Consider the following 143,570-nt stretch of genomic DNA (forward strand, 5'->3'; position numbering starts at 1 on the left):
AGCCCCCGGCGCGCAGGCGTGGCGGGCGGGGCGGCGGCGGAGACCCGCGCCCGGCGGCCGGGCGGGGAGGGGCCGGGCTTCCGGCGGGCGGCCAATCGCTGCGCGCCGCCCGCGGGGCCTCCCTGCGCCGGCCGGGCCCGAGCCGCCCACGGCTCCGGAGGTGCGGCGGGCGCGGGGCCGCGGGGGCCGCGGAGGGGGCGCCGGCCGAGTCCCTTGGCTTCCCGAGCGCGGAGGGGGCACGGGGGGCAGGGGGCGCAGGAGGGGGGGCAGGAGGCGCGGGAGACTCCGGGCGGGGGGCGCAGGAGGCGCAGGAGACTCCGGGCTGGGGGCGCAGGAAGGGGCGGGAGACACCGGGCTGGGGGCGCAGGAGGCGGTGGGAGACACGGGCCTGGGGGCGCAGGAGGCGGTGGGAGACACGGGCCTGGGGGCGCAGGAGGCGGTGGGAGACACGGGCCTGGGGGCGCAGGAGGCGGTGGGAGACACCGGGCTGGGGGCGCAGGAGGCGGTGGGAGACACGGGCCTGGGGGCGCAGGAGGCGGTGGGAGACACGGGCCTGGGGGCGCAGGAGGCGGTGGGAGACGGGGGCGTGGGGGCGCGGGAGGGGGTGGGAGAGCCGGGCCTGGGGGCGCAGGAGGCGGTGGGAGACACCGGGCTGGGGGCGCAGGAGGCGGTGGGAGACACGGGCCTGGGGGCGCAGGAGGCGGTGGAAGACACCGGGCTGGGGCGCATGGGGGGCGGGAGACACGGGGTTGGCGGCTGCCCAGACGCCGAGGACACGAGGGGGACATAGGGGTTGGGGGCTGCGGAAAGGGCGCGGGGGACACGGGGCTGGGGGCTGCCCGAGCGGGGAGAGACGCGGGGAACACAGGGGGTCGGGGGCTGCGGGATGGGGCGGGAGGGCACTGGGCTGTAGGGCGCGCGCAGGCCCTGCGGCGCAGCGGGGCCCGGGGTGGGGGCTGAGGCTGCCCTGGCGCTCAGGACGGGCGGGGTGCGGCGGTCCGCAGAGGACACGGGGGCGGGTAGGAAGTCGAGGGGCGCTCAGCAAGGGGGCAGGGAGTACCGCAGAGCCGGTGCGGAGCTCTGGGCGCGGCAGGGCTGCAGGACGCTGGGCTGGTAAAGGTGTGACCAAGACGCAGCGAGGTGGCTGGTAACTGTGGGGCGGGCAGGAGGTTGAGGGGAGCCTGCTGGGGGGACAGAGACTGCCCTGGAACGCCGACGAGGAGGTGCAGGGAGCAGGGGTCGTGGAGGCGGCTGGGGTTCAGAGGGGTCCAGGTGACTAGAGGCCAGTAGTGGGGGGCCGGCAGACTGGAGCTGCAGCCATGGGTGTCAGAAACGCTGCTGTCACCCGCAGGCCTGGAAATCTGCGTGGGTCCCTGGAGAGGACGTCTCTGCTAGGCCCAGCTGGGAGCGGAGTGTCCGCCCACTGCGCCCAGGCGCACGCCCTGTTGGTGCCCACCGCGCGCAGAGCCTCGAACCATGCCGGGTGAGTGGGTGGGTGTGCCCTGTCCCTGTTCCTCCTGCCGGCACATGTGAGGTCATCGGATATGGGGAGACACCCCCCCCTTTCCCCACAGATCCCCCCAAACCCCTGGTTTCCTGTTATTTGTCTCCTGGGTGGCCCCCTGGGCGGGAGAGACTGGCATCTCCGTCTGCCGTTGGAAATGTGGGTGAGACTCAGCAGTGGGGTGCAGGCAATTTATAGCACTGTCAGGGGGGCACCGCCACCTTATAATTTCCTTCCGATTAAAGTAGCCCTGGGGGCTTCAGTGGGCTAGTTTCTGAGAGAGAGTGTGGTGGAGACAGATGGCATGTTTGTGCCCATAGAATGCTAGAAAGACAGTGTTTTCTGGCCTCCTGAATTCAGACCAGAGGAGTCATTTGTTATTCCAATAAAGTTCTGGGGTTGATCCCCAGCAGGGCCGCAGGTCTGGGATGGCTGGACAGCTGGGACTTAGGGCAGAGCCTGGCCCTGCAGAGCTCAGATATGGCCCTGTCGCCTGCCTTGGGGTTTGTGGCCATCAGTGTGAGAGCATTGACTTCAGAGGCTTAGAAACACATGGATGGTGCGTGTAACATCCACACGGGAAAGGTGCCCGTCCCACTCTGATTATCAAGACACGTCTGAGCAGCTCCAGACCAGACCTGAACATTACCAAGGACCTTGTTTTTTAGACAAGTGACTTTTTATTTAGAGGAAGGAGCTGGCAACAGGCTGAGTGGGTCCTGCGTCATTTTCCTCGTCTCTGGCCTCAGAAAGCGGATCGCTGGGGCAGGCACTGAGCATGTGGTTTTCCCTGTGGTGGCCTGGTCAGACGCTGTCCAGGGCAGACGCAGAAGCTTTCCTATTCCAGGGAGAGGTTTGCAGCTACTGAGACCGAAAACCCCATTTCCCCAAAGCTGCTGGGGTTGTATAATGGCAGCATTCAGCGAGGGACATTCATTCAAACACCACTGCATCGCCCCGGAAATATCCTGGAAGACCCAGTGTGCGGACTCAACGCTGTGCAGGAAACAAAAAGCCACTTTTCAGTAAAAGAAGATAGGCAGCAGTGGAAGCTGCCTCTGTGTTTTAGGGGATAGTTGGAAGATGGGTTGAGTCGGGGACCAGGGGTAGAATCCCCAGATGCATTATGAAACTCTCAGCCATCGCAGTGTTCAGGCTGGACTTGATTTTGCAAGAATATCTATTTCTTTTTTTATTTTTGGCTTGGGATTTTCCTTCTCTATTCCGATGCCCATGGTCCCACCCTCGTGCATGGGGTATGCAAAGACACCCTGTAAATGCAGTGGCCTGGGATAGGAGTGGACGTCTCTGATGTCACCCCCAAACGTGGTCACTGGTAATTTCTTAAAAGCAAGGCCACAAGGCATCTGAAGACTGATGGGTGAACTGTCACCGGCTGCTGCCTGAAATCCACTGCTCCTTGCAGTTGGGAGGGAATACCTCACCCACGTGTTATATTGCAACGTCGTGCCCAGGGTGGCCAGCCTGCAGAGCCTTCAGAAGCCGTCAGAGTGTGAGTTGGGTCTTGGGGTGTCTGGGGAGAAGAGGTCTTCAGTCAGTTGTGCTGAGTCATCTCTCGGTTACTATGATCAATAATTCCTCCACCCAAGGGAAGGGAGAGTCTAATAGTTCCATAAATCCCATCCCGCGGACCCTGCCATGTGTCTCTCCTCTCCATGAATCAGGAAGCTTCTGGACACCTCGGCTTCTCTCTCACCCTCATCGTGCCCATAATGCATGTTCCACCCCACCACAGCTCAGCGAGACGGGGTCCACACGGGCCTCCGACCGCAGACCTTGCCCCGCAGAGCGTGGCAACTCTGTCTGCTCCCAGGCCCTCTGAGCTTCCCCCACCTGACACGAGGAGCAGGTGATGTGTGCAAACACATGGGTCAGAGGCGTGAGGTGGCTGAAGATTTATCTGTTCTGGTCTCTGGTTTGATGCCTCTCCAGTGAGGGAAGCCCATGTTTAGGCACAGCGTTGGGTCCAAACAAATCTAGAGCATCGGGTGTAAGTTTCTTAGGTACAACGTGGGCTGCATCTCACGCTGGAAGATACATGACAGGAATGGTCCAGTGTGAAGGGGGTAACATCTGTGCATTACTTCCCAGGCAGAAAGCACTCAATGCTCTTTTCAGGAATATCAAATCAAGTACTTAATAATAATAACAATGCTTCCTAAAGCTCTGCTGGGAATTTTTTCTTTTTTTCTTAGAGGGGCATCCCACCCAAATTGCCTAATATGAAAAACAGAGATAGTTACAATGACAGAAATATAGCCCAGCTGAAAATGGCATCTCGGGCTGAAAAGGCTGTGGATGGTGAAATTACACCATCAGGGGTCAGTGGGGGAGCGCGATGCTCCCTCCCTCACGGTGGGCGCCACGAGGCTAGATCTCCTTCCTCAGTTTAATGCCCCGTTATGTTTACTAGGGACCCTAAACATGGTCCATAGATGGGGTGCCTTAAACAACAGACACTTATGTCTGTCCATCCTGGGGGCTGGACTCCTAGGCCCACGTGTGCACAGGGCTGGTCCTCCTGGGGTCCGTTCTGGTCCCCGTCTTCTCTTGTCATGCCTGAGGACTCCAGTCTCTGTTCCCACCTCGACTTTCTCAGACACATCCGCCTAGGGGTGTCCTGACCCTCAACTCTTTGTGGCAAAAGTCCACCTCTCATCTTTTCCATAAGATTGTTATTTTAGTTTTCATATGTCTACAAATACAATTTGTGTCCCTAGAGACTGAATGCTGTGTTGTTTTAAGTCAGTTGTTTAAAAAAAAAAACTAGACAGATGGATAATAAAGATAAATAGATGCTAGACAGGTAATCGATGTGTAGAGAGATGAGAAGGGATGGATGGACTAGATAGATAGATACATAGATGTGGATGGATGGATAGATAGGGAATGAATGGATCAAACAGATACATACATACATATGTACAAGATAGATGGGTGGATAGAATAGAGGACGGATAGATTGATGAGAGACAGATACATAGAGAAAGAATGGATTTGGATGGATGGATCTATGGATGGATGGATGGATGGATAGATAGATAAATAGATAGATAGATAGATAGATAGATAGATAGATAGATAGATAGATAGATAGATAAACAGATGATAGATAGGGATGGATGGATTAGGTAATAGAGAACAGATGAATAGAATAATAGATAGATACCTTTAGGGCTGCAAACTTGAGTTTACTCTGCAATAGTCAACTCACAGTGTAAGTGCCAGGAATTCTAATATCCTGAAGCCAAGAAAAAGACAAAAAGGAGGGCAGGAGCACGCAGACAGGAGCCCGTTGCAACAGGCGCATTTTGGCATTTACCCCAGTGGAATGTACAGGTCGAGGCGTCAGCCCCAGGAAAGCAGGCCTGGGAAGATTACATCTGTCGTGTTCTATTTTGCGCACACGTGAGTCTTTAAGCCTTGCTGTGCGAACAGCTGCCCCGGGAGAGCACGGTGGCCTGGACAGCAGGACACGCTGGTGATTGAGAACTGAGGTCTGTGTGTCCTGGCCCCGGGCTGCCTGCTGCGCATTTTAATTTCTGTGGGCAGCTCAGTTGCCTGCACCAGGCATGGGTTGCTTGATCCTGGCAACAAGCTCTTAAGGGCCCAAGAATTAAATTGTTTAAAAGCGTCTGTAAGACTTAAGGTCATGAGTGTGCACTTATACAATTGAAATTGCCATAAATTGGATCCGCTGTCAGAGTTTCATCTTCTCCCTTGAGATATGAGGACACAGAGAACATTTTGGTTAATGAAACAAGACAGCTTTCCGTCTGCTGTCTCCTCAGCCTCATATATCCTTGAGTTGATATTTTTCCAGCCATGGATTTGTGTAGAATTTAATGAATGGGCTTGGCTGCTTCCCCATAGAGCACCATATTGCTCAGCTGAGGAGAGCATCTTCTTGGTAATTCATACAGTCCCCCCACTGTTTGCTATTGGTCCACCTATGATTAGAATATTTGGAGTGAGCTTGGAAGACTTGAATGCAAAAGAAATTAGGGCATCTTGGCTATGCATTTGCGTGGTATTGTGGGAAACTGTAAGCGTGAGTCAGGAGTGTAACCGTGGTGGTGTCTCTCTATCTACAGTGTCTGACCAGGCGTTTGTCACACTGGCCACCAATGACGTCTACTGCCAGGGCGCCCTGGTCCTGGGGCAGTCACTCAGGAACCATATGGCCACCCGAAAGCTGGTGGTGCTGATTACCCCTCAGGTGTCCAGCCTGCTCAGGTAAGATGTCCATGTACCCCAGGGGTTCCTCCTGCGATAGAAACACCTGTACTGTGCAGTCATTACTGACGTAGGGAAATCTGTCACCGGGCATTTTTTTCTATTTTTTTTTTCATACAACTGTCCCAATAAAGCCAAAACAACCCCAGGAAAAAACATACGAGTCTCTCCTTCGATGCCTGTCTACTCAAGGTCAGGACAGGCTGTCACCGATAATGTTCTTCGGCCTTTCAATCTGTGTGAGATGAACTTTGAAGCATTCAGGACCTATCCACATCACAGCAATATGGACCAGGTTCACCGCCGTAGAGCTAATTGAGATTTTAGAGGACCCAGGACATACGTGGTAGTCCAGGGGAGGGTTGAGGAGCCATGACCTATGGTGTGGTCATGCAGAAGATAAGCAGCGACCCATCGCCAGAAGTGACCAGTGGCATGGGTGTTGGGAGACCACCACTCTTCTAGACTGTGGTAATCCTTCTGCAGAGAAGCCAGTCCACCAGCCTATGCTCTTAGTGTCAAACAAATTGTATTTGTGAAAGTTAAATCTACTTCCAGGAGTTTATTTTAGGGGAGCAAGCAGGGCTGAACAAAAGGATTTAAGGCTGTGAATCACAGGGCTATTTGTAGCGACATAGAGTGATATTTCTCTTGCCCTCCACCTCCGCTGTCCCAGTTTTTATACAACCGCAAGGATGCCATAAATTCTGTAAATAACTGGGTAGACAGCGGGAGAAACTAGTGATGAATAGTACTTCCTAAAGGCACAAATAATTGTAGAGTACAAGTCAAAAAACTGCTAAAGGATTGAAAAGATGGGCCCAGAAGCTGCAACACCTGCCTTATAATAAGAGCATCAAAAGGAATAAAACAGTGGATTAGAGGAAATAACTCACTCATATTTCAGCTCTGAGAGCGGGTTTCGGTTGGAGTGGGTCCCTTGAGTGTTGAGCAGAATGAATGAAGAAAGCAGGAGCTTTGATACAAAGAGATAGTATTTCAAAGCACCAAAAATGAAGAAAACATCCTACATGCATTTCATTACCAGTCTGGTTGCCATCATTGATGCCCCAAAGTTCTGATCAAAACTATTAAATATGCAAAAGCTCAAAACTATTACTTGCTAAGGAACCTAAAGAAAAAATTACTTGAGGATGTACGCAAGCAAAATGAAATATGCATCCAAGAAAGAACTTGTGTAAAAGAATCAGCACTAAAGAAATAAATGAGTAAACGTTAGACTTCATTGTAAATGCATTGGTGCATAATTGTGAAAGTAATCTGGAAATACCACTCGACATGAGAGGTGGGTAGGGGAGAGAAGGGGACGTCCGGTGATGTTCCTGTCTTCTTTGGAGTGAAGATAAAGATCACTATCTTCGTATTTGACAGAAAATATAAGTTCAAATATGTGTGTTGACAGTTTAAGGATGGTTACCGCCAGAAGACTGGAAAGGATGTGCACAACTTTCAAAATTGCACATTCATGGAAAAGAAAATGCATGGAATAGAAAAAATCTAATCCATGCAGTGGAAGGTGGGAAAGGCTTACAAAGAAGAAGAAAGCATGACAAATGTAAGAAAGAAAATAATGGTGAGGGATTCCATTGAAATGTATCAATGATCGTACATTAAAAATTCCTCTTAAGAGAGAGAGACGTTCACCGTGGGAAAATAAACATAAAATCCAAAAACAGCTTAAACAACTGCAAAAGTGTTGAGAATAAAGGATTAAAGGATGCATGTGATATTGTATGATTCCATCCATCTGGGACCCCACATTCCAATGGTTGTCGTGACTACTGTAGTTGCTTAATCAATGAAAATTCTTCCTTCTTTCCTTAGGTGTCATGACCTTGACATTTTCAAAACATACTGGTCAGTTGTTTCATAGAATGACTTTCAGCTTGGATTTGTCCAGTGTTTTCTCATGATTATATTGAGGTTATATATTTTTGGCAAAAAAGAAAAATCCTCGGGAGTGGTGAACCTTTTTCAGTACATGTTCTCAGGGAGGAAGTCCCGTTTCTGTGTTGTTATTGGTGACATTAACCTTGCTCAGTTGGATAAGGGGGTATCTATGGGAATTCGTCACTGGAAAGATAGAATTTTTGTGTTTGTAGCTGATAAATATCTTGGGGGAGACACTTTGAAACTACAAAAACATGCTGTTTCTCCTCAGAACCTTTACCCATTGATTTTAGCATCTATTGGTGAATCTTGACTGCAACAGTTAGTGGTATTTGCCTAATGGTGATTTGCTATTTCCCTCATTATTTCTACATTTATGACGTGGAATTCTTCTGTAAGGGAGAGGTGTTCCTTCTTCCCCATTTCCTTATTTATTCCATTATATTCATTTTATTCTTTGAGTTTACTAGTTTTCTTGCACAAATTGCTTGAGCTTTGCCACTGGAAGCCCCTTCTGGTTGGTTCCCTGTACCCTTTTGATATGTCCTCATCCTTTTTCTAGCACCTTCTCAATTTTCTGGCATAGCAAGATAATGCCAGGCAGGCTATGACGAAGTAGAATTTGACCAACAATAAAAATAAAAAAACTGAAACGGAGCAGAGGTGCATTTCATTTTGACGGAAGGGTTAGTAATCTTTCAAAATGTGAGTCTCAAACTTGTACGCAACTAACAACGTATGTTTCGAATACACAAAGTAAAAATCAATAGGAATTAAGTGGACGTCTATGAGTTCCCACCTGACCCGTGTTCAGTCCTCACTGCCTATGTGGTTTGCAAATAGAAAATACTTTCCTAAGAGATGATGCAAATCAGTCTACCTTAAGACTGCTCAGTATGTCATGCTTCTGAAGTTCACATGAGCTTTGAGCATGGGTGAGGGGTGTGCAAAGCGCACAGAAAAAAATGAAGCTTGGACTTGAAACTACAATGAGCATAGTGGGGATTTGGATCCGTATTCCATGAGCAGGAAAGGGGTGTCCTCTTGAAGGGGTGGCGCGTTCTCTGTTGAATGTTCTCCTGTTCTCGTTGGGCATATGTCTTTTGCAGGGTTATCCTCTCGAAGGTGTTTGATGAGGTAATCGAGGTGAACCTGATAGAGAGTGCAGACTACATCCACTTGGCCTTTCTGAGGAGACCTGAGCTTGGAGTCACCCTGACCAAACTTCACTGTTGGACCCTCACCCATTATAGCAAGTGTGTCTTCCTGGATGCAGACACTCTGGTGAGTACAGGGTGATGGTGAGGACCAGACCCTCTGCTTGATAAGGAACTCCTCAAAGACCATGCCTCACCCTCCTTAAGCAGGCTGCTAGCTCTTGCTGGTAGAGTCCCACACGTGACATGCATCTCTATCGCCAACATCAACCTTCAGCCCGTCAGACTCAGGAATGGCATCCCACTAGCATTGCTCTAGACCCTGTGAGCACTCGCAGAAATAAATATGAAGGCTTGTTTCTCTCCTAGAAAGGCTTTATAGTCACACCCTTTCATCTACGCAAAATAGAGTAATTAGAAAAAAATGTTACCTTAATATAATTGAATTATATAGTCCTGATGGGACTGGTACACCTGGCTTCTGAAGCTTTGCCATCCCCCAACTGTCCTTTGGGGCAGTGACTTGCAGAAGAGGAGCCCACGATGGCCAGTTCCACAAACAGCCATCAGAAAGTCAAAATGTGAAATGAAATTAGAGCATGAACGATCCATTCCAGATGGTCCTGACTGTGCAAAAGCCCCTCTATAGGAAGATGGACAGATGCAGAGGAAAATATGAGCAATCGTGTAATCAGAGTAATGTTTCTCTTCTTCCAAACAGAGCATGAGTTAGAAAGCCAGCAGGTGTTGGAGGGCCCTGCAGTGAGTAGTCAAGCTCGGGAAGACAACCAATTCCATTATACGGACCCTCAAACCGCTCTGTTTATGGGCTTCCATAGTTCATTGATCACATTTGCTAGACTAAAGGATATACAATGATGGAAGTTCCATGCAGGATCTTACAAACCTTAAGAAGATATTCTAGTCTTCGAGCCAGTGTTAATTCAATCACTTGAAATAAATCAGTGCTTGAACATAAGCCTAAAAGAAAAGGCCCTTGGAAAATTGGTCCCAGGTCGCCCATCAGGCCATCGTGTGGTCTGTGCTGAATCTTGTGCACGTCTCCCATGCATACAAAGGTGAGCAATGTCCCGGGGACCCCCCTGTGCTCTGTTTAGGTGCTGGCCAACATCGATGAGCTGTTTGATAGGGGAGAGTTTTCGGCAGCCCCGGATCCCGGATGGCCGGATTGCTTCAATAGTGGTGTGTTTGTCTTCCAACCGTCCCTTGAGACACATGGCCTCCTGCTGCGGCATGCCACCGACCACGGCAGCTTTGATGGTAGGTGAGGGGAAGCTGGGAATTAGCGAAAGAGAACCGGGCTGTTTCCAGTACCCAGGGCCCTGCGTCTTCCTCATTTCCCCCGTGTCTGTGAATGGTGAGTCCAAGTCAGCGATGGGGATGGAGGGGTAAGGTGAGGCAGGGCTCTAGGAACGAATGAACAAGTTCATAAGTAAATGTGTAACAGAGGGAATCATTGAAAATATCATCAATGGGTAGAAAAAATGACCCTGCCATCCTGATCACACTGAAGGGGCAGGCAAACCTTTCTCTAACCCAGATAATAAATTTTTCAGCTTCCTGGGCCACTGGGTCTCTGTTGCACATTGTAAAGTGAAAACAGCCAATGTCAGGATGTAAGAAAATGAACAAGGACTGCGTTTCAATAAAACTTTATTTACAAAATCAGATGCACACCCTCATTGGCCAATCAGAATAAAGGGAAGAATTAAAGTGAGCCAACCAGGAGCCAAATATTTGCCCACATGGGGCATTCGTAGATGGGGAAAGTGCTATAATTTGTAGGATGCAAAAGGCAATACCAGATCGATGAAGAATTGGGTAAGGGCAAGGAGTTAAAGACCCTGGCAAAAACGGTTCAAAAGTCATTGTTGCTGCCTAAGAGATTTCACCAGAAGGGGGAGTGGGAAATTTTGGAGACCATATGTGGTTTTATTATTAATTGTTTGGGTTACTGCTGGAGAATTTTGGGGGGAATATGTGCTTTTTGAACTCACGGTATGGGTTATTAGTCGGTTTTGAGATGATAATGTTTTTGGGTACAGAGAGGAAATATCGATGGAAATATCGATCTCAGACCCTTGAAACACATCTTGCACTGCACTTGATTAACCCTTTGGGTGTTTGTTAATTATTTAGGGGCAGATCAAGGCTTACTGAATAGTTTCTTCAGTAGCTGGTCAACGTCAGATATCCACAAACACCTGCCGTTCATCTATAACTTGAGCAGTAACACGGCATACACCTACAGCCCCGCGTTCAAACAGTAAGTTTGGGGAAAAAAAACAAAAATGAGATCATCCCTTGTTTGCTTTGAATTATGGGTAGTCCAGGCAGCTAGTCTTAATGGCGGTGGTTCCTGATGTGTGGTCCGGGGAATCCCCAGGGGTTCCTGTATCACTTTCAGTGTGTGCACAGTCAAAATGACTTTAAAAAAATAACTTCAAGGTGCTATTTTCTGTGTTCACTCTCATTTTCTGGTAAGAGCACAAAGGCATTTTACAGAAATTCCAGGACATTATCAAATGATGTATGTTATGCAGATAGTTGTGAGGGACAGCTGTCTCTCTCGGGATGGACAATGACACTCTTTTCCCAGTTCTTTTTGGGAAAAATACCGTTATTTTTCATGAAAAAAATATGGAATTAATGTTAACATAATGGCTTAATTTTTTTAGTGAGTCGCTATGCACATTTTCTAATCTCTGTTTTAATTCCTGCCGTGGTCGGCATGTACAGACCGAATCGACAGGAACTGAGCCCTGGGCTCTCTGTGAGTTCTGAGAATGTTGAGAGGTTTTAGGACTAAAATGTTTGTGATCCGTTGCTGTAGGTGATGTTATAAATGCAAATAGAAAATCTGAGAAGAATCTAGGGAATGAAGACGTCAAGAGCATGCATTTTTAACAGGGGTCATATTGCCCCAAAGGCGGCAGAATTTTGTTTCTGGGGAGTGAAAATAACATATCCTTCTTAATGTATAAGCCACAGAGGTTCATACAGAAGATAGATATACAGCGTGAATGTGCTTTTTAAGTTTCATGGGCAGGAAATACTGAAAAAAAATCTGAGGAAAGGTTTATACGTGGCAGGAGTGGTGATAATGGAAAGTAAGACGTTGAGAAGTGAAAAGCCACAATCTGATAAAAGAAGCCAATTCTCTGGTTTGCAGTATCTACTATAATGCCTATTTTTTGGGTTTCTATCATTTTACGGAGATGATATGGACTCCTGTCCTGCCTGTCTTTGTAAGAGCCCTGATTTGTTCTTACTGTTTGGGGGAATATCACAATGGGTTATGATTATGGTTCTTGGTAGACAGAAAATGAAACCCTGCAAACCCGGATTGTTTAAACAATTCGGTTTAACCAAAATAACTGCAAGTCAAGGGAGTAATAGTTACCTGATGGTCAGTCAGGTAACTATTTAATTAAAACCTAATTAAAACCTACTGACTGGTCTTTACCTGCTGCTTGTCTGTGATGAGTCTCGGTTGGATGTTTCTGTGTGTGTCTGACCACTTCCAAGGGGAAAGAGGAATCCTTTGTGTTTCCTTCTCAGATTCGGTTCTAGTGCAAAGGTAGTGCACTTCTTGGGGTCCATGAAGCCTTGGAAGTACAAGTACAATCCCCAGACTGGCTCGGTTTTGGAGGAGGGCTGCGGGTTGGTCCACGAGCACCAGCTGACCTTTCTCAACCTCTGGTGGGATATCTACCACCATGGCATTCTGCCTGTCTTAAAAAGTATCCGGGACGAGCAAGAACACGCATCTCCACGACACCCGGTAAGAGGACAATTCCCTTTGAAACCGAGAGTTGAGAACAGGGGGAAAACTCTCCATGTCAACACTGAGTGTATTTTCTTCAGATGCGACCCCTCTCAGGTCCACATACTGTGTTTCATGGAGAATGATCCCGTAAAGAAAGCCGTTCTTTTTTTGGGGGGGCGGGGGGCGTTCTCCTAATCGTGAGTGCTTAATGAGCTGATATGGAGCTGTGATTTGCAGGACTGATGCATGAATAGATCATTTAAATGAGCCGCCTCCATCGGCGAGAGCCACTCCCAGTAAGTGGCTACAGATGATTTATTACGACGTCGTTCAAGCAGACGTTTTCCACTTTAAATCCTCCACCGCAATGGCGAAGGGAGGAACTTTCTGAAGAGAATTTTTTAACTGGTGGATAAACACTCAAGGGATTCTTAAAATACAGGAGGATAACCCTGAACGTGCAAAAGAGTGAAGATTCTGCAGTTGATTTAATATGGGTACATCTGCCTTGCAAAAGAGCTCTTGAAATTAGGTTCCAGGAAACGTTATTTCTTGATCACTTTTTATCAGCACAAAGGTGCGGTGGATTCATCATGAGCATCTACTTTTTGTACAGGTGGGCCTCGGTGGCGTGGGGGTGCCGTGTGCAGATTGGGCACCCTGTGCTGGAGAGCTGTGTGCAAACTCGGTGCCCAGTGCCGGGGAGGCGTGTGCAAAATCAGCAGCGGGGTCCAGCCAGCCTCGTCCTGCTGAGGGTCCTTTGGAGCAGGTGATGGTAGAGAAGGAGGCCCCACCCTCACCTGAAGAATGTCACGTGGAAGACGTAAGTAAATGCCCCACACACAGGTGTGAAAGAGAATCAGAGACCGGCTCCCTCCTGGACAGCTCAGTGAGCCTGCTTCCTGGGCTCCTGGGGGTGGGGGACACGAAGTGGGGACCCCCTTCAGTGTGCACTGACATCCAGGCCTTGTTGAGTTAGATCACTGCACAATTACGCATGGCAGTCGACCCAGTGATGCCCTTCTCCCCGAAAATATCCTACATCCTAATCCCATCCACGTTACTGATACAGAAACAAGATTGTTAGAAGTGTAATTAAGAACCTTGAGATAGGGAGATGACCCTGGCTTTGAAGATGGAGGGTGGCCAGGAGCCCAGGCATGAGGCGTCCTCCAGACCAGCGGGAAGGGCACACATTTTCTCCGGAAGCCTTCGGGAGGACCCCACCGTGCCCACAATTTGATTTACTGCAGGGAGACTGTTGTGGGACTTCTGACCTCCAGAAGTGTAAGATGATCGGTCTGCAATGTTTCAGAACACACAGTTTGTGGTCATTTGTTACAGCAGCTGCAGGAAATGAATACGTGGAGAACAGGTGTTTGGTCTCTAGATACTGGGGTTCATTCAGGTTCAAATGGCAAAGCTTTCATTCTCCCTCAAACTCAGCTGCCAGCCCATGTGGCTCTGCACTGGGAGAGGTTTTGCCAGACTCCTGGCCTTGAATCCGACTTGAATGGATTAGTATGTCCCACACGGTCATGCCAAGTACGTCTGGGTGTGCAGGATTCCACCCTCAGAGAAGACAAAAATGCACCTTCTTTGCAAAATAGAAAATACTCAATGAGGTTGTCATTTCCCCATCCAGGATTTCTGAGAGAGTACTTGGATGAATGCCTGGTGTTTAGAGATTTCTCATTTTAAATCCTCACATTCAAAGGCATTTTTGGTCTCCTAGTTTCTCACAAGACTTTAGAGCTCATCGCTGAGGATGGATTTGGGAATTGGGTTGAAGTCTCTTTTTTTCTGAATTAGTTCATCTTGATCTGGGACAGCTGTCTCTTGTTGATCATAAACAACCAGTGATTCAGTGTTAGCAAACGTTTATAAGGAAGGCACTACCCTCCACCTTACTGTATAATATGGGATAGATAGGTCCAGGCAACTTCATGCATGAATAATTTTTAAGTTGTGGCTTCCCATGAATGCAAACCAATTGAAAAACCCTCGGGTTTGTAGAATGAAGACAGAGGTAGTAGAAAAATGAGCTTCTCGTAGTTTTTCGTTCTTCCTGCTGTAGTCTGAGTCCTTCATTGCCTGGATCTGGCCACTGGCAAGTGCCTCTTGTGAGTTAAATAAAGGGCATCTGCCTGTTCCAAGAATGTGAAGAATCTGTCAGTTAATCTCAGAGAATGTAGGGCTGCTCCGTCTTCTGCCATGAGGAGCTACACCTGCGACGGGGGCTTTATGAGAGATTAGCCTTCCCACCAAACGTTTAGTGGGCAGTTAGACTCTCCTGAGTAGCCCTCACAAAACCAGTGGTGAGGGTTCACTTTGCACGTCAAGTTGGCTGGGTCAGGGGATGTCCAGATTGCTGGGAAAGCATTCTTTCTGGGTGTGTCTGTAAGGGTGTTTCTGGACAAGCCTAGCATGGGAATTAGGAGCCTGAGTAAAGCAGGTGGCCTCCCCAGCGTGGCTGGGCCACATCTGACCAGCGGAAGGCCTGAATAGAGCAGAAGGGCAGAGGAACGGAGAATTCGCTGTCGGTGCTGGAGGTAGGACATGCCGGCTTCCGCCCTCAGACACTGGCCCTCCTGGGCCTTGGGTCTTTGGACTCCAAATGAGTGACATCTGCAAATGTCCTTGGTTTCCACTTTGTAGACGGCAGACTGTGGGAGTTCTCAGCCTCCCTAGTTGTGTGAGCCGATCCCTGTAATAAGCCTGTTTCTGGAAATCAGTATGCACACTGTCGGTTCTGTTTCTCTGCAAAACCCTGATGCGTGCACAGACTGTCTTTCTAAATCCCTGGTCATCGAATGTTACTCTTATTCCATCATTTCATGGTGTTCATCATTTCATATTAGCGGTTTCCAAACTGGGGCCCAAGTTTTGTCTGAATAAGAATCATTTAAAAGGAATTTTTCATGTGTGGATTTTCTTCAAATCATGGATGATAACCTGTTCTTGACCATGTGCACACCGTCTCATTACCAAGGACGACCACCTTCTTTCAGCAACAAGCGGGTATCCCAGGTCCTTGGGCTGCTCGTGGGATTATCCCAGGTCCTCAAGATTAAGGACTGAGATTTTGCATAGACTCTTAAGGCAGAAACCCACTGGGCGACTATAATCTTGTGGCCCCAGCTGCGTCTGTGCCCACCTCACAAGAACCAGAACCATGCACACAATGCAAAGAGTCCTTCACTTTCATCGGTACAGTATTCTTCACACCCAGTTCAAATGAACTATTTACTTGCTTATTGTGGGCTCCCTTGGGGCTTCATTTATACCTCAGTGGAAGGCGTGCAGGATGAAGCGACCTGGCATCGGGCTTATTGACGGAAATGTTTAATCATGATGGGAGGGTGGGACTCAGGCGCCCGAGATGCAGGTGAGCTCGCCTGTGTGACCAGGGGCACGTCTCAGACACGGAGGACCTCAGGGGCACAAGGCTGTGAGCCCTTCTGGGTGTTCCTGGAGAGGAGGAGACAGTCAGGGAGTGAGCTCGGGGCTGCGCAAGAGGGCTGGTGGTGACTCAGGAGAATGCATGAACACCGCCTGAGCCCTAAACGCCAGGGGTAGCTAGGTTTGCAGCCCACAGCTCAATATTACAAACCTTGATGACATAAACAGAGCACAAGCAAGGAAGAGTCTTTTGGGGTGTCCGCTGTAACCATCCTTGCACCTTTCCACCAGCTCTCTTCACGCACATGCTCACCACGGTGGGCTGTGGTGTGGTGCACGTGAAAAAAAAGTCTCTGTGGCCTGAATACTTTATGGTGAGTGTGTTTCTCTAAAAACGGTAGTCATTCCCCTTTTTAAAAGATGGGGTACTTTTGCAGCACCTACAGTAGTTGCCTTATTTCACAACCACCCCAGTCATCTCTGCAATTGTTTACATGGCCTCACCGTAGTAGCCATCCAATGAAGTATGGACTCAAAGTTCCTGAATTTGGGGAGCTAGAACCCCAGTCCAAAAAAAAAGAAAAGAAAGAGATTATTTGCATAGTTCTTCATGACATAGACAAGGTGGATCCTGACCCTTGGATTTTTATTCCAAGTGGTATTCTCTGTACATATAATGATGATGACAATGCCTATGATGAGGTCTCTGCTTTTTGAAAAATAAGGCTGGATATCTATGTACTTGCCATATAAATTAATGCATCAGGAAATGTATTTGCAATGTATTGTCTTCTCAGCTGAGGGTTTTGTCTTGCAGTCCTTGGTAGAGAAATGTAGTCAAGGAAAGTGCAGAGATGCCCGTCAGTTTTTGGAAGTTATTGGCTGTTTTTACTATGGTTCACACACCGTACATCTTTATTTTTAATAGGACTTTCTGTTGAAGGATAGTGTACCTACAAAAAGGGACACCCGTAATAAGTAGACAATCTTGATGGAGTTTTAGAGTGAAAAGCAAATAGCCCCAATCCAGACCCAGAAAGTCACCCCCAAAAGGCGCCATGCACCCTCCCAGATGCCAGGACCTGCTATTCAGACTTTGACCAGTACCTTTCTTTGTGAGTGATTTTCTGCTCCTTATGAGTGGAACCCTATGACATGTTCTGTGAGGTCTGGCTTCTTTCATGTGGCGTGTTTGTGACATCTGTCTTACCAAATAAATCAGTACTTCATTCTCATGAGCCACATGTCATGAAATTGTATGAAAATCGTTTATTGATTAATGTTTCTCTGGATGGACCTGTATAGTTTGAGCTGACACAGATAACCCTGCCAGGAAGAACCTTGTGAGTGCATTTTATTGCCCTTGACATGCATTTCCAGGGGGGTCATATGGCATGGTGGCTAGATCAAAGGGTATGTGTGGGTACCCTTCCTGTTCAGTACATTTCTGCCAAGGATTTGCAGGTAGTTGCCCCTGTAGCAGGGCATGGGACTTCCAGTCAGAGGGCCTGTGAGCATGTGGGGCACCTCCTTCTGGTTTTAGTTTACATGTGTGAGATGACATTAAGTGTAGGTGAGCCAGTTTTTAGGTGCATGTCAAGCCTTGGCAGAGCCATTTCTGGAAATATTCCATTCGGTGGATGCCCACCTGAACGCTTGCGGTGTACAGAGGGTGCCCCCTGGATATGTTACCATCTGTGAGATTCTCAGCATCATAGTCCTGCTGGCGTGTGCTGAGGAGTCCGGCTACAGCCTGGAGGGGAAGTAACGTGCCTGATGTATTCATTTAATACGTGTGTGTGTGTGTGTGTGTGTGTACGCGTGCACACGTGTTCCACTTTTTTAGCTGTTTTTGGCAGGAGACTTACTATGAAACAAGTCGCTCTCTGCCAATTGCTGAAAGTGGAAAAATCCCTCTTCAGTTCTTGAACAGCTTCATATATTTATCTTTTTAGCATTCACCACCTCCAGCGGTAATGATATTTGTAAGATTATAGGCTGTGGGGAAAGGCAGTGAGTGTTTCCTTCCCCTTTGTTCTAAGTTTACCTGCTCGGGGTTTGTTTGTGAGCAGTGTGGACCCACTGTGTGCCCGCTGCCTTCGTTATCTGGCTTCAGGATGCCCTCTTAGCTTGCATCTTCTCAGGCTGAGAGTTCTTCTGGCATTTAAGCTTCTCTCCATCCTTCAGCCTTGACTCCCTCTAAGCCAAGAATCCTTGTCGGGATTTTTCCGCTACGAGTACGCCTTCTTTCAAAGGAGAAAAATAAATGCAGTTTGCTAAAGTCCCATTTTCTATACGGGCATTTTTTCTTACCGTGATGTGGAAAAGCTGATGTGGCACCACACTGTTGTTCAGTTGTTATCTTGGAATCCCCCCCGTGCTTTCTGCACGACATGAGAAGGAGGAAGTGCCTGTTAGTCACTAGGAAGAATAAGTGGAATGCTCATTCCTCATTTTTCAGTGAGGATTGGAAAATATGTCCGCATTGTGCAGTCTCCATGGCAGACAGTCATCAGGGTGGTCTTGCACGAGTCTTGGGGCCTTTCACAGACTTACTTCCTGACCCTGAATTCATCCGTGTAAAGTAGCTTCTGCAACTAACAGCCCCCAGATACATGGATGAAAATCTAGGCTCATCTATGTTGCAGTCCACTGGGGTGGCAGAGACGTGCTGTGCTCCATGCGGTCACTGAGGCATGCAGGATCCTTCCATGGTCTGGCCCACCTTCTTCTAGGGCGTCCCTTCTCAACTGTGGGTCCCTGAGGGAAAATGAGTTAATTCCTCTCATGCCGAAGCCAACTCTTGTATGCCAAGCATTGAGTTTCTCCTGTGTGTCTGGAATTGTCTCGGCTATATGTCATCCTCGGGAGCATGGAGTTCATCATATGAATTGCCCCCTGCAGGGATTCCTTCCAATGTGCAACCCCTTCTGGAATAGGTTGTTTGAACTCTGACTCATGCCTGGAGATGACACATCTCCTCTCCTCGTGGGTAATAATCAGTCACGTGGCCCCGTTTTGCTGCAGGGAGACCTGGCGTTGCGTGTGAGCCTGGGACGAAACAGCAGACGCAGGCATGGGTGCGCACAGCGCTCTCTCCATCCTTTCCTTGGAGAGGCAACGCCTGTTCCTTGGAGAGCTGTGCTTGCATCACGGGGGCGGAGAAACGGATGGGGTGCTTGCTTGTCCTAAATTGTTTCTGCTTTCTTTATAACAGATGATAGCTTGGCCTGGTGTTGTGACGTCCCCTGGAGTGATGTGTGACCCATTGTCCCCTCCCTCCCCACAAAGGGCAGACTCCGCAGAGGCCCGAAGCACCCCGGTATACCGCCTTTCTACTCGTTCTTCCCGCCCACATCTGTCCACCTCTCTCAGGGCTCATTATTTTCTCATTGTGTCTGTGTCCGTGCAATTCAGTGAACACACCTAGACTTTGTTCTTCATCCCATGACGTATCGGAATGGTCTTCCCAGCGCAGAACCGGGTGCCTTGTGATGAGTGCATTTATTACTTGGGTACAGAAGGTACCCGGTTGTTTATTCAGATTCCACCTGTGCCCCCTCTGTCATGGTGTTTTCCTGTGGGTCGTTTATTCTCTTTTGTCTTGCTTTGGGAAGACTTGGTCAAGAAAGAGATACCACATCACTACGGCATACGTTCACCTTTCTTTTTGTAACAATTTTCGGTAAGATTTTGGAACCATGTTTAATATCAGCATGGAAGGATTACAAGCTCCCCGTTTTTCTCCCTAAATTCACCCCTGTGAATCCATGCATCATCAGACTGAAGCCAGACAGACTCTCCTCAGGAGACTATCTTAGCAAAACGCTTCTGTAGACATTTTAATTGCATCTCTCTCTGAAAGATGAACAGTGGTGCATTGCCTAAGAACTTTGCATCTCATCTTGTGGGAGGAAGGGTAGCTCAGAAAAGCAAGAATCAGGGAAGCTCATCTTTCCGTCCTTTGCAGGAAAGGCTATCTAGCACTAATTCGTTCGTGTGATCTTATTTTCCCCAGGCAAAAAGAGTTCTCTGTCATTTTGGTTAAAGCTTCAGTTCTCCGTGGTGCACCCCGGACTAACCGTGACGTGGTTGTGTTTCTAGCAGCCGGTGGATAAACCCGAAGGTGACCCCTTGGAGGAAACGTCATCGGAAGCAACCCAGTGGCCCCCTGTGGATGTCAGCAGGGACCACAGCCCTCGGGATGTTTTAGAGGTGGTATCCTAATCATGTGCCTTGCGCAGCGCTCGTGAGCGACGCTGTCACCATCCCTGGGGCCGCACGCGCGTACACACCAGCTGTCACTTCAGTTTGCAGCCTGGCTTTGTTGAAATTAGAGCCCACCTGCCTCTGTCCGTGCCTCTGATCCATCTGTCTTCTCTCTGGCCTTTGCCTTGGGCAGGTGCTGTGACTGTCTTTCCTGTCCTTGATAACCGTGCCCTTTTCTTTCTTAAAACGCTGTTCTGCAGAAGTTAAAATGGGCGTGAAGGGGCTTTGCTGTTTCCTTGTAGAGCAAGCATAGAATCTCCCAGCGATCCATTGTCTCAAATGAAGAGAATGAAACTGGGAATATCTGGGAATCTGGGGATGTTTGATCCAAATTAAGCATGCGATGCTTTAAGAATGGAATCATGTCCTGTTCCTGTCTCTGCCTCCTACACGTCCTCATCTGAGCCTCTGTGGATGCATTTCATGGATGCAGTGGCTGTTTATTCTTTCTAACAATGATCTAGTAGCAGTTTGTGGTTTTTAAGTCATAGTGTAGCTCTAAAGCCGGGCGATGAGAACATGAGAAAGTTGGCGTAGAAGGTGTGTGTTAGCTCGGGCTGCGGTGACAGAATCCTACAGGTTGTGGGGTTTTAACAACTGGCATGTATTTTTCTGAGTTCTGGAGGCTGTAAGTCCTTCTAGATCAAATGCTAGCAGGTTTGGTGTCTGGCTCATGGGCAGTATCTTCTCGCTGTGTCCTCACTTGGAAGAGGTGAGGGAGCTCCCTGGGGTCTCTTGATAAGGGCACTCATTCCACATATGGGGGCTCCACCCTCATGACCTCATCCCGTCCCCAAGACCCCACCTCCAGCTATCATCCCGTCGGAGGTTGGTTTGAATTTTGGGGTGACACACCATTCGGTTTAAAGCAGCATAGATTTGGGCTATGAACCACTCTATAATCCCTGTTTTCGTTTGCATGATGCCTTCCCTAGAATGTATCCCTGGAGGAAGTGTGGATGCTTTTTCTTGCCGTTTATTTTCAACCTAGTAAAGGCCAAGGGACTGTTCTGAACTTCCTGCTAGACTGCTTGGTGTCGGGGTTTCTTCCAAAGATCTGCCAGTTAGCACATCGCATGTAGGCTTCTTCAGCCCCTATAATGATGTTGAGGCTTTACAAATAGGATGTCTGGCTGTTCATGGGTAATAATGTGTATGGTGGCTGTGGGAGTGGAGCTGGGAAGACCGACCTTTGATGGCTCAGCCACAGGGAAGGTTTGACACCGTCCCTGGGTTCATTACCATGGAGAACTGGTAGGGTGGGGGGATGAGACCCCAGAGCATGGTCTGGAAAAAGCCGTAGTTAATGCCTGGCTCATAAAGATTAGCTCCAGCCTTCAAGTATGGCCACATCCTGGCCGCTCCTGGCCGATGGCACCAAACCAAGTCCGCCTTCTGGAGCTGCGCAGGCAGGTGGGGTGACGTATCAGAGATGTGGGCCTTGGGAGCAGCCAGGAAACGGGCTCTCCGTCCCTTGTTTGCTTAGCTGGGGTGTGTTAAGACCGTATCCTACACACGTCTCCATGGTTGCAGAAACGACCATTGCTCGGTATTCTGTATTAACACCATTTTGTAAGATTGAGGGAATTTGTCATTTCCTCAGATACTCATCTCCCGTTGGGGTCACGGATAATGCAGTCAGGGTGCCATTTGGTGCTGAGAGCTTTTATGGGATGGGGCGCTGTGGGCTCCCCTTTAATTTGAGAAAGTTCTAATTCCCAGGAACTCAGGGCGCTCAAACGCAGGGGCTCTTAGAGGGCATGCGTACTAAGGTATCCTGGAAGAGATCTGTGTTCACTCTTGCAGTTTCCTTGGCCAAGAAGGTGGCATGTGTGAATAAAGTATGTGGAAATGTGGGCAGCAGGCAGAACGTATAGGTCAAAATCCTTTAAAACCATTGTAGCAAATAATCAGAGGAGCAACTACTATGTGCCCAGTGGCATGGAAACTCTCTCTGGTGTCCAGTGTCTTGCCACTCAGGCACAGTGTCTGGGAAATACCTGAGTCAACTTTGCAAGACCATGTCTATGTGCATGCGTGCATGTGTGTGTGTGTGTGTGCATCATTACTACCATATACAGGATATGCATATTTTTAAAGGCTTTTTCTAATTCTTGGTAAGACAAACTTCAAGCAAATGTATTTGTTATATTTGTGGACCCACTTGAGTGCCAAAGAAAAGTGAGATGTGTGTGTATGTTTTACACATTTATACACTTACATCTTCTCTCATACACATCCCTTCAGATGGTAGAAACCCTGCCATTGCAAGAAGATGACTATTTAGTTGATTGTTTAAACGGTCTTGACAAGCAGTCCAAAATACTACAGGCTTTGTTTACAAGGGGCATGTTTTCTTCATTTCACATAGTTTGATATAGACGGTGAAACAAAAAACTGAGGTTTCTGGTGGGTGGAAGTGTTACATCAGGGTAGGTGAGTGTGTAAAATGGTTCAGTGTTTGCCAATGAACACACTTCTTAGGGAAAAGGGGACACGTGCACAATTATATTTAATAAAATTCCAAAAAACTTTGGCACAACAAGCATTGTGTTATGAGGCTATTGTATTAACTTCAGTGTGTATTTCGTTCCCAAGTAAATGCTCCTGGTCCGTGCTCTCCCTGAGAACGTAGATGCATTTGTAGACCCCGCTGTTAAACAGATTGGACACTTTAGGCATCTTCAGAAACCATCTCCTGCGGGTTTGTGTTCCCTAGGTTGACCTGGCCATCTCCATTTCCGAGATTTCCATCGAAGAAAAGGTGAAGGAGCTGAATCCCGAAGAAGAAAGGAGAAAATGGGAAGAGGGACGCATTGATTACATGGGGAAGGATGCGTTTGCCCGCATCCAGGAGAAGCTGGACCGGTTTCTGCAGTAACGCGTGCCGTTGTGCGGGGTCAGACAGCGTCCCGTTGCGTGGCCCCGGCACGCGGACATCTGTCTCCTCTAGTCCTTTCAAAGGGAAGCATTGCTCAACGATGTGCCTCTATTTATGGTTGACCAACTGGAGTGCCTCACAAACATGATGTAGACCCTAGGAAATGCACCAGGAAGCTGATCCCAGCCACCCATGCCTTCTCAGTCTTCGTGAGAGGTGCTTCTGTCCACCTTGTCAGACGAGGGGACAGGGTAGACCCTTGGTACGGTCCCTGGTCTGCAAAGGAGCTCTGAAATGGTGCCTTGGACAGGTGCTACCGTATCTATCCTGTGTCGGTGTCCTCTCAGATGTCCCCCCAGAGCTTCTGTCCCTATGCTATTAACACGAGTATATGCATTCAGTACCTCGGGAACCCTTCAGAATGAAAAGTCCTTTTCTGAACGTTTAAATAAGCATTTACACATCTTGCGCGTGACTTTGAGTTTTAGACTTTGTGACGCGTGTTTGAGAGACGCCACAGCTGCTGTTTCTCTTCTGTAAAAACCAGCAGGGCTCTGGAGTGCCGGTCACAGATGCCCTATTTGGGACATGCCAGAGATATTTGGGAGAGAGTTTCTACCTGGCTTGGGTGATGTCACCTCTTATAAATCGGTGTATCTACCGGATAAACCCAGGGTTACTCTGAGGGATTTGGGGTGACAACTCGCCCACCGTGACCGAATCTGCCTTGTCTTGAGGCTAACCATTTGGGGTCTGTCCTACTGGCCCGCTCTTTGCTGGGAGATCGCTACCTCCATGCAAAACGTGTTGAGTCCCTGTGTCCGCCAAGCCATTTCAACTCAGCTCTTCTGGGAGAGTTCTCACGTTTATGAGATTAGATGCTTCATTTCATGAGAAGGCATCGTCTTTCCAAGTGCTCTAAGTTTATGAATTCATACCGTCTGTTGGGACAGCTCGCAGGGTCACTGCTCCTGGCCAACATAGTTAGAATTAAATCGGTCAACGCTGTGCTAAAGACAGGGAAATGTGCTTTTTTAGAAGTTTGAATGGTGCGTTTATGATGCTCATACTGTGGAAAGTCACAGGGTTCATGAGAGTCAGGTTTGGCATTAGGTGAGGGGGCTATGGTGCCATTGGGTGGATGTGGGCCCACGTGAAGCCCTTGAGCCCCTGGGAAGGGAATCTGCATGATGGAATGTTATCAGCTTTGCAAGATGTAGGTTGTGGAGGGGATGTTTCCCCTTATGGCTGGGAGGTCAGTGATCCGTCGTCTCGGCATCACACATATGGTGCTTCTGGGGCTCATTAAAAATAGCCATGTGCACATAGCTTTAGGTGGAGCGGGGTGGGGCGGTCATCAACCATCTGAGTAATAAATTCGTCCTGGGGATAGACCGGTGGTGTTCAGGCTCTGTGCTGTGGGCCATGACAAACAGAAGCCGGAGTCAGATGCAACATCCATGGGATGCGTATTTGAGTCGGGTTCAGCTTCTCTGGAGAAGACAATTCGTGTTTCCAGGCAACGGCTCAGTGACGGGGAATATACGTTCCACACGGACTTGTGTTGTACGTTCTCACATATGTCGTCACATCTGGGTGACCGCTCCTGCGTTTCCATTAAAAGTTTAAGACAGCACCGTGGTCTCCCCGCTGCTGTGTGTGTGTGTGCGTGTTCTGAGCCATCAGGATAAGGTTTCTTATGGAGTACGTTGGTCTTCGTCCTGCAGTCAGTTTGAATTGCCAGGTGGGTTTTTCAGAATGTCTAGGGACAGTCAGACGCATACAGCTGTTTACTATGCACTGAAAGGGCATAAAGTCTCTTTGGGGAAGAAGCCCCATTTCCTGGCAGGGGCTCCTCGATGCCAGTCATTCCGTCCCTCCACCCATCACGTGATCGTTGAGCTCTCTACATGGCAGACAATCGAACATGTGCCAGATCCGTACACAAGAAGTTCAGGAACACTTGGAGGACGTGTAAATAACATCCACATGTAATATGCTGCTATTACTGAGTCATCCCAGACTCTATGCTGTATATTGTGTAACGTCAGGACTACAGAATTGTCACTGAGTCCCCAACAGATGTGATTTGACTTAGATGATCAGTAATACACAGAAAAGAGGGATACATATATATTTTTTTGTTTTAGAAATAATTATTTGGAGCAAGAAGAAATGGCATTTCCGATACATACACTTGGTGGGATGGATAAAGGTGTGCAGGTCCAGAGACACAAAGTGTAGGATATTTGTTCCCCAAAGTCCACTGGTCGAGTCCTCCTGAGCACATTGTCTGGCACTCAAATGCCTGTGAACAGTCCCAGTGCTAATGCGTCTCCATGACAAATAGCAAACTCGTTGACACAAAATGGGCTTCTTTCTGGCAAACCTTCCTGGATGAGAAAAAGCAGAGGAATTACATGATTATCTGTTCTGATTTCACAGACTCTGTAGAGTGCAACACTGTTGGTGCGGAGGAGGACACGGCCTTAGGGTTCAAACAAGTGTCTCCTATACCAGCCCCTTTCCATCTTCCTAAGAAAACAAAATTGGAGCATTTTCTCTTGGCACCAATGCCACCTGCTGAAACACTTGGGTGTAACTCTGATTTTACGTAGTATGCAAAATGTACATTGCAGATAAAACGTGTTATAAGTTTGGTAGCAAAAAATTGTCTTCGGGGGCACTTTGCACATAGCATCCATGGCGAGCCGAGAAAATGAGCAGAGGGAATCGGGATGTTCAGAATAGCGACCAAATCCTCCAGGAAATAAATGCTAAGGAGAGTACCGGTCAGTGGGTCAGCCTGGTTGTAAGCCCCTCGCGTGGCTTTCAGAGATGTTTGGCCTTAAGACCCTGAGAATGTCCACTTTAGGACACTTAAGGTCACTCAGAACAGAACCTAAAATATTGGAGGACTTCCCAGTTTTGTAAGGGTGCACAACAGCTCATGTCTCTAGGGAACTTCAGAACCATCTCGTCAGCGACGAGACATGATCTGACTGCCTGGCTGTTTCCCTTGATCTCTTTGTTGAAATCTTTTCTTCTTCGCTGCCTCCTGGTGTGATTCAACCCATGTGACCTTGAATGTGTGTCCAAGGATGCGCACATGGAGTCTGCTTGGGAATTCTGCATTCCCAAGCAGTGGGTCAGTTGGGAATGAAAATATGGAATTGGCCCCCTAGACTTTATAGGAGAGCGTCTGCCAACCGTCTGAGGGAGCAAATCCTTTGGGCATGTGTGTTTTTTTTGGAAGCTGATGATTGGCAGCGGCTGAAGAGGCTGGCCTAGCATGGTGCCATCAAGGAGGGTCATGTGGGCTATGACAGAAGACAGTGTCCACTGTGAAAGGATGCTCTAGCAGTTGTGTGCTCACACACATCGCAGGTTGTGTGAGCAATAGCTATGCCCCTCTGTTGGCCCCACACTCACGTGGCCCTCAAATGCATGCGAACAGTCCCAGTGCTAATGCACCTCCATCCTTCCCTGTGGCTGTCACCTGCAAGCCGCCCCTGCATCCATTCGGGTTCCCTCCTTGGGGGAAGTGTGTTTATCTGGAAACGTCCCACGTGCACTGCCCTTTATCTGCATTTTTTGGGGGTAGGCTTGCCTTGCACATATATGTAAATACTGGAGCATTCATCATGGCAATGCTGTGAGAACCAGTTGCAGTGTGGAAGCAAGAGGTGCATGGGCTGAGCCCAGCTGGGTCCCCTCTGCGGCTTCCCATGGCTGTGGAGGCCGGAATCAATTGATCCGACATTTCCTAGGTCCCCTGTGGGGAAGACAGAGACCCAGCCTTCAGCTGCGCTGTTTGCAGAAGGATGGACCTTTTCTGCAGTGGACCTTTGGCAGTGGAGCAAGACTGCCCATGAGAAGGCAAAGGCCATTCATACCGAGTGCCCTGACCTCGTCCCCTGGGTTAGGGGCCGGCCAGGTACCCGGCTCTGCTGAGGACACAGGGCAGGTGGCAGCTGTGCACCGATGGGCTCTGCCAGGCTGCCAGAGGCGGGCGCCCCCATGTGGCTTGCTGGGGAGCATTTCAGCTCCCTGGGCGACCCTGTGTGGGGGGTGTGTTCTAGCACATGCATGTGGGGACCAGACACAGGGAGGCTGCAAGCATGGCCTCCCCATGCTGCCAGGAGGCGAAGTGAAGGACTCGGAGCACCAAGCAGCTGACCACTGAGGTAAGGGAGGGTTCCCAGCCAGGCTGCAGGTGTGGCCTTCTAGGGGTCCCCAGGGAGCGAGTTCCCCTGGCAGGGGCGCAGACCCTCCTGGGCATGGCGGTCCATGATCCTGTCTGGGACCACGTGAAATATGTCTTCAGAGCCCACCACCCTGGAGAGGAACCAGCCCAGGCGTCCCCTTGGGTCTGGCAGGATGCAGGTTTTCATGCCACGGGGCCTGGGGCTCTGCATTTCAGAGCAGCTCCCTGGTGGGCAAACCACTATAGACATAAAGCAGGACCAGCTGTGGTCGCCGCAAACGTGGGGGCCAGTGCCTGCACTGTGCCCTCTCCTGTCCCACCCTGGAGTCCCGCGGCCTCTTGTGAGCAGCTTCCGTGTGACATCGGGTAGCAGGCACAGAATCCCGACACCACCCGTGGACCACGCACAGTGGGTTTCCCGTCTCGTTTCTGACAAGTCAGCTACTTTCTGGTGTCCCTTGAAACCAGATCATTTTGAAAGGGTGAGTGACGTTCACAAACACGCACACCTGTCTTGCGAGCCCGTCTCTGGGTCCATGTGACCCCTCTGTCCTGTGAGGACGGGCTCTCTGCTGGGAGGGCTGATTCTCTGCCTCCGGGAGCCCTTCCTTTCCTGCACACAGCCAGTGTGCACAGCCACAACCCTGTCTGGGGCAGCCCCCATTGGGGCCTGGTTCTAACAGCCATCCCCATGCCACGGCCACAGAGGGCAGTGGCTCAGGTTTGCTGATTAAGTTCTGGTTAAATGTAACCCCTCCGTGGTCTGCAATCCAGCTCCCAGGACCCCAATTTATCCAATATATCCCAAGACATACTAAAAGAAATTGGATCTCCATGTGTAGCCGGTGGGAAGCATGCACTAGAAATGAGAGTGAACCGTGGTGTGTTGTGAGAACAAACCACTAACAGAGATGAAGGTGTGGTGTCATCTGGATGTGCGAACAGCCCTGGGGGTGCAGACAGGCATCCGAAACCAGGCCAAGGTTTGGAAACTTATGAAAAGGTTGATTTGCCTGAAATACAAAACAAAAGCCAATCTATGTAAAGGCAAATAGCATGCACACAAGCACAAAATTAAAAAGCACCCTCAACCAGTTGTAAGAATGAGTCAGTTATGAATTCATACAAGAACCATTTTTGATCACTTAGTATTCCAGGAACTTCGGGCCTCTCCATAAAAGATCTGAAAAAATATATTGATGCCAACTTGAGTTACGATGGTGGGAAAACATGTTAGGAAGAAACCTTGTACGGTTCTTTTCTAGAGCAATCCACTCTGACAGGGGTCTTCATGGGAGATAGAAGAGGAGAAACATGGATGCAGAGAAGAAGCCACGTGGAGACAGAGGCAGAGGTGAGAGAGACATGGCCACAGGCCTGGGCCTGCCTGGAGCCCCCAGAAGCTGGACGAGGCAGGAAGGAGCCTCCCCTGGGGCCTGTGGAGGAGGGAACACCACCCCGCTATGCCCCTCCTGGACCTCATAGCCCCACCTGGGTCTCAGAGCTGGGGGAGGATAATTCCTGTGGTTTTAAGCTTATCCAAGGTGTGGTGATGCAGGACATGGCCTGGGGCCCCATGGAGGCTGCAGCTGGAAGCAGACTGAACCAGCATGTGGCAGGGGAGGCAGGCTTTGTACCCACAAGAGCGTGGGGTGGCCCCCCGGTTTCTGTGGGAGGTTGTGGTCGGGTGTTGGAGTAATTCCACAGGCTGGCAGGTAACAAACGGAAGCCAGCGATGCAGGGTGAGTGGGCACTGTGCCAGGCCTGTGTAAAAAAGGCTGTTTCACTCGGGCCACGTTACCCACAGGAGTGGGGTGGGGAGGGACCGGCAGCCTCTCTGGGGCCGCGGCCTGTCCTACCCCTTCCTTTTCCTAACGGGAGTTGTTTGGAGCAAAAGCTTTCAAATTTGATCAACTAATCAATCAGATTTTCTTTCATATATCAGGCTTGGTGTCTTATCTAAAAAAATCTCTCCCCAACCCAGGATGACAAAGATTTTCTCCTAAGTTTTTAATTTTCCTAAATGTTCTATAGATTGATGGCCTCTGTCCTGGTTTCTGGTAGATCTTGAGTTTGTTTTTGTGTGTGGTGTTCCTTTTGCAAGGGGGACCCTTCTGGTGTGCCGGCGCCACGTGTCCCGCACAGCTGTGTCCAGTGAAAGCTCCCTATTTGGATATTCGAGCAGATTCACAGACCCCACAGAGCGTGTGCACACTCACGTGGAGCTCTTGTAAAAAGGCGAGGAGGGCAGGCCGGCTGCAGAGGGTCACAAACAGACGTGCAGAGCTCCCCATCTGGTCTGCACCAAGCGCCGTTGGAGAGACCTCGGTGCCCTAGGCGGGCTGCCTGCAGACACGGCAGGAGAGCGGCCACCATGTCATGCCTCTGCGGTCACTTAGCAAAGCCAGCCTGCCTCACCGGAGGAGGCAGAGCCTCAGCAAAGGAACAGAGCTGGGGGTCACTGCCTGGCCTCCCTGCCCTTATCTTGGCCAAGAGTCAAGGGCCAGATTTGCATGCACCCAGGAGATAAAGAGAGAGGCAGGCGCACGGGACATAAAGGGACCCTGTCAGTCAGCCCAGCTGTGGGTCAATCCTTTCCTGACCCCTGGCTGGCCCCAGGTCCTTAAAAGGTAGGGGAGGGGTGAGAGGGGGTGGGTGGGGTTGCAGAGCGTGCATGCACACACACGCGTGCACACACACACACACACACACACACACACCAAACTATTGGGAAGTCCACCATGTCAGATTTAGTCACTGCTCCTCTGAGAGCTTAGGCACTTACAGCTTTTGAAAACTTCCACAGCAAACCGCGTCTGCAGCAGTCAGAGGGCCAGGCGGGGCTCCCACAGATACTCAGTTACTGGCACGGAGCAGTGGCTTGCATTTCGGTTGATTCACACTTTTTTTACATCCCCTTGTAAGATCCATAACTGAGAGGAAAATGTCAAAGGCAGCAAAGCTTTATGCCGGCGCTAAGGGGCCCAGTGAGCGGTACCTGAATCCTGCTTTTCAAATGGAGGTTTAGGAAACCCACACTGATGTTGGTTTTCATGGACTTGTCAGGGCTGCGGTCTGGTGGGATGATTCATGGATTGCGTGGTCAGGTCCCCCTCCCCAGAGTCCTGCACGGTAGCCCTCGCCCCTGGGACCTCAGGCTGTGGCTGCATTTGGAGATGGGGTTCCCTTCAGGAGCCAGAGAATGGGCACCTGTGTGTTTTCTCCCCAAGATCCCCACCCCTGCGATTTCCCTTCCACAGTCCGAAAGGCTCTGAGCCTTGCAATGGCGGTGGGGTCCTGCGTCCCTTCTGGTCCATGGAACACAACCCATGTCTGGTTCCTAGGGGCACTTCAGTGCCTCTTTGAGCATCCTGTGGACTTCCAGCTGGGACCTCAGTGGGTGTAGGGGGACAGAGCAAGGTCCCCCCATCATGGGACATGCGGGTGGGGAGCCCCACTGCAGGCACCCCAGTGTGTGAGTTATCGCCACACCACCTTCATCATGTATATGAAGGGGGCCAAGCTGCCTTCCCTACATTTCTCTGCCCCGTGTGGGGTCAAAACTTCCCTCCAGACATCTCGGTGGTCATTTGCTAAATAAATTTGCTTAATCTGGCAGGGAAATGATGCATTAAAAACCTTGATCAGTGCTATAAAGGTTCTCCCACCTTCACGCTGAGGAGAGTAACCCTGAATGTATTTGGGGCCGGTATGTGCCCACCAGATAGAGTGCATTTCTCGACTTCCAGGAATTTCTAAGGATGACAGTTGGAAGCAGGTGTCCTGGGTTGGGACTTGTGGATAATCTCCTTCACGGGGACTCACTCGGCCCTTGTGCTCTTATTATTTTTCTGCCTGGAATGTCGGAATGTCAGTGTGCTGCCTGGACCTTCAGCAGCTATGTTGAGGCCATGAGGCAAAGTCCACATGCTGAGGATGGAAGAACGGGGACGTGGAGCCCTGAGCTGCTCCCCTCTGGGCCTCACATTAGCTGAGAGAGAACACACCCCTCTCCTTGTGTACGGCATTTTTATCCCCAGGGTCTGTTACTAGATCCTCAAAGCAATTTCTAACTCATAAAATGAGGACCCACGGGCAGTGATGTTCACGTGTGGGGTGGAATCAACCATTTCAGATCAGTAGTTCCTCAAGAGTTGACATGAAGCTGTTTTACCTTCCCCCTTTTTTACCCACAAAAGTAGGCATGACTACTTCTGTCCGCTATTCTGTGAAGCCATTCACAGGGGCAATGAGTTCCCAAATATGCTTGCAGATGGATAGGTAAAAAAAAAAAAAAAAGAGAAAAAAATCAGATATCAGGACTACCATAACCCCAAGGAATGGGGTACCCACCGTGCCTGTCCGACCTCACAGTGAGCGATCAGAGACCCACTCCCTCCCTACACCATGCTTCTCACAAACAGGACACGTAGGCTGCAGCCACACCATACGGTTTACATCCCAGCCAGTCTCTCCCGGGTCATATCTCACAGCCCAGGCCTTTGGGGGAAGCTGCCCTTGTCCTTTTAAAAAAATGATTCTCCAGCTTCATTGAGGTATAATTGACAAATAAAACTGCATTTATTTCAGGTGGGCGACGTGAGGATTGGATAGACGTACACATCATAGAAAAATGATCACAATCAAGTGAATGGACACGTGCATCCATCTCAAGTGCTGAGGACTTGCGATCCACGCTCTTGGCCACTGTCCAGCCTGTTAACCACCACCACTGTGCTGTACACAAGACCCAGAACTTACTGGTCCTGTAAGGGAATTTACAGTCCCACCAAACAGTGCGTGAGGGGTCCCTTTGCTTCACAGAGTCGTGAACACCTGCTTGAGGACCCCCATCCTGGAATGAGTGAGGTCACGTCGCGCTGTGGTGTCCATCCTGGCTGCAGGAGCAAAAGGGAAAAGTCCCACAGCACGGCTGCAGCCACGGCTTCCACACGATGTTGCTCAGGGAAAACTGGGGGGGCACAGCAGTCAGGGTCCTCCTGTGCTGCTCCACAGCCTCGCCCACCCTCACCACCACCGCGTAGAACAGGGGCTCAGAGCCGGGGGACAGGGGCTGTGCCTCGGAGGGGTCCCTGGAGAGGTCAAACAGCAAGGGCGGGTGGTGCTGGATCACGCCGTCCCCAGAGCAGGGGCACACGCCTCGGCCGTGGCAGGCCCCCGCTCCCTCGGGGTGGAAGCGCGGTGTCACATAATGGACCTTCCACAGTCTTCCGCCTGAATGCATACAGGGAGGGTGTCAGGGCAGGAGAAACCTACTCAACTGCAAACAACGTACCTAGGTACTAAAAGAATCCTGGATCTTTTAGAAGAATACTGGGGAGTGACCATCAACTATCCCATTGCAATAAAAAGAAGACAGAACAGCAGAAGGGGGCTTGCACAGCTTGGACATGTGTTTAGCAAATCTGTGTCTGGGTGGGGTAGTGGCGTGAGCACCTACGTGTCTTTATGGTGCGCTGGGGGCAGAGAGGCATAGGGCTTATCCCAAAGGGCTCAGGGATTCAGCCGCAGGGCTTAGGGTCCACCACGCTGTGGCTAATTCCTTCTCCTTTGTTCCCCTATTTTTTTAACTGTTCAACGTCTCCGTGTTACTTCTAGAAACAGAAGCACCCGATGTAGCGACGCTTTTGCTACATCTTCAGGGGATTCATTTGGATACATGGCCGGTAATAAAGCCAATCAGAGGAAACATTTAGGAGTGCCGGCCAATCACCTCTCCAGAAATGTGTCCAAGCACTGGCGGCTGCCCTCTTTGAGACACACTGACTGATGAAGGCTTGTAAGAAAGAGATTCGTTCTCTGATGGTGAATTTCACGCGTCCACGTGGCCAGATATATGGTCAAATGCTGGTCTAGGTGTCGCCGTGAAGGTGTTTTTAAAAATGGGATTTGCATTTAAGTTAGTAGACTTGGAGTAAAGGAGGTGCCTTGCCGTGCTGTGGGAGGGCCTCATCCAATCAGCGGAAGGGCTTAAGAGACAAAGGGTGGGGTCCCCCAAAGAGGAAGGAGGTCTGCCTGCAGACCGCAGCACAGAAATCCTGCCTGAGTTTTCTGGCTTTGGACTCAAGATGATAGACTCAGTTCCTTCCAGGCTGCCAGCCTGCCGTGCTGAGCCCCACAACCAGGTGAGCCACTTCTTTAAAATCTCAGATCTGTCTCCATCCATCTATTCACCTATATCCATGTTTATCTTTGACTTGTCTGTCTCTCTAATCCATCTGTCTGTCATCTATATCTATCATCTATTTATCCATCCATCCGACCATATCTGTGAATTATCTATCCATCTATATCTATGAATTATCTATCTGTATCTATCTGTTTACCATCTATCCATTCATCCATCTATACCTATGAATTATCTGTCTATGTCTATGAATTATCCATCCATTTATATCTGTGAATTATCTATCTATATCTGTTTATCATTTATCCATCTGTACCTATGAATTATCCATGTCTCTAAATTATCTATCCTTCTATATCTGAGTTATCCATCCATCTATATCTGTGAATTATCTATCCATCTGTGTCTATGAATTATCTACCCATCTATGTCTATGATTTATCTACCCATCCATATCTATGAATTATCTATCTATATCTATGTTTATCATCTATCCATTCACCCATTTATACCTATGAATTATCTATTCTATGAATTATCCATCCATCTATATCTATGAATTATCTATCTATATCTGTTTATCATTTATCTATTCACCCATCTATACCTATGAATTATCCATGTCTCTGAATTATCTATCCATCTATATCTATGACTCATCCATCCACCTATATCTGTGGATTATCTATCCATCTATGTCTACGAATTATCTATCCATCTATGTCTATGATTTACCTACCCATCCATATCTATGAATTATCTACCCATCTATATCTATGCATTATCTACCTGCACCTCTCTGTCTATTGTCCATCTGTCCATCCATCCATACACACCCCCTCTTGGCTCCGCTTCTCTGAAGAGCCCCCACCTCACTGGGGGGTGGCATGTACTCACTGTCCTTGTCATACCAGCGTGCCGCGTGGAGATGCTTCCCACAGTAATGAAATAGGAACTCGTGTGCCGAGGGCTCAGCAGCTCCTTGCAGCAGGGGTACCAGGCTGCGGCCATCGATCACCCTGATTCAGTGAGGAGACCACAAGAAACAATCAGACCGAGGCCACATGGGCTGTGTTCTGCACCCGGGGTACAAAACTCCAAGTCTGCAAGGACCCCAGCGGGTAGTGCATGGTGTACCCCAGCAGGTGGTGCATAGAGCATGGCGCAGCTGCAGGCTGCTGAGCAACATACCTATTGCTTTTTTAATACACAGAATTACCATGTTTTGGGGGTTGTTACACAGCACACAACACACACACACACATACACACACACACACACAACCCATTCTGACCTTGGATATCAACACAAAGTCTTTTTAAATTCCTGCTGGACTGCCCATGACCCTAGTTGAGTGTTAGGGCCACGAACGTCTTTTTAAATCAGAAGAGATTCCAAGACATATTGTCACGTGTATACAGGAGCTGGACCAGAGAAGCCAGAGATGGGTACGGGATCCCAGATCCCCTTCCGTAGGAAAAAAATGAGTATTTTTCAAGTGTTTAATCTGAATTTAATGTAGAAATGTATAGCTTACTTATAATGGTGAAACAGTTTCAGCAGTTTATTTTTAAAGTTAAATTTTTTATTTTGAACACCCTAATTGTGATGGTACAATCGCATGTGTTTAGACCCAGCCAGGCTTGGGTGAAACATCACTCTAGGTATTGCCGTGAAGGCATTTCTGAGATGTGCTTAACCCGACAGTCAGTAGACATTACGTAAAGCAGGTGACCCTTGATAACGACAGTGGGCCTTGTCTTATCAGTCGAAGGGAGTCACTAGCATAGTCGGAGGTTTCCCAGAAAAGGTGGGATTTTGCCTCAAGACTATAACAGAAATTCTGTCTGAGCCTCCAGCCTGCTGACCTGATGGAAGGATTGCAATTTGTTAGCCTCCACAATTGCATGGGCCAATTTCTTAAAATGTCTTGTTTTCTACACACACACATACACATACCACATATATATAACCTGATGATACACAAATTAATAAACGAATAAAATGCTTTTTTGCAATGAGAAGTTGGGGATAATGGACCTCACATTATTATCCATTCCACAGGAGTTTTTATTTGTTGACTGAAATGCAGTGACATCAAATCAAAGTATTTACTTTTACTTTTTCTGTCATGTATTAGGGTGACTCTTTGGCAATGTGCTCATACGAAGGTGACAATCATGCTGAAACCATATTGTCATGGCGTCATGAATATATAGGTGAGGTTGTGCTTCAGGAGACAGCAAGGAGATATTGCCAAATGCATCAATTTCTAATGCTTTGATCCCCCATTGTTATGCCAAGTATGAAGTTTTACCAAAGCTGCAAAAAGCGTCACTTGCCCCAGTATTTTACGTCATCCTATGTTTTACTGAGAATGGTTATTTTCTCTTGGGCTGTCCCCTCCACTTGAGGCTGTGAGGATTGCTAAATATTGTCCTATTGTCGATTTTTCCTGCTAAATGTGAGGGGGTGGCAGCTCTCAGGGAACAAGAAGCGGGCAAGGTCATCGCACATGTGTGTACCTGTCCTGGGGCACCTCGCCGCCCCCCAGCTGGACCACGGTGGGGAACACGTCCATCAGGCTGGTGGGCTCCTGGATCACCCGGCCAGCCTGCAGCACCCCGGACCAGCGCACTATCCCTGGGACCCGGATGCCGCCTTCCCAGCCGCCCATTCCTTTACCACCTGTGAGTAAATGACATCATCAGAATTCTCTGGGAGGAAGTCCCACCTGCACAAGCTGGGGGCACCTGTCTCCATATCTGTATGTATGTTTTTATTCGCAGATACAGACTCCATGAATCATGCAGATGGATGATTCAAGAATGAGACTTTAAAAACTGCAGTGTAAAAGGTACGATTCCCTTAGTCTGACGTGATATCTGGAACACAGTGGGGCACATATATCTGGGGGTATGGTCATTACGCTACCTTTCATTGAGAATGATATTTGCACTCATTTTATCTTGATCATTTATTTGTATATTTCTCTTTCTCACTAGGGTGTAAACCCTTTAAAGGAGGGGTGTGTGTCCTTCCCTCTCTCTCGCTATCTAGGTAGTACTTGGTCTATAGCAGATGCTCAAGAAACCCCCTTAGAAAGAGCATACTTGTTCACCTCTGCATGTCCCACAAATTCCTGAGTGGGAGCCACTGGCTGCTGACATTGCCTTTCAATGCCAATGTCTACCGACTCACTGTATCTGTATTTACCCGACTTTTGACCCTTATGTTTTTGCACCCATCTTTGAACCCGTATGTCCATGGTCCTGTCTTCGGACCCCCCGTGCCCATGGACCCAGCACGTGAGCCCCAGGTCCACTGATCTTACCTCTATATATTCCATTCCATCCCCCAAGTCGGCCACGCTCATGTGTTGCTTCCAAATGACCTCCATGATCAGAGGTAAAATAGGTGAATGTCGTGTTTTTCAAACCGTTTTCTTCAATGGCCTTCAGAATTTCACCTTTACGAAAACAAGGGACACATCAGGCCAAAGTAAATAAAACAGCATCCGCTCGTTGAACCCAATGCCTCCTCTCTGTGGACATCACCGCTCGCTAGAATGTCATAAAAGGACAGTGGCCACCAGGAGACCATGGGTATGGACGTCATAGCGAAGGATGAAGGTGAGTCTAATTTTTCTGGAACCACAGGATTCAGAATCTTGCATATAAAGATATTGCCCACAGGGGAAACAGAATAAATCCCGAAAGCCAGGATGTCCCCAGTGGAGTGTTTTAAGCATCCCATGTTTGCATGTGTGCACATGTCCATAATCAGTGCATGGAGGTGAGAAACGGTGATTTGGAGGTTCCAGCTCATACAGGAGGAAGGCAGGGTGGTGAGCAACACCGGGGGGAATTGGGATGTGGGGGCCAAGACTCGGGAATGCAGAGCCACCTGCACACCGAGCCATCACCAGGGAGACCACATGGACACCCAAAACCATGAATATAAATATCTGAATCCACAAGGGCTCATGGAGTACAGAAAACACAGGTTTCTAAAACACCTCCCGTTTTGGGGTTCTTCATCCCTTTTCCCGACCCACCACATCATTCGATTTGCCTCAAGACATGCAACCATACACTGCAAGGATTTCAACGTCTACCTTCTTTCAAGAGTCTACAATTCATTGGTCCTCAAGGCCACAGAAGGAAAGTGATTTTGGTCCAACGTCCTGAATGACAGCGATTAGCGCTTCACTTTCTGTAATGTCTCCTGATGTCTTTACATAACAGACTTGGTGATTTTGTGCAAAACTGGGCTAAGAATTCAGAAATGCTGCAAGAGCCCATGACTATGTGAGATATGCGAAGGTTTTTCCCTGTTGTTTGGCGTGTATTCCTCATAGCGACCCGGGTCATGCGGAAATGCCCCATCTGTTACTATATGTTAACGGGGAGCAGACAGTCAGGCTCGGGGGTGCTTCGACTTACCTATGAGCCAATCCATCTCCTCCACGTTGTCTCCGTATAAGCCATGCCGGCTTTTCCCCAGAAACTGTTTTGTGGTGACAAGGGGGATGTGCACGTGTAGCAAGGAGATGCAGAGCAGGAAAGGGCCGTGCTTATTTCTGAAAGAAGAAAAACACCCCTCGGATAGAATGACATCCATTTCCACACACGTGAATCCATCCCATTCCTTCAAAGTAAAGGCGTGAGTTTTGGACACTAATCCACAGGAAAAGGTTGAGTTCTTCAAGCCCGTGTGCTCATAGGGTCTGTGTATGACATCCCACAGAGGACACGTGCTTTGAGAAGTCATCTCCTTTTCAACACAGGACGTTCTATTACCTTTCGATGTAGGAAACGGCTTCCTGTAACATAAGACTCGCTGTTCTCTCCAAAACCATGGGCTGCTCGACGACGCGATGGTTTCTCATCAGGATGCAATTCCAGCGACGGACGAAGCCGAAGCTGGCGTACCAGGAGGCGAAGAACAGAAAGACGATGCTGGCCGCGCCGACGACCGCCTTCCAGGGAATGGAGATTAACCGGCAGGTTTTGCCGACCGCACAGGTCAGTAGCCCCAGGGCCATCATCTGGGTGTAATGCCAGAGCTGGGCTCTCGTGTGGGCATCCACTTCTGGGGGTCTGCCGGGGTGACAGTCATTTACCAGCGTGAAAGGCATGCCGTAAAAATAGTCGAATCCGTGGCTCAGTGGGTGATGGCAGTGGTCTGTGCGGGATTCACAGTTCACGCCCTGGTGCCATTTTCCTGAAATCAGCAGCAAAAATGTTTACAAAAACATGCACCTGTAAAGTACTCTGCCTGATACGAATCCCCTTCCCAGAATCATCTGAATGTTCTGCTGAGAAGGAATGTCTACAAATACCAGCAGTTGAAGGAGAAAAGGAATATAGCAGAAAGGACTATCATAAAAATTTTAAATGGAAAAGAGTAAAATGGGTTTATTGGATATCGATGTTTAAATGAATACATTATGCTCCATGGATACTAACGAATGGCTAAATGCGGTGATGGTTATCAACGGATTCAAGGTTTAAGATTTCCTGGAGCATTTGGGATTAGAAGCTTGCACCCCTAGACCGTTCTCTTTTAAATAACTCCCAAAATAGCATTTACTTAAGGATATTTTTTACTTAAGATAATGGGAGCTGGCTGCTGGGTAATCTCGTGACACAGTACAAGTAACTGGCTCCATCCACTGACTAGAACCAAGAAACACGTACGGATTATTCCCCCCAAGACAATGTCATTATAAGATGGAAAATGAGAAACCCCCATTTCAATTTCCTGGAGGATGTCTAAAAATTGAGTTCTCTATGTGTACTTTCTATCTCTTTCGTGGTCCCCAGACCCTCAGCCAGTCTACATTTAGGTTCAAAACAGGATAAAAAAAGGGTGTAATATACCAGTGGCCAAAATTTCCAAGTCAAGAAGTTAAAACAGGTTCCTCTCCCCCTTTTTCCTCCTGCCAATCACAAACTGTCTCCAGAACCTGCAGGAATCTGTCCTAGATCTAAACCCAGGGAACCTACCTTTGTTTCCCTGGTTCCACTTAAGCAAACAAAAATACTGCAACAGGGTGGGGACTGTGGAGGAGAAACCTTACAGGGCGGTCTCCACCCCAAAATCTGTCTACCATTTGGGGCAGGAAAAAGAGCCTTCCCCCAGTACAGATTGAGGGTGTGGACCAGAAAATACAGATTCACAGAAGGAACAGGCACACAGGTCTGCCATTCTGAACAACATGAATATAAATGCACTTAGCCACGTCTGAAAGAAATCCTACCCACGTAGCAGGAGATACGCAGAAGGCAAGGGATCGGGTATATTGACCCAATGATGGTATTGCTAATGGAACGTTCTGGTGGATTCAGGCAGCTAAGAAGCCTTGTTCTTATTCTTAGAATTGAAGACAGAGTGTGTAGATGTGGAAAAAGTGCCCAGACATGCCCTTGGGCATGAGATATGCTGTAGAAGGAATGTTTGCATCCCCCTAAAATTCATGTATTGAAACTGCACCCCACAAGGTGATGGCCTTTGCAGGTGCATCTTGGGTAGGTGATCAGGTCATGAGGGTGGAGCTTCATGAATAGGATTGGTGCCCTTAGAAAGACCCCAGAGAGTGCCCAGGCCCCTCCTCCACGTGACGACACAGGGAGGAGATGCCACTCGTGAACCCAGAAGAGGTTTCTCACCTGATGCTCAACCGGCTAGCCCCTGGATTTGGTTAAATGACTGACCCAGCTCGCCCTTGACCAGGGGGCTGGGCAGACCATTGCTTCCTCTGGCCTGATCATACCCATTTCCTGCAGTGTCACATAAGGATGCTAGTTCTAGACCCACAAAGCTGAGCAAGGAATGAAAGCAGTTGACAAGCACCTGGTCCTCGGAAAGTGGGCAGGAAACGCCCCCAACATTCCTTTCTCTGGGGAGGACCAGAAACCTAGCAGGTCTGAGACCACCATCCCTAGACAGGGCATCCTGGGAGGTTGGCGCCTGGCTCATGTCTGGGCACTGGGTTTGCAGAGGGCTCATGCCATTCCCTAAATGATACACGTGGTTGCCTGGATCTGGAACCCATTTGCACAGTGTGGCTTGCTGGACACCTGCTTCCCTTCTGGGAGGATGGTCTGGCTGGGTGCTAGGCAGTGGTGTCTATGTGACCAGCCCCCAGTAAAAGCCCGCGGTGCTGAGTCTGTAAGGAGCTTCCCTGGTGACACCATTCGGCACATGTGGTCACAACTCCTCGCTGGAGGAATTAGGAGAGCCCTGGGTGACCACTACGGAAGCTTGTGCCTGGCAGCCCCCAGACCCTACCCCAGGCTCCTTTCCTGATTCCTGATTTCGCTCTGCTTCCGTCTGGTGTATAAAATCGTGGCTACGAGCACAACGCTATGCCCGGTCCTGTGGGTCGTCCTAGTGAATGCCGAGCCTACCGGTGGTCTTGGGGCCCCCTCACGCCCTCCTTTATAACCAGGGAGCTTCTAACCCTCCCTGCATTTGCTAGGAAGTCACCAATGATCAACTCTGAGGGTTTCAGCATGGACATTTAGGGAGAAATAATCTCCAGAGATGTTTCTGATAAATCAGGAGAGGAGATTGATATGTCCAGGGAGGGACAGAGGCCAATACCTGAAGATTTTGAACTAAAATTTTTGGTTGACAAAATTTAAACACTGTGACCACTGAGACCTCGGATGGATGGGGCACCTAACTGGGGTTCTGACATGTGCCTTGTCTCCCCCCTGTAGGAAAACAGATTCTTCAGATCCTTGATCTTCCTGATGGCCGAAGAGGCTATGAGTGTGAGCACCTATGAGGCCGGTTGCATAGCCTTGCTGCTGCAGGATGCTGGCAAACGTGGTTTCATTCTTGGGGAGTCCGCCCGAGCCCCCGTTCCACTGCAGGGCCCGGTATCCATCGCTGGCGTCCATGCCTGTGGAGCAGAGAGGAGGCATTTACTGACCCTTGGCGGTTCTCGCCGGGCGATGGCTGGCCCCACCAGGGGGCGCTGTGCAATGCTGGGAATTGTTTTCGGGTGTCACAATGGGAGAAGGGGTGCCACTAGCACCTGGTGAGTGGAAACACCCTACAATGGCCAGGACAGCCCCCACCCTGAAGAACCATACAGCCTTAGGTGCCAATGGTGCTGAGATTGAGAAGCCCAGGGCCTTTGCATGACAGGCCCTGTCTGTCTGTGACTACCTACCTACCTACCTATTCATCACCTATCTGTATCAATCTATTTATGTATCTATCTACCTCTCATCTATATCTATGTAGATATCTATTTATTATCTATCTATCTATCTATGTATCTACCTACCTATCTATATCATCTATCTAATCTATATATCTATCTCTCTATCATCTATCTATATCATCTATTTATCTATCTATCTATCTGTCTGTCTATCATGTCTATATCTATCTATCTGTCTGTCTGCTATCATCTATCTATATCATCTATCTATCTATCTATCTATCTATCTATCTATCTATCTATCTATATCTATCTATATCACCTATCTACCTATCTACCTACCTATCTAGGATAGTGGTTCTCATCCAAAGGTGATTCTGACCCCCAGGGATGACTGGCAATACCTGGAGGCATTTTTGGTCATCAAAACTTAGAAGGAAAAGTGGTTGCTACTAGCATCTAGCAGGTGGAGACCTCAGAATGGGGCTGTGTTTGGAATCACGGTCCTTAAAGAGGGGATCAAGGTAAAATGAGGCCGTCGGTGGGCCCCATTCCCATAGGACTGGTGTTCTTGTAAGAAGAGCAGATGATGACACACACACGCACAGAGGGACGACCCCGTGACGACACAGGGAGAAGATGCATCTATACACCCAGGAGGAGCAGCCCTGCCCACACCTGGACCTCGGGGTCCGGCCTCCAGGGGCGGGGACATAATGTGTGTTGTTGAATCCTCTGGGATTCTCTTATGGCGGCCCGAAGAGACTAACATAATAATATTCCAATACGTGAATAATCCATTCTTCTGTTGATGGACTGTTTCTGTACCTGGGTCTCTCCTGGCGCTGCTGTGAATATTCTCATGCCTGTATTTTGTACAACATACATGTGTGCACATGTTGGGCACATCCTTAGGCATTGCTGGCTCATGGGTAAGCATGCACTGCGCTTTAGCAGGCACTGGCAGAGCGATGCGCACAGAGGTCATACAGGAGTGCACCTCCGCCCGCAGCGTCTCAGGCATCCGTCTCCCCCTGCCTGGCAACACTTTGAACTGCCTGTCCTTTCCAAGCCAGCCACTCGGCTGGGTGTATGTTGGTATAACTTTGGTTTTTCTTTAAATTCTATAGGGAACATTGTCTCACTATCTTGGCCCCTCCACATCTGGCGCATGTGGAACAGGACCGTTTACCGTACACCCAAAGGTTTAGCACGGCTCTCGGTATGAGTTTTCTTATTGCTACTGTAACAAACCGCCGTAAGTTTGGTGTCCTAAAACAGCACAAATCTGCTTTGTGGCATTCCTGGAGCCTGGCAGTGTCAGGTCAAGTTGGCAGGGCTGCATCCTTGGAGAGGAGGACCACATTCCCTGGCTGGCTGCCTTCAAGGCACAAAACGTGGAGGTCTTACCCCAGCCCCACGTCTCCTTCTGTTCCTATGACACCCCTGCCTCCCTCTTACAAGGACCTTTGTGATTATATTGGGACCATCTGGACCACCCAGAATAATGTCCCCATTTCAAGACCTGTAACTGAATCACATCTGCAAAATCCCCTTTACCATATAAGGGAATATTCACCAGATCTGGGAATTAGGATGTGGGATCTTTGGGGACTATGAGCCAGCTCCCCCCCCATAGTCACCTGACACCTGTCTGAAATCATGACTTTGCATCCTTTAAACAAATAAACATGATGTCAAACATAATCTGCTACCACACAAGAGTTTTGGCCTCTGAATGTCCAATTATCGCCAATTCATTTTTTTCTGCACGCCCCCGTGGCATACAGTATCGTTTAGGTAATGCCAAGAGGTTGCAAGGGAACACTACATTTTCACCATTTTCCCTGCCTCTCAACCATGGCTGGCGATTGGTAGTGGCGATCAGTGAGTGGCCCGGATCTGCCCCTTTCTTAGCTGTGCCCACAACACCCACCTGACCTGATGGAGTGCCTCCCCGTGAGGAATGCAGCTCTGCTCGGGGTGCAAAGTGGGGCGGCTGCCAGGTGCTGCGTGAACCTGACGCCTTCCTCTGCCAGCCGGTCGATATTCGGCGTCCTGCGCAAACCACACAGATGTCATCGGGAGGAAGGGGATGCGCATGGACCTTAAGCAGGTCCCCGCATTGAAAGGCCAGGGATGGATCCGTATTCCTGCAGGGACTTCACGGGGTTTTAGAATTATTCAAGGGTAGGGAAGCTCCTGGCATCCAGTGACCAGGCTGCTGCTGAACGCCCTACAATACACGGGATCCCCTACAATATAGTGCACTGGACAGTCCTGTGGACAAAGAACCCCAAAGGCAGCTGTGCTGGGGTGGAGAAGCCCTTCACCAGAGTGACATGGAAGGAACGGTCCTGGTGGAAAGAATCTGGCGTGGTGTCACTGAGCTCATGGAACAAAATGAGGCCCTGAGCCTGGGCTGTCCCCGTAGCCAGGCACGTAGGTGGTTCAGTGGGTTGAGGTGACCACGGTGTGGCTCACACACATGTGCTCAGCCCCCAGGGCCATGAATACCTTGAGTCCCACCTGCTACAATAGGCATCGGGGTCCTCAGGCACAGCCCAACCCGGCTGGCCATGCGTGGCCACCATCTGTGTCCACCATGTCCCCTGTAGGACGTGGGGGCCATAATGAGCCTTCCAGCCGGTCTAGCCTGAGGCTCTCACTGTGTGATGGAGCTGACAGCTGTAGGCTGTGTTGCTCTGACCTAGGGAGTCTCCCGATCTGCTTCCATCCCCTGGGAAGCGGTAGCCGTGCCAACCTGTTTGCGTGCATAGCTGCGTCCCTTAATCTTGCTGTTCTTTGCTCCTCTGTGAGCAAGCCCTATTTCACACACCGAGAATGGTCTTCAAGTGGGATGGACAAAGAGCTCACCCCTTCCTGCCTGCACTAAGGTTCCCTGCGGACGGGTTACACGGCAGAGATACTGGAGTAAGATACAGAGAACAGACAGAAAGATGTGGACGCGGAGGCCACTGGCCAGAATACTTAAATTGTCTGGACTAGAATGTGCAGGACAGCTATGGCCCAAAACTTCTGTAGAGGGCAGGGGGAAACAAAGACACATGGCCCCAAGATAAAAGGTGTCCCTGCAGGGCAGTTAGGGGTGTGAATGGGGGAAATTTCTGGCTGGGATCCTGGGTGTTGTTAAAGGGTTTCAGGAAGTTAATGGTGGTTCATGACCCTTATCTACTGAGAAAAAGAGGCCCTTAGTGTCCGTGTCCTCCTGACATTGTAGGGAGAGGATGGAGACTTGACTTGGGGCTTTGCTGAGCAGGTGGGCAACCTCAGGCTAAGGGTCACTGTGCCGGCGATACTATATTCTTTTACATGAGCCACTTTCTAAGTCCTGTGGTCAAGACCGAAGTCCGAGGTTGGGTTTTAGCGTCAAGACCTTGGGAGGCATAAATGCTACAAATTCAGCCAGACCATCTTCCGAACGCATCACGGTGTGCATTTCTTTTTAACTCCGACGGTTTTGCAAATGTCAAAGACTACATCTCTCATTTTGTTTTTCTTAAGATGGCAAATGTTGCCTGAAAAAGATAAATAACTCATAGTGTTTTCTTCAAAATCCTCAAAGCTAGTGAAGTTCAGCTAGAAATGTTCAGGGCGGAACTTGAAAGAGACGGTCGTTATCCATGCATAGGATTCACGCTTCTGAGATTATTAAAGAGAAAAGCTGCCTGAAAGACTTTTGGGCCCCCTCATGTTATGCTTACAACAAAGATTCCTAGCCAGGGGAGGATCACAAATGTAAGCAAAGTTTGAAGGTTCAGCCACTTGTCTTTGGTCATGTAGCGAGAAAGTGCCAAGTCGGGATAATGCCAAGTCTGTGCAGCTGGAAATCCACCGATGGTGACCTTCGGGGGCTTCTGGCTGCTGCGTGTCAGACATCAGGGTTACAGTGGCATTCATGACGGACTTCCCGCTGGTTCCCGTGCATCAGCCCCGTTTCTGCCTGCTGCATGGTGCTCCTGTCATATTTAAAGACGGGCAGAGAGTCCTCATGGACACGTTTCCAAAGCTGTTACCAACGCTGTTTGCCTGTGGCTTGCAGACCCCTGGAAAACACAGCAGAGGTCGCCCGCATTTCAGACACCTGCTTCTCAGGGCAGGTGAGGACCCCTGGCAAGCCGTTGTTTTCAAAGAATAGTTGTGCTGGTTCGGATTATTCTGGCAGTTTTTCTTATCTGTGGCTCCTGTTTGAAGTGTGACCAACCGAAACATAAAGGCCGTTATTATGAATCACCAGTTCTTTTTGGCTTGTTTTAGTAGCCCAAAGGTAGGAATTAACATTTTGCTTGTCCTAGTACATGATATACACAGGCTTATAGGATTATATGAAGTATAGTTATGATATTAGTTCTGACCCATCTTTGCCAGTTTTTAAAAAGTTGTATCTCTAGTCTGATATCCAAGAGTCTGTCTACCCATCTATTTATTTATCATCTATCCATCCACCCAACCATCCATCCATCCATCTACCCACCCTCTATTTATCATTTATCTACCTATCATCTATCCATCTATTTATCTACCTATCAAGTTTTTATCTCCTATAGCTGTCTTCATGATTATCCACAGAGCACAATGTGATGAAAAACACCTGAGTTTTCAACGTCCATGTAGGAATTGTTCCCTGCAGAATCTTTTTCTCCCACTTTCTACAAGGTATCTTAAAACAAGAAAAAAAGAAGCTCTTTTAACATATATGAATGTAATCTTAAGTTCTGTGCTTCTCAGTTTATGCCATTCCCTTTTTTCCCCTTACCAAGTAGATTTGCAAATCCAGTCCTTTAAAAATATTACTCTCAAGTGCCTCTCATTTCTTTATGCATTTTTTAAAAAATAGCATTCTGGGCTATGGAATCATAGTTATGTTTATTTAAAAAGGAAAGTATCAGAGTTTCTGAGGGTGGTAGAAATATCCTCTGGTCTCTCAGGAAGGAGATGTGTGGCTTGCCCTAAGTGAGGCTTTTCTGAGATGGGAGATCTCTTCTTCCTGTTCTGTCAATAAAATGAGCAAGGCGCACGTTTATTTGGACTCACTGCTCCGTCTTTTACCACATGGCTGGTGTGGCTTTGCTGTTAGAACACTGGGGGTCCCATTCCTTATTTTGCATCATCGAGCAGAAAGAAATGTGGAGATCATGCAAGGTTTCAGATCACCAAGGGGATTTTATTCAGTCAGTTCTGTATTTTCGAAGACATTTATCTTTTAAAAACATTTATGCTTCATTATTCTGTGTATAGGAAAGATACTGTGTCTCACGAAGCCCTAGATCGCCACGTAAACCATTCTTACATGGACTTCCAGAAAGGAAATACTGCTGTCAGTTACACCAGGAATGCCACGAACTGCAAGAAGCAACTTAAATTTGCTGATAGGAAGATGAGAAAATGGAGCAAAAACTTGAAACATGAAAAGAAATCACTGGTAGCTGGCAGAATTGTTAAGCAGGGTGTGCCCTGCTGAAACAGCAGACATTCTTGTCCCCAGTCCTGGAGGCTGGACTCCGCGGTCCAGGTGTGGGCAGGGCTGCTCGTCCTGGGTGTACAGATGCATCTTCTCCCTGTCCTCACAGGGTCGTCCCGCTGTGCGTGTCTGTGTTCTCATCTGCTCTTCCTATAAGGACACCCGTCCTATGGGCTCAGGGTCCACCTCATGACCTCATCTTACCTTAACCCTCTCTTTATAGACTCGTCTCCAAATACTGTCCTATCTGAGGTCCTGGGGTGAGGGCTGCAACATAGGGATTTTGGGGGCCACAAGTAAGCCCCTTGCAAGGAGGTGAGGCTCAGAGCATGCAGGGGTTCTTTTGGGGTCTGACAATCCTCTAAAATGCTTTGTGGCAGGAGATGCACAGCTCTGTCAAGATACGAGAAGCCAATGACCTGCACACTCTGAGTGGGTGGATAGTCTCTGCTATGATTTGCAACCGCGCCTGCCCACCAGGGAGGAGAGAAGCAAGCATCATTCACCTTCTTATTTGGCAGGGGATGGCCTGGAGGGCTCTGAAGTGTGTACCAAGCTCACGGCAGGCAGCTGGTTGACTAGCAGCCTCAGAACGGATCTACTCATGTGCTGGCTCCCAGAACCTGGGAATAGGACTCCACTTGGAAAAGGTCTTTGCAGATGTACCTAGTGCAGGATCGGAGGTGAGGCCCTCTTGGATTGGGGTGGCCTTAAATGTAACGACAGCTATCCACAAAAGAGACAGAGGAGAGACACAGACACAGAGAGGAAGCCATGTGCAGATGGAGACAGAGACAGGAGGGACCTGACCACAGGTCCAGGGCTTCCTGGAGCCCCCAGAAGCTGGAAGAGGCAGGAAGGAGCCTCCCCTGGGGCCGGTGGAGGGAGCTCAGCCCTGTCCCACCTGGGACCTCAGATTCTGGTCTCCAGAGCTGAGAGGAGATGGTCCTGTTGTCCTTTGTGGTCATTTGTTAAGGTAGCCCTAGGAAGTGCATACACCCACCCACCAAAGTTCCACGTTGTTTGAAAGGTTACAACCTCCTTTTCCTGAGCAAACGTTTTTTTTTTTTTGGTGTGGAGATACCATGCACTAAGCAATTCCCCACTTCTTACAGGTATATTTTAAATGCATCTTTCAGCCAAATACACATGCGCACACCCACCCCGCAGCAGCGCACGGTACCTCAGTGTATTGTTCCCATAGCAACCGAGGTCCCCGATGCCAAGGTCATCTGCCATTATCAGCAGAATGTTAGGTTTAAAGGCGTTTGATGCCTTTACTTCCGAAGTCGTCAGTAGCGAGCATACTGCGAGTAGAACCGGCAAACAGTTCCTGGAGAGAGAAACATGGCCAGGGGTGAACGTCTGCAGGCTGGAAGGAGAAGTCGTCGTTTGGAAGCCGCTGGCTGGTAAGGTACGTGCATTTCCACTCAATTAGGATTTAAGGAGGGGTTGCATCTAGATGTGGGTTCCTTTTGTCCCAATTTGCTTGCCTCCTAACACGCACGGCACAAAACTTGAGCAGGAAAAGGCTGTTTTTGTTTTGAAAGTGTAGGTGTGCCCAAGTTGGGTTCTTTCAAAAATCCTCCTTCCCGCCCCCTTGCAAAGCGGCCTCTTGGGCTCCTGCCTCGGGAAGGCCAGGCCGGAGGGTGAGCGTAGCCTGCAGGCCAGCACCTCCCCTTCCGGGCGCCTGGCCGCGCCCCCGCCCAGTGTCCCCGGAGCGTCGGGCACCGCGAGGGAGGCGGGTCTGAGCCCGGAGCCTTGAATTACGTGGGACGGAGGCGGGATTCCAAGCCCTCCGACCCCGCGCAGCTGCTGTAACCCCGAGGTGAGGCGCGGCCCCCCGAGCCCGGCCGCCAGGGCGCCGGAGCGCGCAGGCCCCCGTGCGTCCGGAGAGCTGGGGCTCCCGGGCGCGGAGTCGGGGCTCTGCCCGCCCTTCCACCGGACCCCGTCCCGGGCTGGAGGGGCTGCTCTGTCCCGCGTCCCCGGCAGGGCGCCAGCCCCCGCATTGCGCCCCGATGCACCAACCGCCCGGACGCTGGGGGGCGCCGGGACTGGGGAGGCGCGCGGAGGGGGCACGGGGAGGAGTCGGCGAGCCGAGGCGGGGCCGGGGACCGGGCTGCGGGAGGCGGGGTGTGGGGGGCGTCGCTCAGCCGCGCTTCGGGGCGGGGCTCAGAGTCGGGGTGCGGGTACGCGCCGCGCTCCGCAGGGGGCGCTCGCGCCGGGCTCCTTCGGGCCGGAGGCGGGGCCCCGGGGGCGGGACTGGGCGCGTCGTGCGCTGGGGCGCGGCCACGCCGGGGGAGGCGGCAGGGGGCGACAGGGCGTCTCCGAGCAATTCGGATTTGGGGTGCTGGCCGCGCTCCAAGGGAGAGGCCACGGGGTAAAGGGGCGTGTCTTGGGGAGCTGCGTGGGGACGCACAGGGCCGGGCCGGGGGCGTGCCTTAGGCGGGGAGGGGCGTGGCCTGCGAGGAGCCCGGGGGCCATCCTCCCCTTAGTGGCCCCTCCCTGCTTCGCTCTCCCCCCACCCCTGCTCCTTGTCCCGCGTCCCTGCTGGGCCGAGCGCTGGCCTCCAGCTGCGCTTTGCTGACTCCCAGGCGCCCGCACGGCGCGCCCTCCCCGGAGGCCCCTCTCGCCCGGGGGGCGCCCCTCCCCCTCTCCGCCCCTCCATCTCGCCCTCTCGCCTTCCGCCCCAGGCCCGCGTGGGGGCGCGTCCGGGATCCCGCGCACCTGGCGGCCGGCGCGGCGCGTCCGCTCTCCGCCGCGGGTCCCATGGCCGACAGGACCTTGCTCGCTGCGCCCCGCCCCGCGCCGGGACGCGCCCACGGACCTGCGCCCTGTGGGGTGTGGGGCCGCCTCCCGCCCTAATCCGCTTAATCTCCCGGCGGAGAGTTGATTCTACAAACAGGTTTAACGGGGTCCCCGCCGCTTCGGGGCCCGGAGGAGCTGGGATCCCGGCTGGCGCGCCCCCTTTCTGCAGGTCTCCAAGGTCTCAGCCACCAGGCCGCCAGGATGCCTTCGAATTCACCTTCACGAGGGTCCAGGAAGCCAGACTTTTCTAACTGTGGCCAAGGGCGGCGGGCGTGGTTGCAGTGTGAGCTATGCTGGTTGGACCCTCACCTAGGGGGCTTTATACGGGGGTCTGCCTGGCGCTCATGACCAGGGCCTGGACCCCATTAGCTGCCCCGGACTACCTGTGTGTCTGTCTGCCTTTCCCAATCAAGTGTGCAGTGGTGCCAAACGGCAATTGGGGGAGTCTGTTAACCCAAAGCCTGCCCCGAGACCTGTTGGGGGGTGGACACTCGGTTGAATCTCCAGAAATGGACCTGGAGCCTGTGTTTGAGAAAAAGTGGCAAATTGAGCAGCCTTGTGTTTCCCCAGGCAGAGGGTGTTAGGGGCTGAGTTGCATCCTCGTAAAATTCATGTGAAGCCCTCACCCCAGGGCCTCAGAATGGGGCTGTATTTGGAGATGGGGTGTTCAAAGAAGGGATCACGGTAAGTGAGGTCATAGGGCAGACCCTGATCCCTTATAGGACAGGTGTCCTTATAAGAGATGAGGACACAGACATGCACAGAGGGACGACCCCGTGAGGACACAGGGAGAGGACGGCGTCCACATGCCCAGGAGGGAGGCTCAGGAGGCCCAGCCCTGCCCACACCTGGATCTTGGGGTCCAGCCTACGGGACGGGGGACATAAATAGGTGTTGTATGACACCCCCCACCCCCAAGTCTGTGGTCCTTTTTACGGCAGCTGAGCTGACTCCCTCCGTCTGGGACTGGGCATGTGCGTGCACACGTGAGTGTATGAATGGGCAGACAAGATGGGGTAGAGAGGGGTCTGGAGGAAAATGCCCTTCAGGCTGGTGTCCTGTCTGGGGCAGGTCCCGTCCCACAGTGACATCCAGACGCAGCCCAGGGAATCCGCCTCTGAGCCACCACATCCTGGGTTTTCCCCGGATTACAGGGACTTTGCTTGACCAGGAGTAAATCCCCTGGAAATAGGTGCCGTTTGAACACAGCTGGCCCTCAAGGATGTCGAAAATGGCAGAGGCGTGCCCGCGTGTGCCGACATGCACCTGGGCTCACGTCTGGCATCAGCCAGTAAGGATCACCCACCTCTTATTCCTCTGCATGGCTGCTTGACACAGACGCCCCTCTGTTGGGACTTGAGCTCCCCAGCCGGGGCTGGGGTCTTCGCCAGGAAGCCCCCTTGGTGGGAGGAAGTCGGCCTTCACCCCCTCTTGTGTGGCCTGAGCAGCCGAGCAATCGTGCGTACTGTCCGGCTGGGACGGTGGGTCATTTTATTTAGTGGTGCTTGGACAAGACACGATGCACTGTCTTCCTCGACCCGTTCCCCTTTGGATTCGACGCCCCAGGAGTGGATGGGAGACCCTCCCACGGGCGTTGTTCTCGGCCCCCCCGGGGCTGCACTGCTTGGTTCAAGGCTGGCCGTTTTCCCGGTCACACCAGCACAGGGGGAAGGGGCCACAGCACGGCTGCAGCCACGGCCTCCAGACGTTGTCCACCGCAGCCAGTGGCCGCGGAACCTGGCCAAGCATCTGGCGGTGCTGGTGCACGGCCTGTGCCACCCTCTCCATCACCTGGTAGAACAATGGCTCTGTGTCCGGCGTGAGGGCGTGTATCTCGGAAGGATCTCTGGAGAGGTTGAAGAGCAGAGGCGGGTCGTGGCGGGCCACCTGCTCCCCGGAGCATGGGCAGACCGCTCTCCCATAGCAGGCGCCGGCGCCGTCGGGCTGGAACACGGGGGTCTCATAGTGCACTTTCCACACTGTTCTTCCTGTGATTGGAAGAGAGTGGCAGAGGGTGAAGGAGGAATGGGGGCCTGGTGGGGTGCTGCCTCATTGATTCCCAGTGGCCGGGAGAGGGAGCAGCCCCAGTGTCCAGGGAAGGGTGGGTGGGTAGGCAGAGGGTGCTTCATGCATGGGAAGGAATACTACTCAGCCCTGAAGAGGAGAGGAGCCCCAACACGTGCACAGCGTGGATGGACCTGAACCCAGGGTGCTCAGGGAGAGACGCAGACACCCAGGCACACACGGGGTGGGGATCCATTCACAGGGAACGCCCAGAGCAGGTGCACACACAGAATGTGGATTCATGGCTGTCAGGGGCTGGGAGGGCTGGGGAGGCCTGCTCATGGGGATGGGTCTCTGGGAGAATGTTCTGGAACCAGAGTGGGGTGGTGCATGTGCTTAATGCCACAGGGTTGCACACTTTAAAATGGTGACTTTTACGCTATGTGGATGTTACAGGGGGCATATGTGTGCCCCCTCCCCGAAGCCCGTGTGTGGCAGCCCTGGCTCCCAAGGGGATGGTATTAAGAGGGGGGGCCTTTGGGAGGGGATAGGATTGAGATGAGGTTGTGAGGGAGCCCCCACGACAGGATCAGGGTCCTTCCAAGTGTCAGGAGGACTTGCTTTCCCTGTACTCCGTGCCCCACGTGAGGACGCAGGGCGAGAAGGGGCCGTCTGCCAGCAGAGGAGGTTCCCTGCTCGAACCCAGCCCTACAGCTAGCCTGGCCTCAGACTTCCAGTCCCTGGAACTGTGCGACACCGTGTCTGCTGTCCATACGCCCCCCGCAGTCTGTGGTATTTCCTTCTGGCAGCTTAAGACAGTGGGTTACAGGAGGGGGAATCCCTTCGTTAGTAGGTTTCCTAACAGATGCTCAGAGGTTTAAAACGACAATAGCTGTTCTCAGTGAGGCTGTGCCACGCTGCGCCCTGGCTGGGAGGGACCCAAGAAGATAGCAGGGAGGCGGGAAGGGGCAGCCCGCAGTCAGGGACCATGTCCAGGGTTGGAAGGCTGGCGCCAGACCCCCGCTGAGGATCAGGAAGGGACTCAGACTGAAGGGGAGGGGCTGCATCCGCCTCCTGGGGCATCCAGAGGGGGCTAACCTCGGCTCTTGGGGGAGGCCCCAAGCCCAGCGCCCATCCTCTGCACCCCTGCAGGGCAGCAGGTCTGGAGAAGCTCCCCCTGTGCCACCAGAGAGCAGGATGTGGTGGCCGTGCTTCCTGCAGGGGCAGGTGTGAGGGTGCCCCGGAGCCGCGAGGGAGATGAGGCAGGGTCTGGCTGCCCCTGGGATCTGGGGAGGAGGTCCCCAGGCGCCTGGCAAGTGTGTGCAGCCCAGAGGTTGGGGGGCCTCGGCGGGCATGCCTCCTGTCTGCAACAGCCACGTGTGTCCTGCTTCCGGGGCTGGCACCACTGGGGGTTGGTGTTTATACACCTGCGCCCTGTGATAAAAAACTCTGGTCTCTCTCTGCCTCTGAACACTGTGGTGACATGTCCAACAGCTTGGCTTTCTCGCCTGCCCAGTCGGGACAGTCACATCTACCTGCCCTTGTTTCCAGGGAAAAATAAGCTACAAGCTCACCTGGCTCGTGGTCCGTTTCTCTGCCCTAATGCAGCAAATGGACTGAGTGCAAAGAGGGCAGAAAAGGTCTTGGTGGGAGGAGGCTGGCCTGACGGTGCTGAACACACAGAAATAACATTGCAGAGGGCTAATGCCTGGTCAGGTGGTGGAGCGTGGCATGGAGGGCTGTGTGTGTGTGTGTGTGTGTGTGTGTGTGTGAGAAATAACATTGCAGAGGGCTAATGCCTGGTCAGGTGGTGGAGCATGGCATGGAGGGCTGTGTGTGTGTGTGTGTGTGTGTGTGTGTGTGTGTGTGTGTGTGTGTGTGTGTGTGTACGTGGGGGCTTGTTTCTGAGATCCAGTGCCTGAAGGGTGTTCTGGGTGGCAGGACAGCTCGTGCTGTGGCCCTGAGACAGGACTGCTCGCTCTGGAACGACAGGGCACACAGCTCAGCTGGAGACTGGTGCTTGCAGGGAGGCCGAGAGGAGCTGGCTCACGTCTCAGCAGGGCTCCGGGCTTGTTCTGGCCCGTGTGCATGCATGCGGTGGGGGGTCTTGGGCAGGGGGCTCCGCGTCCTCAGGACTGCAGGATGAAGGGTGGCCCCTGGGATGCCGTGGAAGAGCCAGAGCTCCAGAATATTCCACATAGACCTACCTCGAAATACAATGGAAACATCCTCTCAGTGACTACGACTTGGGGGGCCGTCATGGGGTGGCCTGGATGCAGGAGACTAGAGGGTGAATGTGGACTCCGTTATCCACGCTGCCAGGCACCCATGATTGCAGAAAGGGCCATGCGACTGGATGGCTGTTTTTAAAAAAAAACCTTCAAAGGGGGAATCCTTAACATGGAATCTGTGCACCCCAAAGATGTGCCAATAAAAATCAACCCAGATGATGGTAATCCTGAAAAGGATGGATGGCGAAGGACGGAGATTTAAACAAACAAAATGTGCAGTAACTGCCTCAAATAAGGTGGATTCCAAGTGTGGTAGAGTCAGACAGCTGAAGAATGCTTTTGTGGAATGGAGAAATGAGAGTGAGTGAGACCGCAGGGACTAGATAGGGCTTCCCGGGCCCTGGAGGAAGAAAAGAAGATTTAAAAAATGGAGTAATAGGTAAATGGAAATGAAGAAAGGTGGAGCTCTGGAATCAAAGACACAAAACAGAAACCCGTATCATCTATAACATTTACAAATAGAGTTCTTGGGAGGATCCAAGAGTGGGACTTTTGCAAGTGATTCCTAGAAACGGAAAACCTCTGCTAACTCCAGTTAGATGGAGTCATACATAGGGAGACAGTTAAAATAGTTGAATTATTTGCCAAGGGATGAAAGCCTTGGATGAAAGGCATACTTTCTACATGAGAATACATGTAGAAATACCCAATACCTAATGTGTTTGACGCTTACATTTGATTTAGTAAAGACACCAACCTGTCCCCCACGTTACTTTGTACACTGAATGCAACGCTAAGGCATACTCCACTGGGCTTTCAAAAAAATATACTTGTGCTTGATTTTGCAGTTTTCTTTTGGAAAGACAGTTGGGCCAAAATAGCCCAGACATTTTTGAAACGTGAGTTATTCAGTACACATATAGCTGCTGCTACGACAGAGCGAGGCTTGCTACAGGGGAGGAATCGTGTCAAGCTGGTCAAGACACATGGAAGCCGATGGGTATTAAGAAAACGTACGTGGAAGGTTAGCGACAGACTGGGTCATGTGTATGTGTGCACGTGAGAGTGTGAGTCGGGATGTGAGCATGAATGGGTTGCACTTGCGGGATGAGAAATGCCTCGCTTCACGTCATGGACAGAAACAGGAAAGCCAGGGAAAATCCCGTGGACAACGCCTAAGATGTAGGGAGCCTTCCCTCCCAGATGATGCTGTGACGGACAGCTGGGATGAGGTGGCAGGTCGCTGAGTGATGGGACAACACTGCCAAGGTAAGAAGAGTGCAAAAATAAAAGCCACAGGCAAGCAGAGGAGTGAATGGCAGCAGAGCCATGCCGAGTGCCTCGCCCAGCTACTCACTGTCCCGCTGGTACCACCGGGCTGCGTGCAGGAAATTCTCGCAGTAGTGGAACAGGAACTCGTGGTCCGAGTGCTGCGCCGTTCCCAGGAGCAGGGGCAGCAGGTCCCGGCCGTCCACCACCCTGCAGGAGGGGCACAGGGTGTCGGGGATGGCGCCAGGACAGCCTCAGCAAGCTTCCGTGGGTGGGTGCCGGGGAGGCCACCCGCGGCATTCGTGGACACACATCAGTTTGGCCGCAAGACCGTGGAGGACCCGGCTTGCTCTGCTGAGGTTACTGTCCCCAGCCTTGTCAGGGATGCAAAAATAAGAGGTGATGAGATGTCTCCCTGGTTTTCTGTCGGGCTTTCCGCCAGTACAGATTACCTCGTATTGCTCAAGACCTGAAACCATTCCTGTCTTGCACCGGGGTCCCTCCCGGCTTAGGAGAAAAGCCAGATTTGCTTTTGACTTGCAGGGATGGCTGGGTGCATTCATTGCATTTATGGGGCTGCCGGGTGCATTATTCCGGGAGGGGAAACATGCCTGTGTTTCTTTGTTACTTGCCCACTACTTCCTACAGGGTGAGCTTGTGCTGAGAAATACATGTTCATGGACATGGACCGTAACTGCACAGAGAGGTCAGTACAGCTTTGTGGGGAACTCAGGGGCCCCCGTGTATATTTCTTCTATCCTTAGAAAAGGTTCTCAAGATCTGGTGTCCCTGATTTTAATCATAAATATTGATGGCAGATTTTTGCAGATGCCTTGGACTTAGAGTGGCTGTAAAATGCAGATCTTACTCTCCTCTGACTTGACGAGTGTTGTCCATCGAAGTAGTGAATTGAGACCTCCAAGGTTTTACTTGGTCAGTTACCATGAAAAAAAAACCCATAAGTATATATATATATATGTGTGTGTCTTGTGTGTATACATGTGTTATTTCACCTCCAAATATGTATATTCATACAGGCATAAAAACATGCATGGTTTTCTGTGTATATACATTTGGAAGTGAAATATGTTTGTGAATTGATATATACATATATATTTCACCTTTATATATATACATAGACACATGAACATATATTTGTATGTTTATGTATATATATATATACACACATATTAATACATATATATATACACACATGTATATGTATTAATAAAATGAACTAACCAGCAATACATGGCTGAATTTATTTTGCCTTCTAGTAACACACACTTGCAGTGCACATGACATGCAAAATTTTAATCTTTAAAACAAATGATAAAGTCTAAATTAATTTGAAAAATTAGCCACCGATTAAGAAAAAATATCAACCAGAGACATGATAGTCAATGTAAGCAAAGAGAAAACAGGAGATTATAAAATAAAGATATGAAATATCTAACTTTTAGTGATGAAACAATGAAATTTAAAACATGTATGTTTATGTGTATGCATGTATGTATTTATATATATGGATAATAATATAATTTAAACTTATTTTCATTTCATTTTTCAAATGGCTGATAGTAATTCCTAGGGAACAATTTGGCTAAATTTATTAAGAGATCCCCTATAAACAGCCATGCTCTTTGACTGGAATTCAATTTCTAAGGGGTCTTTACTAAGGAGGTAATTGTGACAGGAGGTAAGCTGACATGACAGTATTTGTTTTAAATGTGAAATGAGTGCCCACCTAGAAGGAATGGTTGAAAGAAATACTGTGAAACCATTAAAATTTTTGTCTGTATACAAAGATTTCTAAATATATGTACATAAATATACATAACATTTAAAATGTGTCCTGATGAGACAGCTCTCTCTATATCACCTATATAGATATGATTTATATGTAGAAGCTATAGATGTATAGCTGTACACCTAGATCATATAGGTGAATGTCATGCAATTTATGATTATATAATCATACATATATGATTTTATGATCATATAATTATGATTATATACATCAATATGTCTTCATGTCTAGACTGACAAAATTATGAAATAATTTTTATTCTCTTCCTATTTTCCCCCAAATTATCTATAATTTTTAACTTAAGAAAAATCAGAATCATGTGATACATCACCACACTGCATGGAAAGGCATTTCTCGTGATGATTTCTCTGGTTAGAATGTTTTCAGTGCCAGTCATTGTAAAATGGGTTTTCCTTAAGAATCAGAAGGGAGATAGTCCTCTGTGTGTGAGACGAAGCAGACGCCTGATCCGAATCACAGGCCATCTAGGCATTTTCCCAGATTTTGTGGACGCAAGGGGACAGTGGCCTTTCACACAGCCGTCTCCGTGCAGAGCTCAGTTGTTCTCCCTGGCTGTTCCGTACCTGTCCTGGGGCACCTCGCCGCCCCCCAGCTGGACCACGGTGGGGAACACGTCCATCAGGCTGGTGGGCTCGCCGATCACTCGTCCGGCCTGCAGCACCCCGGGCCAGCGGACTATCCCTGGGACCCGGATGCCGCCTTCCCAGCCACCCATGCCTTTACCACCTGCATTTAAATGTGAACAGAAAAGAACATGGTTAAAAATTCATAAATGGTGGCTTGTCCTGATGATTCCACCTACCTCCTTGCTTTAAAATTCTCTCTCTCCTGTCTGTCTGTTTTAACCATGTGCCAGTATTTAGTTCCTCCCTGGCTTGGATTTTATAGCTTTGATTGACCTGGCTGTAGGTCTTCCAGTCGCTGAGGGACCGACCCCAGGGCATTGCAAAATCCCCCAATTGCCTGAATCAGCAGGCAGATTTTCTAGGAGGAAGAAATTGTGCTGATGGTAATGTCTTCTCTCACTCCTGTTCTCGCCGTGGCATTGGTGTGTTCCAGAGCATAACCTTACATGGGATGCACCTGTGCATGTTGGCGTCTGTGCTACTAAGCTTGTCATCCCCCCATCACCACGAGCCTTCACTTAGTTCAGTCTCCCTCCCCATGTCACTGAAATGCCTTCCTTGGGAGCCCATCCTGTATTGCTCTTGACGCTTCACCTTTAAGGGTTGTTTGATCTGGGTTGAATTGTTCCCCACCCCCCAAAAACCGACGGGGTTGTAACCTCTAGGACCTCAAATTTGGAAAGAGGATCATTTCCTTTGGAAATAGGAAATTGTAGAGTCAGACCCTTCCCCTGCCAGTGTGAAGAACCTTAGGGAGGCTTTCATGTATTTAATTTGCACATGTATATTCTCTTTTATGTATGTAACAGACTGATGCGTGTTAGTCATTATACCAATGCCAGTCTAAACGAATTTTTCACTGATTAAAAAAACTAAGCTTTAAGTGAAAAAAAAAGCTGTGCCACGTATATATTTTTTGGCAGCATGTTTTAGAAACTTTGTGGTCCACCCATAATGATGTGTCTGTGATCAATAGATCCTAGTGTGAATATAATGTGGATAGCATGGGTGCTCAGTCCCCTTGAATACATTGTCTGGATGTAAGATTCAAACTTGAGTCTATCAGCAGATGAATGGATACATGGAATATTATGTGGTCCTAAAAAAAGGAACAAAGGGCAGATACATGCTACAGCGTGGATGAACCTGGAAAACATTACGCTGGGTCAAAAAATCCAGGTGCAAAGGACCAGATATTGCCTGATCCCATTTGAAATGTTTGGAATTAGGGAAATACAGACAGACAGAAATACGTTAGCCATTGCCAGGGGATGGGAGTAAGGGGGGAATGGAAAATGATAGCAAATAGGGACTGAGTTTCTTTTTGAGGTGATGAAATGTTCTAGAATTAATAGTGGTGATCATTGTGCCAGAAACCACTGAACTGTGCAGAAAAATTCAAATCTGAGCATGACAAATTGTAATTCCTGAATAGAAGGGCAAAACCCTTGTTCAGAAGTGTTTGCAGTCTCCCTTGAGGTGAACGGTCCCATTCCAAGGGAGCGGCTGGGAATTATAGGGAAGAGAGAAAACCTGTAGATAAGGATCTGGAATCTGTCAACCTTACCTTTATAGATCCCATTCCAGCCCCCATATTGGTTATTTCCCATTTGAGCCTCTAAAGATCCCCCGTGATCTGACGTGAAATAAACGAGGGTGCTGTTGGTCAAACCTTCCATGTCCAGCGTATCAAGGATCTGACCTGCAAAGAAGAGATGCGTTTGAGCCGCTCAAAAGAGAACATTATGTTAAAGCAAAGTATTCAGGCTGTGCTGTAGCATCTTGGAACTCTCCATGAGAATGAATTCTTTAGTGTGAATGCATCACGGACTGAATAACAGTGTCATTGTGCTGGCCTGAGCAACATGGACCTCAGATTGACATGGGTCTTTATATAGGTCCTCATTCTTCTTCCAAAAAGTTAAAGGCAAGCTACCAGGGTGCATACTGCATTGGACAAAATTGCAAAAATGTACAAGCCAAGGCAAAAGGTTATTGAGAAAACAGGATAGGGGCCAAGAGGGTCCAGGGGGAAGGCTGAAAATGTACATGGGTGGACAACAGTTTCCAGTGGTGCGTCCAGGCTATTAACGAAAGGGAAGTCCTATTGTTGCAATTCCCAGTGTCTATGATTTTCTTTTAATTGGTTAAGAAGAATGATATTGTTCTATTTCTCACAATAGACAAGAGTTTCTCCCGACCTGCTTCTGGATGAGACCTGTGTGTGCCATGAATGCAACTATGACCCTAGATACATCCTTTTATTGAATGCCTTTTACTTTTAACCCAACTATGTCTGTATATTTAAAGTGTATCCTTGTAGGTTGGGTCTCCTGTTTTTATTTAGTCTGACAGTCTCTGCACTTTAATTGCTATTGCAGAGTATTTACATTTAAGACAACAGTGCACACCGTTAGCTCTATGTCAACCATATTGCTCTGTTTTTCTTCTTTGTTCTGTCTGTTCATTACCATTTTTTTCTTTATACTTTCTTCTAGATAAAGATTTTTAAATGTGTGGTTCTATTGACTCTTCTGTAGAAAAATTTACTTTATATAAATTAATACAAAAACATATCAATATATGAATTAATATATTTCTCGTTGAAGAAAACTTTTAGGGTTACAGATAAGCCGAGCAATACTGTAACTGATGCACCCATATTGATACACTAATATTCACCAATAATTGTTCACATTGTCGTTCGCTGTTGGTGGTGTACATTTATGGCTTTTGATAACTGCATGATGTCATGTATCCAGCATGATTGTGTCACACAGAAGTTTCGCTGTCTTAAAAAAATCCCCCGTGTTCTACTTTCCTCTGATGCTACAATGATTTTCATCTAAAGAAATTATCACACAGTTGCTTGTGAGTTTTAAATGGGGACAGAGAGAATGAAGACACTGAAAAGATTCTTTCAATGGCTCATCACGAGTTCCTTGTCTTAAGGAAGGTATGGGGTTTTCAATTCTGTAGCGTAAAATTTTCTGTCTTCATGACTCAATAAGTACTTGATTGCCAAAATCTGTGCATGTATTCATTTAAAGTGTTTTTTCCCAAGTAGTGCCATTGCGAATTCAATTTTAAACACTCAGCGTTTGACATCACATACACTGGCCTGTATGTTCCAATGATTCTTAATCTTTTGCATCCAAGGGCCTCTAGTGGCCATGAGGAGTCAATTTGTCCTCAGGCGTGAGGCTAGCCTCCCTGGGGAAGGAGTGGGACATGAATAATTGCACTAGCATCTTAGAACATCCATCATTTCCCCCCCAAAACCTCATTCGCATCATGCATTTTATACTCCAAGATGATGTTTTCAAAAGATTTTTTAAAGTACATTTCCCCCTAAAATCTCTTGACTACAATTATTCTGCAGGGTCTGGCCCTCTGGGCTCACCATTACATAAAGCCGAGGGTGTCCGTATCTATGCGTTTCCTTGAACACTGAGTCACTCCAGAAATGTTCCTGTCTGGCATGGCAGGTGCTCTCCTAAGCCCAGGGGAGAACAAGGCAATCTTCTCCCCCAGGGAGGCTTTGGGAGAGATAAAAAAAATCAGACCATGTAAAACAGCATTAGGGAGAGAAACAGAGGAAACAGGGTGATGGATACTATAAATCTCGTGGCCCCTAACAGTCAATAACAGTGCAATACACTGACCCAACCTTGTTGACTTTTCCCTTAATGAAGCTCATCTTCTGGTTATTTATCTCCTTTTCTCCTCCAGTTTCTGAATAAAGAAATGCCATTTTCCTGAAAGGCAACAAGTGTGCTGATGTGGCCACGGGCTGACATTCCATTGCACATTTTCCCCTGCAAGAATCACTTACCCACCATCCAGTCCATCTCCTGTACGTTGTCCCCGTAAAGACCATGCAGACTGTTCCCCAGAAACTTCCCAGTAGTAACGAGAGGCGTGTGGACGTGCAGGAAAGAGACAAAGAGGAGAAAGGGTCCTTGCTTATTCCTAAGAATAAATACAATGTGACTGGTCATTTATTTATTTATTTTTGGTGAAACAGGGATTGAGGTCCCAGAGATGCAAAATACAGAGATAGACCATTGCATCATTACGCAAGAATCTATGCTGGCGTGCCCTCCACGATCAGATGCATGAAACTCCTGTTCATTTCTTGGGTTTGAGAATTATTAGTGGGATAACATTTCCCTTCCAAAGTCTATTGAAAAACGAACACTGCTTTTAGACATCTTTTTTTCTTGAAAATTATCATTTTATAACTCTTTATGCTTCTAACAACTGTATCTAATAGAACGCCAGACAGCCATCTCAATTATGCTGGTCAAGTATTTCAGTATATCTTCTTGACTCAAACCTTAGCTCATGGACTAAGGGGTATTACATACCCAGTTTCCTTTATATTTGCTGTCAAGCAATAAAGATCAGGACATGACATTGTTACAAACAAACACATTTAAAATGTGATGTGTATCAGGTTATTAATTTCAATTTGATATCCTCTATCTAGGCAATGTCTCACCTTCTCCCTCTCAACATCCATCCTTATGGTCTAATCTACAGACACAAAGTACAGAAACAAAGGTTTTAGACTTATTTGGGGACGTATGAGGCATACCCATTTTAATTCAAAAGCTAATCACCAGAGTCATACCTGACTGCTATTAAGCGATCCCATGAAAAACCCTCTAAGAATGTTGTGCAACAGGATCAGAACCTCATCCCCACCAGCTTAGTTGGGGTGCGAGGGTGTCCTTCCTTCCCTGGAACACCCACTGGGGAGCATGGAGCTGCCTGTTTTGTGTGGCTTTTTATCATTGTCCCCTTGCTGTTGATGGAGTAAGATCCTTCGTCACTCACATTTACATCTGGCATAAAGTTATCAGTAAGACATAATAGTCCTGGTGATAGAGCTTTAAAAAGACTTAGGCTTTATTATAAAGGCTGTTCATGTGATTCAGGCTGTTATGCTAGTTACACAGAGTCCGTGGTCATTGAAGTGCTTATTGAAAAGGACTGGCCCCGCAGTAGAAGGGGGCGGTGGTCAATTTCCCATGATCCGTCCCTTGTTTCAATGGACTTGGTCAAGATGGGCTCAACTGAGTGCCATCCATGCCCCATTTTACCAAAAAATGTCTTTCCGGGTCAGGATCATTTCTCCATTCATTCAAATCCCCGTTACAGAATAAGACTTCCCCAAACAAGCAGAAGGCTAGGGTGAAGCTGACCCTTCAAAGCTCACCTTTGGACAAAGGAGGAGACCTCTTTGAGAATAAGAGACGTGGTCCTTTCAAAGCGCATGGGCTGCTCGGTGACGGTGTGATTTCTCATGAGAAAGCAGTCCGCATGGACGATCAGGACACCCACAAAATACGAAGCCATAAAGAGTAAGATAGCCACAATGGTCAACCAGATGACCGGTGTCCACGACCACGAGGCCAGGCGGGCAAGTTTCCCGGCCGTGAGCGTCAGGGCTGCAAAGGCCATGATTTGGAAGTAGAACTCGACTTTGTGCTCCAGGGCTACCCGCTTCTCTGACATTTCCCAGTGGACACAATCTCCCATCATGGAAAATGGCATTCCATAGAAGTGGTCGAATCCGTGGCTGAGTGGATGGTGGCAATGATCGCTGGAAGACTCGCAGTTGAGACCCAGATGCCATTTTCCTGAAAGGCAAGAAATTCGTAGACAGGACACCTGGCTGACCATCACTTGGGAAGTAGTCATTGCGTGCTTGCCATGTTTCCCAGCACCCGGCAGGTGTGGGTGCAGCGGGCCTGGGGATGAGGTGGGTGGGGAGTATTGGCTGTTATTTGCCCTACGACCTGGACTTCTTGTTTCAGGGGCATGAGGAACCTGTGTGGCCGCATTGTAGGGTGCATGATTTCCTGTGCTGCTGTCACAAATGACCGTAGACATAATTCCTTAAAACAATAAGATTTCATGCTTTTCCAGCTCTGGAGACCTGATGTCTGAGGGCCAGGTGGGCCAGGCTCCAGGGAAGGTCCCTTCCTGCCTCTTCCAGATAATAGTGGCTTCATAGAGCATGACTTTCAAGTTTAATGAATGAAAGATGCTTTCCTACCCTGCACTCATGGTTGGGGTATTGATAGAGACCCTGTGTGTGTCCCCACCACCCAAATACTGTCTGTCATCTAGAAAACCTCACCTGGTTTCCAAGGATATTCCACAAGGATAGAGTCTCTTGTCTTGAAAACTGATAATGAGCCTGCTGGATTTCAAGTTCAAGGTACCAGCTAGTCTTGCTCTAAGTGATCAATCAATGATACTGTTAATAAAAGTTATTCCTCTAACATGATAATGATAGGGACAGCATGGCCTCTGTCAAGAAACTGTCATCCTTAACTTTTATTTCATTCTATACACGGTGTGGTTTGTTGACATACAGAAAGATGCACATGCAATGTATGGCAGCATGGAGGGAAGTACTGAAAATGGTTACTTAGTGCATCAGCAAATTGTATGAAATGCCAAATATTTCCTGACGCTGATATTTCCTGAGCATCTTCTTTGCACCAAGCAATGTGGGTGTCATAACATCATTCCTGCATGCGTGGAGCTCTCTGTCTACTGGGAAATCAGGCTCCCTCACAACGTCTCATTTCCAAACTTTTTAGTGGCAAATACGCTCCATGCAAAGGTAATGTGCTTAATACTTAAAAATGTACATACCGATGAGTCCTGTGGCATAGCCTTTCTCTTTTAATATTTTTGCAAAAGTTGTTTCATTTGTTGGAAGGCCACCAGACACTCCAGTCCACTGAAGAACACGATACCCATTACTGGAAACCATGCCTGTGATGAATGATGTTCAAAGGAGGGTTAACATCACACACCAACGTTTATCACTTTCATTATTTTTAAATTTAGAATATGTGCTGAAAATCTCCGTTACTCAAAACTGAATCGAAAATTTACTTCCAACACGGCTTTGTCTCATGGGTTGCATTTTTAGCAGCAGAGGAAATGATTAATTAATTGAAAAAGATTATGTGAAGATTTATTGTCTTGTCATACACAAAAACATTCATGGTTAGTTATTTTTGAATTTACTGAGATTTATTTCCCTGGGAAGGATACACACACACAACAAAAGAGAATTACATAAAAAGAGGACACTTAAAAATGGTTTTATGATTTCACCTAACTCTCGATGTAATCAGGTGGTTCTCAAAATTGTCCGACCATTGCAATCACTTGGGCAGCAGCTTCAAGATATTCTGACACCTGGTTATCACCCCAGAGGTTGTGATCTTAGTTGGTTTCGGGTGGAATTTGGCTTTGGAATGTTTGAAAGGTGATTTGAATGTGCTCCACAAGGTGGGGAACCATGGATATAATTTATCCTGACCCTGATACACCCAGGGCCTCTACCCAAGTGTTCAAAAAATGTAGGTTCAATATTTTTCTAAAGCTCTGCACTGTAGTTGAGAACCACTGGCTTAGAGGATGCTGTAAGCCTCCTAAACCATGTTGATGAATGCAGCTCAGTTTTACTGGAGACGATTCCAGAGACGATACAGAAAGTGAATATAGTGCTCAAGGATCATCATTTGAGAACTTCGATTCTTTGAGATTTTCCAAAACTTAAAAATGCATCTGGTTCTACAAAGATGAACAGAAGCTAAATAGCTGTTGTGTTGTTAACAAAGACAGCTGAAGTTGGCCAGTATTTTTCTTCTCTAGGTCATGAGAAGGTGTCAGATACCCATAGATATATATGAGGGTCTGTGAGGGTCAGTTTGATTGTCAGCATGGCCAGGCTACAGTCTCTTGTTATTCAAACACTAATCCCCTAGTCTAGGTATCGCTACGAAGGTCTTTTGTAGATGTGGTTAACATTTACAGTCAGTTGAATTTAGCTCAAAGAGATGACCCTTGATAAGGTGCGTGGACCTCATCCAATCAGTTGAAGGTCCAAAGATAGAGAAGCGTATTCTGCCTCCAGACTGCAGTATCACATCCTTCTGGGGTTTCCAGAATCCTGCCAGATTCCGGATTTGCTGGCTTCCAGAATCACAGGAGCCAATTCCTTAAGATAAATCTCTTAGGTGATAGATGCTTGATAGAAAGATGATGGACGGATAGGTAGGTAGGTAGGTAGGTAGGTAGGTAGACCTTATTGCGTTTCTTTCTTTGGAGAATGCTACTGTGGGTCTGAAGCATCCCTTGTCCTTCTCCACCACCCAGGAGTCAACTTCCTTAGCCTCAGTAGAAGGATGTCAAACAGTAATGTTATGACATTAAAATTTCAGTGTTCACAAATAAAGTTTTATTGGAACACACATGCTCACTGTGGTGTGTGTGCCATATAGATGTTATCCAACTACAAGGACAAAGTTGTGTAGCTGCAGCAAATTATATAGCCTGCACAGCCAAAATTATTTAATATCTTCCCCTTTTACAGTAAATGTTGGCCAACTCCTGCCTTATATGGTTATCGATGTTACAGTGCAATGAGGCAAGCCCTTCCATGTCACGTTGTCACCTATGGGGCTCTCTCCTCTTACTGACTCCAATCTGATGGTAACTTTGACACCTGTGTTAGAGGAGTTAAGGGGGGCATGTTCATCTCCAGGTCTGGAGTTAGATATGAAGAAGGACAAACCTGATCGGAGAGGGTATCTGCCCGTTAGGAAAGCGGCTCGGCTTGGGGTACACACGGACGCGGCAGCGATGTGCTGGGTGAGTCTGATGCCGTCCTCTGCCAGGCGGTCGATATTTGGAGTCCTACAGAAGAAAATATTAAGACTTTCATTCCTTAAACACACAGAAAGGCTTTTCCAGAAGCATAGGTACAGGAAATCTGCCCATCAGTGCTGAATACAACAGTCAAGGTGTTCTTAGGCATGAGTAAAAGGCAATGGCCAGAACTTCAAATAGCTCCTGAAACACCGTGGAAACGTTAACTCGATTCTACATTATTTATCCAGTTTCCCCAACACACTATTGGAACTGAGATGGACTTGGTGGAATATCTGGAGTGGGCGGTTCAGAGGTGCCTTCTACCCTGAGACCCACGGTTTTGATTGGAAGATCCGACCTCATGGCAAGCAATACATTGTAGGGAGGATTCGGACAAAGCGTCCTGGTGGTACCTGACCCGGGTCTCCACGGGTCATTGTGAGCAAGGTAATGGGGTAAGTCCCTTCTAAGACAACCCGACTGGTAGTGACACATGCCGTGACATATGTGGGCGAGGAGGAGGCGGACTTCTCTGAAGCAGTTTCTCGGTCATACCTGAGCCGGTTGGCTTGGCTTGAGGGGCGGAGATGGGAATGGGGGGTGAGCTCAGAGGCAGCAGCAGTGATGTTTGAAACCCTGTGCATGATGGACTGTGCTGATGGAAATCACATTTAAGAGCAAAACGATTCATCGTAGGTAGCATGAATTTGAGCTGGAGTTGGTGCTGGTGTGGGAAGAAGGAAGGGCTGATTGGTGTATAAAGAACGAGAATGCTGCCAATGTTTGGATTGCCCGTATCAAAGGCTGGACACATCATCTGCGGGGTCTGCACCGGGGGCACCGGGTAAGGCATTGTGTACTCCTTGCCTTAAAGTGGTGTTGCCATAGCAGCCGAGGTCTCCGATACCAAGATCATCTGCCATCAGGAGAACGATGTTTGGACGGGAAACAGGTAAATCCCTGCAGGCTGAGGGCTTCAAACTGAGAAGCACACCCATCATTGCAGCCAGCCAGGCCCTGCAAGACACGCTCCCCAAAATACTTAATGCGGCTTTGCATTTCAAGGGCATTAATTCTGCAAGTGAGAAGTTAGAGTCCCTATTTTCATGGACTTTGATTCTGTCATCCCACCGCAGAAGAGGTTCAGCACCTCTCGGAGGTATTTGATTTTTTTGGTTAAAAACAACATACATTCTCGGCAGTGTATTTGGACTTTTCAACATGTTTTTTTGGGGGGGAATGCCCTGGAATCTGTGTTAGGTGATGATTTATGGAAAAGCCTTCTTTGTAGTTTCTTATTATGTAAGGATGGATGACGTCCCCAGAACAGGTGCAGCCCTTTGTCCTTTGCCGCTTCCCCTACTTCCTTCAAGAAGTAAATGGTGTTGAACGGGGACATGTGTGGCACCTTCTCAGGATATGAGCCAGTGAACAAGCACAGAGCCAGGTAGGAGCACAATGCCTGGTCATTCTGAGTCCATTAAAAGTCTCTGTTTAGCGTGAATGTGAAAATACCTGAGGCTGATGCTTTAGATCCCTGATATCCTAAAAGAACTGGGTCTTTCGAGGTGATGGAGCGCAGAGCAGAAACCCCTGGCAGTGACAAATCGGGAGGAACGGCCACAAAGGTTGGCGGCTCCCCCATCGGCCACCACCCTCACCCCTGGAGCGGTGGCTTCAGGACAGACCCTCTTTACGGATGCCGACACGGGCCTGGGCATGAACAGCAGGGTGAAAGCATTCCTCATCCTGAGTGTCATGAAATAAAGATGGGATCTGAGTCTCCAAAGACGGTTTTTGGGGCTCCCCAGAAAACCAGAGATCATGGTTTGGGAAGAGGGATACAGCATCCGTTCCAAGGGGCTCTGGTCAGGGGTCATGGAACGGTGTGTTAACCGGGGGTCCCATGCTCTGTCTCCCAGATTTAGAATCACTTTCCAACTGAGCAACTATACCCTTTGCTGTCAATATGTTGTGAGAACGTGACAGGAATCGGAACCAGAGACAGAAACAGATAGATGATAGCACGTAATCTTATCTTACCAAGAATGTTCCAGATGTAACATGTCCTCTACCCTTCGATGTCCTGTAAGAAATACGGGGGTCTTTAATAACAGCAGAAAAGTGGCTACTTCAATAACTAAATAAACTAGTATGAGACAAAGAGGACAGTTGGACCCTTTCAGATGCTATGAATCAAAAACTGAACACAATGATTAAAAGCTCAAAAACGAATGCTCGTTCCCACCAAAAAGGATTTCAAAATGTTGAACCATGTGTTAAGAAAGTAGACCACGTGTCTGTCCGAGGCCAGATGATACATATATCTGGCTTTTCAGTCCGTATGGGACTGGCTACTCTTACTTCACTCGGCTGCTGCGGCGAGCAGTCACCTGATCGAATATTGCCATTTTCCAGAAAAACAACAAAACAGACGGGCTTTACCCATGGGCCTCGGCTTCTTGGACCTTGATGTAGAAGGTGAAAGTGAAAAGAAAAGAGAATGCAAAAAGAAATAGTATGTTTATTGATAAGAATGATCTCCAATATATATTTTTTAGTTGGGGTAAAGACATATAGCAAAATTTACCAATTTTACCATTTTTTTAAGTGCACAGTGCTGGGGCACTGCACATGTTCACATGTTGGGCATCCTCCCCTCTTTCCATCTCCAGAATTTTGCATCTCCCCAAACTGAAACTCTGTCCCCATGAAACACTAGAATCTCACCCCCTCCCCAGCCCCTGGTCCCACCATCTATTTTCCGTCTCTGTGAATTGGATGATTCAAGGGACCTCCTATACATGGACCTTCAGTGTTTGTCCTTTGACCAGCTTATGTCCCTTAGAATAATGCCTTTAAGGTTCATCCATTTATAGCAGGTGTCAGGACTCTCTTCCTTTTTAGGGCTGCATAATATTCCATTGTATGCATGAGCCATGTTTTGTTTCTATCCCATATATTTTCATGAAAAAGTAAGACATTGTTTGGTCTGCTCCTATCTGTGTAAAACAATCACAGGAGATGGAGAAATACATATATTGGCTCATCTATGCAATGATCTGATGGCATGAACTGCTTTCCAGGAACTAGTGAAAACTCGCCGTGGGAGAATCTGACCCTGGGTCAACGTTCCGGCTCTGTTTTCCTGGAAATCGCTGGGCTTCTTCTCACTTTTCCAGTGATTGTGGCTGGTCATTGTTATACCTGACAAGTTATCCTTGACTCTCTTATATTTAACTTATAATCACCAGTAAAAAATCATATGAGGTGTCATTTTACTAAATCTTCAGCGTCCTTCTGACATGATAGGCTCTCTCTTGTTTAGCTACACAAAAGGAGACTATTTTTCTATTCAACTCAGCATGTTATCCCTTAGAAAGCTGCATGCTTTGCTGCAGATGGACTCGAATGGTGGCTGCCAGGGGCTGGGGCTGGGGCAATGGGGCAGATATTGCTTAAGAGGGCAAATTCACAATAAGGCCTGGGGATGCAATGCATAACCCAGCGACGGTCACCAATGATACTGAACCATAAAGCCCCGAGTTGCTAAGAGACTACATCTCAATTGTTCAACACACAGGAAAATAAATGGCAATTGCGTGACGTGATGAAGGTGTTAGGTCAGGCCGACTGTAGGAATGCTATTGCAATATATGAACACATTAACTCCACAGGCTGTCGGATCAACCTTACACCATGTCACCTGGGAATTATGCCTCAATTAAAAAAAAAAAGGTAGAGAACAAGAGAAAGAAAAGCCCCTCCATGAAGTGTATAAGCCAGAATCTAGCCTCTGATTTTCTTCAGGGGACAGGGAATGAGAATCCGCACTTCCTGGCTGGCCTCCTCCCCGGGGGCAGCAAGCCTGCCTTTGTCACGGTGTTTCGGTTCTGTCCCCAAACCCGGTGTGGCTCTTACCCCAGGCGCCTCTTCAACATCCCGTCCACCTGCTCTGAGATGGCCAAGAATCTCTTGGGGTGACATTTCCCACTCTGTATCCTTTTTTTAAAATTTAATCTGACTGTGCATCCCTCCCCTATGGGGATCTGTCCTTGAGATGTTGTTTTTTTCATCTTTTAAGAAATTTGCTTCTAAAGTGTTGCCAGAGAGTTTCAAAAGCCTCAGAGGGCCCAGAGAGGGCATGCTGCAAGGGGGGCAGCCCTGGCCGGAGGACGGTGCCTGGCTAGTGCCAGGCGGGGGTGGGGGAGGCACATACCTCAGTGTGGCCCGTCGGCTGGTTCTTGGGGGACCGGCTCCCTGTGCCAGGGGACTGTGCACACCGGTTCTGAGTCGCAAGCCTCTCCGGCCGCTGCACGCATGTGCACAGCTCCGTTTCCAAAGCCACAGCCAGGATTCCACAGAAGCCAAGCTCGGTTGTTTCAGGGGAGGGGCAGGACGTCTCAGGCTGCTGCCCACAGCCCTCTCTCCAGGTTCCACAGAGCAACTTCTGTTCTTATTTACAAAATGTAACCCTTGCGGAAGGATCCCAGACAGCAGGATTCAGACGAGCCCCAGACACGGACTCTTGCATTCCCAAGGAGGTGGGAGCCCTCCTGACCTTGGGTCATCCCAAGGTGGGAAAAGAGTTGCTTTAAAAAATGCCTCTTAAACAGTCCTTAAATTTCATAGTTGTTGGTTTTTTCTCTGTCTAGAATCTCAGAAAATTCTAGGGAGAAATTTTTCTTTAGCTGCAACTACCAGTACATGCAAATAGCTGCTCAACTCCCTAACTAACAAGTAGATCTGCAAAGTCCTTTTGGGCTTTATGGTGCATTTTTCCCCCTTTTCTATTTTCTAGAGACCACATTCTTGCCTATGGTAATGGAACATATATTTCAGACCATGCCAGCGGTATAAAGTAGAGATGATTTTCTTTTTTTTTCAAAGAATTTTCCAAGTAAGAACTGTCTGCATTGGTCCGAGCTAAATCCTATAAAAACATCCATCCTTCAAGGCCTTCATGCACATTTACTCGGCGGCCTGAACATTGTGTTGTTTTGATTTGAAACTCATGCCTGTCAATAACCCTCTTATCAGTACAGAGCTGTGCAAACCTTTATGCATCCTGCCAATCATGGGAAGGCGGCCTGGGAGCCGGTTACGTGGGGTCACCTACTGCTCCCGGCCAGGTCTCCTAAGTGACATTGCTGGTCAGGAAAGGCTGCCAGAATGTGTTTTGTTCTCTTTTGCACAACTTCATTCAACAGGAGACACATTTCCCGGATGCAAATCAGACAGACGGCCAGTTGGCTTGAACTGAGCACGTTTCTCTGCTTTGTGTTGTCTGCCACAGCCCTGCCGACTTTGGCTAATTCTCTGTGGGGTGTCTCGCGCCCTGGAGGGTGTTGAGCCCCGTCATTGGTCATTGTTCTGCTCCCACCAGATGCCAGGAGCTGCCCCCGCCCCCCGACCTTCTCCAGTTATGTTAGAGTTATCCTGGGCCGAGGGGGTAATGGTTTCCTGTTACGGTTTGCGAAGGGAGTAACTCCTTGTGGGCAAGAATTCGCTTTCTGCAGCCGCCCTCCGCCTGTTCCGTTTCCCTGTTCCCGGCCCCGCTGGAAAGTCTCCAGGGTGCTCAGAGTAGGGCATTTGGGTGCCACACAAGAAGACAATTTGAAATCCAAGCCCCTGGAGTGAGTACTTCAGTTGGGATGTTAGCAAGTGAAGAAAAGTAACCATCAGGATAAAATGTATATTTTCTTTTACAGGACAAAATGTCTTATATGGTGCCATATTTTTTTAAAAAAAAATCTATGGAAAGCTGTTTTTCATTACAACAATCTTCAACTCTTTGGAACGGCGCCCAACACATCTTGGTAAAAGTGTTGCCCTAAGTGTTATTTCTCATAATTAGCAAACCTTCTCATCTTTCTGGAATGTGGATCCCTCATCCATTTCTGAAGCTGTGTGAATCAGTATCTTGTAAAAGTGTTTGCTTCTGGTTTTCAGTAACTACAGGTTTCCTGAACTGAAAATGTATATCTTAAATCTTAAGAGAAAGTCCTTAAAACCTACCAGTGGCAACTGCAAAAAGCGGAGGAAAAGGTCCCATCAGAGGAATGAAGTGACCCGTGTTCTTTTAATGGAATGGTGTCAGTCACACACTGGAGTGTAAGCCAGCTGGGGCCCCCTTCTCATTTTTAACAAAGTGGGGGATTGGGAAGAGAAAAGTCCCCTAAGGCAGCTTTGTTAGAAAACAGAAAATACACCTCATAGAGTTAATTTTGTGCTCTATCCATGCAGTGGAGTATTACTCATCCCTGAAGAGGAGGGGAGCCCTGACACACACACAGTGTGGATGGATCTGAATGCACGGTGCTCAAGAAGAGATGCGGACGCACGGGGACACACGGGGTGGGATCTGTTCACAGGAAACAGCCAGAGCACGCAGATCTACAGACAGAACATGGATTCCTGGCTATCAGGGGCTGGGAGAGGTGGAGTGGGGGTCTCCTTTCGGGGGTGGTGGTGGAATGTTCTGGAACCAGACAGAGGAGATGGTTGTATAACATGAGTGTGCTAAATGATACTGAATTGTACACTTTTACATCATTCCAGTGGTAAATTCTGTGTTGTATATATTTTACTATAATAACAAAATGAAACAAAGAACGTGGGGATAAAAATGTATGTTTGAGGTCAAATAAAATGGAATTTGCAATCCGCCTTTGATCCTGTTTCTAGGAAGTGGCTTGGGTCCTGACAGAAGTGAACCCAAGCGTGGCTACTTAGCACGCCTGCCACGTGGACTTGCCAGAATCCAGGAGGCTGGATTTAACCCCCTCCTTGAACAAATGCATCAGGTCATCCTCTGGTTGGAGTCAGAATGCTGTCCATTTAGTCTTCCCAAAACAACACCTTTTCTCCCCATATTGCAGACCCAGCTGTCCACCTGGACACACCCTCCCCGTTGGAGATCCACAGTTTATTCTCTTGCAGGCTGGGAGCCTTGCAAATGATAAAAATGGGTGCATCTTTCCCACAACTGGTGCATTTTGAATCTGCAATGGACAGAAACCAAGCAACAGGACCGTTGCCCTCCGAGAATCACTGTAGGCATTTCCTACAGAGCCCTTAAAATAACAATTGGTCCTTGGCCCCTTTATGTAGCCCATCCCAAGAAACATAATTTTCTTTTGTGCCCAAACCAGATGATTGTGTGTTTTGCTTTTGAGTCATTTTGGGCTCTGAGATTATATGTAACTGTGCGTACATGGAACTTTCACAGATTCCTTGCAGGATGAACTCTGATTTGGACTCGATCTCCCTCATGGACCCCTGCTCGTGGTTTCCACCACTGGGTTTCCAAACAGCAGAGAGACAACATAATTGGTTTAGAAGCAAAACTTGCTGCCCCAGGAGAAAGGTCTGTTTGCTGGGAATGCCTGCACTGTGACAGTGTGGAGGAGCCCAGGATTGGAATGCCCTGGAAATATGACCTTGTTTCAGAGCCAACTCCGGGCTTCTAGCTGCAGAAACGGCACAGCTTTGCCTGGAGTTGTCCTCGTGGTTGATTCCAGGTCTATTTTTCGTGGTCATCATCGTATGAGCATCCCTTCTTGTTCTGGCCTCTCCACGTCCACAGCTACCGTCTACATAGTAATAAGACACTAATAATGGGTGGAATTAGGCGATAAAAAGTCCTGGGATACAAGCATCTCTTGCAGTCTGTGAGGCTGAATCTTGCTCGAAGAGTGTCTTGGGGTCATGGCAATCCCACCTGTAACGTAGCCAAGGATGCTTCTCCACCTCAGGGGCTTGTGCTGAGGTGCCGCAAGGCAGGCTTTATAGGATGCATTTAGATGTAAGATGGAAATCCTCTTGCAAGTAGGCAATTGTGTGTAAGATGCTGAAATCTACCTGGTTGTACCACCTAGTGGTGAAGCTCTAGTCCTGACTTATGTTCAAGTTCTGTATCAATAGCTTTTGTGGAGTAGATTTATTCCACTAGATCCTGTCTGTCCCAGAGTTGATTTATCCTTTCAACTGTGGGTGGACATGTGGGGTGTCAAATCCTCATTTATGGAGTGGATTTTATGTGTGTGAGAGAATTGGTACCCTTCTCAGCTGCCGTTGAGAAACGCCACACAGAATTATATGGCTTTACCATCAAAGAGACCCCATGAGTGTATCCTCTTTTTTTTAAAGGCAGTATCATAGAATGCTGTCCTAGGATTATATCCCAACTTCTGCAGCCATTCCTCTTTAGAATGGACGTTTCATTGGCTTCAAGTTGAACCTGCTGCAACATTGCAGCAATTTTGGTCCTGCCTTTGGGGGGCCTTAGCTCAGGGTTTCTCCAGGGTGAGACATAGCTTAGGATTATTTCAAAATATTTTAATATTTAGTGGCAGCCTGTCCTCGCAAAAGCATTCACCAGCGGTGTGAAGGTAACTTTCTTAAAATTGCCTACTATTGAAAAATTATTAGTATTTTGATTGTGAGACACAGTCTCTTATGATATTTAAAATTTCCTTTTTCCGGTTGCTGAGGAGGCTATGCGTATGTTTATGGGCTTATGGATTTTTAGTGAATGTATGAATTATGTGTTGACATCCTGTCTGATTTCACTGTTGCAATTTTAACCATTTTCTAATGTACTTATAGAAATTATGCCAAATGTTTTCTCCTCCTCTGAACATGTCCTGTTTGCTTGGCTCATTCTATTTCTTGGCGTGTAGAAGATTTTGGTTTTTTTCTTCTCTCAATTGCTTTGATTTGTTTCCTGTGGTGACTGTAACAAATGACCACAAGATCGGGGTTAAAACAACAGGAATTCACCTTCTTCCAGCTCTGAGACCAGACCCCCTAGATCCAGGTGGGGCTCTGAGGTCCAGGCGGGGCAGGGATATGCTCCCTCCACAGGCCCCAGGGGAGGCTCCTTCCTGCCCCTTCCAGCTTCTGGGGGCTCCAGGTGGCCCTGGGCATGTGGCCACATCCCTCCCATCTCTGCCTCCATCTCCACACGGCTTCTCTGTGTCTGTCTCTCTCCTCTTCTGTCTCTTATAAGGACACCTGTCATTGGGTTTAGTGCCACCCTCATCCAGGACGACCTCATCTCATATTCTTTACTTAATAACATGTGCAAAGGCCCTGTTTCCAAACAAGTCCACACACACACACACACACACACACACACACACACACACACACACACAAACACGCACACACCCATACTCCCAATAAGTATCAGATAATCCTACTCTCTAAGGTGTCCATGCCTAATCATCTTTGCTATTTCTGGACCACTGGGTGTTAACTTCTACAAGCAAAAATACTACAACCTGGAAAAGTTTAAAAACTTTTTTCTCAGCTTTATGCAGACAGAATTGATATAATGTGTAAGTCTGAGCTGTCCAATGTGATGAGTTGATATGTGTATATATTGCAAAGTGATTACCAGAAATGGGTTGGTTAACACATCCATCCTCTCACGCAGTTATGTTTTCCCGTCATGTGGAAGGTCCACTCCACTGCCCACGGACATCATTTTCCAGCTCTCACTCTTTGAGGGACAATGTACAAGGACATCGACCTGCCTGTGTATCTTCACCCATTCGGGGCTGCGATTCTTATATTGGCTCGTGTGTTCTTGGTCTTTCTCATATGGAAATTATTAATAACACAGCCTTAATTCATAGTTGGTTGAGGGGCGCTTGATGATTAAGTAATTATGAACACCTCTTTAAAGATGGCGAGCAAACAAAAGCAATTTGTAAAGCTACCCGGGCATATGCCAGTTTCACACGCCCGCGCATCACCAGAAGTCCAGGCTTGCCTCGCCCGTTTGCCCATCTTTGATAAAATCGTATGTTAAAAATTGGAAAAGCAAACAGGGAAGGTAGGGATTGGGGTGCAGGCAGAGATAGAAGAGCTTCCTGGATGCCGACAGTCTTCATCATAGTGACTCTTACCAGTCGTGGGTTGGAGACATGTGTACTTATGAAATTAGGCTGAAAACAGCTATGATTGCTAAATTTAAAAAATGGCATTCTTGCTTCCACCAGCCCTGGGAAAAGTCTCGACTTGTTCAGTGTGTGCATTTGGTAGAATGCTGTGTAATGTGCCAGGCCGTGGGGTTGGAGACAGGAAAAATAGGGTACGAATTTTCAGGAGGTCACAATGGATGCAAACCTAATTCAGAAGTATTGATTAGGGGGTGCAGGGCCCAGGAAAGGAGACACCACCCAGAGTTTGGGAAGTGGGCTTTACCCAACACCCCAGGGGAGTCAACTTCTAGAAACAGCATGCCTGAGAGCTTTCTGGAGACCTAAGGTGAAGATATGACTTCGGAAATGGACTGACACACACACTTGAGGGTCAGAGATGTCATACTGAATCCAGGTCATCAATGTACCAGCCTTGTTAACCTTGTGATCCTCAATTCTATCTCCCATAAAACAGGAGATCTGTTATCAACCCTTTGAGGCAAGCAAGGGGAGATATTTAGAGACTCCAATAGGAACATGTGTGTGGAGGTGACTTGGGGGTAAGAAAGCCCTATAAAGTATAAGGTGGTGTTATTCATATTTATATGTCATTTGTCTCATGGACTGGCTTCTCAGCCCACACCATCTCACTGACCTGGGGTAGTTTGAGGGTCCAGACACTACCACTCAGTGGCCACTCATAACAGGCTGATAACCTGCCCTCCTGTGCCAAGTGGGTTTGGACACCACGGTCCATGTTATTTGTCATTGTACTTTTAAAGATGCACAGCATTGAAAACCTGCCCTATGTAGAAAAATGTTCTTTCTAGTAGAGTACCATACACATGGCACGTTTCACACAGTTATTGAATGCATGCTTGTTCATGGATGACTTTTGCTTTAGTAGCTCTGGAAAGAAGTTTCTAGTTGCTGGATCAACATAATCTGTGGATGCCTGCTGGTAGAAGAATCCTGAGGTGCATGGATCATGCATGCTTTCTGCCACATTCTCTGTTGACAAACGCCCCTTGTGTGAAATTAAGCATAAAGCATTTAGTGGGTCACCACGAATCAGGCTCATTAGCCCGTGGGCCATGAACTATCTTGCTATGAGAAGCCCTGTGTGCTTGCACATGTTGCTAGCTGATTCTTTTCTTCCACAGATAGCAGAGAAGCCATGAAACTGCCATGTAGGACTGGTAAGTGGATGAATTCAAAGGCCTTTGTGATTCTCCACATCTAGAGAGAAGCGTGCTTTGCTCAAATCTTCTCCTCTCTGGCTGAGGTTTGGTCTCTTTAACTTACCTGAGATGTGAGAAGGCTATAATGAGGGCTATGGATTGATGGAGTTGTGCAGGAGTGAGTTTTCTTAGAAAGTAATGCTCATCTTGAGAACGATAGCGTGTGTGGGAATTCTTGGGGTAGAAGAAAGGATGTTCCAGCAATGGCCGCTGTACGAGGGGCGGTCATGGATCACAGTAGGGATTTTTAAGGAGGTCCATGGATGGGCCAACAGGTTGGGGGTAGTAGGAAACGAACATTGTCATTGGGGAGGCTTGTCCATCAAGTTGGGGTCCAGTATTTTAACACAAAGAGGACTGGGAAGCCACTGAGCTTCTTTAGGGAGTGTCATAAGATTTGTGTACGTATAGGGCCACTCTGCTTGTCTTCATTTTGGTGGGGCCAGGTGGCAAAAATGGGAATGGCCAGGCCGGTTAGGAGGGATTTGAAGTATTGAAGTAAGAGGTGCCTTGAGTGTCTTGGGGTACAGTGACAGGCTGAAGATGGACGTTCACAAATGGATTTAAGGTGTGGATTTTTTTGGGGACATATTACTAACTGGAGTTGGAGTTGATTGGGTGGGGACCTAGTTTCCTGCAGGAGAGGATGGGGCCCACCTTGTAGGGCTCACATCCAGGCAAGGGGTGCTGTCCCTTCTCAGCATATCATAGCATTTGGCAATTATGTAGGGTTGACCCTACAACCTAAACTTTCATTGAACATATAAATATGTTGGAGTTCCTCCTTCATATGTTAGAAGAATTCCTATTGTTTTTCAAATATGTATTTTTAATAAATTAAAAAATGCAACTAAATAATACATATGATACTAATATATAAAATAAATATAGTAATAAATAAAATGAAACATGAGCAGCTGGCTATTAGCCTTTGATTGATTCTCCAGTGTTTACATTTTTATGCAAAGACATCAATTTATTAGGCCTTACACTCAACTTTAACAAGTATTATATTTTTCTTGAAGGGTCTCACAATCATTGAAATGGCTTGAGATGTTACGGGCATTTAATGCCACAGTGCATGTGAAATGAGTCTGTAAATCATACTACATTAACATAAAGCATGACTTTAAAAAAAATTCTGCATTTGGGTAAGCCAGGTCACGCACGTTGCACAAGGAATTCTATAGACTTGATTGGAATTGATAAGGAATACCATTATTTCATGTTTTAAGTTGCCTAAAATGCAGATGTGAATGGATAGTTTCTGATTTTTTTTTTTTCTCTCTAAATACTTTCAGGAACTGCTGGCTGGCCGTGACACTGTGGTACCTGTGTGGGAGCCTTCACGGAAGGTTTTTGATGAGGAATGCCAGGCCCAATATTTTCCTGCTGATGGTGGACGACCTTGGGGTGGGAGATTTGTGCTGTTAAAGTAATAACACAATGAGGTAAAGAAGCCACCACACCGTGGACGGGAGAGCCCTTGAGAGGGTGGCCCCCAGGGAGCAGTCATCCCTAAGGACAGCAGAGGTCGCCCTGGGACAGCTGCAAAGGACAGAACTACTACTGCTGTTTCATTATTGTGGTAAGAGACCCCAAAACACGGATTCACCTTCTAAATCATTTAAAGCACACAGTTCAGAGGCATTTAGTCCATCCACAATGTTGTGCAATCATCACCTCTCTTTAGTTCCACAACGTTTCAGCCCCCCAAAAGGAAACCGCATCACCATAAGCAGGCATTCCCCACCCTCTCCCCCAGCCCCCTGGCATCACTCACCTGTTTCTGACTCTATCAATCTGCCTGTTACAGACAGTGCATATAAATGCCGTCATATAATGTATTAGTTTGTGAGGTGGCATAATAATGCATCATAGGCAGGGCAGCTCACACAGCAGTATTTCTCTCCCCTCTATCCTGAAAGCTGGACCCCGAGGTCCAGGTGTGGGCAGGGCGGGTCCTCCTGAGCCTTCCTCCGGGGCATGTGGAAACCGTCTTCTCCCTGTGTCCTCACGGGGTCGTCCCTCTGTGTGTCTGTGTCATCTCCTCTTCTTAAAATATTAGATCAACAAAATAGGCAATAACTAAAACTCCAAAATGTCCTAGTTTGGTTATTTAAAAAAGATAGATTTTAGTATAGGAAATACATTATGATTTTACTTAACCTAAGTTACCCATTCATTTTAAGAATATGGAATGATTAAATTGACCAATTTTTCCATTGAAATGCATATTAACTTAGACTGGCAATACTTTAATTCTACATGGTGATCCATGCTAAGTTGTCATCGTTTTGCCCGAACATATAGTGTTTTACACTCTGCTTCCATTTCCTCTAATCATGGATGCATTTAAGTAGGTAGACAAATTGATGTGCAAAACACTATGTGTTACTGGAAAGAGAATCATCTCAACCAAAAACAGGAAGACTTTGCATTTTGGTAATTTTCTTGAGAATCAGAAAACTCATATCTGAATTTTCCTTCTGTCTGCAGCACCTCTAATATTGACTGCCTGGCAAGTGAGGTGGTGAGAAACACCCAGAACCTAGCAGCTGCCTTCGTATGTACCCCAATTTGGGCTGCTTTCCTGACTGGCTGGTACCCCATAAGATCCGATGGGCCACAGGAAGCCAACAGCATTTTTTTTCTCATAACAATGCTTTATTATAATTTATTCTTGCATTTCTTCATAAGAACCCTCAAAACATTGCTCAAAATATTAAGAATCAAATCCACCTGGGAGGAGTCTTGCTATGTTTTGACAGCTTAAACTGACTTGTCTGTTGACATGTGCCACCAAAATTGCTCACCTGTTTGGGCCTCTTGAAATGATTCCGACTTATGTGTAGTATTTCCAGATATTTGAAATGATATCCCTCAAAATTCTCCACATCTCTTACAGCTGTGCAATGCTCTTAAGTTATAATTCTTAAAAAAGTGGGTCTGTACAGCCTCTAGAGATGAGGTTGGAAGACATGTGACTAAAAAAAACGGAGAGTAAATGAGAATTGTAAATATTCACACGTGTACACTCATGCACAATCTTAACATTTAGACTTACCTAGTTGAGTGTAGCAACCATGAGTTAATATTTTCCTTGGTAGTTTAGCTTAGACTCAACATTACGAATACCAATTTTTATACCCAGCTAAACAGTGATGCCTCTGGCATCTATTGAGGTACTGAGGGGCTCATTGCTCCAGACTACTAAGTCTAACATCTACTTTGGTGCAATTTTAATATGTCCACCCTTGCAGTGAAATTTCTCTGAGTTTTTCTCCTTTCTTTTTACCTTCCCTTCTACCACGAGAAGGGGTAGCACCTCATCTGATTAGCTCTAGGAAATGAACTAATCAGGTTAATTTGAATCACGTGAGCATGAAGAGTGAATAAACATGAAAATTTCTTGTCCCATGAACATTGATGTATTGCTGTCTATTTTTGTCACTCAAAGGAATTTTTTTTCATAATTCAGTGTTCTCAATTTTGTTCAAAATCGTTTGGTTGCCATATAAGTTTTCTCTAAACAATGAATTCTTGTGTGTGAATGGGGATAAAGATGTATAAGTATATGAGTTTCAAAAGAAATCAATTATATTTATTATTTCAGGAGATTCTAAATATTGACTAAGTGGAAAAAAATGCATTTAGTGACTATAAAGAAAACAGTAAGTGGTTGAAGTACTCTTCAGTCAATTCATTGCCATTGTTTTTTTTTTTATTTGGCAAAAATCATTGAACTTAATTCTTCCTACTGCCAAAAGAGATTCAATCCCAAGAAAATATTCTAATATTTGCTTTAAATAAACAGGTTCTCTTCTCAATCAGGGACATTACCTTATCCAACTTGTTCCTCTTCTAGGCTAGGACTCTTGAAACGACCACTTAATACTTACATCCCTTGCTTGTGGGTTCCATGTGAGTTGAATGTCCTGCCAATTTCAAGCCCTCAAAAGGCAAAGAAGCATGTTTTGCTTCACTCGTTTTTCATAAAAGCTGGAATTCCTATATTCCAGTCCATATTGCTTCAACGTGGATTACTACCTAAATGGATTCAACGTGTGGGACTGGTCTTGCTCTTGCTTTCTCCCAGTGACAGCCCAAAAATACTTCTCTGTCCAGGAACGATTGGCAAGTGCATCTATTTATAGATATCTGGTTTTACATTTTATATGCTTCACACAAGCCATGCTGACATGAGTGTAGATAGAGCTCATCTTGGCACACCAGCTCCCTTGCAGGTTACCAACTAGAAGCAGAATGAATGGCGGTGTGGATGTTTGTTGACCTCCTTTCTCTGCTCTCTTAGTTGGGGGCGCAGGAGACTTGACAGCAGATGGTACAGTACGACTCCGTGGGCTTAATGAGTACGTAATGGGACCTTGTCCACTGTGCTTGCGTAACTGTCACATCCATTCTTTGCTCTAACACAGTGATCAACGGTGATACAGTCTCTCAGGTCTGTTCATCCTACCTGTCACTCCTTCCTACCTTGGGTTTTGCTTGTCTTTGAGGGAGCATACCCCATCTCAGTCCCCCTCCTCCTCATAATGCCAGTTGTGAAAGTGCATGGAACAGTGAATTTAGGATGACTGCACGTGACATTAAAGTGAGGAACACAAAAATTCAGATGCACATGAGAGCAATTTATTTCTCTCTTGTTATTAGCCCTTTAGGTCTTATTTTGCTACAGTTCCGTGCAAGCAGCCTCATGGCCCCAAAGTTAATGCCAAAGCTCCAGCCATCGTGCTGATGTTTCAGTCAGCACAAAGGGTGAGGAAGAAGGAACGAAGAGCGTTTTCTGCAGAAGCCATGCTGTCTTTGTAAGAGTTATTCACGTGGACACTCTTAGAGATCGAGGAATCTGCATTCTGGGCAACCATTTAAGTGTTCATGTTCAGTGTCAGGTCTGTGTTCCTGAGGGGCACAGGGAAGTGGAGAGCGAGGAGCGGCTGAAACCTGAGGGCAGTACATCTGTGTGCTTCGGGTATGGTGCTTCCACACCCATGTCTGAGAGGCCATTCTCAGCCAATAGATGGGGGACAACCCATATGCGATTTTTATTCCTTCATCTGTTCAGCAAAGATGAAGATTTATGAAGCTGCTATTTTATGTCAGATGCTAAACTGGAGGCAAGGGATGGGAAGCCAGATGACACTTGGTATCTCCTGCTAATACCCCTCGTCCGTCACCTCCGTTCCTCCTCACATCCTTTCCTACAAGTCTTGCTGTGGTATCGATTAGTCTCCTGAGCAGTAGGTAACTTAAGTTCATAGAAAGCCCCCATCAGCCATGATGAGGTGTTTCAACTAATGCAGAATCACATCCAAGTGTAAAAACTGCTTTTATTTATGAAGATAACTAGACTGGCCTTCTTCCCCTTGGGTATGAACGTGGATTCTTCCTCTTTGTTTCCTTTCTGCACGTCCACACACCACCCGTCACCAGAGAGAAGTTGGTTGGGCACCGTGAATATGGATTATGTGGGGATGATGAAGAAGAAATGGATTGGATGGTGGGCAAGTCCCCAGGAGAACAGCTTTATGTATCTGGTTCAAACGCTAGAGAACACAAGTCTTTATGAATTGCCTCAAATAAAGTAAAGCCCCTTGTTCTCTTGGGCAGATGATAAATATTTGTTTTACTGAATGGAATTAAAAGCTCCCTCTCGGTTCAGCCAAGCCAGTGACTCTTTCCCGAGAAAATAGTCACGATTTATGAACACAGTGTTTCTCATCTTTAAAGTCGAAATAATGGTGACGTTCCCCCCAAATTCCTTAGCAAGATAATGAAGTTGTGCAGTAAAGACTACTGTCATTCCTCAGCCTCTTGATGGATTTAAAAGGAAGCATGTTGTTCTCATTAGTTTTGTAAGCAATGCTTAGAAATGTCTTGTCAGAACTGAAATCTTTTGTTTCGAAGTCATAATGGTCACTAGAGAAAATAATACCCCGGGTAATAAATTAGAAGGAGGTCCAGCTGATGTGCAGTCAGGTGGGAGGGGTCACTACACGCACACCAATATAGTAGATAACTATGCTATTAAAGCAGCATTTTCCCTCACTTCACACAGGACAGAGAATTCCTTCATCTCCACAAGGGAGGGTGTTTTGCTTTGAGACACAATAAGCAGAATACATTTCTTTCTTTTTTTTCTCCTTCTAGGGAAGGCTTTTGAAAAGTGGGCTACACAGAGCCACCTAAATGCATATTCATAATTAAAACATTCTAAATGTAATTTATTTTCAATCTATTTTAAAATGTAATAAATATACATGCATACATACTCCACAGTAGAGATTTATATAAACACACTTTCAACTAATTCAGAACCTTACCCAAGTGGAGAAAAGGCCTTGATTCATGAAGATAACTTTGTATACATACACGCAGTGTAAGTCAATATTTACATAGTTTTTAATCCTGCAGCAGATACACACAAGCACCGAGAGTTACGTAAACTTGACAGTAAACACAGCTGTAACACTGTAACGAGTAGAATTTTAAATTGTAACTCCAGTGTGATTTAGGATTATGTTTTCTTTGCTGGGTGTGTATTATTGTCTAGGAAAATCTTTCTTGGTGTTTCTAAATGAGTCATTTTGCATTTGAATCATTAGTCACAGGGCAGTTCTCTGCAAAGGGAATTTCAGTCCAGGTCTCTACCTTTTGTCAGTCACTAACAGATCATTATGTTTACTCTATAATCTATGTGAATACAGGATGCAGGTGTGTTATAAAAGCGATTAATTGCATTCCATAAGGAGCTAAAATGGTTCACAATAGAGAAATGAAAAGTTGACATTTCTCTGCATAACATTTCCCCAATACTATTTTCCCCTTCATTTCTTATGAAAATCTCATCACAACCAGAGGCCAGTGAAAAATCAGTGAACTATCTCCTGTGTATGTTATTTTCCTACTTAAAATCCGATTGCAAAATTCAAGGTTGTTCAGTAAGTTACTTGCCCGTCTCACTAATAAGCTGTAACTACACCACTCCCAAAATGACTCGCACAGTGAACTTACTGAGAGCTTAGGGTTTATTAACATTTAAATTTTGAACATTCTATTCAAGCATCTGCCTTTTAAAGCTATTTATAGCCACTTTTTATCTTTGACATCTTTCCTTGTGTTTTGTCTGGCATTTTTTGTTTCCATGTGCATTTACCTCTGCACACATGCATGCATAAAGATTCACATATATGTATTTCCAAAACCAAAATGGATTTGTATCTATTTTATTTCCTTGTTGTAAGTTACAAACCATCCCTATGTTTGATATGATATCCACCTCTAGTGAGAACTGATCATGTGTATATAATTATTCTCTTCCCAGGAAATCAGTATAATGTTTTTTCTTAGAAAACATGGGCTGTCCCAAAAAAACCCACTTGAGTTCTAGTGGCAGCGTTTCTAATAAACGGCTTCTCAAACAAATTGCTTTTCAACAGTAATTAAACAGGGAGGTTAAGGAGTTTACATTTAAGTGCAGAATCTTCTTGCAGCTAGTTACATGGACTTTGCATCGTTGAATGATAGAAGATTGTGGTTGTGGTGGGGGGGTGACACTGCACCTAAGAAGCCTGGGATGGTGTTACCCCTTTGATGGGCACATGCCAAGCAGGAATCAAAAGTTAGTCACCATAGTCTGGGACATGGTGAGGTTAGCCGTCTACTTATTTTTTCAAATGTTATTTGTCCACTTAAAGGATTGTGGGCACGTACACACAAGGGTCCCTGAGTCGAGCAGAGTATTAATTATCATCAGGTCTTTGAACACAACCCAACAGCAAGAATAACCTGGAATTGAAAGCAGACTTGAGAGCGTGACAGATCCTCCCGAAGCAAGTGTGGGCCTTTGCCTAGTTATTCCTGGGAATGCCATTTTAAAGCTATTATTTCTTTTTATTAATGCACCTAAGTTTATTTTCACTGCTGGACTTGACTCCCATTGGCTATTTGAATTGTTGTGGATGATGGTAACGGTGTACATTACATATGATTACACACTTTGTAGTATATGTGTGCATATGTAAAATATGTGTGTATTATTTCTTTATTTGTATACACATTATATAATTTATAGACTACAGTATATTTTCTTATTTAAGGAAACCATAGTATTATATAATAAGATGCTACACTGAATGTTAAATAAAATTACATATTGCATAACAAAATAAAATTTATTAGAATTGTATAATAATTTTATAATAGTATGACTACATAATATATAATTGTTAATAATAGTATGCATCATATTATATACAATTGTTTATTATATATCATAAGTTATATATTGATAAATTTTAAGTTTTACAGTTATAATTGTCATATTTTACATATTGTGTATTATGTATTTTATATAATGTAATATATAATACTCAGTATTATAAAGAATAATACATATTTATATATAGTGTTTGTGATTATATTATAGTATATATTATATATTCCAATTATTATAATAAATATTTTACTATAATATAAACACCTTTTATATTTATTATATAATAATGAATTCCATTTATGATGATAGATTACATATTTATTATATATTAATATTAAATACCTTTGTTAAATATAGTGCATAACAGATGGTATGATATATAATATATACTATATCATAAATATAATTATAGAAATATAAAGTTAAATATTATTGTATGTTTTATGTAGTATATTGTACATAATATATATTGTGTATAAACAATATAATAAATATTTTATCTATTTTATGTATACTGTTACATATGGTATACCTGTATTCGAGTATCATATAACAGTGATTTATTATGAATGACATTTAACTGTCCTCTACTGTGTAAATGTGTGACAATAAGCACACAATGGAATGCCAGTTTGATTTTGTTATTCAGAAATAGCTCTAAAAATATCATATCTTCATTCATTTATATTTTACTTTTCAATGGGAAACAGAGACGAATTACTTCATGAGATTCTGAAAGTCATGCCTGCTTTGGAAAAACACATTGAGCTATTGCCCAGGGGTCTTTTTGTAGACATGGCTTTTTAATTTCTTTGGGGTAAATGCCCAGGAGTGGGAAATCTGGGTCATATTATTGATATGTGTTTAACTTTATGAGACATAATCAAGTTAATTTCCAAAGTGGGTGTACCATTTGGCATTCCCGTCAGCAATCTATGAGACTTCCAGTCGTTCTACATCTTAGTCGCACTTGGTATGGTCCATTATTTAAAATTTATCTACTGTAATAACTGCACTGGAATCTCATTGTGGCGGTAATTTGTGTTTCCCTAGTGGCTAATGTGTTAAACACCTCTCCATGTACTTATTTGCCATCCACATCTCTTCTTTGTGAAGTGTCTGTTCAAATCCTTTGCCCATTTTTCAATTGGGCATTTTATTTTTTTATCATTGAGCTGTGACAGTTCCTTATGTATTGAAAGAGTTCTGTGTTTATTCTGGATACAAATTCTTTATCGGGTATGTGTTTTGCCCACGTATCTTCCATTCTCTGGCCTGTGCGTTCATTTTCTTACACGATCATTTGAAAAGCAGATGTATTCATTTTGATAAGAGCCCATTTATTTATTTTTTTTAGGGATGGCAATTTTTAGGATATATCTAAAAAGCATTTTCTTATTCCAGAGTGGCAGAGATTTCCTCCTATTATTTCTTCTGGTAATCTTACAGTTTCCAGTTTTACATTTACCTTATAGGTCCATAGTGAGTGAATTTTTTATATAGTGTGAGGTATAGGTTGACATTTATTTTTCTTGCACATGGATGTTCAGTTGTTCCACTGCCATTCACTGAAAGGTTGTCCTGCGGAATTTCCTTGGCATTTACTGAAAATCAATTGACAGCATATGCGCGGCTGTATTTCTCACTCTCCTGTTCCACTGAGCCACACGTCTATCCTTATGTCAACACCACACTGTCTTGAGGACTAGTGAGTTTTAGAATCATGCAGTGTGAATGCTCAACTATTTCTCCTTTTTTCAAAATTATGTATGATATCTTAGGTTTTTGTTTTCCCAGGTGAATCTTACATTTCTCAATGTTTACAAAAGACCCTTCTGGGCGTTTGATTGAGACTGCATCCAAGTTTGAGATGGTAACAATTTTGAGTCTTCCTATCCATGAACACTGTTTATTTCTTTCCTGCTTCTCTTTGTGGATATTTTGTGGCTTTCTACGTACAAATTTTTTTAAATTTTTAAATTTTTATTACTTTTATTTTGGTATCATTAATCTACAATTACATGAGGAACATTATGTTTACTAGGCTCCCCCCTTCACCAAGTCCCCCCAACAATCCCATTTCAGTCACGGTCCATCAGCGTAGGAAGATGCTGTAGAATCACTGCTTGTCCTCTCTGTGTTGCACAGCCCTCCCGTGCCTCCCCCCACTGCATACAAAATTTTAACATGAAAAAGAAGGTATCCCTAGATTCCCTCCTGACTTTGGTGCTTTAGTAAATGGTACTTAAAAAAAATGTGATTCCCAGTTGTTCAGTGCTAATATATTTTTTAAATTTGGTTTCTTGATCTTATGACCTTGCTAAACTTACTATTTCCAGTAACTTCTGAAGGGAGTGTCAATGCAATCAATCTATCTGAGAATATAGACAGTTTTATTGCTTTTATGATCATTTTTAGGATTACCTGAAACTTGTTCCATTTTCTACGATGAAGCAGGTTTTATTATTACTGTCTCCTAATATAAGGTAAAAGATACATTTTCTAATATAAGATGAAAATGTACTTTCTTTAGAGGTCTTATAAAATCTCTTTTCAGGGTGACAGTACAACTCAAAACAAAATTCTGATTTGTGAAATAGGAACCCTGGGCTTTTGAGACCACCTGTGGTTAGAGCCACAGCGCCCTTTGGGTGCACATGCATTGATGCAGTCCTCTGCCTGTCATTTCACTATAAACGTTTTGATTATTTTTCCCCTTCCCACAAGAGTACCTCCCTGAGAGTACGCATGGATGTTCTGCGGAGTCATCTTACCTCTCTCTGGGCCTGGGGGATGCCACAGCACGCACTGACTTCAGCTCTTACGGCCAACAACCCTCACCTTATCTCCTATTTGTGTGTCTGCAGGGTGATCGACGGCCACAACCTGATGCCTTTGCTTCAGGGACATGTCCAGCGCTCAGAGCATGAGTTTCTGTTCCACTACTGTGGTGCATACCTCCACGCCGTGCGCTGGCACCCGATGGGCAGTGAGTAGACCAGCCCCTTCCCCTGGTGCGTGCCCAGAGTAGGCTCATTCGTGGTTAATTCTTAGCACTCTGTCTCTTTCTTCTCCCTGGACCAGTCCTTCCCTTCTAGGGTTTCCACTGCACATACCTTCTCAGGAAAGCTTCTAAGAATCGCTCTCCTCACAAAGGCAGGGGGATATCTTGGAGAAATATTAATTTGGAGGAACAGATAGAATGGCTGCTGTGAAAGATGTGTGACATTCTAGTATTCCTCTAAGGATTGAGTGGCATTTAGCATTCACCTGTGGGCACAAAGGAAGGCCAGAAAAGTGCTTGGGAAAATAGAATGTAAGGGCAGTTGGCACACGGGTTGGGTATTTCTGCTGTGTCTCTTCTTCTCCAGGTGAGGTGGTGTGGAAGGTTCATTATGTGACGCCAGTCTTCCAGCCACCAGGAGCTCAAGCCTGCTATCAGAGTGTGTTTTGCCAATGTTCAGGCCAACGGGTCACCCACCACGACCCTTCTCTGCTCTTTGACCTCACCAGAGACCCCTCGGAGTTCACACCCCTAACACACGACGCAGAGCCCTTGTATGATACAGTGATCGAAACAGTGGCCAGCACCCTAAAGGAGCACAAGAAAACCATCCTTCCGGTCCAGGAGCAGCCGTCAGAACTGAATCGTAACAATATATGGCTGAAGCCTTGCTGTGGGGTAGTCCCATGCTGTCTGTGTGACAAGGAAGGGGGACGCCTTAGTTGAGGGGTCATGACAATAAGCCACGGTGGAGAACAGGCAGCCAAAGTCTGCTAATTTTAGCTCTTTCCCGTTTTCCAGGAATGCATTTGAGCGCCAATAAATTCATCTATTGTTCCAGATAATCAAATGTGTGTTGGTGGTGACGATTTCCACTAATTTCTTTTCCATTCTTGAGGATAAATGTTTATCTTGTTTCCAAGTTTTCAGACATCTCTTTCAGGGCTGGGACATATGCACTGGCATCCATTTGTCCCATGAGCTCTGTTGTTCTTCAAAGTAAACTCTACTTATAAAGAACCATGTACAAGCAAGTCATTGATCGGGAGAGGCCAAGCACGCAGCATTTAATAGTAATGCATTGAAAGCATCCATCCCAAAGTGGTCACTAAGCCAAGGGAAGGATTTATTTTTGTCCGCAATCAAGATAAATTGAGTCAAGAGTGGTACAGCTTTGAGCCTATGGTAGTTTACATAGCAGCTGGTCGCCTTATCGTCTGGGAGGCAATCAGTCCAGTCATTGATGCAACATTGCCCAGAGCAAGGTGATCCCAGAGACCAAAAAGAAGTGGGGACCAAATACCTGGGAAGGTCATCAGCATCGGCTTTCCCCTGAGGATGTGCCAGACCTTGATGGAGTATCTTATTTCCCTCTTACTCCCCATTTATGCTTAAGTATAATTCCTGGCAGTTTCCTAGGGCTGCCTTAACAAATCACCTCAAATGTGGTGGTTCAAAACAATGGAGATGTATTCTCTCTCAATTATGGAAGCCAGCAGCCCCAAATTCAAGGTATTGGTAGGGCCAGGCTTCCCCTGAAATTTTGATAAGGTCACATTCACATTTCCAAATCAGGTAGCAGGATTTAGGACATCCACATGTCTTTTGCGGGGTTAGAATTCAAGCAACTCCTCCCCTATATAATGGATGAAATATGTGGGGCTTGGAAATGTTCCTGTAATGTGCTCAGGAGAACACAGCTTGTTAAGTTATGGGGCTGAGACTGACCCCCCCGGTCATATTGACCCCAAAGTCCGATGCACACCTATCCCATGATGCCTTGCAGGCTGTAATCCCAGGAGGAACACAATTATGTGTGTTTGATCCCTTTTAACATGACTCTATTCTTTATTGTCTATACTAAGGAGTAAATGGAGACTAAAAATCAAATGCAAATCACTGTATTAATATTGGATATTGAATAAAGATTTATTTGACTCCGAATGGGCAACCATCTTGGGCCTCATTAATCCATCAAAGGATTGTGTATAAAGGTGAGTCATTTCTCTACCCCAACTATTCTAAGGTTTCCAACACACCCTTGTTTTATCATTACCTCACGAGAAGATTCATTTTGAATTTTGGCCGTTGTAGAGTAGAATTTTAGAACTTCAGCCTCAGAAAGATGCTCCGAGATTATCTCCTCAACTCCTTTTATTTTGTGGATGGAGAAAACCAAGTGTGCAGAGGTCAGGTTGCATAACTGTGGCCACATCACAGGGTACACAGGACCACTGGCTGCAGACTGCGGGTGTAGACACTGAATTCAGGAATTCCAATGCTTTTTGGTTTTCTCCCTCTACCTTCTCTCATGATACACTGACCAGAACGTCGGAGGACAAAGCAAGCCATATACAGGCAAGGAGACGCTTGTTTTTCTGCACAGAGTTACCGGCAGAGATGAAAAACACAGCCAGGTGGGTATGACAGCCGGACTCAACAGAAGCTATGTTTCGTATTACCTGGTGTCTCTGGGCAAAGTTCCTGCTTTAACCGTTCCATTTGCAAAATGCCGGTAATAACCATACCTACCTCATAGAATAATTGTGAACATTCATGGCGAAGATCCTTATAAAAAAAACACTTAGCACAAAACCCGCGGAGTACTAGATAAATATTTGCTTTTCTGTTAGCTAATTCAGAGGTACCTTAAAATGAACACGTAAGGGGTATCATAAATCAGAGGTACAAACCTTTGTCGTTGGTCAAAACACTCCCAACTGGGTAATTAATTAACCATCCTAGAATGAGCTTACAAATTATAAAATTCTGTCTACGTACATAGTTACTTAAAAATTGTTCTTCTAAACTAACATTGGGGAAGACTGTGCATGTGTGGGGAAAGGGATGTATGGGAAAGGTCTATACCTGCTTATCAGTATTGCTGTGAACTTAAAACTGCTCTAAAAAATTCATTGCACATAAAAAAAATCTTTCCTCTCTCCCATACACAATATTTTAATAATCTAAGTCTTACTGAGCATTAGATTCTTGAGGTTCTTAACCATCAGATTAATTGAACCGCTAGAGGGCGCACGAATACAGCCGTGTGCACAGCTGATTCAAAGTCCTTGATACCAACTTTTACAACGAATGCATTTCTCTCATTTTTATTAAGGTACATACGTTTAAATTCCATTCCTGAAAAAGGACTTTCCAAGGGTTAGACACCCTTTTCAAAGGGTTTCCTCTGACTAAATCAAGGAATTCACCCCCAGATGCCTCTGCCTTGAGTATCTTAAGTAATTACGTTGTGTATAATATATGCATATTATATACGTAATATATATCATAGATTATATTATAGTTATGTGTTACATGTAGAATATAATTTTGCAACATATATTATATGTGACATATATAGTGTATAGTATATTACATGAAACAGTAACATTATATATTTAATGTATATTGTAATTATATATATTGAGCTACATGAAACATGTATAATTATACGTGCCCACCCCTCAAACTGATAAGAAGGGATGTATGACCTACACTTTCGGATAGTAATAGCAGAAAGCAAAAATTAAAGAAAGACACACACACACAGAGAAGAATGAAAGCATATAATTTATCATTTGGATTTTTCCAAGGAAAAATACATTGATTACAGCCAGTATTTGTGATCTATTTTGGCTCATCCATCCCGGCCCTACTGAGCATTCACCAGGCAGGTAGAAGATTGCAGGCACTGCAAACTTGGAAGAAAGAGGCACCTTCTCTTCTGTCCTGAGACCCTTTTATTCCTGAAATGGAAAAAATAAAAAATCAGAGGTGGGATATGGACACAAATAATTCCTATATGCTTTGCTTCCATCAACGCCTGCTCTTCTGATCTTGGATATAACTTATCTAAGGAAGTGGTGCGCCGACCTGGAACGGCATTTTAAAATCTGAATCTGTGAAATGTGACTTTGGCACCTCGTGGGCGTCAGGAGTAAAATCCTAAATTGAATGCCCAGGAAGATGGTAAAGGTTGGGCTTAGGTGATCTTGGGACTCAGTTACCAAATGGCTTTGGGGCCCCAGCCTCTGATTAGACTGTTTCCTTCACAGTCTTGTAGGAAACAGTGGGAGATACAGATGTCCTGAGCCTCCAAGTAGTAGCATCTGTGCTGGTTGCTTGTAATTATTTTTCTCATGAATTAAAATCAACTTTGAAGCAGGACTCAAGGGATTGTTGGGTGAGGGGCAGGTATCCAGCCACGTCTAGGTGACAGTCATGGAGAAATGGGAATTTCCCAGGGGCATTTGCGGGGTGGTAATTAGGGTGTCTGATTCAGAAAGCTTGCTGCTGCTCCCCCAAGGATGCCTTACTCGATTTCCCATTGCGTTTAAATGAAAGGCATGCAGGCTCCTACTAGGAAAGTGCCAAACATCCCACAGCACTCTCTCCTGTGTCCTCTCTTTAAACTGCAAAGAAATCCTAGCTTCCTCTTAGCAGAATCTGAATGTGCGATCCAGATGCCCTGTCACCTAGACAGCTACATTTAGGGCTCTGCTGAGGGAGGGAGGGCTCCAAAAATCAAGGTGCAAGAGACACGCACATGTGCCATCAATGCTTTGTAATAGCCAAATCTATCTTTGTGGGTTCTCTGCCTGGGTACCAGCGACCTGAGAACGTTCAGTTGTGGGATTGGCTACATAAAGTTCAGGGTGTGGTGGAGAATGAAAACGTCAGGCACCTTTTTCCAAAGCTCTTAGGAATTCCAGGATGGGGACACTAGAGTATTAAGCCAGGTGTGGTGCTCCATTCTAAGAAGGGGGGCTCTTTAGGACAGTCTGGGACACCTATCATGCTGTGTGTCCTGACTGCAGGTGGCAACTCTCTGAATCTCTTCTAGACCCTGCAGCCATGTTCTTGGACAAGCTCCTGTACTTCTCAAAGCATCTCTGCCATGTTCGGTGGGGCTGGACAAGCGCGTACCTGTTCCTAGAGCCTCAGTGTTTGAGTTAAGCGCTGTGTTCAGGTGACTTGGAGAGACAGGAAGCACAGCTGTTGGGAGGATCCAGGAATGGGGGAAGAGACGTGGTTTTAGAGTTGATGTCCAAAGCTGTGCGGCCCCCAACAGCTCCCTGAAGGCCTTTGTGAAATAGGGAAGGGTGGTTGGGATGTCAATGTCACAGATCACGGAGAGAGGCTTATAGGATGTTCTGAATGTGAGGAGAAGGCGGTGGTGGGTTTTAAGGAAGGCAAGTCTTTAACCGGCAATCGCTCTGGCTGCTTTGTGGAAAGAGGAAACAGTGAAGGGTCCTCAGTGAACAGAGGACGGGAGGGGCGGCATCAGCAGCCCTAGGAGGCGGTCAGTGACGGTGAAGAGCAACGGCACTGTGAATGGCGGACACACACCTGCGTTGGAAGCACGTATTAGCAAGAAAAGTAATCGGCCATGCTGGCAATGGGGTGCTGGGTGCAAAGGAATGGCAAGGGTGCTCAGCGCTCATGAATTCTTGCTCCTTTAAGCCCCCATTTGCAAAAAGCTGGGTGGAGAAGCCTACAAGCCCCAAGTCTGAGATGCCATCACCAAGATACTCAAGAGGAAGTCCCAGGCAGGTGGTGGACGCTGAAGATGGGTTGAGAGGCACTTGGGAGAATGGACTCCATCCACACCGACTGGTTTCCTTGATCTTGCCCATTTTTGTCCCATGTTGGCTCACATTGGTCTGCCTTCAAAAAGCACGTTTTTGACAAATATGTTTTTTTGTTTTCTTTCTGATGTTCCAAGAACGCATAACGATCCTCCTTTAGCACAGAGCAGTTCAAAGTCTTGTCATCTGTGCTGATAAATTCATTACCTACAAGGGGATAATGTGTGACCAAGTTAAATGAAGAAACGACCAGACCGCTTCTGATCTAGTGATTTCCTTTCAGGAATGAAAACTAGCTTAGAAGCAGATTTTTGAATGTTTCCTATGTTCATTCAGCAAACATGTCATGCATGTATCGTTCACCCATGAGAGTGTGCCGTGAATGTGGACCTGGATCTTATGTTGTCATCGAAGAACAGATAAAGAAGGAAGTGGGAGATCCTTCTGAATTAGTGTTGGGAGAAGTGGGTTTACGTGGAATACAGCACGGTCACACAGTTAGTGTAATTTGGACCATGTTTCATTTCCAAATGTTAATGCAAAGGACTACTGTGGTTTCCTGTGATGCCTGGCCAACCGGGCTCTGGGGAACTGGGAACTCTAGTCTGGGACCTATCTGCAAATGGTTTCATGACGTGACACAGGTTCATGGAAATGTGCGGTTCGAAGGTCTTTATAGATCTCAACATTCTGTCTTGTAAATCATGTTCCTCACCTGCTTACATGTTCTGCTTTCTCTAGAGTCTCTTGACCCAACTATTTCTCGAAAGTAGGCATGCACACTTGACCAAAAGCTGCATCAAAGTCTGCTAAAATCTGATGAGGCCATAAGAGTTACATGTTGATCTGTACATTTCCAACTTGTACCTGATGTTTTATCCTATTAGTCATTTGAATATCCCAAAAGCTACATTTGGAAGATGCCCTGTGAATGGGGTCCCAGGGTTACTGCAATGTTTTCCTCTGTACGTTTACAGTATTTATGGGGAATGGTAAGGTCTAAGGAGAGAGGACAATGATGTTTGTTACGAACTCTGTGAAGCTTTGGATTTGGGCTGGGTTTCTCTGGTTCCCTCCCAGGGCCAAGAGTGGAGGGAGAGAAGCGTGTCCCCATTCCACATGGTGCAGATTCGTCAGCTTTGTGGATGAGCCTGGGAGACACCCCTCAGGGCCTCCTCTCCGAGTTGGAGAAGGATTTGACAAATACTCCAGTTGGCCTGTGAGAATGTGGTGTGGACACAAGAACAAAAAAGAGGGCTCCCCAGTGCTCATGACACGATTTCAAAACCAAACTTGCGCCTGGATGAAGGTAAGTGTTATCATCATGCTGACAGTGATTTTGAGAAGTTCACGAAAACCGCCCCCAATGGGGAAATCTCTTGCATTAAACAGACCATCCTTCCCACATCTGAATTCCCTTTCCCATCTCTGTCTTTTTTTTTCTGCTTTCCAATGAAGGGAAGACATTCTGCCTTGCCCGGTTAATTCTGTGCACAAAGCATCTCTGACGATTGGGATGCCGTTGAAGGGTGTGTCATCTCTGTTCCTTTCTGGGTGCAGTTCTGTGGCTTTCCCTGGAGTGATAGATGATGAGACAGGCAAGACAGAGCAGAAGAGGGGGCAGCTATAGGGCACAATTTTTTAAAATTTTATGCCAGGAAACCAGGACTCAGCTAGATGCCCACAGGGCTTCTTGGAGATGCCCCATCCTGATGCAGATAAAGCTGAGGTCCACACGGCCACATGTGCAAACCTGCACCCAGGTGCCCAGCCGTTCTCTTTGCCAGCAGTGATTCCTGCATTAAGGGAGCAAGGGGCAGTGTTGCTAAACAGTTAGGAGACGGGAGTTCTGGGGAGGGGTCTGCAGGGGTGTCCTGGGGCAGCTGTAACAAATGGCTGCACACCGGTGAGCTTACGGTGGAAATTCATCCTCTACCAGGTCTGGAGACCAGACATCTGAGCTCCAGGCGGGGCAGGACTGAGCTCCCTCCACAGGCTCCAGGGGAGGCTCCTTTCTGCCTCTCCCAGCGTCTGGGGGCTCCAGGCAGCCCTGGGCTGAAGGCCGTGTCCCTCGTTTCTCTGCCTCCGTCCTCACATGGCTTCTGTGCCTGTGTCTCTCCTCTTATGAGGACACCTGTCATTGGATTCAGGGCCACCCTCATCGAGGATAATCTTCTCTTCGATTCTTTACTGAATCACATCCATAAAAATAAAACTCTTTTTCCCCCAACAGGGAACTTTCAAAGGCTCGGCAGTGAGGACTTGGGCACCTGTTTCAGGGCTCACCATTCAACCTGCTCCAGTTTCCATATTAGATATTTGCAACAGCCGATGAATGGATTAAACTGGGTTCTGTGCATTTTTAAGGACCAGAAAGGAAGAAAATCATTGTTAATTCCTGACATGCCACTTGGTGTATTAGCAAAATAAGAATTCCCTAGATTTGCTTAATGAATCTTCACAATAAATAGCCAGGGCGTCAATTGTTCCACGTTTGATTTGAGTCTTGGATGAATAAGGAGGAAACGTTGAAAACTGTTAAAAATCTCACTCCATCCTGCCAGCTCACCAGACACCTTTCACGGTTCAGAAGCAGCACAGGAAATATAATTTCTGAGAGACGAGAATTCCGTGTACACGTCTACGTCAATGGAAAAAGTAGCTGAATGGACGTGGCTATGAAAATGAGGAGAGAGGAATTTTCACGATTCCTTTTCATTAAAAACCAAGCTTGCTGATTCAGAAGTAAAGGAAAGTGAAGGGCATTTTTTTTTTCTGTAAAGGGAAGAATCTTACAATTTGGAGTAAACCCATTGATGTTGGCTATAAAACAATGGATGAATATATAGCAGTGCTACCTTAAGAGAAAGTGAGTGTAATGAGGTTCTTTGGAATGTTCTGTCCTATATGCTACGTTAGTCTGACTGAGCGTCCCAGTATAGGGACACATGATGTGCCCAGGGGCCCACACTTCTCACATGCATGTGGGATTCTTCATACAAAGAAACATGCCTATCACTTCTCCTGATTTTTGCTAAAATTAAATAAAGACTCGGGCTGTGTGCCCTTCTGGGTTTGCAAATGCTTGGTGTGTACCCAGTTTCCATTCTGGGGAAACTATATTACAGTGCCCTTCAGAGATCCTAGCCGCTTCCTAAAAACCATGCACAAATTCTGCTCCCATGAAAAAAAATTCTTCTGCTTCAAGTAGGATAAGTTCAAACAGGTGCTTTGGAAACAGCGGGGTCAGCTCAGAATCTAAACTCCTTAGCTTTCTAAACATGAGTTGTAGAGATGAAATACTAACAGAAATTGTTAAAATGTCAGAAGCATTCTGAGCAGACGGATGTACCATAAGCCATAAGACACCAATGACCATCAGCAAAAACAGGAGAGAGTAATTTAAAAAATTGACAATGAAACTATATTTGGATCACACACACACACACACACACACACACACACACACACACACACACACACACACACACAAGATGTGTGGCTTATTTTATCTATACCAGACAAACGTTCAGCTAATCAGTGGGTCTGGTTAATGCGCATCCCAGACCTTGGGACGTGGGTTGAAATGTTGACTCACTTGTTGTTTTTACAGGGAATCGTTTATTAAGCCCACGTGGAATCACTGCTCAGCTGGTTTCCAGGCCCCAGGGCTCTGATCACTTCCTGAAACGGAGGTGCTAATACATCCTACACTGCACCCCCCACGCTCAGTGTCACACTGCTATGTCCATGGGGTTGCTGGGAAATGTGACAAAGCCTTATTGATAGATAAATAGATAGGTGATAGATGATATATAGGTAGATAGATAGATGATAGAGGGATGGATGATTGATAGATGATGGATGGATGATTGACAGATAGATAAATATATAGATAATAGATGATAGTAGATGATAGATAGATACATAGATGGAGATAGATAGATAGATAGATAGATGATAGATAGATAGATGATAGATAGATGATAGTAGATGATAGATAATTACATAGATGGAGATAGATAGATAGATGATAGATAGATAATAGATAATAGATGATGGATAGATGACAGATAGATTGATAGATTGATAAATAGATATAGACAGATGATAGATAGATAGATAGATAGATAGATAGATAGATAGATAGATAGATATGTGATCTTCTACAGATCACCCCTGTCTGTAGACCCCCCAGAACATTGCGTGGTCATGGGTAGCATCCTGAGTAACACCATCCACGACTCGAGCAGCTTGCAGAGAACATATGCGTAGACACAGTCATTTTCTTACCCAGAAATTACATTGGGTAAAGCAGGATCACGTCATCAAACCTGTTACGTGGAGGAAAAAAATAGCCATTCCCTCAAAAAGTTAAGCAATTCTTATTTCTTTCAATAGGCGGTTTTGACTTATGCTCAGTTTCCTTTCCAGGTGTGTGAAGGAGGATTGAAGATTTTCTGTGTCGTGTCCTTTGCACTTAGAGTCCATCACACATCATACACATTAGAGTCTGTTGAGTGAGTGAACAAGGTAAACCAGCTGATCTGATTCCTGACGTGGCTGGTCGCAGGGTACGGTGCAACATTTTTTAATGTACATCAACGTTTTCATAGATAATAAAATGGATTCTTTTTTTTAAGGCACTTATTTTTTTTCCAGAGCAGTTTTAGGTTCACAGCAAAATTTAGGGGAACATCCGGAGAGTCCTCACACTCCCCCTGACCGCACGCATGTACAGCCTCCCCTGCTATGGGCATCCTCTTTAGATGGTGCATTTGGTACAACTGATGGGCGCACACGGCATGTCATTGTGACCCAGAATCTGTCGTCGACATTAGGGTCACTCTGGGCGTGGTGCATTCCATGGGTTTGGACAAATGTGTGTAATAACATGTGTCCCTCATTAGAGGGTCATGCAGAGAAGTTTCACTGCCCGAAGCACCCTCTCAGCTCCCCCTGTTCATCCCTTGCTCCCCAACCCCTGGCCTCCACTGATCATTTTACTGTCTCTATAGTTCTGCCTTTTCCAGAACAGGATAGAGCTGGAATCATACAGTAGGGAGCTCTGGCAGTAAAATATTTTTTTTTGAATATACTGAATTATTTTCTTGGAAATATTTTTTTTTTCCTTTGGCAAAGGGAGCCCTGAATGACCACCTTGTATCAGGCATTGTGTTGTTGACACGATCTCCTTTCATTCTTCTAACAGAGGAGTGAATGAATGAAGTGAATCAGGATGTAACGTTCTCGTAGAGATGAGTAGCCCATGGAATCCAGGCTGCTTGGGTGGTGTGTGAGCAGCCAGGATTGCAAGCCCTAGACTGCTTATACTACACCTGACATACGGTGCTATAGGACAAATCACAATCTCCTGGGAGCTGAGATTTTGTACTAACGATCTATCCTTATACGAGAGATTTATTTGAGAAATAAGGTCACGGAAATAAGGCTCATATCCGTAAGTCATGTTTCCCTATTTCTGCTCTTCTGCTCGGTTGCCTATCGTAGAGATGGGTGGAACAGAAGGTCAAGAGAACTTTGGATAAACGCGTCCTGTAGACAGAACTATGAGAGAGACGCAAGGAGACAGAGTCTAGTTTAAGAAGTTAAATATTCTGCCTTTTTCCTGTCCTGGGACACACGGTTCTGAATAAATTTCCGTTTGGAAGGCTGATGCCAACTACTCCTTTCCTTTCTTACGGCCATCCTACGTGGATTTTACTGTACCTTGCAGTTTTGGGTGATTGAATGCAACACAAAAAAGTCAGGGGACTTTTCCTACGTTGCCCGATATAAAGTGGAGAGGTACTGAGAAATCCGTGAGGGGTGTAGGTGGACAGCAGGTGTCTCTCTTCCTGGTCTGTACTGGACGTGTGAATTCATACGGGAATCCCAGAGATGCCTCTTTCTTCAGATGCTATTCCCTTTAGGTCTCTGGGGCCCCTTCTCGTAATTAGTGACCTGCAAACATCTTCCTTCCTAAGTTAGAGGGCCTGGCTCACGCCTCCCGGCATGCAAATAAAACAAGACATGCTCAAACGTCTACGCTAGTGTGTATCAACTGTCCTTCCATAAAAAATGTAAATAATGAGTTGCAATGTTTACCTGAGATCATGGGGAATAAAAAAGGAATGGTTTTTGCTTTAATGATTTGCATATTCATGTACATACTTGTGCAGGATGACACCAAACTTCTGTTCGAGGGACCGCGAGCATGTATCAGCTTCCACTGAGTGGGTTTGGGTTTAAGACCAATAGGAAGATAAAAGGCCATTTACGCAGGTTGAGTACCACGTCACGTCTTCAGGAGGGGCAGCCGCCCTGCACCCTGAACTTGTCCCTAAACCACAACGGGGCAGGAAAGACCCAAAACTTTGCATGGACCCGGAATGAGGCCAGGTGCACCGACATTGCCAGAATTCAGGAGACCTGTTGTGCCCCATGAGGCCCTTTGAGTCAGAACTGGGAGAAGTAACGCGGGGCTTTCCAGAGCTCTGAGGGCAAAGAGAGAAAAATCTATGTCTCTCAGAACTTGGTATTTATTTTGTTTCTTTTTTACTGTCTTTCTCTAGGTGTGGAGTCTGCTTGCCTTTTAAAAATAGGTGTGCAAAGAGTGGGATTCTCCCCCACTTCTAACCCTGTGATTGCCTATTAAAGGTCACAGACCCTGTCCTGCATGTGGCCCCCACCACCAGGGACCGTGCTGCCCGGGGAAGCCCAGAGGCTTGCTCACCCGTGCGCAGAGGCCAGCCTTGCTCAGAAGTTCGTGGTTTGCCAAGAGCTCTGATAGAGTCAGGCCTGCTGTCAGGGATGGGAGAGCAAGGCCCTGAGCAGCCCGCCAAGCCAGCAGGAGGAAGGGGCTGCAGGACGGAGTGCTGCAGGCTTGCGTCTGCCCGCTGCATGCATGGGGCTGCCTCTTGCATCCTGTTTTGTTCCCAGGAAAACAAACAATGACAAAGGAGACCCAGTCACAGGGGACGGAGTGTCCAGACAGCCAGGAGCCTGACTCCAGCCTCGGAGGTGGGTTCCTTCTTCCCTCTCCCCGGAGGAACTGTTTCTCTGGGGTCGTCTTTGTTCCAGGATCAATGGGTTTAGTCTCCCGTGGCCCAGGCTGCCTTCCCCGGGCACTCCCAGCCATCCTGGGAGGCTGTGACCCCCCCAGTGGGATTCCCCAAGGACACAGAACTGATTGCTGAGCCAAGGATTGCAGTTTCGTTGAGAATCCGCCTTTTGAGGCTTTCCCCCCCCGGAGGGTTGCAATGGCCGATTCCCCTCGGTTTAGGACGGGGGCTCCCACATTGGGAAGGCTTCTAGGACTCACGACGTGAGTGCATCATGCTCTGTCTAGTTGCCCGGGTTCGTCAACAGACTGTATGGGGATCCGGGACACCTGCCTTCTGCGTCCCTCGCTGTCCCTCTGACAATTTCCTTTTCTCCCCAACAGTTTACATCTTGGTGGAGATTAGAAGCGTCAGAATGTGACTCGGTCGATATTTTCACCAGTATGGTCAAAATCACAGACAAGTCTGCTTGTTGGCAAAGATGCTTGCCTGTTTATTTTTCTCCAGCCAAGTTTGGAAGCTGGTGGGGGTTCAGAGCAGGCTGCCCCCAAATGTGCCCCTTCGGCATACGGCTTGTGCAGAATCAAAGTTAAGAAACAGCCATTGAGTGAAGGGCATTCTGACCCTCCTTTGTCCCCCTGAAAGCAGGAAATCTGTCTCTCCATCCATCTCTTGTGGGACAGGCATCCCTCCTTGCACGAGGGGAAGAGGAGAGCTACTCACCAGAGGCAGGGATGCAGGGCTGAGATGCTGTGTCAACGCCCCTCCTTACGTCTTCACCAGTTTACCACCTCCAGCCCCAGTGCCCGTGCCTTGCCAGTGCTTGGCGACTGAACTGTGTCTCTGCCTACACAGTATAAAAGCTGTCCGCTTCGGCCACTTCTCGCTGTCTCATAGTTCTATGAGCTCTCCTGCGTACACAATGACCATTCCTGTGCTTGTATTTTATTTCCCTGTGATCTGTCTGGTATCCATGTAATTATTAGACCAGCTGGAGGACCTACAAGTGTTTCTCCCCTACAAGGTCATCATCTCAAGAAGAATATCATTTGCTCCATTGTCCCCGGAGGGTCATGGAGCTGCAGACCAACCCAGGTTCGCATGCATTCAATGTTTATTCTGGAAGAGACATTTCTCTCCTTTTTTTTTTTCTACCCCCTCCTGGGGTCCTGCCTAAGTTCACTGCTATTTTCCCACCAGAAATGGTGGCTTCCAAGCCGTCAGGCAAAGAATGGTTTTCTGAAAAACATGGATTTTGGTCTGGCTTTCTGATTTATTTTCCTTAAATCTTCCCCAGTGAGTGAAGGATGACACGAGACATACCTTGAAGAATATTAAGTTTTAGTTAAAACCTGTGGTTTCAGGGTGTGGCTTTTATTTCATTTTTTATTTTTGGTGAAGGGTTAAAAGAAATTGATGTTTTTTGGGGATACTGAGTTTCTTTCAGTGTTTTGTGGGCTTAGAGATTTGAAAAATAAGGAAGAGAGAGAATATTTGGTGGGATCATGGAAGGGGCTAAGGGTAACTGAAGCCGTTTGACAGGAAAATGCTTAGTTAGGTCAGTGCTGAAAATAAGGATGACGAGAAGCAAAGGAAAAATATGGAACATAAAACGCTTGTAGGCCAGGTGAGAATCTGCCAGTGGTCGTGTCAGGTGGGTTGCGCATTGATGTAAATGCACTTAAATGTGACATTTTGCATAGGGGTGTCTTGCTGAAAACAGTCTGCATCTCGCAGAACCAGAAAAACAAGTGTCAGCAGCTTTTTCGAATTCAATGGACCAGGCCATAAAAATTATGCATCAATTGTATATAATTAACAGCAATTTGGAAAAGGGACGGATGCCGAGGGATGATAACGTGGGTAAAATGCCTCCTATTTCACAAGGGGATCCTAACGACCGGCTGGCAGGTGGCTGGGAAACAGAGATGCACAGATCTCGTGGGGGATTTCAGAAATGATCACCGAGTTCTGATCGCTGATAAGAGCAACACGATTTCCGTGATGGGACATTTGACCCTGGGGGTGAGCAGAGAGGAGACGTTTCCCCGTGTTCGCACCGTTCTGAACACTGTTTCTCCTCATCGCTACATTTCCTGTGTCTGTTTTCTGTTCCTGTTGTAGGGACCCAGGGCAGGAGCCCCCCCCCTCCCAGATGTGCCATTAGTGCCACACCGATGATTTCAGAGTTGAAAACAATCAAGGCCCCAGAGACTCAGGTAGAAACTTGGACGTCCCACCCCCTAACTGCCTAGAGAGAATTTAGGTGGAGGCTGCTGTGCGAGGTGGGGAGGGCTGTGGCTGAGTCTGTTTCAATTCCTCTCTGTGCTGCATTATTTCTGTGCGGCTTATCAAGTATTTTGCTTAGCAAATGTTTACTTTTTCATATTCCTGTGAATTGCTTTGCTTTTCCCTTGGAGTCCCAGACCCCTTCCCCCTTCTCCCGGGGTTCAGGATGGCAGACAGACCTCATTCTCCCCGACTGTCTTTGGAATCCATGTCTGTGGCTTCCCCACGCGTATGTCATTAAACTTTGTTTTTTTTCCTGCTGTTCACCTGTCTCCTGTCCATTTGATTCTTAGACCAGCTAGAAGAACTTCCAGGGGGGCAGAGGGGGTTTCTTTCTCCCCAACACTGTTTTCATCCTTGATACAGGAAACCAGCCAGCCAGCCAGCACAATTCTGCTTCCGTTCTGGGAGGATTCATTTGACTTTGCTTCCCATTCACAGAAATGCTAGTTTCCCTTTTTTTGGTTGGGCGGGGGTGGTGGCCTGGGGGTGTCATGAAAAGGGGTTTTGTTTCATTTTGTTTCTAGGATACCAGTGGCAGTCCTTGACGGACATTGGGAGGTGGGGAGGGGGCTCCAGTCGAAGGGAAGCAGAAGCTTTAGGAAATGAGATGATGATGAATCAGGTCTATGCAGGATGGATGGAATATTCTCAGGGTGGCACACGGAGGGGATTCTGGGGGTGGTCGTAGTAAGTTTTGGGAGATTTAAAACAAAAGACACGTATCCTCTCCCACCTTTACAGACCACAAATCTGAGGTCCAGGTGGGGCAAGGGGGTTCCACACCTCTCTCCTACCCTGTGGTGGCTTCTGGCGACCTCTGATATTCCTCTTGAAGGGCACCAAAAAGTGCTTACCCCAAAATATGCCTTTTGGGAATATGGGTTATTTGGAGGGAAAGGAGATTGAGAACCCGCAGAAACAGGAAAAGCTCTTTATTCCACTTAACTGCCTAAAAAGGGAGCATAAATTTCCCCTTTTGTCAAATAAATTTACCTTTTCAAAGAAAATTTCCATTTGTAATGCTTCCATACCAGGAAGAGGCGAACTCCCAGAGACAATTCTTATCACTTGAGAGGTTATTACCTGCATAACAAGACAAACTTTAGTTACCATATGTTCCCCCGACTCACGTTCTCATTAACTCGCCTCTGTCTGTTTAATCAAAGATGCTGTATAAACCCTAATCATCTGGCCACCTCTTTGAGACACATTTTTCTTTGTGAACTCCCAGAACACACATAAGTACATAGTTAAAGTTAGTTAATCTCTTATTAATCTGTTTTACATCAGTTTAATTCGTGGGTTTCAGGTACAGAATTTAAGAGGATACAGGGAAAAGATTTTCCTTCTCTTTATGGAATTCTTTATATCTCTCTGCAGCTTTCCAATTATTATAAGGACTCCAGGCACTGGATTTAGGACCCACCTTACTTTTGATTTCATCTTCACCTGCAAAGATCCTACTTCTGAAAGAGGCCACATGCCACTATTCAGTTCACTACAGCATGTAAAAGCATGTCTTCCGTCACATTCTGTGAGGAGAAGAGAAGATTCCAGTCGGTTGGTGCATCTGTGGGAAGAACGTGGGGTGAATTCCCTGCTGGTTAAACTGCTTTTCCTGGAATTATGTGGTATGGTTTTCTATTTCATGTGTTGGGGAAGGGATTTGGCAACAAAAGAACCTAAAGTTAGAGGAGACATTATCGTCTCTGTCACTGGCACACAGTAGGATGGCAGGATGGCTTGATGTTCTAACTTGGGTCGGGGGCCCCACCGTGCCATTTCTAGTGGCCGAGAGCCGCCTGGGAGAAGGGGGTCTCTGGCAGTTTGAATGAACCATGGGTCAAAGAGTTAAAAATAGGGGGAAATTCTTCAAGTATCGGGCCATGGAACTTAAGCTGGATGAACAGAGCTATGGGAGAAGTGGCCCTAATCAGGATAATTCAGTGATGCATTAAAGAGTATGGGTGTATTTCACATATGGGTGTATATTTCTCTGTTTTCTCAAAGATTAGCACGTCCTGGACTGGTATCAATGACGGTGTTTCCTGGCCTGGGATACTAAGTATCTGGGCTGAGGATGGTTTCAGCCAGTCAGGTAACCCTAGAACAACAGAGTGTGTCTTTCACGCTGTCCTGTCTCCACATCCTCACCAACCCCAGTGTCTCTTGTCTTTTTCACAGGAACCCTTCTAACGGGTGCAAGGTAACATCTCAGTGGGTTTTGGGTTGAATTTCCCTGATGACTCGTGATGTCCTTGAGCACCTTGGCCGTTTTGGCCGTTTCTGGACCGTGTTCCAAATTTGTGAGTCAAACACTGGCTACTTGTGCGGGGAACCTTAAGAATGGTCTCTGTTGACACATTTTATAGGAACTTCTCACAATGTAGCTTGATGTTTATTTAGTCACCCAGAACCCGGGCTCCCAACAGATGGAACATTTGGGAAAATAAACTACGTCTCTTGTTTAGACTGTTCTAGCGTATGTTTTGTTTCAATAATAGTTGTTTTACTTAGACTTTTTTAAAAAAAAATAGTTTTCCCTAAAGATGCATTTATACAGCTTAGACAGCATCGTTAACTGGCTCTGTGTGCCCAAGAGCTTGGCCTTCCGAGGGGCAGCAAGGAATACGTGAGCAATCGGCGGGAAGCCGGATGTGTGGAAATGCACAACTCTGTCCAATTATCTCTTCCTTTTCATGCCTACAAAAGTGACCCATATCTCCACTCATGACATATGAGACTTTTGGTTCCTAGAACAACATTTTATAGATCCCAGAGAATTTTAAAGCCAACCTTGAGTTATCTAGCTCCACATCAAACCGAACATTTTAGGAAGGTCAACCTTTGATGTGATAACAAGAGGTCCTGCTGTAAAACATGTGCTCATTGAATTTACAGCTGTGTGTGTGTGCAGTTAAGGCTCACCCGGGCAGGCTGGAAAGGCAGTTTCACAGCTTAAAAGGGGCTGAGACGACCCGTCCCTCCCAAGAATCTGGCTGCTTTCCTACCCAATGCCCGTGAAAAATAAGACAGTTGCAGGCATTCGCGGTGGACTTTAAACTGGGATATCCCTGTGAACAAATTAATGGCAACTTTCTGAAGGGAGAGAGTCTGAGGTGAAGCAGACAGAATAGGAATGCAGTCTAAAGAAATATGTTACATTATAGGTGCAAGAATATTGATTGTGGTATTGTATATAACATTGAAATAGAGAGAAGCATTGTGAGTGCACACCCAGGGGAGATTACACAGATCAAGTAGTGTAAATAAAGTCAACTGTTTATGACACAGCCGTTCAAAAGGATTGGGCACCCTGTTATATGATAAAATAAAAAGATGATGTATCATTGAGTCGAAAAGCAATTTCCAAAGACTGCCTGTGGTGTAAGGCCCTTTATGCTGCATGGATATGCTAATCAGTTCATTAAAACTTCACCAGCCGAAGGATGTATGTTAAATGATCGCTGAGATTATAGGGATGTGAAAAAACAGAGGCATTTGTGGTTTTAATTTTTCATGCACGTGTGTATTTAACTTTCTTGTTCTTTACCAAAACTATTTTTTAATCCATTTACCTAAAATGGAGCGAGAAAAAGAAAAAGGGAAAAGTAGTGTTTGGGAAATGAGGGAAAAGCCTTGTTCTCTATCCTGTGTGTTCCTATTTTATGAAAGCTTTGAGAGGTTTTCAAATAGTGCTAAGGCACACAGGTGTGTGAACACCGAGACCTTTTCCGATGTGAGGAAATGACGGTGGGTGTGGTGGGATGGCTGACACATCAGTTTACAAGATATAGCCATGAAATTTCTCTTTCAGATGAAAAAAATTCCTCTCCAAGGAGGAAGATTTTGACTTCCAGCAATGTCCAGTTGCTGCTCCATCTGGGCAATGGGCAAGCTGACCCCATCCTCCCAACCCCTAAATCAGGCTGTGATGTCTTTAGCCAGGAAATGGGATTCAACCGATGCCCACAAAGTACCCCTCTTTACCCTGTGGAGCAAACGGGAGGCTGCAGAGAAGTTGTTTCTCCACCTTGGAGCCAAAGTTGCAAAGTTTTTTGAAACTCCTCAGTACATGGATTCATTAGACAATGATTGCCTGGGTGGTCAAGGAAGGGATTTCAATACTTGTATATTCATCTGTCCACACATCCAGCTAAGATATGCCCGGCCCTGCCCTTGGCATCGAAGGCACAAAGATTCCAGCTTGGATTCTTGACCTCCGTGCGCTTTCATATTGGAGGGAAGGGCAGACATATTAGCAGGCACCTGTTACAGGTTGTCTTGGGGCAGGTGACTTGGACATGGTCTAGAGGTGGGGACTGAGGGGTCAGAAGCTTACTGATGCCAGAGCGTGTGGATGTGTCCTGGATGATGGGTGGCAGGTGGCGGGGTTACCTGGAGGGAAGGTGGAGAGAGCAGGCTCGGGGTTGCCAGCATGGTGCACAGCCACGAGAAAATAGGGGGTGTGAAAATAGGGGCAGTGGGCCGGTGGTGAAGGACGTAGAGATGGTGGTGTGGGAATAAACCAAAACCACTCACACAGGACCAAGCAGAGGCTGTTTATTCTGAGCTTGCTCTAGCCAGGGAGTCCACCACCATCCATCCCTTATGTCTGGCAGAGACTCGGCATGCAGGGGAGGGCAGATCGTCTTAGTGGATAGAAAGGAAGGTCTCAGGTGTGCCCTGATCGTGGGCGGACGTCACAGGGAGAAGAGGCATGCAGCTAACTAGCACCTGGGCATCCTCTGTAATAGTTTTTGGGGTACATATTTTCTTTGATTGTGAACTGAAAGTTGGAAGCAGGGGCGAGCATTAGGGATGCTGGCAGTTATTCAACCAGTCCTGGACATTTGGGGCCAGTTGCTACGCACTTTGTTGAGCTTCTGGGGCTGGTTGTCAGAGTTCTGTTTTCATAGTGCATTTGCCCGTTGTCTGCTGGTATATTCAGTCTCTCGTTGGTAAGGGTCTGGACTCACTTGTTGGAAATGACTGTCGTTTCAGTGTTTGAATTCAGGGAATTTTTCTTCTTTTATTTCTTGAATCGTGGTCTCTCTCTCTCTTGCATCCAGTCTGTTTCCCAGGAGAGAGGATATCAGCTGGCTTTTGTGGTGATTGTTTTGGCTGCACGGGGAGGCTCTGTTGTTATATGCTCAGAGGCGCAGGCTCCAGTCTGTCTGGGAATGGAAGCGTCTCGGTGATGCTCAGACACGTTGAATGCAGGCCGAGGCAGGACAGAAATGAATGACCCTCGTGCCTTGCTGTGTGGAGTTATTTTCTACACCCCCACCTACGATTGGAGCGGCATCTCCTGAAACTCAGTTTTGTGAAATCTCCCCAAAGACTTCTATTCCCTTTGCAAGTATCATTTTTAATGGAAACCATCTGCCTGAATGGAAAATAGGAAAAAAAAAAATCATGATCTCAGTTCGCTGCACAAACAGAAGATTCCTGTTTTTTTTTCAGCAAAAGGCAGAGCGCTAATTCATTTACAAAATGCTGACCTCTTCTGAATTATCTCGGTCCTGGAGATGAAAACCATTTTTTCAGGATGGGTGTGTTTTTACGCTTCTATAGGCTCGAAAGTTTGGGTGTTTTTGGAAGCCTTCTGTGCCTCTGGAAGCCGTCAGGACGCCCGCCTTGTGAAGCAGGAGGGACGGAACAAAGGCGTGCTTTGTGGGCTCGGGTGAGGCAGGGGTGAACGTTCAGGAATAAAATGCACAAATAAAGGTAGCAGACGGGGGCAGACCTGAAGAGAACTGTACCCAGTTTGTTACTTTGTCTGGAGCTGCCCAATATATGCAAATTATACGACCAAGTGCAGCCCGAGTTCAGACCCGGGGAAATGGGGGAAAGATCTAAGAATGAGCAAATGCAAGAATATAATGGGTAGTCGGCAGCGAAGCCTTAGAGGCTGTGGTTCAACTCAGCTCTGTGTGTGTGTCCATGGGTGTGTGATCAACGGTCAAGAATTTACTAGCAGTGCAAGAGATTCAAAGTATAACCGGGTTTGAATAAAGAGTGTCTTGTTTTAGGGTGGATTCTGACTTCTGCCTCCTCAGGATCCTTAGCACTCAACTGTTATTTGCTAAGGGAAAAAAAAGTAGAGAAAAATCTCAGAAAAAGACAGAAAGGGAAACAATAGAGCTTCCAAAATGGGTCCACACCCCTCGTCCGCCGGGCTGCTTTGCATCCATTCCATCCTGGAATGACTACCCCTTCCTTACAAGGCATGAGGTGAGGAGAAAGGCCTGGATTATGGACACCGCAGAAGCGATTAATGCCAGTGAATGGCGGCCACGCCAACTTTGTGAAGAACACACAACTGCAACACGCGGCGCGCTTCTTCCAGAATTGTTTTTTGAATGAATGTGGGGGATGAAAGGGGTTTATTATAGGGGCTCCAGCATCACCGTCAAAGCCGAAAAGAGCTGGTGCTCTAAAAACTCATCACATTATATCCCGGGGTGGGGGGATACGGGGATCCTTCAAAAGTGAATCAGGAAGATAAATGACTCTAGAGAATGAAATGAAACAAGAGATTCTGAGAAAATGCCAAATTCGGGAAAAGTGGCACAATGTTTTTATTATCTTGTAAAGACGTGCTGTCATAATTAGTTGCTAACGTTCTCAAGGGTGATGTCAAATGCAGCAGGAACACTGTTAAGGGCTGACTAGTCACTTCGGCAATTTTAAAGGATCAAGTCGTCCAGATAATCACCAAACGCCACCTTATTTTATGTGTACGATGAAAGCCTGTAGGATTGCTACCACCTGGAGACCCCAGTAAAGACCTATAGTATCATAGAGGTGGTCTCCACCTCCCCTGGGGGACTGGACGCAGGGCATATGGGGCATATATACTCTAGAAAACAGACGTAGGCAAAATAGGGTCTATTAAAAGTCTCCTGATTGCAGCTGTTAATTCCCTTCACGGCAACTTCCGCACTGGTGTTTGACCAACCAGCTGGGCACTGTAGCCCGGCCATGCCAACATAATATAAAATTAACCCATACATCCTGCAGCGCTCAAGATGGTGCATGAGAACTGAGGGGTCCCGAGACTACAAAACAATCGCCATTTGGCCAAGCGTGGAGGGCACACGATGGAAAACTGTACTTATGAACTTGGCACACGGCTGTGTGTTTACGTGTTACTCTGGGTGCATCTAAGAGGGTCTTGCAGGGTGAGACCGGCGTATGGATCAGTGGCCGAGTCAAGCAGATGGCCCTCCCCAGTGTGAGAACAAAAAGGCTGGCCTCCCCCCAAGAAAGAGAGAACCCTTCTTCGCCCACTGCTTTTGAACCTCTGAACCGGGGGACATGGCTCTTTCCTGCCTTTGGATTTGAAGCGAAGCGTCGCCGGGCGCTGGCCTCCGGATGGAAATTGGCACCATCAGCTGTCCTGGGGCCCAGCGTGCAGAAGCCCCGTGTGGATTTAGGGACCTGTCAGCTTCCATGATTGCATCAGCCCATGTCTTATAACATAACCTCTCTCTATGACATATACGTATATGTCATAAACGTATAACTGTATAGGATGTATGTGTATTTATTTCTACATAGATACATATAAAGCCAATGGTATGTATATATAGATATAGAGATATAGATAACCAATAGGCTGTATATATACATATATATAAAACACAAATAGGAAGATGTACGTATATATATACATCTATATCTCTCACCTATGTCTAGCTATCTATTGTCAATAGGATTTCTAGGGGGGGTGTGTGTGTACATATACACATTTAGGTCTATCTCTGTTTCTACCTATCTATTTATGTACATACTTTCCTATTTACTTACGTATCTAACATATCTATCTACCTCAGTCTGTCTGTCTATCCATCCATCTGTTTATCTACCTGCCTGCTTATCTCCTGAAGGGGGTTCCCTGGAGAACCCCGGGATGACACAGGAAAAATGTCCTGTATTCTTGTCCCTCCCTGGAGGACCTCAGTCTCTCTACTCCTACTACGCCAGCAAGACGGCGGTGTAAGGGGCAAACGGGGACGGGATGCCACCGCGTGTTAGGCTTCCGGACCCCGAGCAGTTGGATGGGTGAGGTGGGTGCATATGCGATGGATTTCGGGGACCACAGAACAGTCTCATCTGCAGTCCATCTTCTGATAAAACAATGACTTAGTGGGAACCGTACAAGTTCACCACATGTCCCATCAGAGGGCTGAGCCTTCACAAAGAACCCTACTAGCCGTCTTAGCGCAACATTCACGACAGTCTCCTGAGGCCTTATTGCCTCTCAGCTCACGTCCGCCGCCACCCAAACCCCAGGGCCCGTCCTCAGCAGAGTCGCCTTTTGCAAATGAAAAGACAAGCTTTCAGAGAGGCTGGGCAGGAAGGCCAGAGCTGACCATGTGTTTTGCCCCCACGCTGGGAGTCAATCAAATTCTCCCCAGCTGCCCCTTCATCACAATCTCTGTTTATACTTTGAACTCCTCTGTTCTATTTTTCCAGGAATAAATCCCTCTTTGTTATGCAAACTGAGAAGAAGAGGTCGCTGGACAGTGCCAGCAAAATTCACAGTTGTTCTGCTTTTGGGAATAGGGAATAACTGACAAAGGAGGGACCGGCCCTCCTTTCCTAACGAGGAAAATCCTCTTTGGAATTTTCTCCCTGCGTTTTCGGTCCCAGTGCCCAACACCAATATCCCTCGTTAAGGTAGATGACCACCTAAGATCAGGATAAGCTGTCGTTTCCTGGATCCCTTCTGCCTGCGGGCCCTCTTCCGGCGGGCTGACCTCCTGGGGGACTTCACGGGGCTGCTGGTCGCCAGAGCAGGAGGAGAAACCCTGGGGTCACCCACCCACGAAATCCTGCAGCCTCCAGGGACTGGGGGCGGGAGGTCTGTTATTTGCACAGTGGAGGAAATGAGGAGCCTTTAAAACTGTTCCTCAGTAAAAATATACAGAAAGAGACTGCATTTCTGTATCTCCAAGGTTAGCTAATACTCTAGTAAAAATGAAAAGTGCACACAGAGCGGTAGTCCCTAAAAATAATAGGCTTTATTTTTAGAGCCATGTTAAAACAGTTGCAGAAAAATAAGCAGGAAACACAGGCAATTCCCATGGAACCGGAAACCACTTCCCACTGTTAAGAACAGCTTGAACGAACGGATACGTTTGTTTCAAGTGAGGCGATATTGCTACATTCTTACTCAAGTCTGCACGTAGCCATTAACTGAGGTCTACATCAGGGTCCACTCTTGGTGGTGTGCATTGTAGCGGTTTTGCAGCACATCTCCACCCTTGCTGGGTCATCACACCATCCTTAGAGCAGATTGAATGCCTCTATTTAACGGGATTACAGAGAGAGTAAACAGAATGGGTTTGGAATTCCTGACTGCGGGATTTTTTCAAGTCCTCAATTCAATTTCCTGGCATCCGTAGAAAAGCCATTCTATCGGTTCACAAATGCAAAGGTTGAAAGTTCTTGTGTTGCTCCACACAAAGAAAGCTCTCCAGGGGATGATGCAAAGGCGCCAACTAAAAGGACCCTTTTATAGGGAGCCTGTTACTGATTCAGATCATAAATTGATAAGCACCAACTAGGTAGTCCTAAGGGGGACACTGCACAGTGGAAATAAAAGAATGGTTTGTTTTTAAGAACACCTCCTTTTGCAACATTTAAAGCCACCGTATTTTCATGAACCAAAGGGAACTTAAAGGGAAAGAACAACTTTTTTTTTTTTTTTTTTAAAGCAAACAAACCTTTTTTACAACTGTAGCTTCGACTTCCATCACGGGGCAATTTCCACAGACGGATCTTACTGAAAATCTTCAGAGAAAGGACTTTACTCATGAAATGATGCCCTAAGAGCACAGAGCAAATTTAAGTCATTCTCGGGTTGCAAAATTTCTCACACTGTGTCCAGGACCACCCCCACCCCCTGCGACCTCAGAATTACAGAGTCCCTGTAGAATTGCTGACTTCAAATGCCTGTGGCAATGCTGGAAAATTACCTTTGAAAATTTTCTAGGCAGGGGATGGGGTTCAGGATACGCTATCCACAATATGGTGTCATGGCATGTTGGATATTTTAAGATGAAGGATTTTCAAGGTCACTGTCACCCCCACCCCCATTCCTGGCCCACCTCCCCTGGAATAGGTCATGAGAGCCTCAGGAGTCAGGGGTCTCCGGCTGCCTGGAGGAAGGGGACATCCTTATACTGAGACAAGGGGTCAGAATTCCAACACACAGGCCTGGCTGGCTTGCCCATCTCAGTACATGCACCTGCCACCCCTTCACCTGTCCTGTTCCTTCAGGACACCCCAGCCCCCCACCACACACCTACACAGCCCAATGCCCAGGGGCGTCTGTGCCTTCCAGTCCTTACGAATGCTCCCATGTCACAGAAAACTGACCCTAAATAAACCCATGTGCATTTCTCCTAAAGAGAAAACTTTACACAGAAAACTGTGCTGGTCAGTTTAATCTTCAGACCAGGCCAGGGACCCTGCAACGGTCGAGGGACACCTGTGCAGTTCTTACCTGAGTCAATTGGAGAACCACTGACTGAATGGAAGGCCAGTGGATCCCCAAAATAAAACCGGTGACAAGTCCCGCCAGACACACTAACATGGGATCAATGCAGCGTGTGAGATAGGGTGTTTGCAAGAGTTTTAAAAGTGCAGTTCTTTTTATGTAAAAATATTTGGAAGAAACGTGGCTGCCATGGACGCAAATGAAAAAGGTCCAGACCGGTCCCTCCCCTATTTTGAGCCGTGGGCATGAGACGACCTGTGGAGGCAGAGAGAGCTTTTCTCTGGACTGGGATGTTGCCACCAACTGTCACACCTCCCGTCTGTTCTGTCACCTTCCTGGAAAGCCTGGACTCTCCCTTAAGGGGCACATCCACCTCCCCTATGAGATGGTGTGTAAGCTCTCAAATGCCAGTGCTTTTTGGGGTATTTACCTTTTATCCTGTGATGACCCCATGTAGATCATATTACACATTAATACATGTGTCCACTTTCTCTCCTGGTAACCTGCCCGTCCCCCGTGCATCCCCGAGACCCGGCTGTGGTGCTTAGGAGGGCAGGGGGGATGTCTTCTCTCCCCTCCATGAACAAACTTAGAAGTTACCAGCATGCAAGTCTGCGAACTACGTAGTGGCCCGGACGCAGGGCCCTTGCTCGGAGTGGCGCCTGAGGGCTGTCTGCTGTCACGCCATGTCAGTAGCACCATGCCACCACATGCTTCTTTGTGCCTGACTCCTGTCACTTGGCAGCTGCCTAGAAAAATCTGTCTGTGCTCTTTATGTCGCACATTTTCGTGACCATAGAATATGGAGGAGCGTACGGTGATTTATTTCTTCATTATATGGTTGTTGAGCAATTCACTTCTTTCTTATTTGGGGGAGTTTTCAATAGAGCTCCTTTGGGTATTGTACCCCTTGTTTTTTTGGTGTAGACATTTATTCACAGACATATGCATATATGTATATGTGTGTACATACATATACACATGTGTGTATACACAAAGACACACACGTATATAGTGTGTGTGATGTAGCATGGCCCTGTGGAAGGCATAATTTAGAAAACCTGTACTCTTCTCTGATACTATTTTGGCTAATTATACTGTGGAGCTAATAATAATTATTCTACTAAAATTATTGACAGATGGGTTCTACGCTCCAGAGACGGTGAGTTAAGATTGTCCTTTGCACAAATATTTATTTTATTACCCTTGGACGTCAGCTCACCTGTACATACATGGTACAGAAATGAATGACCGTGTTCTGGTAAAACTTTACAGACACCGAAATGTTTTTCTCCTTTTCTGATAATATCTGTGCATGTAAAATATTAATGAAATTGCATCATTTTTTATCTTGTTAATCTGTTTGTCACTAGTTTAATTCACAGCCCCTGCTCACCAGGCCTAAGAGGGTCCAGGGAGACCTCCTGCTCCCTGACACCAGCCAGTGTTTCAATGCTGGGAATTTCAGAAGTGACACATAGTCTTTCAAAAAGCTTGTCTGGAATCACTCAAACCATCCCTCTTTTTTCTCACATTGCTTTCTCCCCCTCATGTCAATGGTACCACCAAAACCCATCTCTTTTACTGGCTGCGTCCAGTGCATCATCGGCTCCCAACCTGAGCGTGGCATCCTTTTCCCTTATGTTGTCTGGCTCTTGAACAATGTCCAAAGGCAGCCGCAAGTGCAGGATTTATGATATTAGGCGCCTGGGGTTCATCCTTCCGACTTGTTTGCACTGCTTGTACACGATGGTCCAAACTCTGTCTTGCCCACAAAGCCTTACTGTCTTTCAGACCCCATTCCTTCCCACTTAACTCCCTTTATCCCAGCTGAACGGGCTTTATTTCTGGACTTCCCCCGGCTTGATCTTGCTGAGGGGCCTTTTCCCAGGCTGTCCTTAATTTCTGCATCAGTAGCTCTAATTTGGGCTTGTTGACCATCTTAACAAAGAAAAATAGATTTGGATGGAAGGGATGAGATTAAGCAAGGGGGTTCCAGGGGGAACCCAGAGGATAAGGTGTGTGTGTGCAGGACCATCTAGGCACCCACTTTCCACCTCCTTCTGGCCCCCTAACTTCCCCAGGAGAGGGGATTCATGGCAGCGTTCATTTTGCACAAGTTTCTGCCATTAGTCAGATAAGGGAGGGATCACTTTACATCCATCGCTTTGCAATTGCCTCCAGCTCCAAACAGTCCTCACGCCAAATGGCATGTTTTGGAGCGGCGAATTCTGTCCCCCTGGAGCCCCAAATTGCATTTCGGGGTTGTTGTTTGTCTTTCTATTTCCCTCTACTGGAATCTAACTCGCATGAGACACTGCACCAGCGAGGTCTTCTACCCCCTGTGAACTCCTGCACGATAGAGCTTGACAGAGCATTAGCGTGCAAATTATTTTGATCAGTTTAATTAATAACCATCACAGACTAAATGCAAAACCTCATTCTTGCAACAGAGTTTGCGACTGAAAAATTGGCAATCCTCTAGGTGAGTTGTGAGAAGTTCATTTATACTATAGAAGAACCCCTTTTTGTTAGAAAAATTGAAGTTGCCAGGAATTGGTTGTGGTGGGCAGTGGGGGAAATGAGCTCTTAGTGTTTAATGGGGACACAGTTTCAGTTTTGGAAGATGAGAACATTCCGGAGACGGGCTGCACAGCAATGTGAGTATACGTAACCCAAACATACGGTCTGCTTAAGAAAATGGTTAAGATGGTAAATTTTATAATGCGTGCTTTACCACAATTTAAAACCAGTTACTTGGCCAGTTGGCGATTAAACTGAAAAACCAATACCAAACATAAAAACAACATGTAATGTAAACCCCTGTTTATGTGCAGAAATATCCAGGAAGTATATGTGATTATATATATATATATATATATATATTTGGATAGTATAAACCATTATAAGTTTATGCACACATTCATGGGTGCGCAGATGCGATCGCGTGCATATGCACACACGTTTACATATGCACACACAGAGAGTGTACCCTTTCTGACGGTTAATAGCATCTGCCTTTTGTGGGGGTAATCGGCTGGCTGGCACTGGGAAAGGGAAAGGAAATGTCCTTCTTTTTCTCTCTCTTCTGCATACTTTGATAATTATATAAGGAAGAGTTTTTAGTTCATTTCTTTAAAATCAAAAGCAATGAATAGAGAAAAGAGGAGGAGATAGTGTTTCAGGTAAAGGGTAAAGGGGAGATGGGAACACTCAGAATTTCTGCATCTCCATGGACATGACCTTTTCTGCCCACAATGGTGCCCACTGGGGATCCTGTGTGATGGAGAGAAAGGTGGCTGTTGGGGGACTCAGCCTGTTTACACTGTGGTGGTGGCTTGGTCTGGGACCCAGATCTGAAGCTCAGTCCTGAATCAGTGTGGATTCACACTAACGGTGTATGCAGATGTGGTAGGTCCTGGCTGATGGCACAGGTGGACCGCACAGCCTCCTAGGTGGCAAGCTTGTGGGTCCCCCAAAGCAGCCCCACGTTGGTTTAGTCCCTAGACAGACTCGCAGAACTCACGGAAGGTTCTGAAGCTCATGGGTGCGACTGATGGGAGGCGAAGGGTAAAGTTTAAATCAGCCAAGGAAGGTGTGCAGCAGGGGCCAGGAGACCCCAGCTGTGGCACCTCTTCTGGCCTCTCCCCAGGGACTCACCTGACTGCCAGCAGTGACAACACAGAGGTGCATTGTCATTCAAGAGAGCTCCCCAAAGATCTGAGGGGGAATCTCTTCACACAGGCATAATTGAGTGTTTGATTGATTACCAGCCTGGTTGAGAGCATTGTCTGGGTCTATTGATCCTGCATGAGCTGAAACCCCCACCTTGCACACATTGTCTGTGTTTGGGAAGGCCAGCCCAGCCCTAAGAATACAGGATGGGGGCTCATAGACTGTGCAGTGTGACTGAGTCCCCCAGGACCGCAGAGAATCCAGGGATGACCTTCTAGGGGCTGAGGGAAGGGTCCTAATGTCGTTGGCATCTATCCAAAAGCCAACTGACTGAACCACTGGGATATTATTCCGTTTATGGACCTGGCAGAAATATCCGGAAAGATGATGCAGATCTTTCAAATATTTCTGCCAGTCTTCATACGTTCACAATTTAGACATGGTTCTGTTAGGTTGGGTTAAAGAGACGTTCCTTTTCCACTCTATGGATATGGGTCCAGGGCAGTGGGTGACTTGGATTGGGGACACAGCATCTTATCCCTGAGGACTACACAGAAAATACCAATAGGCTCATTCTCGTTGGCTCCTGTCCTCACTGACGGTTGGCTGACACGCTGCTTCTAAAATGAGTCTCGGAATCATCTCTCTTACCGTGAATTTCTCTGACTTGCCTGCAGAGGTGAGATCTTTTATCTTGAATCACCATGGCGGGAGCCAAAGACGATTAACCCGAGTTCATTTCTCTAGGAGAAAAAAAATCCTAAATGTTACTGCTCTCAGAATTAACACAGAAGGGGAATGAACTTCAGCAGAACCAGCCACGTGCTCTTCCAGGAAAGGACAGTCAGCGAGGAGGAGAGGATTCTCCTACCTTTTTCCTTCAGAGAAAGTTAAACAGCCATCTCTTCCCCTGGTGGAAAAAGGTTTCCATGTTTCAGCCTGTAGGATCTGTTAGGAATGTCTTATTTTTCAACTGGGGCCACCACAAGACCACCAGCCCTGAGGATCTGATACTGTGTCATTGGAATTTACTGACCCTGAGTCTGACTGGAGCGTGGATTTCCTGTCCAGTGTCTTAAAATGCCGCATGTGTGACTGGTGATCTAAGAGCAACCGCCTCCATGCTTCCAGGGCTTTGCAAGCCCATCCCATCGGGGAAGGCATGATGACGCTTGCTCTGTGTGTTTGATAAGAAACAAAACCGAGCTTAATCAGCACAGGAGCAATGCCAAAAAGATCACACATCCTTGGGGAAGGAAGGAGGGAGAGACTTAAAAAGGGCTGGAGGCTTCCAGCCGGGGGTGGGGGCTTTGATGTGGGGCAGGCTTGGTCTGTTTGCCAGATACGCTTAAAGAAGAAGGAGACGGAACCAGGAAACCAGATGCCCCCTCACCTCCCCAGCTTCTCGTGACACCAGATCTGCTGTCATAATTTGGGTGCAAGCTCTTTCCTGTGTCCTCAGCCAGAAGGCGCCGAATTGGTGGCCACAACAGAAAGCTGGGAATGTGAGCGTCGTGGACCGTTTGCAGCCAAAGCTGGTGGTGCTGGGTGTGAAGTTTGGTGAACGGACATACCAAATCTGGGATGGAGATGCAATGCAAGGCTGTTCCGTGAGCTTGACGCGCGGCATGGAAGCAACCAGGTGTCCTTCAGTTCATGGGACCTAAAACTGCTCTTGAAAAATAAGTCTTATTAAAAAGAGAGACAGACAGAGAACAGAGCAGTGATGTGTGTATAGCGCCAATGGCCTCATATGCATAGTGTGTGCTGGGGGAGACGTCAGTCACGAAAGGCCACCCCTCCTAGGGTCCACTTATAGGGAGTGCTCAGAAGCAGCAAAGCCACAGAGACACAGAGCAGCTTGCCCGGGAGTGGCGGGTGGAGGAGAAAGAAGGGGGTGATTACTATTTAATTCTTGGATATGTACACATATTCTGCTCTGTTTCTCTGTTCTCTGGACTCCATAGCTTGGGGAAAATGATGCATTTTAAATATAAGTGCAGGTGTATATTCCTTTTAAGTACTAAGATCTTTTCTGTCAAGTCTGGACAATTCACTGATTTTTTGAACATTGGCAACAATTTGGGGAAAGAAAAACATTTTCTTTTCCTCAGCTTGCTTTATGGTAAGAATATAGTATTTATTAATACATATAACATACAAAATCTGTGTTCATTGACTGTTTATGTTGCTGGTAGGGTTTCTGGTCAACCCTAGGTTATTAGCAGTTAAGTTTTGGGAGAGCTCGAAATTAGACACGGATTTTCAACTGTGTAATTTCTCCCCCAGCCGCCATGTTGTGCAAGGGTCAACTGTGCTTTCTAGATGAACCCTCTTCCTGACTTCTTCCTCACTTGTGAAACAAAAGGTCTGTGCAATTAGAGCTTAACATATTTTGGGAGAAAATGAGCTTTGGAAAGTGTCAAAGATCAAATAAAGTTTCAAAATTGGTTTTTAGGAGACAGGTTTGGGAAGCAGGTGATTCTATCAAATGGTAGGGGGGGGGCGGTCTTTTTTTTATCTCCCACGTTGGGCTCTACATTCTGTAAATGGGGGACACTGGAAATATGTCTGGGGGGTCAGTCATCCAGCAAACATTTGTAAGCAATATGTTTTGCTTCCTTTGATGGTGTGATGTAAATGGTGGTCAACTCAGCTTTCAAAATTAGCCACTTTAACAAGGTCTGTGCTTTGATGGTGGTGGAAATCATTAGGGGATATATATATATATATATATATATATATATATATATATATATATATACATATCTCTCTCTCTATATATATATAGAGAGAGAGGCTATGCCCATACACCCCAGATCCTGTTTTCTCTCTTACAAACATGCTCTATTCGTGGGATACACTTATCACAAGTGCTGACCCTGTATGGAAGCATTGTTATTAGCTGGACTCATGCTTTAGATCACCTCAGCTTTTTCCTAGTGTCCTTTTCTGGGCTGTGAACCTATGCGTTCCTCTGGACTGTGACAGATTCTCAGACTTCCCTTGTCTTTGACGACCTTGACACTGTTGAGGGGTCCCTGTCAGGGATTTCATAGAATACCCTGCAATTTGGATTTGTCTGAGGTATTCATTCAGCTGGGGTCGTGGGTCCTGGGGACGAAGACTTCCCCCTTCTCTTCTCTCATATCACTGTGCGACCTCAACATGACTCATGGCATGGATTGACCTTGATCGCCCATCCAAGGATATGTTTGTCAAACTTCTCCATGGCGAAGGTAAAATGTCCCTTCTTTCCATGTGTCAGGTGATCAGTACTAATGCTGTAAATAGACCTATATTTCCCATGTAAGGACAAGACCCAAGAGAAAGAAAGAAAGAACTGTAGGTAGAAAGACTTGGAGATAGATGTAGATCTATCTATCACCTATCATCTATGACTATCTATCATTTTAATCTATCATTTATGTCTATCAATTTAATATGTATACATACCTATGAATCTATCATCTACTACCAGCTATCATCATCTATCATGTCTATCAATCATCTATTATCTATCTTATTTATATTTACCTGTAATCTATCGTCTATAGCTTCTCTAATCTATCATTGTCTATTATTTATCTATATCTATCTATCTATCTATCTATCTATCTATCTATCTATCTATCTATCTATCTATCTATCTATCATCTATTCCTATCATCTATCTATCTATCTATCTATCTATCTATCTATCTATCTATCTATCTATCTATGTATCTATCTATGTATCTATCATCTATCTATCTATCTATCTATCTATCTATCTATCTATCTATCTATCTATCTATCTCCATCTATCTACAGATAACCCAAATTAAAACATGACAATTGTTTCTTGTTTGGACATGTGCACATGTCTGCATCCCCCTAGCCGGTGTTGACACATGACTTCAAATCTCACTCACCCAATCGATTATGGAAGCACATAGTGACACTGCAGGATGCAGTGCATGTTGATGGTGACGCCAGCTCTCTGACTCACTCCACATTATGCATTCACAGTCCTCGCTCCCCGTCAAGCACCTTCCGTGTGGAATTGCAGTCCGGAATGAATGGTCTACACATCAGGGGGGTGGGTACATCCTCCCAAAGACGAGCAGGACAGGATGGCTTAGTCAGAAGCAAAGCAAACCTTGCTTGCACCGAAGGCATCAGAGTTTTCCTGAGCGGCGGTGCCCTCAATTAAATTCTAACAGCATCGACATGGCAGTGTGCTTCCCCATATTTCTGCCTCTCCCCTCCTCTCTCTCCATCGAACCCCCAGTCTTATATGCACGGTGCCTTTGCCTCTATCCAGATTCTCTCTGCCCCTGCTCACCTCCCTGGTCAAGGCTCTGCCATCAGCAGGCATTGGGTAACCACCATGACATCCATTTGACTTAAGCCAGCTTGTTTTGGCTGCGAGGGTCACTGGCATTTCCTCTCCATTTCTGCTTAGTTCCACACACGGAGGAAAAAGATGGAGGTTCTTGAACAAATAAGGCAGGGCTCCAAGGTAAACGTTTCCCGTGGCCCCACACTGATTGCAGCTCTCTGGCATGGAAGCCACAGTTACATCCATCCCCTAAAGGTGATACCAGAAAACAAATGGGGCTTCTGTCCACCACCGCTGGTTTCATGACTCGGAATAAATCATCCCAGGTCTGACTAACGGCTTCTTCCCAGGTCAACACGGCCGCCCGCACCTGCTTCATGAGCACCTATGTCCGCCAGGATGGGTTAGCTGACAAAGTCCCCCTGGGTCATTTTTAAGGCAGAGCAGCTCTGTTTCCCATCACGGCACCCTGTGCCTAGGAAGCACCTGGTGGGGTGCCTCCCAGACATCCCACCTGACAGGGCATCTCCGTGCCCCTCAATGGGATCCATGTGCCCAGAGGGGTAAAGAGAGGGCAAGGCTGCCTCCTCGCATCCCCTAAAAGCTCCATCCTCTAGGTTGAGCTAATGTCAGCACCACCCTCAGCTGTGCGGGTCTCATGCACTGCGCCCGGAAGCACGAAGGAAGAAATACTTGGTGCTCAGACGCCATGCAACCACTGAACTCTTAGAAAGGCCTTTTTTTTCATCATTGGTAACTTGTGGTTCCCTGGAAGCAAAGAAAAAAAGGTAAGTCAACATAAAATGCAAGTCCCTGACCACCTGTGGACCATCTTATTGTTTCTACTCTATGTTCAGATATTTGGTAGCTTATGTGAGTAAACTTGCCCGTCCAGGAACAATGTCATTAGGATCCACTCTTCAGACCTCATGCCGACCTTGGAGCTTTGCATCAATTGTATATCAAACTTAAAAATCCATACACGGAGGAGTGAGCCGTAACCAACGTCCCAGTGACTGTTCGTACAGAGGCCCTGGTCTTGCAATGGATCAAGAAAATAAAATGTTAAGGCAAATTGAAACCAGATGTTTCCTTGGCTTATCCTACAGAGTTGCATTTCATCGTGTTTTTGGATTGATAAGAGCGCATGATGAAAAATCCCTCCCTTCTGTGTATTGAGAAAGGCAGTTTGGGTTGTAAGGTTGCTCTTGGGCGACGACCCGTTTGTTTGGCAACTCCCCGATTCAGTCGATACAGAGAGAATTCCATTTGCATGCAGCCTCTTGCAGGCACAAGGCATATGTTTTTCCCTGGAGCTCTGAGGCACAAGAATTTTTTTCTCATTTGATCAATTACTGGTGGGGATTTTACTGATGGTCCATGGCTGGGGTGGTGGGGGAGACATTGCAAAGTAACAAAATTGGCAAGAAAAGTTTGTCTTTTGTTTTTTGCACAAATATAAGTTGTTTTTCTTTTTAAACAAAAGGGTCTATTTGCTTTCTGTAAAATAAATACTGATGTGGTTTTAAAGCTGCGAGATGGTCCATCTGCTCATGCAACACACGCCTAAGAAATCTGGCTATGGCCGCCCCAGCTCACACGGGCAGTGGAGGAATACCTCTGAACCGCTCACCTTGGTACCCTCTCATCCTCCTGGGGTTGAGGCATTTGTTTTCCTTAGGACCAGGTCTTCCCAGGCCACATGGTCATCACCCAGCCTTGCAATTATAAGATGAAAATATGGGTTTTCCATTTTCAGGTGAACAATGCAGTCAGTGAAGGAACCTTCCAAGCAAAATCATGCGAGACCCAAAGATGAACCATTACGCCTTTAAAAAAAAAATTACCCAAGAATCATGCTTGGGAATCATTAGCAGCTAAAGCTATGAAAGAAGTTCAATGTGATGCATTCAATTAGGTAAACTTTGTCTTTAAGTCGATGTTTTTAAAAAGCGGAGGAGATACACGGATACTTTCAAAAATGACATGGATAATTAGGCATCATTGTTTAGAGTGTATTAGGTTGTGAGTGGGAAAAATGGGTCTGCTCTTAGAGTTGATAGGAGAACCACAATATCAAAATGCAATATATTTTATTATACACTATGTATTTGTTATATTATATATACGACTGTACAATGTACATACATTATATATACAATTATGTGCTATATATGTGTGTGTGTCTATTTGTTAAACAGCTATATAGTATACATTATATATACATATTCACATATATTTTGTATGTATATAATTTTACATGTGTGCAATAATACTGTCTATGTATATACATAGATACAATTTTAACTATGTATACACACATGCGTGTATGTACATATATATGTATATGATTTTTATATGCATAAAGTAGTTATATATATAAAGGTATATATTTTAACCAGCCATATATGTATATACATGTTATATATGCAAGTCAAGTGTGTCTGCATGTAATACATACATAATTTTTTATGTCTAAAGTATAACATATATGTGTGTACATAGATGCCTTTGTAGCCAGCTATATACACCCATAAAGATATATTTGCACACATATATGGCTTGTAATTGGTTGTGGTGCCCAGGACAGGGCTCAGGTGAAAGTGCAAAGGAACCGCATTGCAGAAAATTTCAGGGAGGGGCAAACAAATCCAAGTAGGTATCTTTATCACACACACACACAGCTGGGTGGGTTTCCCTGGCGGGCAGTGCTTCACGCCTAGGGCCACGCATCGTGGCTGGGAGCTTATACTGCCCCCGGCTCCACGAGGCGAGGACACAGGAGCCCTGGGTTTGGTGCCAGCCCAGAGCCTGCCCCATGCACCTCTTCCCAGGGCTGACGTCCATCCCAGCCTGTTCCCTGTCACCTAGCAAGACCCTGAGTGCGACAGCATGTGGTGAGTTCTGGGCTCCTTCTACTGAATTTCCGAAGCTGAGGCCGAGGGAGGGGACCCCGCAGCCTGCAGTTGGTGACAGATGGGCGGGAGGCCTTGGGGGCCTGTCCCTCTCCGTGAAGCTGGCTAATGCTTATACCTCCCCTGTCTTAGATGCCAGCCCCTGGAAATTTCGGCTCATCTTAGGTTTCAAAACAACATATTTTTTCCCATCTTTCTTTTGTGTGTGTGTGTGAGAAAGAGAGAAACAGGTCGAGCAGGAGAAGCACCTCTCGTTTCTGCCTGTATGGAGCTACCTAAGGAGGTGCTAACAATAACTTTGTGGCATCACTGGAATCGGAAACTCCAACCAGAAACCTTGTGTGACGGCCACGTGTCTCTGGACTCTGGTTTTATCTACTTCCTGGAGACTTAGCCTTTTGGCTTCTAGGCATCTGTTAACAGTTAAGTCTGGATGTAGAAACGTGGCAGCCTCCTCCTGCATGGCATGGAGGGATTGGGAAGCATGCTGGCCTTTCGTTGGGGATCGATTTACGTGGGGAGTGACACTCGGGGACAGCCACCACCCACGGCTCGCATGGGGACGGCCCCCTTGGTACCTTGTGCCTGATCCCATTCACTCCCTGTACGATTTGCACCCCAACCTGCTCTGAAAGACAGGTCGTAAACTGCTAAAACGCCTTTCCGTCGTTTGGTACAAATTGTCTGAAACAGTTGGGCCTTCAGAAGCAAAGAGGGCCTCTCCTTTTTTTTTTCTTTTTTTTTTTTTTACTGTAAACAAACCATTGGGAGGCCTCCCAGGCCCGTCCTGTTTTCTGTCTATTACCATGTGTGTCCTGCACTTGGTGAAATTGCAAATGGGTCATAAGGTGTGGCTGTGGTTCTGGTTTTCCAAGAAAAATAAGGGATGAAAATCTAGACAGTTGCAGACACAGGGTTTTTTTTTGCGGGTGAGGCTGGGAGCAGGGGCTGGGTGGCAGCCTCAGCCTGGATTCAGAGGGCTTACGAGGGCCAGCAGGGTCCAGAGACATCCGCAGGGGACAAGATGACTGAAGCCATGCACATTCTGAGACCCTGAATGGAAAGAATCTTGGAGACTTGAAGAGTGAGGATTTGAGCATGTGTATGAATTCAAAGATATTTTACAAAGTAACAGTCATTTCCAAGGTATTTCCAAGGGAGCACGTATCTTTTGTATTTTTTTGTTTTAACTGGCTTCTGAGTTCTCCTTGCGAAAGAGAGACTGCTTGTGAAACTCTACACTTCTTAAAGTATATTATGCCTGGACAAAGGCTTCTTTGGGGTGTTCACAGCTGTGTTCCTCAATGATGAATTTATTGCAGTTTCTGTAATTCTTCCAATCCTAAATAAAGTAACCAAATGCACTGCATCCTTAAGAATAAATCAGGGCTGAGTTTGCACTTCTGTAAGATTGCTTGTTTTTCAAACTTGGGAGAAACCTCCATGCAAGTGCCCTTTTTAAGCCATGGGTGCACTGCTTTGGCATGCAAAATGGACTGTGGAATTTCACATGCATAAATCAGGAGGGGATTTTCATTTTTTGCAGTATATCTGGAAAGCGAACATTGGTTTAGAGTATATTTAATCTGCTGCAAATATGGTGGCCTTTAATGACAGAGGAAGGCACTGAGATGAACACGATTGCTTGGTTTGAAAGAAAACCTGGCTACAGATCCCCTTTATCTCCTGAGGTTTTGTATGACCCCGTAAATGTTTAACTCTTTATCAGTTTAATTCCAGCTGTTGGCAAATTATGACTCACTGCCTGTGTTTTTATGGCCCATGAGCCAAAAATGGTTTCTGTATCTTTTAATAATTTAAGAAGTTCAAAGGAAGGGTAATATTTTGTGACACGATGCTTTATTGGCACATGGCCACGCTAAGTCATTGATGTATTGCCTGGGGCTGTTTGCTTCCTGTAACAGCAGACGTGAATAGTTGCAGGAGATCATATGGCCTGCAACGTGGAAAATATTTACTCTCTGGCCCCAACAAGCTTCCTGATATCTGGTTTATAAAGTCAGTTAAGCAACCACTGGATTTGGAATTATGTCGGCTAGAGAACACATGCACGTAAATAGGATGTGGTCCGTGCTTTAGGGGTTCTTGCAAATGACTTGAGGAGACAGAACAGGTAATGGTTCCTGCATTAGAAATTAGAGAGTCCCAGGTACTGGCAGCCAGGAAACCTTAAGTAAAAGAAGGTACATCTTTGAGTTAGGGAATCATTCTGCCAGGTGGATGAGTTGGGGGCTCCAGGCTTACAGGTCGGGGTTTGGGCGAGGAATGTCAGAAGCAATGGTTTTTTGACGGGCTATCAACATTCCAAATACACCTTTCCTCTCCCTCGTGTGCCTTTTATCAGCCCTAAGATGCCACATCTTGCTTAAACCCATGGTCTCTCTCCCACCCGGTGTCTTGTACTGATGGTCCAGGATTCCTGACTTGCTGGGCAGTGACGGCAAGAGAAACCAAGGTAAAGGGATGTTTTCCTTTGGACAAAATCTGCCAGGAGTGTATTTTCTCATTTTCTACCTTGAGGGGAAATCTGATCTAATGTCTCAGAAGTCACTCGGTTTCCCAGAAAATGATTCCACTCCTTCACCTATCCGCCATGAGATCGTCATTAAGTTCTTTTGTGCAAAGCATGATAGCTGCCTCTAAAATTGCCAAAAATCATTTCATGTTGTCGGATTCATGAAACTATGGTTTTTGTAGACTTTTAATGTCTTTTGAGTACGTTTGTTTCCCTGTGGTTTAGAAAATGCCTTTTGTTTGGAAGCTGATATTTGTTCTCTGTGATGCAGAAGGCTTCCATGAAAGAGGTTAAACGTTTAGGGTATTAGTCATGAATTTATATTCACTGGATACAAGGCTCCAGCCTGGAATAGGTTAAAGTGTTTTGAAATCTCTTACCTGGTGTCACTGAATATATATTATCTCATGTAACAGGAATATGCTGAAATTATCACTTGGCAAAGGATTTAACAACTGGAAGGAAAGAATAAAGGAAGTCATTTAATAGAAGAAGAAAGGAAAAAAAAATCCTTATTATCTCAAGGACTGTGCACAAAACTGTTTTTCTAATCATGGGAGGCGGCCCCCAGCCATCAGTGGTACCATGAGGCCAACAAAACTAACATGGTCTCTTGCCTTAAGGTGCTGACCCTTAGAGCTTTGTCTGATGTGTGAGACCTCTGGCCAAGGGCAGGACCCCAAGAAGGGTTCTGGCAAGTTCTATCCATGTCCCAGCCTCTGCCTGCCTGGGGTCAGGAAGTTGTTCCAAAGATAACCAGGACCATGGTTTGAAGGAAGATGAGCCAAGAAAATGGACACATGTGTTGGAATGGGTGAACATACAATAAAAATTAGGCTTACACTACACACCTGTGTTCCCAGAGCATACTTTCCAGCATCCCAAATGTGGCAACATCCCCAGTGTCCATGGATGGATGGATAGGTAAACAAAATGTGGTTTGTCCACACAATGGAATATTACTCGGCCATGAAAAAGGAAAGGGGTCCTGACTCAGGCTACAAATGGATGAACCTTGATAATGTTTTTCTAAGTGACATAAGCTGGTCACAAAGGACAAGTGCTGAGGTTCCACTTACAGGAAGTCCCTAGAGTCATCAAATTCACAGAGACAGGAAGTAGATGGTGGGGGCCAGGGGCTGGGGAGGGGGGCGGGGAGGAAGTATTTAATGAGAACAAAGTCTCAGTTTGGGAAGATGGAAAGTTCTGGATGCTCCCTAACCATGTGAATACGCTGACTGTTCCTGAACTTTGCATTTATACATGGTTAGGATGCTCACATTTATGGTCTCTGTATTTTACCACAATAAAAAAAAACTTTTAAAAATGCCTGTGCTTTTATGGAGTCGACAGTCATGTGTGAGAGCATCTTCAAGATCTGAATTAAAAATGTCAGAATTGGGTTCTGAAGTAATGAATTAGGTAGTAGGTTAAATTTTTTTTTTTTTTGGAACAACTGGACCGCTTGGCATATCTCTTATAGTTGCAGAGTTTGGGACTATTTAATTCGTTTTTGACAAAACCCCTGAGAATGCTTTCTCAAAGAGCACAGAGCAACCCTGGGGGCAGGGGAGTGTTTTATGGGAATGAGGGTGGTAAGAAGAGAAGGGTTCAGGATGGGCGGGCATCCTCCCAGAGAACATGCCAGGTGGAGGAGTGAGTCTTGGCTGTGGATATGACACACCAGGCCTGTGCCTCCAGGGAAATGACCCCTTGTTTTGACAGTTCTGGGGTTGCAGAGCCGGCCAGGCCACCTCCATCCTTACCCCCAAGGGCAATGGAGAGTTTGACTAGCTCTTTCGACGGAGAGAAAGAGCTCCATAGGATCTCCAAGGAAACTGAATTCAGCGAGGTGTTATAATCCAGCTATAAAATCCATTCTGGCACATAAACGGGCAAGCAGATATTTTGGGGTGATTAGTAGCATGACATTTGTTAGGATAAATATGGGATGGGTGACTCTGCAAGAAACGTAGGTCAAGGGGGGGCAAGAAAAAGAATGAATTAATGCCCTAATGGGGCTTGAGAAGATAGTGATGCCAACAAGCAAGAGCCGGCTGAAATAGAGCCGTGGCAAGGGTACTCAGCCACCCATTATATATAGTCGTTGATGCTGACATTTCTCAGTCATTTAGTTGGTGACCTGAATTTTAGAACGGAGGTTGCTGGGGTCTTAATGAAAGACCAAATGAGGTGATACATCTAGACACTGCATAGGAAGTGGAACAAAATATAAGTTTATGGAAAAGATGGGAGAACTCTTCAAATATCGAGATTGGGGGCGTTTCACTCAGGTGTCTGTGTCCCCTGCGCAGAGGACACTTGGGTGTCTGGAGTCATTTTGGGGTGTCCTGGAGGGGAGCTACGAGCATTTGGTGGGTAGAGACCAGGATGCTCCCCAACACCACATGGCAATAAAATATATAAATATAGTAAAACATATTAAATACATATTTATAATACATATAAATAATATGCATAATATCTTTGATTACACATACATATAACACATATGTGTACATGTAATAGATCTGTAAATAATTTATATAAACTATAAATAAAAATTTTAAATATAATAAAATGTATCATTAGGAATACATATATATAAATGTACATATATATTAATTTAGCAGGGTGAAAAATATCCACTCACATATTCAAACTGAAAGGTATTACTAAGTCATGAGAAAAAAAATAAATGCAAGAAAGACGACTATGATACATGGCCAAAGAAGGTCAGAATTATTGTGACACACCCCCTTCAGAGGTGGTCTATCTCCCCACCATTAAATGTGGGCTATCTTGTGATTTATTTGGCCCAAGAAATTCAGGGACAGTGAGGTCAAACTGATTCCACGTCTGATTGCAAGAGGCTTGCAGCCTTCTTTCTTATTCCTGCTTTTGGAATCCAACCAGCATGCAAGGAAGTGCAAGCCAGCCCAAATGATGGGACATAAGTAGCCTGTTGGTCCCCATCATCCCAGATGGGCCACTATAAGCACAGCCACCTAGCTGATCAGCATCTCACCCAGAGGCATGAGTGAGCCCAGTTGATCCCAAATGACCAGCCCACAGGACCCTGAGCTTGACATGTAGCTATGGTGTTAAGGCTCTAAAACATAGGGTGTTTTGTTACACAGCAACAACTAACTGATACAATGGCTCCCAATAACACGGACCTTCTGCTGGCAACACTGGGTGCCACGAAACGCTGCAGCAAAGCCTTCAACATTCCGTGAGGTCAAGTTTTCTGCCCTGTTGAGGGAAACTTGTGAATCAACTTGAGGACAAACAAGGAGTTTTGATAGGTAAGAAGTTAGAAAGTTTATATTCTAGACCACCTCCCTCAAAACAAAGAACAAATTCTTGATGCATTCCAGATGGAGAAGGTCCACCCCACAATGGCCCCACTATGCTTCATCAATAAAAGGAAAATAATTAGAAAAAACTGCTTGTTCTTCCAATTAGGTCTTAATATGAAGCAAGCCCAAATGTGGAAGGACTTTTTAAAAATAATTCATGAAATGTAAGAAACAATACACTCAGGAAAAACACAACAAAGAGAATTCTTCATTGTTCAGGCCATTCCCAAGGGGCAGAAAAAAGGCCCTTTGTGAATTCATTAAACTTTGATTAACAACACGCTTCAGTTAAAATAGTTTCCTAATGTTGGGTACATTTTTGTTTTCTTCTTAAACCGGCTTTCTATTGTACTAGATACAATAATTTGTCTTAGAGCATCCTGATGAAAACTGGTTTGTGCTTTAAATTGTGTTTCTTTTCATTTTAATGCAGTGTTTCCCTGAGTTGTGCAGATATCAAATTCATCTTATAATTGCCTAATCAAAGAAATAACTATTTTGCTCTTTGAAAAGCTAAAGACATATTACAAAGTTTTAAAATATTCAACATTCTCAGATTCTTTTACTTTTTCTGTAGCACCATAGTTTATGAAATAATATCCTATTTTGTGATATGTACGATACTCAGTTCAGACATGTTTCTTCCCACTAAACACAACAGATTTCCTTTAAAAATAAAGGCATTAACAGTCGACAGTCTCTGAGTAAGACCATCAAGGGTCATCTAAATTTTCTTATGCTCTGCAATTTCCCAAATGTTGTCTACTATCTTATTATTTTCTGATTAGAAAGTGATTTAAATTACTAGCACTGCCAAGGTCTCACTGGTCTTAGAAGGGAAGATCTGGGTTTACCGTTGGGGCTCTAATTTCCATTTTGCAACAATAAATAGCTGACTTTGCCTTGATTAAAGATATACGTTTTCCATGAAGCGTGTGTCTATCTACCTCTTTTAACAAGGATGTACTGTGAAGAGATTTGGGGTGTAAGCTGAACTCTCACCCATCTTTAATGATGGTTGTTTCCCTGGAGGCCCCAAATTCTTTACTGTATCCTCATACACTCAGATTTCTCTAGTTCCCGGCATCATTATCTCCTAAACTAGACCATCAAGATGGTCTAGAACTGGATTTCTGTTTTCCCCCTTGAATGAGAGAAGCATTTTAAAACAATGATCAGTGATGAATTATTTCCAAATGCAGGTCTCATTCTTGAGCTTTCTCGTGTGGCCATCATAACGACTCCATTCTCCTTGATAGATTCTCGGCTTTGGCTTCAATACCACTTCAAGGTACGGCGTCTCTTTCCAGATCTTTCATGAGCCACATTGCTTTGATCAGCTGTATTTAGATCTTTTGTTTTTATGAGACAGTATCTGGTCTCCCTTACCTAGATGCTGCAGATGGAGTAGAAATGGCAGCGATGACTTTAATACTGCAATCTTTACATCCGTGGGCGTGTTGCAGGTTCACTATTAGATGGGGCTGTTACCCTGTCTTGGGCTCTCAGGTCTATGCAAACACTGGTTGTGTTTAAGGTGATTTGGTGTCTCTCCGTCAGTATTAGCAGAAGTGAACGGGGAAACATTTCACCCCATTCACACAATAAGGGAATGTGTTCTTGCACATGAGGACTGGCAGGCATGGAATGATCAGGTTCTGCCCTGATATTAGCTTTATCTACAGGTGACCTTGTCTCATGGTCTTGACGCATAGACCAGATTGTTTCAATAAAGCCTGATGATGTCCTGAGCTGGCAACCAAGGAGTCTTTTCCATGTACAAGGGAACTTTTCCAAACTCCCCTCTGGGAGACCCAGGCTCGCATTTTCGTATGAAGCTGTGTTGTATGCCTCTGCTTAACCCATTCATACAGTGGAAAATGGAACCACCCATGCTTGGCTTGATACAACTGCCATTTCACCAAAATCGTCCTTTGGAATATAATCTCAGGAAGGAGGAATGTACCTCCCCCCAAAAATATCTGGTCTCTGCTACCAATAAATAAGTGGAATTTGGATGAAGGTTGGCATCAAGTGGCATGAAGAGGTCGTTGAATCAGTAGAATATTCGTGTCCTGGAATATGTCATTATCTACCATCCTTTGACTCAAGAGCTGTGAGCCCCCGGATACCCACATTTTCTATTTTCTAGGAAGTGTGAGCTTGATTTTGAAGAATTAGGAGTAAATAGAATTTTAGGGGGGGGGGTTTGGGTTTTCAGCTCCTCTCCTCAGAAATCCTTTGACATCTCACAGTTTTCTTTCTTGCATAATTTGTTCACATTAGCCAGAGCATCTGGCAGAATGCTTGTGTCGGCTCATTTCAAATTGGTCTGCATCCATTACGATGGAAATTCCAGTCCATATGTGCTTGAAAAACGGTGGTTCACATGTAGGGGGGGACCTTAATCATCCATCTCCCCGAATTATATTTTCACAGTTCTTGGATGTTGTGATCCATGTAGGTTCACTGGCTGCCCCTATCTTTTGTTCAGAACTGAAGTTTGGGAAGCCGACTCAGCTCTGAAGTCAACCTTTCTAAGGATAAGAAAGGACACCCAAATTTCCTTTTTTTAGAAAAAATGAAGCCGTTGGACTGGATAGAATGATTTCTCTTTGGCCACATTTTGTACAGGCAGGGAGTATCTCTACAATTCCTTGCTTATATATAATAATACTACATCAACCTGATCAATACTTCACATGATCGGACAGCCTCCAAACCCTTCCATCTGTGTTTCTGTCTCAACGTTTGAGATGAAAGTATACAATGACTTAAATATTTCACGTATAAACATTCCCTGAAGGAAAAATTGGATTCTGTTGTCAGTAAAATTTTTCAGTGTACAGTATAATAATTTTAGTACCTACATACTGAAATCTCCATTTTACTTTTCATCACCGACCTTATTGGTATCTGCTACAAATCAGCCTTCGACGTATAATATGTATGTTTTAAAAAGTAAGTTGTAAGATTGTAATTCTTTGAGGCTGTGAATTCCATTTTATAACTCTTCCAAGTTAATTAGATGCCACATTAATGAGATAGTTTTGGATGAATTGATTACCTAGCATCTCTCTGTACAATTAAACATAAGATACATACCAGACATTATTATTCAACAGAGTGTAGTAATTAATACTTGTATCCTTGTAGCTTACATGATGTCTTATTTTAAATGCTCATTGTTTCCTTTAAAGTTTCCCATCTAAGGTCAGAATAAACACTTTTTCTTTAAAGTTTGAATTCCCCTTCATCATCTTTAAATAAAGTTGAATGAATATGTGTCTACATTGTCTACTCTGCTGAGCTGTAAATTTGCAACCTGTTTTCTTGCCCGTGCATTCGGACCCTTGGGGGACTATATTATGATGATACATAAATCTATATCCCAAACTTTGCAATGTATTCCTAGCTTCTTTACAGTAGAAACTACTTTTGCTGAAAGCAAAAACATTTTTTAAAAAAAATCTCAAATGAAAGCATCTAGCACTTCCACCCGAGAGAAAAAAAGAAACTGTGGAGTGACTCACACCCTTTTAGTGTTGGGACAATTCATCTTTGATTCCTTTCCCAGCAATATGGTGGCCATATTTTCTCAACCAAACTCAGCCCACACACCAGGAGGGTGGAAGACGCAGGGAGAAAAAGACGTGGCAGCTAGGAAACTCATATTGCAGCTATTGTGCTGGAACTGGCCATTTCCACGTCCCAGACTTTCCAGGTACCCATGACTTCTTGTCTGGGGAGTGGAGATCTGTCCTTCTGCTTTTTACGGTTTGTTTAAGGCTGGCATGAGTTAGATTTGTTCAATAAATACAAGAGTATGTGCTTTCCATTTCTTTCTTCAATTATACTTTGAATAGGGGCTGGTCCAAGGAATCCTGGTCACATGCCTCCCAAATTTGCTGCATGTCTGTCTTCTCCTTGAGGAGAAGTGTGTCTGAGAGAAGCTTGGATGCTCATGGACTATTGTCCTCTCCTCCTGGCCCTGGGGTTGGAAGACATTTCATAAACTGAGGTTGCTGGTAAACCTGGTAGGGCGCACCTTCTATTTGAGGGCAGAGCCATGATGGTAAGTGGACCCAGAGAGCTTAGAACTAAGCTAATGCGCTTCAATGTGGAGAGGACTCCCATGCAGACAGGAGATGTCCACAGCTTGGTCCCCAGTAGCAGTAAGAACCTGCCTCCACCCTCACGGTAGGTACTTGTTGTGAGCATGTTGATAAAAGAGAGAATCTAGAATGTTTGTGGAGTCTCCCATTAGTGGTCAGAGATGGAGTCATTGGTTTATTAACTGTAATATGTTTCTGCTTTTCTACTGTACTCCTTTTCTGCTCTTCAGGCTATCGTATCATTTTTCCACCTGACACCATCACTATTTCACTAACTTAGACAGATTTATGATGCCATGAAAAACAAGACGAGCAATTCATGCAAATACATCGGGAAAGTCGGTTGTGAGGGTTTGATATTTCTGTTGTTTTTTTCTTGACTGTTGTTTTCTTCTCCAGGGGGAACATGAAAGGCTGATTGAGGCACGGCCCCAGGGTGTTCCCCACGATGGCCTTACTCCAATCCTTACCACCCACCTGGCCCGCAGATGCCACACAGGCTCCATCCGACCCACACCCCTTCCCTGTGTTCTCCTGGGCACGACTGCCCTTGGGTTCCAGCTTCCTGGTGCCTCCTGGTCACTAGTCACCCAGCGCCTGTGAGCACATGCCTGCCAGGCTTCCCTCACCCGTCTTCGCCTTGCTGAGCCCAGCTTTCTTCCTCATCCAAACACGACTTTTGTAGCCATATGCAAAGTTCCCAATGATGAAGTCTCCCGGAAGTTAGCATGACTGATTAGGGGGGCTTCCTTAAAAAGGAATTGACATGCAGAACAATTTCAAATGTCAGTTAAAAAAAGAGGAGGGTTTTTGTTGTTGTTGTTGTAGGGAATTAATGATGAACCCAGAGGGGTCCCTTGTTACGTGGTTTGGCTTCACTCTGCAGATCTCCTCAACTCCCAGGTGTGTTTCTTCTGTCTCTGTACCACAGCCTATGCCTGTTCCAGCAAGGAAGAAAAATGGGCATGGCTAGAAACGCTGAGAATTAGCAGTCACATTTGCCAAGCGCTTCTGTAAGTACTTATATATGATGTTTGTGTATCTACATTGATCTGTCCATCCATCCATCCATCCGCCTATCAGTCTATCTAACCAACCATCCATCCATCCTTCTGCCCATCTATCTATCCACCCATTCAACCATCCATCCATCCATCTATACATCTGATTCATCTATCTATCCATGTATCCATCCATCTACCCATCCATCCATCCATCCATTCATCCATCCATCCATCCATCCATCCATCCATACATCTACCCACCCATCCACCTATCCATCCATTTAACATCTCTATCATCTATGTATCTATCATCTACTATCTATCTATCTATCTATCTATCTATCTATCTATCTATCTATCTATCTATCTATCTATCTATCTATCATCTACTATCTATCACCTGTCTGTCTGTCCATCTATTATCTATCTATCTATCTATCTATCTATCTATCTATCTATCTATCTATCTATCTCATTAATCAGTATCTATCATCAATCTACCACTCTCACCTATCTACAATCAATATGCCATCATTCCTAGAAAGTCTGGGGTTATTTGAAACATTAAAACTCTTCTGTCTACTAACCCCAGAATTCAGAATAGGATGGAAACTGCTTTGTAACAACTAATGGGGAAGCCCGACTTGTTAGACGAAAAAGAAATGGTAAAATTTATTTTAGTTCAGATCTAAGGCATGGGCCATCATTACTCAAGAAAGAAAAGTCTCTCTTTTCATCAACACCTTCGTGTCAAATGAATCTCTGCCTTTCAACCCAGCCATCCACATCTGTGAGCTGAAGTCTGTCTCAGAGTGACCTTCCAAGAGAGCTCCACCATCCTTGACCTCCAGACTATACCTGTCTCCCCAGTGCATCTTGTACAGAATGCCACACACATGATTGGGACCCTATCTCCTATGTCCCTACATCCTGATGTCCCCTATGTGAAGTTCAGGCTCTGGGTTACAAGTTCCTGCCACCCTCAGCTTAAATCAGGACCCTCCCCTCTGTCTTCATAGGACACCTGTCAACACCTAAGTGTGGGTCCCAAATCATGTATTCCTTTAACATTCACTCACGTCTTCCCTCTTTGCCTCCCAGACAGTTTTACTCCTTTCCCCCTCTTTCTCCCTTTTCAAACTTTGTGAAAACCCCACTTTCTCTAAACCGTATCTGAGTGACTCTTTCTACATAGGTACCTCCTCTACTCTGAAATCATACAACATGTACCAAGTGTGGACTGATACTGAAATCTTTGTTATTAGTTCTCTGAAAATGTCTACATTTGACCTCAGTTTTAAGTTGCTTTTACAAATTGTTAAATGAAAGTGACATATTTAACGATAGAGAGTTGTTAAATAAAATTGATCGGTATTTACTGTTCAAAACAGAGGTGGCTTAGTGAAGTGTCAGAAGACAGACATTATGGAAGCTTCCATCAGGTCAAGAAAAAGAACTTTACCAGCTATCCAGAAGGTGCCTCCATGTACCGCCTTCCAATCTGCCTGAGAATATAAAATAGGCTCTTGGTAGAAACATGGTAAATGTCCAACTCCACTCCAAATGCATGAGGGAGTTTCCTGGTGGTGTGTGATGGTGACAGGCTGGAGATATTTCGGCAGGTATTTCTAAAGAGGATTTGGAGGAGATGTCTGTCTTCCCACATGAAGAGCCTTCCCAACGTTTCATAATGAGTAAAGACATGTTCCATGCAGTGCCCATGGTATTGATGACTCAAAGTTTCTAGCTAGAGTCAGACACTTTGAGTGGCTTGTATGTCAACACATTATCCTAAAAAAATTTGAAGCAAAGCCTTAGTAATACAAAACGCATTATTTTGCACAAGTATTCAATTAACACTCACACTGAGCATTGATTCAGAACAAAGAGACCAGTAGGAGGACAGTGTCCCAGATGCTGTCTCATTTGGGCAAAGCTTCTTCAACATCATTGGATTTCAGCAGATCCATAGATTTAAGATGATGAAAGCTTGTAAGGGTAATAAGAACCATTCATCCTTGTAGACGTAATGATTTGTGATAGATTAAATACGACATTTGGTATATGTAAGATATGTAATAATAACATAATTAATAGCAAAATACCCACGGCCCCACCTGAGAATTGCATCATTAACAACATCTTGCATTGATCTGCCTTCTCTGTGTCCCATGCCTTTTTTCTACCTGACGTTAGCTACCACCCTGAGTGTATAAAATATCATTTCCTTTCTTTTATAATTGCAGAAACATAAAACTGAATAAGTCTAAACCCATATATGGATTTGTGTATATGCAGACGTGTGATATTCAACTAGACATTTTCTATTCGTATAGTATATATACTTTGACTTGGGATGAAAAATGGTCATACCATAGAAACCTTATAAAATCATACCTTATAAATCCGACTTACTTTTTCACTCACTGTTCTGTTCACGTCTATGTTTCCTATTGTAGCCTGTGTCTGTATTTCATTCATCTTAGGTTTTATTTTTTTCCCTGAGACAAACACGCTATTGAGTGAGTGGACCACGATATATTTCTACATTTTCCTGTCGACGGATACTTGGATCCCTTCCCGGGTTGGCTGTTGCTGACAGAGATGGTATGAAAGCTCAGTTACGTGTGATCGAGTGCACGCTTGAATCGGTTTCCCCTAGACTATTCACCCAGGAGAGGAATTCTTGAGACGTGGTGATGTGATTAGAACTGATAGATGATGCCAAACAGTTTTCCAAAGAAGTTGTATTAATTTTTTAAATTTACCTGTGCCAGGTCCTTATTGACACTTTCCCCGTAGATCCACATTCTCCCCAAGGCCTGACATTTTCAGAATGTTTAAATGTTGCTCATCCTATGGAAATAACGATGTTCATTGCATCGTGCTCTTGACTGATGTTTCCTTGAACAAACTCGTCATCTTTTGGAGTGTTTTTGGGGGTGTATGTATATGCCTCTTGAGGGAAATGCTTCTCCATGGACTTCAGCAAGGTTTCAAATGGGTTGTGTCTTTGATAAATTGGAAGTCCCATAGATATCCTAGATTTGCATCACCTGAATCCTTTCTTCAAGAGATTTTGTTCAAAGCGATTCCTCCAGGGCTGCCCTTCCCCTTTTCATTTCCTTTATGGGCTTTTTGATACACAGAAGTTTTCAACTCTGAAACTTGGCGTTTTGTTCCATGGTGAATGTTTTCGTGGCCTCTTAAAAGAATCTGTCTGGACTCCCAGGAGAGAAAGATTATTTTTCTATATTGTCTTCCAGAAGTGTAACTTTAATCCACTTGGAATTGTGTGTGTGTGTGTGTGTGTGTGTGTGTGTGAGTTCATGTGGTTTTCGTTTTTTCCAAATGGAAAGCCAATCATTTCTTAGTTACTGACTGAGCAGTAACCCGTCCTCTTGTGCATTACAGCGCATGCTGACCCACCTATGTCCAGTTCTGGGGCTTGTGTCTGTCTGGGCTCTTCATCTCACCGCTGGACCCGAATGGACCTACGGGAGGCAGGCCAGGTGCTCCCAGGAGCGTCCATGTGAAGGATGGCACGTGGTGGTGAGTAAGTATTGTAGCTCCCTTAGCCCACAGCTGGCACGGCTTGGGGCACGTTCAACACCCTGTCCGAGCTCTCAGCAGGACGGGACCCCAGTTGTCCATGGTGGTGACCTGCTTCATAAACACCCGATCTTTGGCCTCCCTCCTTCCCCCTGTCACTTCCCCACTCCCTCTTGTGGTCTGTCCCCAAATAACCTCCTGCCTAGAATTCTTGGATCAAGGTCTGTTTCTGAGGAAACTCAGTCTCAAACACATCATCCCCCCATCTATCTACTATAGCTAACTGTTGTGTTATCTATCTATCTATCTATCTATCTATCTATCTATCTATCTATCTATCTATCATTTATCTATCTATCCATTTATCCATCATCTATCTATGTATTTTCTATCTATCATCTATCTATCTATCTATCTATCTATCTATCTATCTATCTATGTATCTGTCTATCTATCTATCTATCTATCTATCTATCTATCTATCTATCTATCTATCTATCATCTATCTATCTATCTATTTTTCTCTCTCTCTCTCTCTCTAATATACCTACCATCTACCTATCTCTATCACCTATCCATTTATCTATCTCTGTTATCTATCTATCTATCTATCTATCTATCTATCTATCTATCTATCTATCTATCTATCTATCTATCTATCTATCATCTATCTTTATCTATCTATCATCTATCTATCTATCTATCTATCTATCTATCTATCTATCTATCTATCTATCTATCTCTCATCTATCTATTATCTATCTATCTATCATCTATGTATCTATTATCTATCTATCTATCTATCATCTATCTCTCTATCATCTATCTATCTATCTATCATCTATCTATCTATCTATCTATCTATCAATTATCTATCTATCTAGCTATCTATCATCTATCTATATCTATCTATCTATCTATCTATCTATCTATCATCTATCTATCTATCTATCAATTATCTATCTATATATCTATTATCTATCTATCTATCTATCTATCTATCTATCTATCTATCTATCTAATATACCTATCATATACCTATATCTATCACCTATCCATTTATCTATCTCTGTTATCTATCTTCTATCTTCTATCTATCTATCTATCTATCTATCTATCTATCTATCTATCTATCATCTATCTATATCCATCCATACCTCTCTATCACCTATTTATCTATATATATCATCTATCTATCTATCTATCTATCTATCTATCTATCTATCTATCTATCTATCTATCTATCTATCTCTATCTATCTATCTCTATCTCTATCTCTATCTATCTATCTATCTATCTATCTATCTATCTATCTATCTATCTATCAATCATCTATCATCTATCTATCATCTATCATCTGTCATCAATTATCTATATATTGATTTATCTAGCAATCATCCACCCATCTAGCAATCATCCATCCATCTATCACCTATCTATTGATCTATCAATAAGGTTTTGTCACATTTCCCAGCGACCCCATGGACATAACAGTGTGACACTGAGCAGCCATCCGTTTGCAGTGGAGGGCGCAATGTAGGACGCATGAGCAAAGAGTTTTCCACTTTTTTTTCCACTAAGCACTGAGTTTACAAGATCTGCCTGCAACTATCTATTTGATCTGTCATGGCTAATGGCTGCCTTCTCTGTATTTTTTTCTACCTACCATCCCTGCAATGACACAAAGAAAAGGGTCATATTGGAAAGACAGGATTCAGTAGCTATTTGTCATTACGGAATAATTTTCATTTGCTGTTTTCCCAGTACCTGTGGCTTACCTGGCTCACAATCCGCTTAATTCAAGTTCAGGACTCAGACTCTCTGAGTTTCCCAAATACCCAAAGCTTCTTCCAAAAAGATTCACATGTACTATGGGTTCATTGCTGTTGCTGGGTCTGGTTATTCGGACCTGCGTCTAAGGCACCTGTTTCTGGTGGCTGCCAGCGACCCTTAGCTCGCCGCTGCATGGCGCCCGTCTCTGCCTCCACTGTCACAGGCCTTCACCCATGTGCCTGTGTTCAGATGTATTTCCCGCTTCCTGTGAGGACATCAGTCCTACTGGGTCAGGACCCACCCTCACGACTTCTTGTCGGCTTATTCCTGCATTTCCAGATACAGGCACCTTCACAAATCCTGAGGCTTAGACCTTCAACCTATTTTGGGGTGGAATAATTCACCCCATAAAAGTATGAGAAACAAAACAACAGCCGTGACACTAAAATAGATTGATAGGAGATGGAAAACCTTGACATCAGAGCCCACAGGGCTCACCCCAATGCGCAGAATGTGCACCTTAAACTCAGTTCCTAAATATCTAGAACATCACTGTTCTATACAAAGCCAGCGCCTCCTAGAATGAGAACAAGGTGCCTGCACACCCACATTCGTCTTGCTCTCCTGACCTGCTGCTGTCCTTAGATCTTGATCACAGGAAGGGCAGGTGTGTAGGCTCCCAGATCGGAGACAGACCGGAGCAAACCTGGGGATGTCAGGGGCTTTCCAGGGAGAGACGGAAAATGAGCGTCTTGGCAAAAGGCTGATGAACTACATCTAAAGGAAAAAAAAAACATGCTTAGAAGGACATGGAATTGATTAAGGAGTCATCTTTACTCCATTTCTGAGGGGTTCCACAGAGTCCAGGCTAACTTGCCATATAATTGCAAATTTAAGGAGCTCTCGGGGGGCTCCATCAATTTCTCCTGGCAGGCGTCACACAGAACACTTGGAAGGTGGCCTGCTGACTGTTGACCAGCCGGGCTGGCAGGGGCGAAGGTCTGGGCGTGGATGGTGAGCGCGGAGGGGAGAACGTGGGCATTGGAGGCTGCAGTCGAGCACCCGGTTCAGCTCGGGGGGGCATAACAAAAGCCGCCGGCTGGGAGGTTTAAATAGTAGATGTTTATTTCTCATAAGTCTGGAGGCTGGACGTCTGGGATCGAGGCGCTGGGTTGGTTTCATGCAAGGGTTCGCTTCCTGGACAATAGATGGAAACCTCACTTGTCTTCACATAGCTTTTCCTCTTTGCAAAGAGAGAGAGAGAGAGAGAGACAGAGACAGAGAGAGAAACAGAGAGAGACAGCACAAGCCCTGGTGTCTTTTCATCTCATAAGGACACTCGTCTGTCCAGACTGGGCTTCAACTTTATGACATCATTTAACCATCGTTGTCTCCCCAAAAGCTGCCTCCCCAAATCCATTCACACCTGGAGTTAGGGCTTCAATGCGTACATTTTGGGGGGGGGCACCCAACTGAGTCCATAATAACTTCTCAACCCAGGCTGGTGACTGGCTGTGGTGGGCAAGGCAGGTAGGAATGAGGTGAACTTTCAGGAATCTCTGCGTCAAAAAGTGTAGGAAGGAGTGGCCCAGGGTGGATGGAATGGACCACTGGTGTGCGGCCTGGGGAGCCCGTGGCCAGGTGGTGTCAGATGCCCGAGGAAGTTTGGAATCGGAGCAGAAGTGGAAGTGAGGAGGCTGTAGACACCAGTGGGAGAGGCATTCGTGGGGATCCGCTTTTCCCCCAAATGGTTCTGTCCACTGTCTGGTTCTCCAAGATACTGGTAGGGGT

General features: G+C 46.2%; 3 protein-coding genes and 1 long non-coding RNA gene across 23 annotated transcripts in view; 2 read left to right on the forward strand and 2 right to left on the reverse strand.

The window, feature by feature from the left end:
• GYG2 (glycogenin 2) overlaps positions 1-23,639 on the forward strand; it is a 23,768-nt gene extending 129 nt beyond the window's left edge. Inside the window, exons 1-12 of one of the 9 annotated variants that reach the window (XM_037013481.2) lie at positions 43-160; positions 1,352-1,483; positions 2,856-3,017; positions 5,620-5,761; positions 8,782-8,956; positions 9,948-10,110; positions 10,990-11,116; positions 12,412-12,634; positions 13,236-13,442; positions 19,239-19,343; positions 20,126-20,236; positions 23,010-23,639. In XM_037013481.2, coding sequence (XP_036869376.2) covers positions 5,706-5,761; positions 8,782-8,956; positions 9,948-10,110; positions 10,990-11,116; positions 12,412-12,634; positions 13,236-13,442; positions 19,239-19,343; positions 20,126-20,236; positions 23,010-23,171 — 1,329 coding nt within the window. In that variant the 5' untranslated portion in view covers positions 43-160; positions 1,352-1,483; positions 2,856-3,017; positions 5,620-5,705 and the 3' untranslated portion in view covers positions 23,172-23,639. Of the gene's footprint in view, positions 1-42; positions 161-1,003; positions 1,141-1,351; positions 1,484-2,855; positions 3,018-5,619; positions 5,762-8,781; positions 8,957-9,947; positions 10,111-10,989; positions 11,117-12,411; positions 12,635-13,235; positions 13,443-19,238; positions 19,344-20,125; positions 20,237-23,009 lie in introns of those variants that run through there. The other 8 variants (XM_037013478.2, XM_037013480.2, XM_037013479.2 and 5 more) reach the window with 8 other exon arrangements.
• An 8,296-nt stretch (positions 23,640-31,935) lies between these two features.
• Positions 31,936-50,049, reverse strand: LOC108402570 (arylsulfatase D-like). Of its 3 annotated transcripts, none has more exons than XM_037013411.2 (10): positions 49,918-50,049; positions 48,374-48,523; positions 43,645-43,766; positions 41,319-41,441; positions 38,329-38,752; positions 37,972-38,108; positions 36,861-36,995; positions 36,052-36,214; positions 34,424-34,545; positions 31,936-32,613 (listed from the first exon to the last, which is right to left on the reverse strand). In XM_037013411.2, the coding sequence occupies exons 1-10, from the start codon at positions 49,959-49,961 to the stop codon at positions 32,249-32,251; spliced, it is 1,785 nt and encodes a 594-aa protein (XP_036869306.2). In that variant the 5' UTR covers positions 49,962-50,049; the 3' UTR covers positions 31,936-32,248. The 3 variants fall into 3 exon arrangements, with proteins under 3 accessions (XP_036869306.2, XP_036869305.2, XP_036869307.2); XM_037013410.2 differs by lacking the exon at positions 49,918-50,049 and adding an exon at positions 48,961-49,629; XM_037013412.2 differs by lacking the exon at positions 49,918-50,049 and adding an exon at positions 48,961-49,237 and having other exon boundaries at positions 34,438-34,545.
• Positions 48,530-91,006, forward strand: LOC108406530 (uncharacterized). 8 transcript variants are annotated; one of them, XR_005059995.2, is made up of 8 exons: positions 48,530-49,018; positions 77,743-77,778; positions 79,122-79,408; positions 80,320-80,386; positions 82,136-82,193; positions 87,857-87,932; positions 88,927-89,048; positions 89,431-91,006. It is a non-coding gene; the product is annotated as an uncharacterized lncRNA (long non-coding RNA). The 8 variants fall into 8 exon arrangements; XR_012127583.1 differs by lacking the exon at positions 82,136-82,193 and having other exon boundaries at positions 88,927-89,073; XR_005059993.2 differs by lacking the exon at positions 82,136-82,193.
• Positions 51,371-71,590, reverse strand: ARSL (arylsulfatase L). 3 transcript variants are annotated; one of them, XM_017675265.3, is made up of 11 exons: positions 70,867-71,590; positions 68,691-68,733; positions 67,515-67,664; positions 66,571-66,692; positions 64,635-64,757; positions 63,184-63,607; positions 61,795-61,931; positions 59,527-59,661; positions 57,897-58,059; positions 55,591-55,712; positions 51,371-51,986 (listed from the first exon to the last, which is right to left on the reverse strand). In XM_017675265.3, the coding sequence occupies exons 2-11, from the start codon at positions 68,711-68,713 to the stop codon at positions 51,628-51,630; spliced, it is 1,758 nt and encodes a 585-aa protein (XP_017530754.3). In that variant the 5' UTR covers positions 68,714-68,733; positions 70,867-71,590; the 3' UTR covers positions 51,371-51,627. The 3 variants fall into 3 exon arrangements, with proteins under 3 accessions (XP_017530754.3, XP_036869309.2, XP_036869308.2); XM_037013413.2 differs by lacking the exons at positions 68,691-68,733; positions 70,867-71,590 and having other exon boundaries at positions 51,451-51,986; positions 67,515-67,870; XM_037013414.2 differs by lacking the exons at positions 66,571-66,692; positions 67,515-67,664; positions 68,691-68,733; positions 70,867-71,590 and having other exon boundaries at positions 63,184-64,209; positions 64,635-64,718.
• Positions 91,007-143,570: the final 52,564 nt, after the last annotated feature.

The sequence above is a fragment of the Manis javanica genome, chromosome X (genome assembly GCF_040802235.1).
Source record: "Manis javanica isolate MJ-LG chromosome X, MJ_LKY, whole genome shotgun sequence".
Taxonomy (NCBI): Eukaryota; Metazoa; Chordata; class Mammalia; order Pholidota; family Manidae; genus Manis; species Manis javanica.

Excerpts from the sequence above, each read along its gene's own strand:
- LOC108402570 (XM_037013410.2), bottom strand. The coding sequence starts at position 49,199 with ATGCGGGGGCTGGCGCCCTGCCGGGGACGCGGGACAGAGCAGCCCCTC. Across the intron at positions 48,524-48,960 it reads GAATCCCGCCTCCGTCCCAC|GAACTGTTTGCCGGTTCTAC; the intron begins GTAATTCAAGGC and ends TTCTCTCTCCAG. Across the intron at positions 36,215-36,860 it reads ATGGAATGGAATATATAGAG|GTGGTAAAGGAATGGGCGGC; the intron begins GTAAGATCAGTG and ends ATTTACTCACAG.
- ARSL (XM_037013413.2), bottom strand. The coding sequence starts at position 67,870 with ATGTTGAAAAGTCCAAATACACTGCCGAGAATGTATGTTGTTTTTAAC. Across the intron at positions 63,608-64,634 it reads CTATGCCACAGGACTCATCG|GAAAATGGCATCTGGGTCTC; the intron begins GTATGTACATTT and ends CTTGCCTTTCAG. Across the intron at positions 51,987-55,590 it reads CCGGTGGTACCAGCGGGACA|GAAGAACAGTGTGGAAAGTG; the intron begins GTGAGTAGCTGG and ends TTCCAATCACAG.